The sequence below is a fragment of the Desmodus rotundus genome, chromosome 2, assembly GCF_022682495.2.
Source record: "Desmodus rotundus isolate HL8 chromosome 2, HLdesRot8A.1, whole genome shotgun sequence".
NCBI lineage: Eukaryota > Metazoa > Chordata > Mammalia > Chiroptera > Phyllostomidae > Desmodus > Desmodus rotundus.
Genome location: NC_071388.1, coordinates 162,577,467 through 162,721,645, shown reverse-complemented (window position 1 = coordinate 162,721,645; position 144,179 = coordinate 162,577,467). Strand labels below are relative to the sequence as shown.

The following is a 144,179-nucleotide window of genomic DNA, read 5'->3' as shown; positions in this document are numbered from 1 at the left end:
GTTACAGAGGCAGGGATCTCACGAGTGATTGTGTCAACTTCCACAAACACTGCAAGACCACACTGGGGACTACTGGGGAGTCGGTAAAGGAGAGAACTGAATCTGACAGGGACAGTAGAAGTGCCAGCGACAAAGACTAGAAAGATAAATGGGGAGAAAGAGGATTGTGAATGGAAAGATGATGAACTTGGCTTTGAACATCAGTAAATTGGATAAATAAATATTCAGAAGGTATCACTCTCAGGTTACTCAACCAAGAGAGGGAGCGCCTCCTTAACTTTTGCACCTGAGATCTCAATTGCTTCAGCCTTGTTCCTGCCCTGATAGGCTGATGGAAATGTGAACTTGAGTTAAAATGAGAAATAAGATTGGAGTTACAGACTTGGAAGTAAGCAGCATAAGAGCAATTGCATTCATGAGGTCTTCAAAGTAGACATCAAAGAGAAGGACGTAGGGCTGAGCCTCAAAGAACTGTGCTTTGGAAACCAAGAAGAAAGAAGATTAAGCAAGCCTAGCATAGGAAGGACAATCAAAAAGTTAGGAGAATGGACATTTCTACTTAAACATGGTAGATTTCACAGATTCACTTACTGGTAGCTCCTTCTAAATCACCAATGAAATGATAGCCAAATGATTTTTGAAAAAGCATTCACTCACAAGGATTAATAGAAGAGGTGGGGAGATAACAGTAATCAAAATGTGGGAGCTTGGAAAGGAGGAGAAGTCCTAACGGTCTAGGTAGACTCAGGAAACAGAAACTGAGCCAGCAGTGAGGGAAAGCTGGCAGCAGGTATATTCGCAGCACAGAACCCTGAAAGGCTCGGCAACTAGAGACACTTGATACCTCTAAGAGGTTGAGATGGGGTGAACTGCAAACAAAAGGATGAGTTAAAATACTACATATTCTATAGTAGTTATATACAACAGATCCCTTTCTCACGCAAGCATGGTTAGACAATACCCTACCCCTAACCTGGCAGAATTCTAAAGATCTATTCTCTAGAAAGGTTGAATTACAGAGACTTTGGACACAGGAATACAAATCACAGCTGAACATAGGATTTCCTTACTAAAAAGAGAAGGACTAAGTAAAAATCTACATATGGAACAATGCCCTTCCCCAGCTGAATTCCTAGGAGATTGGGAGTCTGGCTTATAGCCCAGGCAGGATTCTTCTCTGAACAAAACTGACCGACCTGGAAAAAAAGACCAGTAAGGCACTTCCCTCATGTAAGGATACAGTCAGCTCTGATAGTGAAGCCTAGTGCTCATCTATCACTGACTCAGGCACACACACAGCTTCCAGATCACACGGTAGAAACTCACTCTTAGAGTTAAGCAGTCAAGGATCATTAGAAATTTAAGAAATACTTCCACCATGAAAGACAAAAGTGGGGAGGAAGGGAGAAAGAAAAGAAGAGAAGGAGGGTAGTAGGGAGGGAAGAAGGGGAAAGAAGGATGGATGGATGGAAAACAGATACAACCATACACAAAAATAAACTCAAGATGGATAAAAGACTTAAATATAAATCATGACACCATAAATGTCCTAGAAGAGAACATAGGCAGGAAAATCTCAGATATTCCATGCAGCAATATTTTCACTGATATGTCCCCTAGAGCAACGGACATAAAGGAAAGAATAAACAAATGGGACCTCATCAAAATAAAGAGCTTCTGTACAGCTAAAGAAAACATCAGCATAGTGAAAAGGGAACCAACCATATGGGAAAATATATTTGCCAATGACACTTCAGACAAGGGTTGTATCTCCAAAATATATAAAGAACTCACATGACCCCACACCAGGAAGACAAACAATCCAACTAAAAAATGGGCAAAGGACCTGAACAGACACTTCTCCAAGGAGGACATACAGAGGGGAGCCATAGACATATGAAAGGATGCTCAGCATTGCTAGCCATCAGAGAGATGCAAATTAAAACCACAATGAAATACCACTTCACACTGGTCAGAATGGCCATCATAAACAAATCAACAAACAACAAGTGCTTGCGAGGATGTGGAGAAAGGGGAACCCTAGTACACTGTTGGTAGGAATGCAGACTGGTGCAGCCACTGTGGAAAACTGTGGAATTTCCTCAGAAAACTAAAAATGGAACTGCTTTTTGACCTGGCAATTCCACTGCAGGGCTTATACCCTAAGAATCCTGAAACACCAATTCAAAAGAACCTATGCACCCCAATGTTCATAGCAGTGTTATTTACAATAGCCGAGTGCTGGAAACAGCCTAAGTGGCCATCAGCAAATGAGTGGATCAAAAAAACATGGTACATTTACACAATGGAATACTATGCAGCAGAAAGAAGGAGCTCCTACCCTTCTTGACAGCATGGATGGAACTGGAGAGTATTATGCTAAGTGAAATAAGCCAGGCCATGAAAGGCAAATACCATATGATCTCACCAATAAGTAGAACCTTATCAATAAAACAAACAAGTGAGCAAAATAGGACCAGAGACATGGAGACAAAGAACAAACGGACAGTGACTGGAGGGAGTGGGGGAGGGGGATAATAGGGAAAAGAAGGGGAAAGGTCAAGTCAAGGAACATGTATAAAGGACTCATGGACAAAGACAACAGGGGTAGGGAGGATTGAATGTGGGAGGTGGAGTATGGGTAGGGCAGGGGAGAGTAATGGGGGAAATATGGAGACAACTGTAACTGAACAACAATAAAAATAATTTAAATAAATAAATAAAAAGAAAACAGATACAATGTAGGGACAGAAGAAAACATTAAAAAATCAGTAAGATCCTCAAAAATATAAGTTATATTCAAAGAACAGTAAAAAAGTTCTTGGAAATTATAACCACTGAAATGGGAAATGGGGAGCAATAGAATGGTTGTAAGATAAAGTTGAGGAAAATTCTAAAAAGATAAATATATGACCATGGAAGAAATAAGGTGAAAATTTGTTCGAGAAGTTCGAACTGTAATTATAGCAGCTTAAGGAAGAAAGTTCAGGGAAAGAGATGCACAGGAAACCACTGAAGAAATAACACTAGAACAGAGCACACAGTAGAGAAAGACATGAGGTTTTGTATTAAGGGGGCTCAAGTACCCAATATAGTAGATGAAAAAAGGATGATTTCAAAGCTCGTAATCATAAAATTTCAGAACTCTGGAAACAATGAGGAAATCCTGGAAATTTGATATAAAACCGCATGCAAAGGATGGCATCGAAAATGTTAACAGCAAAATTGGAACCTAGAAGACAATGGAGCAATGCTTTCAAAATACTGAGGGAAAATTATTTGCATACTAGAATTCTATTCTCGGCCAAACTATTGATCAAATGTAAGGATAGAATAAAAACATTTTTGGAAATGCAAAGATGAAAAATGATCTCCTCTGCATTTTTCTTACTAGGAAGCTAATACACTAGATATTTCCCTAAGGGGTGATAAAACAAGAAAGAGGAAGACTTGGGGTCTAGGAAACGAGGAATCCAGCACAGAGAAAGGCAAAGGGAATCTACAAGATGATGGTAGAGGGAACTGCTAGGACAGCCGCGAGCCTGGACTGGAAAAGGGGATTCTGGAGAGACGTATTGGAGAAAAAAGCTATTTGTTTAATTATCATTAGAAAAAAACTTACCCCTTTGTCCAGGATTTGAGGATAAACTAGAACAAAAACAGAAAACTAAGCGAATGAAAAAGAGCTATTAATTTCAGGGGAAATAACAAAGTAGACAATAAAGGAAACGCTATCATATCATGCGGCTCATCTGTGAAAAAGATGTACTTAGTCATAAACGTCGAATTTTGATCTAACCAAAGTGAGTGGAGGCGTTTAGAGCAAGGAAGGGTGTATAAGCCAAACCTCATCATTAAAGGTACAAAACTAATAGATAATACCTAAAGCTGAAAAAAAAATTTAGTAACAGTGTAAGGATGTGATTCAGAAACACGATCACAAACACTAGAACAAGTTAGAAGATTGAAAAGTGGTTGCACTGAAGAGGACTCAAGAGGGAAAGGCTGAGTCAGGGACTGCTGTTCTCAATTTTTTTTTAGATCTTATTTATTTATTTTGTTTCTTGGGGGAGGAAGGGAAGGAGAAAGAGAGGGAGAGAAACATCAATGTGTGGTTGCCTCTTGCGCACCCCCAACTGGGGACCTGGCCCACAACCCAAGCATGTGCCATGACTGGGAATTGAACCAGTGACCCTTTGGTTTGCAGGCCGGAAGTCAATCCACTGAGCTACACCAGCCAGGGCTGTTGTTCTCAATTCTAAGCCTTGAAAATAATTTGCTTTTTAAAGCTGTATCTATGTACACCTTTATAAAATTTTTAAAAATAAAGGGACCAAAATAAGTAGAATCAAGATAGCAAAATAAATCCATATTTTAGAATCAGATGCATTTATGATAGTGAATGCATATTTCAAATTTAATGACAAAACTTGTTAAACAATCAGATTTTACAATTTCGTTAATAAACTTTTTTAAGGAAGAAAAATGAGAGAATTGTAGTGGAATCATATTGCCACTATTAAAACGTGCTTCTTAAAACAGGTTCATACATTAGGTCAATTTTAAAATCTTTAGTATTTCATATTTTTTAATAACATATATCAATCACTCTTCCCAAGTATGTGTTCATTGAGAAACAATACTGGGTAGATGACGTAGCACAAAATTTCCAATCCTTAGAAGTTTAGAAAATTTATTTCCCATGTTTTCCAGATGTCTATGTGGTAGAATCCTCCATTGATTTTTTTTTCCAATTCACTATTTGAAGAGTTGTTCCCATTTGTAAATACAAGTATCCAAACAGTAGCTCACAACACATTTCACTTACACACGTAAACATTTTGGTGGGACAAAAAAACGCACTTTATTCAAACAATAGATTAGGGATGAAATAGTGGTTTCAAGGTCGCTTCTGACATTTAGAAAGGGCTGAAGTATTTTTATTCCTTTGCTGCCTGTAGTATCTCTAGATACCTAATAACTTTGAAGAGACAATCGAGCATGTTATATACACTGAAAGCCCCTCCAATGCAAAGTCATATTTTCCTTTCTATTTTTCATTTCTGGATGCTGGCTGCAGTGAACAATATAATCGTGTTCTCTTATTGACTTTCTTATAAAAATGTATCGTTAGATTCATTGATGACTATACATTACAGAGGCACCTGATACAATTTCATCGTGCTATTACCACCACACAGGAAATGCTCTTTGTGGGATGAAAATAACTTCTTTCAAGGTGAAGATGAAACTGGGTTTAATGCAGAATTCCGGAGAGGGGCATCCTTATTTGAAAACTAATCATCTAGAACTCCCACCCTCAAATCAATTCAGTATTATTTTCTGTTGAGAAGATACACTGTATCATTCTAACTTGACCTCAGTTTTCCAGTTTTAAAAGATTAATTTCCCACTTTAAACACTTAACAATTTAAAGCTTTAGCTCTTCAAAAGAATTCTGATTCTCTTGGAACTGCCCTGTGCAATGCACCTCCTAAATCACTCTAGATAGTTTGTGGGGGCTGGTGTCTGATTAACCTGAATTGATTTTGGGTAGAAGACTTGTTAGAACAACTCAAGTCTAAGAGTGACTTTGTATTTGCAGGGTTGTGTAAATGTATAACCCATAGTTACTTTTCATTTTTTATTTGAAGGATTATAATAAGAAGTCCTCCTTTTTACTAAGAAATACTAAAATATTCTCTTTTATTTACCTGAATGATAGATAGGCTTCCTGAAATTCCTAAAGAAACACACTGACAAAAATAACAGCGAACATATTTTTAAAATTTATTCAAAGGTTATTAATTATTCCTAGAGGGTCCAACTAAAAAGAAAAGAGAATGTTCATACTGTCACTTAAAAATTTGATATGACGTACCCTTACAAGAACCCTTACTTTTCAGTTGAAGTCCATCTCAGCCTTGCTGTTCTAATGGAGTGGATCGTGGAGATACAGTTTTTAAAAATAAAGTTAAATTTTCTTCTTGGTGAAAAATGATTTTCAAAAAGCAATTTCTCATTTAAAATTAGAATAGTTGTTCATCTTAAATCATAAAAGTATTTAGAATTCCACACAGATTAAATGACAGCAAATGTGTGAATAAACAAAAAATAGGACCCAAAGCCGGCGCTCTGCCATATGAAAGAGGGCACGAGGTACCCCAACACTCCCTAGTTCAGGGTCATCAGAATTAGGGAGTGTTTTAAATCAGTCTTTTTATTTCTTTAAACCACACGTGATAACTCATTCAGCTCACAAGGCACTGCTAAAAAGGGATTATTTAGGGACCCAATTAACAGATAGAGAAATAATTCATAGTTAACATGCCAGTTGCACGAGACTGGCTGCTTCCCCAGATTTAAAATAGCATGCACACTAAGCTATGCTTTGTAGATTATTAATTTATTTAGCAAATCCTTTCTCCAGTCTAGAAGAGCCCATTTCTTGTCTTGATTTTCAGAGCTCTTCTGACTAAGGAGGTTGCCCTACAGCTTATGGGCAGCTCGCTGGCTGGGTTTTCAAATAACCTGACCTGTCTCCTGCTTACCCCACTGTCTTGGCTTAAACTGGAGTAAGTTAGTTGTCTATCTGCAAGCCTTAAAGGTCCCCACTTGAAAAATGGGGACAAGGGTCTGCACAAGTTCAAGTGAATCAAGAGTTCAAATCGAAATTGATGCTGAAAAAGACAACAGGCAAAGAGCAATTTTCTCCGTAAATCATTTTGAGGGACTTCTAACCCAGTATCATCTCACTCGCCCATTGTATAAAATATGTGTAAAAAAGCTACTCTTTCAGGCCATTCAAAAAAAAAAAAAAGAATTCACTTAGAGACTTATAAACAGCATATTTTATTCATTAAATTATTTTTACAATATACTGTGAATGAGAACTTAAAAGTGCTTAAGAAAATATTATTCATTCTGCAAAAGAGTTCCTATGGCCTAGAATACAAACGGGTCCCTGGGGACTGTCTTAAAGCTACAAGCAGAAGGAGGCAGAGGCCATGGCCCTCCTCCCTCTATGACAGCCCGAATCCCCTCAGACGTGGCCTGTCCGCCCCTGAGTCAAGTGGGGCCATCCATTGGGGCTTTCGCAGCCTGAACATGACCAAGGTATGTGGTTTGAACAAGGCAGAAAATCACAAAACTAAAAACAAATTTGCTATAAGAAGAAAAAAAATGTGCTTTGCTTTCCAGATTTTATTTTAAAACATTTATTCAGGCTTCTCGATGATTTCAAGCCCCACAGCCCAAAGGCATTAAACGGTATTGAAGCTTAATGGCCTGAAAAGTTGCCTTTTGCATTAAAGCACACCCAGTTACAAAGGGGGGAGGGGAGGGCATCTGCAACTAATCTGAAAATTCCATCTCATCCTGGACTTTGAGGATGTAAAAATAGCCAGCAGAATACAGTACTTTCAAATCACATAGGGGAGCATATAATTTCTGGGAGCTGGGTTTCTATACCAAGGCCTAGTTAAGGGAATTTTTCCATTCATGAAGAATAACCTATAATAGAGAGTGGTTTAGATAGGCATCGAGAAGAAAAAAAATAAGCTTGTCCAGATTCTTTTCTCACCAAGTTATTCACTTATTATGGAGGCAAATTCTACAACCTTTCATTTTATAGGTAAATGAGGCATTTGTTCCCAGATCAGTGGGTTCCAAAATAGGAACGATATACTGGGTAGAGGTAGAAAATTTTAATTTTTTATTTTATGTGTACTACTTTGATCATTTTTAAAAATTTTGTGTTTGGTATATGTAAAATACATGAGACATCTCCTAAATAAATAAATGTACTTATATTGGGGTACTTAATTAAGTAAATCCAGAGATAACTTCTTCAAACACTGTATCTGATGCACAGTGAAGTTGTTCTAAATCTTAGTCCACAAAGAAATCCCTTGAATGATGCAGGTGCAGCCTCCGAAGCTCAGAGAACCTGATTAACCAGAGCTCTACCCACTGGATTTCCCGTTACTGCATCCTGCTCTTTTTCCTTTCATTTAAAAAAAAAGGCGCTATTGTGCATTATTTAACAATGGAACTATAACAAAAGTACAAATGGTTGAGTCCTGTGCAAATCTTTATCATCAACAGTCACTGTAAAATATGTATATTTGTGTTAGTGCAAAAAACCTCACACAAACACCTGGTGGAACACCGTCACTCTGACACGAACGTGTTCCACCAGACGTCCTAGTTACTATGGTGCCAGCGACTATCTCAGGGGTAGAGACATGCTCACTATCAAAGTGGACATTTTTAATATCAACTTCAATCTGCTATTTTTGAAGAGCTGTTTTTGTCTTTGTACAAACAGGATATCAAGTACAACTTTCCTTTGTTGATTAAGTGTCAGTATTTCCTTTCTCGAGTGTAAGTGGCCTGAATGGTTATTTAGCAACTCATCATTTAGACCTAAGAGAAACAATGCAGGGAGCAGAAGAAAACTTCCAAAAAACTACAATTAAAATACTTCATGGGAAAAGAGAAAATATTGCACCCATGAAATAAGAAGAAGCTACAAAAAATGGAATAAAAAACAAGGATGAGTTTTTAGAAAAAAAAAAATGTGACGGCCAAAAGAAAAGGTCCAGTAAGAGGACTGGAAAATAAAGTCAATAAAATCTCCTAACGATATAGACAAAGAAAAATATAGGAAGATTCAAGCATCAATGTAGAATATTGAACACCTGATAAATAAAGCTAAAAAAAGAAAATGGTTGGGAGAAAATTCTCAAATAAATAATAGAAGAAACATTCCTAGAACTGAAGTTTATAAGTCTGAGAAATAAAAGGGCCTCTGAAAACCTAGCATAATCAGTGAAAGATGTCACATCAGGAAATTTTAGAGCACTCAGGATAAGGAGAAAATCCTGGTCACTTCCATATGGGAGACCGGTCGGCCCAGGGCACACAAGGGGTCAGGACTGAGGGTGGCAGCAGACTTCTCACAAGCTACGTTGGAACCTAGAGGACAGAGAAACACTGAAGATCCTATTCAAGTAGAACTCCATAGCCAACCTATCATTCCAACGTGAGAGCAGAATCAAGATATTTGAAGAGATGCAAAATACCAAAATAATTACGTCTTCTGCCATTTTTTCTCGGGGACTCTTGTTTGAGCAAAACAAGGAAGAGGAAAATAAACACTTAAAGAAAATAGGGAATCTGATGTAGAAAAAAGGCATGGACAATCCCAAGACCACAGTCCTCCAGAGCAACTGGCTCGGATTAGAGCAAGAAGTCCCAGGAATCAAAGGAGATATGTCCAGGGAGTTAAAAAGTCAAGAGGTAGGATAGAGGGGGCACCTGATAGAGTGTCCAACAGGCTAACCTGTAAGGAAATTGGACGGGCAGACTTAAGGGAGTATGGAAAAACATATTACTGGGTACAAAGAAAACAAATCCAATGAAAATCAAGACAGTAGCTCCAGGGAAAGTGAAAACTTCAATGAGGAGAGAATGTAATCGTGGTAGGCTCTTCAACTCAGACAACAATATTGATAGTCATAATTTATAAACTTTGAATACTGATTTAACCAAAACTAGTGGGGAAAGAGTGGGTGTGCTGTAAAAGAACTAAGTCTTCTCTGCCAGAGAAATAGTCAATAGGTGGTGAGTAAAACTGATGACTCAGAAGAGAGCAGCTCACACTTAGAAACTGTGGAAGTCATACCAAAACAACTGAAATAGCCAAAAAGCAGCTGAAGGGTGGGTCATGTATATAGTAGATCATGTTAATACTGGGAAAGTAAAAAAGTCTCTAAACTCTCTCCAAAAAGCATTATTTTCCCCTTATTTCTTGACTGTTCCTCTTTTATGCATATTGTTTAGTAGACTTTCCCTCCAGTCCTCTAGTTCATTTCTAAAATGAAAGAAAGCAACTCAGAATGGGTTTTAGCCCAGAGAGATTCTGGTTCAAACCACACTCTCCACACCTCACAGATCACACACACACTCGCCCCACGTGTACCTGACAGCTCCATAGTCCGCAGACTCAGACCTGAAGTCCATGGTCATACATCAGGGCCAAGGCTTAATACGGGATCATTCAGAGAAAATACACTAACCCTACTGTTAAAATTTTGCCTGAGGCAGGGAACTGATACCTAGTTCCTGGTCCCCAAACACACAACCTCATCCCCCAGAATAACAATGCTGTATCAGAAAGGTCAAGGTACTTAGAGGGAAGGTCAAAGAGGAAACATTTCTTAGTATTTGAGAAACACTTACATAGCACTTACTCTTTGCCAGGTCTGTTCTAAGCTCTTTACAAATATTAACCTGTGTGTTATATACTATTATTCACAATGAAAGATAAAAAGATGGAGGCCAGAGAGGTTAAGTAACTTGTCTAAGATCACACAGCTACAAAGTGATGAATTTGATCCACTCTGTCTGGCTCCAGTCTGTGTTCTTAATGATGACTCTCTGCAACCTCCCTGAGCCAGAGATACAAAGCCTACTCTCTAACTTTCTAATTCCTGGGATAATTAATAAGCTGCTTTCATTATCTGAAGGAAGAGAGAATGTAGGTGGGGAAGAAGTTTGGGATGAGCCCAGAAGCTGTCTTTTGAGGCAAGGAGAGAAGCAGAAGCTGCAACAGGGAAGTCAGGGAAGGAGGGTGTGGGGACAAGATCTTTAGACAGTGAGAATATGGTACTCCTTGGTCAGAACATGCTTGGGGATGGATAATGCCAGTAGCCAAGGTAGGGGGAGGTGACTCCAGGCCTGGAGGCCACTCATAAATAGGAAATAAGCCAGAAGTACAGGTTAAAGTCTGCCTGAACTGATAAGAGGACTCTCTGGCTATCTGTGGATGTAGCACATTGGAAAATGAACCAAATCACTCTCATCAGAGAAGCACATAAATAGCACTCACAGACTTTGGCCTCCTTTCCCATTCAACTCGGTTATGTTCACAAAAGTCCTTCTATGAGGAAAGGATAATATTCAACACACTAAAATAAGGAATTTGGCCCCAATCTTTCTCATCTTAGTGGAGTCTCTACATTGAACTTGACTGTGGGCTTAATGTGCATGAGATGTTTGGTGGGGACATCAAGGGCCCTTGAGAGTGTCTGCAAAACTGAGAGCAGCAGGGCTTCTCGGAAGCTCCACCGGTTGGAGGGAAAAATAAATGCGGGGGAGGGCACGAAGCAGAGGAGCCAACATTAGTCAAGATAAAAAGAAATCCACAGTAGGAAGGTCAGCTACTCTAAGAATAACTGTCCTGCAAAAACAAAACCAGGCCAAATATAACGTCTCCTACCTCAGCCAAAATCATCTGCCTTTTGAAGTCAGTGTTATGTTCCAGTATTTTTTTTCCTCGCTTATTCCCTATAGGTTCTGCTAAGGTAGGCCATCTCTGTGAGAAGATACATGTGAACAAGGTCTCATTTGACATGTTTTCCAGCTATTAAATTTCAGTAATTATTTTTAGAGCAAAAGAAATAATTGGGTGCTTATATATGATACAGATTGGATGTTTTTAAATGTTTTTAGGATTATGTCTAAAAAAATTCAAACTGATTGGAAAGTAGGGGGAAATATTGTGGATTTGAAGTTTATTAAAATGACCAAATATTTAAAACTCAGCAATATAATGTATCCGTATGTACCTCAATTCCTCCATTTGCATATTGTGCGGCTGTTTGCAAAAAATGACTCCCCTGACCCTCCCAGCCTGCAGCCCGTGAGGCCAACATGATCAGCTGGGTTTCCGGTAGTGGTGATGGATTTGCTGCGATCCACCCTCACCCTTTCTCCCGTTTCCACCCATGATGAATGGACACCATTACAAGATGGCGACTGGGGTTAGCAGCACAGCCTAGGAGAGCTCCCTCCCATGGGAGAAACGAGCGCTGGACCTTGGCCTCTTTTGTGTGATGCTTTAACCTACTGAACCAATCGGCCACAGAAAAATAAGGATGCTTATCACTGACTTGCCAAATGGAAGTGCTGTGAGAATATATATGTATATTTTTTGAAGAAGAAGAAGAAGGACAAAGGAAGCTGTTTGAAGCTTTGCTTTCACCGTAAAACAGCTATTTAAATACCAACTAATATTATAAATTAGGAACTGAGGCAGTGGCAATAAAAGCTGTTTCTTTAAGTCAACAACTGGCTAGAGACTACGTGTGTTCACAAAACAGGTTTCTTAAGATCATGATTATTTTATAATCATCAATACGAAAACAGCAGTAACGGAAAGTGTTTTTCCCTTAGTTTAAGCATTGCTTGAATATGCATTATATCCAGCCAAGCAATAACTGAACAAATTCCTCTCTTAAATTTCCCCAAGTTCAAGTATATGGCTTTGAGCACACCACATGCTTTATAAAACAGCCTAGCTTTAAGTGTGCAATAATCGCTCATTTCCTGGCCATTAATTCAGATATGATGCAATCACTCAAAGGCATCCATTTTCCTCTGGTACTATTTTGGGGACTGCTGCCCTATTGTCATCCCGGCCTTAGACCCCTGGCTTAGTAGTCTTTTAATTAGAGCCACCGCGAATGACAGGCAGAGTCAGCCTGCCCAGGGCGATCCATCACATGGCTCCCTCTGCTCCCTGGCCTCCTAGATGACAGTGTATAAACAGGACATCTTGGATATCAAGATAGCTGCTTAAGGAAACAGAAGAACAAATGGTGACCACCTTGTAAGCTACTTCCCTGAGATTAGAATGGGAGTCTAGGGCTGTATTTGCTGACATTGTATTTAACTTAAACATCCACATAAACTTTACCAGCGATGTTTCTTTGAAAGATGTTTTCTCTGACTTGCCCTCAAACAAACAGATGTCAGAACCTAACAGTTGTCCAAGGTGTTAATTCATATACTTACAACTGAGCAATGGAGCCTATTTTTAATGGATCTGCTTTTTAGCTAAATCCTTTCCACATTGGGCAACAGCTATAGTCCCAAACCTGGAAAAGAAAAAAAATCAACTCAATACCAATATGCCTTTTCATTGCCATTACAGAAAGCAGTACGTATTAGCCTACAGAGTGTTACTATTCAATTATGTTTTTCAGGTAAAACTAAAGGAATTATTTATGCCTGGCCAAATATAACCTTATTATTCAACAGCGAAGACATACAAGACCCAAAGTTGTGTTAGGCTGGAACGCAGCTCTACAACTGCGTGGGGAGCTGGCGCATGTGCTAGGCACTGCGTTACACACACTCAGCCCTGAGCCAGAGAAGCTCATGGTCGGGGGAGTGGCGCTGGTCAGGCTGAGGAAAGCAGCGTGACACATGCAGAACCCGAGCATCTGCCACAGAAGATGCTAAGGCCAGAGCTGCTCTGCCTAGATTTGACTCTCAGCTCCATCGTTTAGTGTGGAGTGCAACATTGGACGGTTTGCTTAACCAGCTGTATCTCAGGCTCATTAGTATTTTGACGTGTTTCCTTCTGTCCTGAGTGTGTCTGTATGTAGTACACACATATACCACAGCAAAGTTAAAGTCATATTTTTGCATATTTAAATTGTTTTCATACACTTAAGAGTACATCAGAAGCATTTTCCATGTCAAAATTATTTCTCAAGACTTTACAGGAATACAACATATAGGCATTAATTTATTAAGCAAGTCCTTATTGTCAGATACTTACATTGTTTCCATTTTCACTATTTATTCTTATCTTCTAAAAGAACTTAATAGTATTACATTAAATATTACATGAAATATTTTTAAACCTCAATAAAATTATCTAAAATCCAATGGTTTAAGAGGTAATGACCCCATAACTCTTTCATTCTTGCTTGGGCATGTCCTATTCTGTTGTTGTTGTTGTTTTTTAATAATAATGCAGACTGAAGAAATACTCTACAATAGAAACTAAATTCAATATTGAACAATGAATATCAACTGACTTCCTAGCCTATTCCGGGCATTGATCTAGGTACCAAGGATACAGCTGAACAAGACAGACCAACCTCAGCCTTCATGGAGATGGAAAAACAAGTACACAAGTCAACACATAGCACATCAGAAGGTGATGAAAGCTTTACAGGAAAAGGTTGAGAGGGAGACAAGTAATGCCTGACAGGATGGGGGAGATGCCTTTTTTCACAGAGTAGCCATGAAATACCTCACTAAGAAGGTGACATCTGAGCAGAGATTGAAGGAAAAGAGGTGGGAAGTGGCCCAGGTGGAGTGAACGTTCAAGAGCATGGAGGCCCACTTGGCTGGAGCCCAGCGAGTGGAGGGAAAGTGGTAAGAGATGTGTTCAGAGAAATGGCAGCCGCCAGGTCATGTGAGGCCTAACAGGCCTTTGTAAGGACTTAGAGCTGAGTTGGTAGACAGGAGTTCATAATGGGTGCTTGTATACATACTCTGAAAGTATCCACTTCTAAGGTATGATTCCCAAAATGACATTTGGTATGAGTTCTATTCATACCGACTGCATTTTTACAGACACTCTTACTATTTTAAGCCCCAAATACATGTCCTATTGGAATTGTTCTTACCCAAACAGCTATTCATAGGTGTCAGAGCTATGTTTTTAAAAGTTTCACTGTTTTGTCAAGGAGAGAGAAGTATAAAGGCTAAAGAAAAAAGCTAGAGGAAGTAAACATTTTTCCAGGTTAAAAAAGAAAGAGCTTCCACAGAGATTAGAATTAAGACCATCTGATATATTATAAGTGTCCTCCAAGAGAGCACAAGAGAAAGTTCCTAGATTAAAGATGATACTAAGAAAGCTAAAATGTGAAATGCCATTGGAAACAAAATACTAGAAGAATCTCTCAAAACTCTGTGATTTCACATAATATTGAGACATGAGTGGCAGCCTTTAGGAGAAATCACGCAAAACGTACCTATGAGACTCCAGGCCGTGGGCATTCAGTTTTGCCACAGAGTTCGAGGGCTTTCTCTGCAGACATGCTCCTCCGTCATCAAAGTGTAAAGTGCAAAAAGTGAATAAATAGGGGGTGGCATCAGAACATCTAACAAATAAATGTTCTTTCTTTCAGTAAATGTATACTGAGCACAGATGATGTGCCAAGTGCTTTCTGTTGAAAACACAAAGCTATCGTCCCACCAGGGGACAAAATGATAGAACGGGATGAATTATTTTCTAGATAACACCACATGATGCCATTAAAAAAAGAACACAGAGCCTAGATGGTCAGGGTCAAGTAAGGTAAAAGAGGTAGGAGTTACCTGGATATAGGTGAGTTGAAAAGATTTGTTGGGTGTCCCAGAAAAAAATATTATAAAAGTTCAGTGCAGAGGTAGAAGGTGTTGACAAGGCTGTCTGTGTGGTTGAAACACAGAGACGGAGAAATGGAGTCTGGAAGTGATGAGGGTTAAGAGGCAAATACTTGCCGTTACCCTTCTGGGCTCAATGTTGCATCCACATCTGGGAAGGCGCGTGTAATTCTGGTCCTCGCCCTCAATAGACACACCTGGCCAGAAGGTGAGATGAAAGGCCACTAAAATAATCATGTGGATAAAGCAGTTTCCATAGAAAGAAAGACAAAAAATTAAGACTTCTTACCCAATAAAGTCTAAAAAGGGAAATTGTAATAAAGCCTATGAAATTAACACAAATAATGAGTAGGGTAACATGATGTACTTGCTCATCAAATCCCAGCAATCAAATTCTAGACAAAATCCAGCCAACCGGGCATTTCATGTATTAACCCTATCTAAAGTCAATTTCTCCTAAACTTGCAGAGTCTCAGAAAAATGGGCCTTGGAATTTGTATTTTAACAAATGTCTCATGGTTCTTACATTTAGGCAAATTTGGGAGTAACTATTCTAAAAGTAGAGGCTGGAAACTCGTAGGGTGAATAATATTAATTGCAAAAAGTTTTCCACCTGGCCTGCTGTTTGTCTTGCATATGCCAGTCATCACTGCATCAGAGAGCTTGGATCCCCCCAAAGGGTGGTACTGATGGCTGGAGCCCTTTGTGAATGACACAACTGACCCCAGATGTCACCAGCCTCTCAGCCTATAGAGACCATAAAGGTCCAAGCACCAGCGTTTGACTGTGACTAGTTCAGTATCCCAAGCGCTTATGCAAAACGTCAGCCTCCAAAATATTACCTGTGGTTTCCCAAAGTTATCTCACAGAAACATGTCCATTCGAAGTCCTCCTCTCAAGAATCATTGTGGAAGTTGTCAATGCACAGGCCACTTAAGGGAGTCACCACATGGCAGCTGCAGCTCCTGGAGACCTCCCGTGTCCTCCTCCTCTCTCCCTCTGAATGCTCTTCTCTGAAGCGCCATTCCCTCCTTCAGACTCTCAGAACCATAATGGCTGGAGGGAGAGGCCGGGACTGGTGCTGCATTCTCATTTCCTGGCTTAAGTTTTCCAGGACTGTGCTGCTAAAGGCAATCCCGACAAAGGCTTGATTTTTACCTGCTTGTCAGATATGGATTTTCACATTCACGACTCTCACTTTAGGTAGTGTTCCCAAGCACACGAGAGAAGGATTTTTAATTATTTTTATTTTTCAATTATAGTTAACATTCCATATTATTTCATATTAGTTTTAGGTATACAACATAGTGGTTAGATGATTATATAATTTACAAAGTGATCCCCCTGGTAATTTTGGTGCCCATCTGGCCCCATAAATAGTTATTACAATATTATTGACTGTATTCCCTACACTGTACTTTATATCCCCATGACTATTTTGTAACTTCCAATCTGTACTTCTTAATCCTTTCACCTTTTTCACCCAGCCCCTGACTCCCTGCTACTCAGTTTGTTCTCTGTGTCTATGAGTCAGTTTTGTTTGTTCATTTATTTTGTTAAAAGATAGTTAAAACAACATATCTAGAGTAGAAATTTTTTGTCAGATTTCAGCTCGATGGCATTTGAAATATGGAATCAGTAAAACGATAAGGCTTCTGCATCCGCTGAAACACTGGGAAAAGAGCATGCCTTTCCTGGTGTTCGCATAAACCAACGGCAAGTGGAAGACCTTTACGGCTTAATGAATAAGGAAAGCAGAGGCTGCTAAGATTTACTTGTATTTCAATAGTTTGCAGTAAATGAATATGTTCTAAAAGCTCAATTAACTAGAATCACAAATACAACTGCTTCATAAACCAAACCTAATACTCGAAAGGTTTAGGACGAGTCAAATTTGATCCCTTGTTTTTTGGTCATTTCTCTGCTTGCTAAAACCTTCAATAAAAGGCAGAGGAAAGATCTCAAATCAATCAATGACAGATGTTGATTCACTGTATAGAGACCCCTACAGTCTGAAAGTGTGAAAGGACCCCTTCCTGGATAATGTACAAGACCAAGAGAAATTTCTGTTGGGCAAATTTTTTCGTATGCTAAACAAGTGCAACAACTGTAGACATTGCATGAATAAAGTTTACCAGTCAAGATCAGGACCAGCCCACTACAGCCAACTGACTTCTCAATTTCACGTTGGGAAAAGAAGCCATCGCCAACAGAGGACTCCCATACTCAACCTGTTATCTTAAACACATATTGCCCTCCTGTGACAAGTGTGCAGGTCTTTGAGAATGGTAATGCTCCCGCTCAGAGGCTTGCCCAGGAATGGGATGTGCTCACTCTATCACCTCTGTTTCTCCATATAATTAGAGTCTGGCCACTTGTGATATGGATCCTTATTTAGAAAAGGCAATAGTTCCCTGAAGATTTCTGCCCTGGTCAGTAGGTACCTATCAACTACTTTTCATTATTCAACATTTTGTCTTATGAGACCCTTTTCAAAATAAATTATGAGACAATATATTTGTTCATCCAGTGTGTTTTTAGGCTCTAGACACATCAATGTTATTATTTTATTTCCCCTTCAGTTCACTGGGTAATAGATCTCAGTGCTGAAGTGTTTCTTTCAATTAAACTTGCAGTAGATCTAAAGATTCAGGATTCTAAACTCATTACAATGGGGGGACAGTACCATTGCTGGTGGCTCCGGATACCCAGATGTAAGGGGGGAATTCCTTATAACAAGTTTCAAATTTAATCTTTGTGTGAGAGGATTCAATTCCTATGAAAAGTACAGAGTCAGACACCAACATCCAATAAAAGTCACTCTGGGCATATACAATCGATAGTTGTGAAATATTTAACAAAAGCCAAATAGTGAACTTGGATTTGGGGAAGAAGATTTTGTTCCTATTGTGACCTGTTGGAGGTGAAATGGAAACCCCCAGTCTCACAGGAGCCAGAAAGTGGCCACATAACCCAGCTCAGAGAGACTGTGAATGCCCTACGGGCCAGGGTGAGAGAAAGACAAGCTTGGCAGGTGTGTGTGTGTTGGGGGTGGGGTGGATGTTCATTCCCGGAATATGTTATGATTATTGAAACACTCGAAAGGTTCTAAATGCTCAAGAGGTAAGTTTTACCAGAGCCTCTGGACAGCGTTTCCATGCAGATGTCTGTGAGAACGCACACCCAGGTTTGGGCTTGTTTTAGGCATGCTCCTGAGCTAAACATAGATCTGTAAATACGAGCATTATAAGAATGTTTTTTCCAAAAAAGCCCAACAACTAGGGTTGCCCTATTTAACAAACAGAAATACTGAACACCAGTTACATTTGAATTTCGGATAAAAACTTAAATTTTAGTGTATGTCCCATACAATACTTGAAATATACTAAAAATATATTCCTTCTTTATCTAAAATTCAAATTTAACTGGGCATCCTACATTTTATCTGTTAACTCCACCAGCTCACTACCGCAAAAAAGAGAACGCACTTGAGTCTACAGATAGAAAAGAAATTTGAATTAATTTACCTGGTTAAATATTGCCTGAAGACCAGGAGTCGTAAGGCAGAAAGCAGAAGCTTGATATAGAGAAAAACCCTTGTTCTTGCCTAAAGTAGAAGGTCATTGCATGTTGTGATGATGCTTTTACCTTTGTTAAATTCTCTTGAATTAAAATAATACAAAATCATATTACTTTGCATTTTGTAGTTGCCTGTGGAAACAGGGCTAATTTCATCTTTGTGGGAGTTTCTATGACAAGGGACTAAGCACACACCGCAGCTGTATTTAACGTAGGGAAAGACAGGATGTTGACGTGGTCCTGGTGAGTAGAGGCGGGCAGATTTGAGACGGGCTTATTTGTTGTCTGGGGTTTAAGTCTGTGTAAATAAGGGTGTTTGTGGGTCTCCATCTTACATTAGGGCAAATCGCAGAAAAGCATTAAATATTGCACTGATATAGACCAGTTATTTTTAGAGTCCTTGATAAATATATATATTTTGAACAATCGGAATATGTGTATCTTTTTTCATACATAGCTACCTGTAAAGGGCACAGAACACCTCTGATTAAGTATTTATTTAAATTAAGAAATTAACTTGTACTAAGTGACTCAAGACCAAAGACTATCATCTATAATTAATTCCCAAATACATGGACTATCTTTGAGACAAAGGAAATTATCCAGCCATCTACATACTCCTTGGTTATTCTGGTATGTTTTAGTATACACGAAGTCCAATTATTTCTAACTATGTTTCAGGAAATCAGAAAATGATTCTAAAATAGAAGTGAGATCAAACTTCTTTATTACATACATTAACATTAGTTTCCCTCTATTTATGTAGAAACCTCTTATGCACAAGAACATCACTATTTTTTATGTCCCTGCAAACAGGCAGGGCCTGACTCACCCCAGACCCTCAGGAAGTTGTGTTAAGTGGATGAGTCAATGATTCGAACAAGATTTGTGTGGAAAATAATTCAGATATAATGCAATACTAAAATGTGTCAATGGCTTTAAAACCTTTTAGCGTAGATTTTATTGGGTAAGATTTGAAATGAGGTGTGTTTATTTCCTATACATATAGTTGGAATCTATGAACAGTGAAGGCAAGCCCTAACTTTAGATTTAACTTTTTAGAATCTAACTTTAGAATCTAACTTTGGCTTTAGATTCTAGCTCTGATATCTCCAGAATGGTGCCCTGGCTTTCCCTGCACTCAGGAAGGACCTCATTCGCTTCTGTCAGAGAAGAGCAGCAGAGTCCCCGCATCTATTCATGTCTTCCAGGAGACTGCCCGTGAACCTAGGAGCCTTACCTACTACTGTCCACCCTGCCGGCTCTTGTTACAAACACCAGTCTATCAAAGAAACAAATACATTATTTTTATTTTACAATAGTCTAACTCCAAATAAAATGAAATATAAATTAAATGTGCATTTCTTCAACAACACGGTAGTAATAAAGCCAAGATCACAGCTTTAACTCCTGGTTGTGTCAATGGCACACTACAGAGAAAGAGCTCTCTACTCACGCCTGCATTAATGATGCCTTCGTAAAAAAAAAAAGACAAGGGAGAAAGGAGAGAGTATTAGGCAATTTACACTTAGCCAGCTCAGCCTCATATTGGAAAACATTATATGCTCATTTTACAAATGAAGAAACTAACTTCCCAAGGTCACAAAACTAGGAAGCAGCGGTGCTGAGGTTTGAACCCAGGTTTGATTGATTCCAAAGGCTGCGCTTTTGCTAAGGCATCATGACGCCCTGCCTCCCCCAGGGCAGATGGCTTGTAGCAGGCCATCACTGCCAGCGACTAGTCAATTCAGTGCACACGCCTGCCTACAAATGCATAAGGGCTGTCTTTTCCTGTTTGAAAGGGCAGCAAATACTGTTCTTTTATGGGATGAGAAGTGCCAAAGTTAGGACGAATCAGTTCTCTCTAAAAACTGCAGTGGGGCACACAAGATCAGATCAGTACAAAAAGAAGATACTTAATTTCTTTCATTGTTATTTTTGGATTTCTGTTCTCTGCATTTTTCATACTGGCTTGCTAAAACATCAAGGTTAATGCCGCAGTCAGGTTCCAACTTCCAATTGACCTTTATCCCAATTATCCTTCCACGTAACACCTGCTTCAGAAAAATTAACCTTTAAAATGCTCCTGAAATGAAGTTCCTAAAGATCTGTACTTCCTGAAAAATAAGTACTCCCACTCATCTTTCACACACTTCTAGAGTTAAATACATAAAACAACTCACGTCCATCAATAGGTGGATGGACAAACTGTAGTACCTCCTTACGATTTAGAAAATGGGTCTCAAAACTTGAGCAACTGATACATGTGACTACATGGGTGAATCGCACATAGTTTTTTTTAATGTATTTTATTGATTATGCTATTACAGTTGTCCCATTTTCCCCCTTTTATGCCTGTCCACCCTGCACACCCCCTCCCACTCTCAACCCTGCCCCCCAGTTCATGTCCATGGGTCATACATATAAGTTCTTTGGCTTCTACATTTCCTATACTATTCTTACCCTTCCCCTGCCTATTTTGTACCTACTGTTTATGCGTCATTAATTGAAAGAAATCAGACACCAAAGGGAACATACATGATTCTATTTATATGCAATTCTAGAATAGGAAAAATTAATCTATAATAGGAAGCAAATTAATTATTGCCTGGGACCAGGTATTGGGTAAAGAGTGAGGATTGACTACCAGGATCAAAAAAAAAAAAAAAAAAAAGAATTCTGGGGGATGATGGAAATGTTCTATATGTTGATTTGGGTGGTAGTCACAAAACTGTACACATTTTTCTAAATTGGAATACTGCACACCTAAAGTTTACATTACTGTACAGCAGTCCCCCCTTATCCTTGTCTTCCCTTTCCACAGTTTCAGTTACCCGTGGTCATCTGAAGTCTGAATATATTAAATGGAAAAGTCCATAAATAAACAATCCATACGTTCTAAATTGCACATAGGTCTGAGCAGTGTGATAAGATCTCTCCGTACCGCTCCATCCTGCCCGGGACATGGATCATACCTTGGTCCAGCACATCCACACTGTATGTGCTGCCTGCCTGTTAAGTCACTTAGCAGCTGTCCTGGTTATCTGATTCATTGTTATGGTGTCAGAGCACTTGCATTCAAGTAAGTCTTATTTTACTTAATAATGGTCCTAAAGTGTGAGTAGTGATGCTGGCAATTCAGATATGCCAAAGACAAGCTTTAAATGCTTCCTACAAGGGAAAAGGTGAACACAATTTTGAGGGAGAGAGAGAGACAGCAATCGTGTAACTTTTATTATAGTATATTGTTATAATTTTCCATTTTACTATTGTTTATTGTTGGTGATTCCTTACTGTGTCTAATTCCTAAATTAAACTTTATCATAGGTATGTATGCATAGGAAAAAACATAGGTTCAGTGGTTTCAGGCATTCACTGGGGGGTCTTGGAACGTATCCCCCATGGATAAGAGGGGACTACTGTATGTAAATTTCATCTCAGTAAAGTTGATTTTTAAAATGACCCTGAAACACATTTCTTACCATATTAGTAAAATCAAAGAGTTAGAATACATGCCTCGTTGATGCGGCTGTGAAGGGAGCAGGAACTCTCACGCAGTCCTGGTGGCAATGCAAAACTGGGTCACCGACATAGAGTTTTCCTATTGCTATCAGAAGACCCATGCAGTTACCTTTGACCCATGTACATCACTTCCTGTGATCTATTCCAAAGGTATATTAGCAAAAATATGGAAAAACACACATAACTTCTCTTTAAAGCATTGTTTGTTCTGCAATAAGATGCAGAGCAAAGGGGGAAAACCTAAGTACCTAGGGAATATGGTATATTCAGGACAGAGAAACAAGCCAGACTTCTCTGAATATGCCTTGTGCTTCATTTATACATATATGAATAGTCTTATGTTTACTAGTTCTTTTCACTGAAAGTGCCTAAAACAATGATTGACCACAGGAGCCATGAGTGTCTCAATTGTATTCTCTAAATACCCTCTCCCCCCAAAAAACAGAGTTTTTAAGAGAGACAGCTGATCCCAGGTCTGGGAAAGGAAATGTATAAATGGGTCACAATAAAAGCTGAGGAAGCTACCAAATGATACCCCAGTCAAAAGGTCTCAGAAGCCAAACAGAAGACCCTCCCACTGGCCAAAGATGGGACAATTTGATCATCAACAAAGATGTAAATGCATGAATTGAAAAAGCCAATTTTTAAAAATACATTTGTTCATAGTAATACTAAAAAAATAAATACTCATTGTACCAATTCATTAATTTGTAAACTGGTAAATAAAAAGAAAGAAAATGCCATCAGCAGGTCCAGACTGCAGAAAAGACTATAGGACAAATACCTGATTTCTTCAACCACAAATGCCAAGGAAAGGCAAAGAAAGACATGGGGGAGTTCCCTAAAGATAATACAAGACTAAGTGACTCATTAACCTGATACCAATATGTAGACCTTATCCAGATCTTCATTTGAACAAACATAATTTTTGAAATACATTTATGAGACAACCAAGGAATAAAAACATTGACTGTACATTAGATGATAGTAAGGTGCCATTGCTGATTTTGTTAAGTGTTATAATGGTATTTAATAAGGTTTCAAAAGAGCTCTTATCATTTAGAGATACATATCATTTTTTCTTTTTTTATTTTTTATTGAATTTATTGGGGTGACATTGGTTCATAAATGTATATAGGTTTCAGATATACAATTCTATAACACATCATCTGTATATTGTATTGTGTTCACCACCCCAAGTCAAGTCTCCTCCATCACCATTTACGTCGCCTTTACAGTCTTCCGCCTCCCAGCTCTCCTTTCCCTCCAGTGGTCACCACATTGCTGTCTGCGTCTGAATGCTTTGTTGTTGGTGGTAGTGCTTAATCTCTTCACCCAGATCCCCAAGCCCCTCCCCTCTGTATCTATGAGTCTGTTTCTATTTTGTTTGTTAGTTTATTTTGTTCATTACACTCCACATACAAGTGAAATCGTATGGTATTTGTATTTCACTCACTGGCTTATTTCACATGGCATAATACTCTCCAGGTCCATCCATGCTGTCCCAAAAGGTAAGATTTCCTTCTTTCCTACGGCCAAGTACTATTCCATTGTGTAAATGTACCACAGCTTTTATATCCACTCATCTACTGATGGGCACTTGGGCTGCTCCCAAGTCTTGGCTATTGTAAAAAATGCTGCAACGAACATAGGGCTGCAAATATTTGAAGCTGATACAAGTCATCTAGAATCTGATTCAACTCATTGGCGCACAGAAACAGTGAGAGTGTATATATACTAGGTCTGTCTGGAAGAAGCCCAACCATTGTTAATGTAATAAGAACAGTTTGCATGACATCCATGTAACCCGGGAGCCAAGGATAGTGGATTGGAAAGCACATGCATGAAATGACGACTTCAGTGTACTAGTCACTGTAGACGCCATTGAGGGAGCACATATACTAGGTGGACAACACATTCAAAATGACGGAGCGAGTAGAGCAATGAATCTACACCAAATTTTGCATTAAGTTTCAACATTCCTCTATGGACACTACTTGGATGACTCAGAAGGCTGTAGCTGTGGGCAACTAGTGATTGGCAGCTTCGTCACAATGCACCTGTTTATGTATCATGTCTCGTGCAGAGATTTTTGGCAAAACATCAAATCACCCAGGTAACTCAGCCCACCTACAGCCCAGATTTGGTGCCCTGCAACTTCTGGTTTTTCCCAAAACTAAAATCATCTTTGAAAGGGATGAGATTGCAGGCCATCGATGAGATTTGGAACATACAACAGGGCAGCTGATGGTGATTGGGAGAACTGTGTGAGGTCCCAGGGTGCCTACTTTGAAGAGGACTGAGGCATCATTGTCCTATAACAAAGTTTCCTGTACCTTGTATCTTCTTCAATAAATGTCTCTATTTTTCATAGTGTGTGGCTGGATACTTTCTGGACAGACCTTATAGACAAGACTGTTTGTGAGTTCATTACTGTTAAAGCTGGGCAATGGGTACAAGGAGTTCATTATATCATTCTTTCTAGATTTTTGTATGTTTAAAATTTGGCATAATAAAAAGCTTTTAAGTACCATATGTAAATAGTTGAAAGTAAAGGAGAAATCAAGATGTGGACATGTGACTAAAAATAGATGTCACATACAAGAGCGAGTAGACTTGGTAAAAGCTCAAGTCAGCATAAAGAACAACATTCTAAAACTCAATCTATGCAAAACATTAATAAAATAATATTTGATAAGTCATGTTTGATCAAACACAAATAATCAATCAAGCAAGCAATCATATAATAAGGTCATGAAGTCCCTGGAGCAGAAAGAGGAAAGCGGCACAGGGACCACAGGGAAACGTGCCCAGCTAGTGCAGACGCAGAAACCGGAGACCTCGGTCTGGAGGGGATAGGTAGTAAAACATAAGAGAACAACAATGAGAAGCTGAAACCAGGAAAAAGACAGTGGAATGGAGATGATGGGATGCATTCTAGGGATAATTCCTAAGAACAGTTGATAGTACTTGATATTGAGAGGAAAAGAAGGAGGAGCCAAAGATGATTCAATTCAATTCAACAAATATTTACCAAGCACATATGAGCCTGACTTGGTCTTAAAGACCTGGCTGTCTAATTGAAGAGGTAAATAATTAATACAATTAACTCTACTATATATGAATGCTTTATAATAGACATTAGCATGAAAGTTGCAAGAGATCACAGATGAAGGAGCAAGTAAATAGATGGTGATATTAACTGAGATGGGGCAAGTACTGGAAGAACAGCAGTTTAGAAAGGACTGTAGAATTTGAGATGCTTGTGGGACATCCAGTGAACAGTCTCAACAGGAGGTTAGACATAGGGTTCATATATCAGCATATAGGCAATGACTTCTAAAATAAATGGGTTAGTTAAGTTCGTTGGAAGACAATTTTTAAAATGCCATCTTTACAATTTGGTCCTGTAAATACAATTTGATTTTATCAACATCTTCACCAAGTTTATATATTTTTTATTTAAACCTTTCCAGAATGCTAAAGAAAATTCTAATTTAATGTTACTATAAAGACTTGCTGAAATCATCTGAACCTAATGTCAAATTCCCTCATGCACCATTTCAGCGCATCATTTAAGATAAATTAAAACATTTCTTTGTAGATGTTTGCCTCACTGCACTTATTGGTATAGATATAAAAGAGCATAGTGATAATGCCCACCTTCAATGAGAAAAAATGTTAGTTCTAAAATGGAAATGTAATAAATCTTTGTTTTAAGGGCTATGTAGTGAGAGAAGACAGATGCAGCTCTGCTGATGTACCTTAGTGGAAGTAAGTTGTCCAAATGAAAACAAATCATATTTCTCTTTAGCAATGTTTGTACTCACTTTCTGAATGCCCTGTTTTAGAATTTATAGTTTTCTTGGAAACTAGGAAATAGAGAAACTGCCTGTAAAGTTCATTTATCAGTTGGTCCAAATATATGCAACAGGGCTATGACTCTGAAGGACCTACAACACTTGCTATGTATGGTTAAGCTGCAACACGCAGTTTTCAACATCAGTTGACATCAGGAACTCAATAAGTAACAAGGCCACATGGTGTTAAGTTCATACTATAGAAACAAGGAAAACACCATCTACTACTTAGTCACCATTTATGGTCATTTTCTTGGGTTGAGAAAGAAATCTAATATTACCATTATATTCGTATACTATACAAAATTGAAGGTAGCTATGCAATACCATTGAACATTTGCATATTAACTTCTTAAATTTATTGGAAACCATAAGAAAAATTGTTAGGATGAGCCATTTCCATCTCATACCTGTCTGTAGATCCTTATTCCTGGCTGTAGATCCTTACACGTGTCTGTAGATCCCATAGTGAGAAATGAAAGTCCATATTCTCAAAAACAACCTCACCAACTTGAACAATGAACTAAAGTTGAGTAATGGTGTAGACGGGAAGGTTTATTTAACTACCACCTGACAAAGATATGCACGGAAGACTGCCTCAAGTCCCCCATCCCCTAGAACGCACGTTTTTATTTTTATCTAAGCAATGTGCATGATACAGTACATGACTAAACATAATCCAATTTGATTTGTGTTGCCGTGGTTGTCCAAAGAACAAATCTGTAAAATGACAACATGTGAAAGCTTAACACAGTGATATAAAATGGCACTGGCATGGTTCATATCTTAAACTGACAGACTGATGGTGATTATTGCAAGGACAATGCCCTGCATATGTCAAACGATTTGCAAATAATTTATGTCACCTTCCCCTCCATTATTGTTTTTGCAGAGGACATAAACTGTGTCACCGATATTAAACTGTCTGCAAAAAGAGCCGAGCTCAGCTTTCTCCTCTCTGAGAATGCAGGGCCATCTGCACCCAGACAAACATGCATATGGCCATCATTTGTCCAACATCTTACACAGTGTGAAGGTTTTTTACTTGAAATGCCAACCTGGGTGGCAGATGATGTATGTGTTTCCTCAGTCCTGTGATTACCAGGCCCGCACCGCTGTGCCGCGCTCTCACCTCATCAGTTCCACAAGCTGCACTCCAAGGTGTGTGAGGCATTTGCAGCAATATGGCTTCTGACACGCACGGAGGTGGGGGCATCCTGGTGTGAATATCTGACTCCAGATTTTCTTCCAATCAGGGTCAAAGTCTGACCTGCAGAAATTGGTGTGGGTAGAGATTTAGGAGTAAAAAACAGCAATTTGAAAACTGGAATGAATATATTTTGATAAAGGGGAAAGCAAAGGGCATTCACAACCCCCAGCTTAACTGCTGTGCCAAATGTCTTAGAAATGGCCTGCATGGTGTTCCTTTGGAAGAGAATGCCGTGCAGGGCTTCCTTGTTAGCACCAGTCGTAATTAGAAAGGTTGCACCTGCAACTAGAAGGTGTCATTAGTTTGAGGGATTTGCCATAACTATGAATGAGAGTAGAAGGAATTGTCACCCTGCAAAATGACACAACAAGGGAGCTCTCCTCCAGACCTATGTGAAGTTTCAGGAACTCTTAAAGAGGATTTTCTTTTATGTGTATGTGTGTGTACACACACCCACAGGATAAGTGTGATGTCCTAAAATACAATTTCTAAACTATGAAGACCTTTTTCTTTTCCTTTAAGAGCTCTCCAGAATTCAGACATGTGATTCAAGGCAGAATACAGTATTTTTGTCTTATGTGACCCTCTGTTTTCATCAGGGATGGAGAGGGAGCAACAGAGGAGAACTAAGTTTAAAGATTGTCCCAAAGGGATCTGTTAAGACCTCAAATAGCTTTTACAAAATCACACATTTTGATGAGTTACCTGTAAATTCCTCAGAAAGGTATGGACTTATTTTCCTATAAGATTCACATGGACATACAATATCTCCCCGGCCTCCCTTTTTCAATGACAGGTGGGTGGGAAGACTAAGGGAAGACATGGCAGTTAGTTCTTGTCCTCTATCATTTACCATATTTGGATACAAAAGTTTTCAAGCATGGACTTTGAAATTCAACCTTACTTCAACTAAAAATACCTAATTTTTAATTAAAAAAATAATTGCCCAGAATAAATTTATAAACAAAAAAACCCTCTGTACTCATCAATGAAAACATACCCTACCTAGCTCCAGTTATGCTTGTGGGGAAAAAGAGAAGTCACCAAGATGTCTTAGCAGTGACTCAGTATGACACGATTTCCAGAAACTGAGTTCTCTCAGTTGAAAATAACAGGCAGTTAACAGTGTTTCCATCAATATTTGCCACTTCTGATTACCTGTAATTCTTTCGATTAATGACAAGGGGGAAGAAAATGGAAACATACACATATTAATAAACAAATTATAGAAAAATAATGGATTTTTCGGGCATAATGGATTTTGTAAACTTACACTGGGGAGGTGGGTTGTGAGATGTGCCCAGCAGCCCCGCAGGGGCTTATCCTGACAAGTTTGACGTGCACGTATTTAAACGAGCAGTGTCCAGGCTGGCAGAGCCAAATCACGCCCAGTTTACCCCTGCTCCAGGCTTTTTGTTCTCCTACGCCCTAAAAATACCAAGGGTATGGTTATGAAACCTCTTGCTTATGTACAGAAGATGTTTTGAGAGATTCATTAAATTAGAATCGTGAAAATTTAATGTGTCTTCAAACTGCCTACTGGACCTTTCCATCTGAATGTCCAGTTCCGCATGTCCGAAACTGGCCTCCACCTTGTTGGCCTCTCATGAATTTGCTTTTCTAACGACTATTCCTTTTCTGCCAGTGATGCTACTTTTTCTTTTACCACATCTGATTAGCTATTAGCCCTGTAACCTTTCCTTCCGAGGTTTTTTTTTTTTTTTTTAAATCAGATCTGCCTCTCTATTTCCTTTTTTTTGGCAGCTTCTTATCCAGGTTCTCAGGACCTCAACTTAAATTAATGGAATGGCCTTTCATTTTTGTTTCCTAGTTGCAGGAGGAAATTGTGCTTAATGGCCAATTTAATTATGTCTTATTCTTTTCTTCAGTAAAAATAGTATTTTGGATTTGTGGAATACTTCAAAATCCACATTAATAAATTTGCTTGAGCTTCACACCAAGCCTGTGAGGTGGGCAGAACAGGCGTTGACATTTCTGTTTTGTACATGAGGAGGCTAAAACTTGCTGAGGGACTTGCCTGAGGCCATACGTAGCTACCAACCAAAGCAGGAATCCAACGCAAGGCTTTTAACTCCAATCCCAGGCCAATTTCCATCACACCATTCTGTCTAGGATAACTGCACATTGTCTAAATGTGGAAATGCTAAAGTGCACTCAAGACCTTTTGTAATCAAGTCCAAATTTACTTATAATTTTATCTTCCGTGGCTACCCTACAGAAATCTTCTTATCCAACTGCATTGATTTACCTCCTGTCCATCAATTTTCTGGGCACTTCTTGCTCATACTGCAACATTTCAATAAAAGTCTTGCCCTAGTCAGTCTACCTACTTACCTGTTAAAATCCAATTTAGTTTACCTTCTTCAACCACTCCATTCCATTCTATAAGCATTCCATTAATTGTCAATTTTTTCCGATGTTTAAACACAGTGTAATTTTTTTGAATACTAATTTGACCCTAATGCCCTTGGGAGGACTCCATTTGATACTCGTGTGTATCAGGTGATCTTTACACTCTGACTGGTGGGAACATAAAGAATCTCGGCACCGTGAACTCTAAAGATTGCTCTGCTTGTTCTTTCCCGATGGTAGTTCTTCTCCCCTCCTCCTCCCCTTCTCCACCCCTCCCCTTCTTCTTCTCCTTCTTCTCCTCTTCCTTTTCCTCCCCCTCCCCCTCCCCCTGTTTCTTCTCCTTCTTCTTCTACATAAAGGTCATTCTTTTTCTCTTTATGTAGTGAATTACATTTATTGATTTGCAAAAGTTGTACTGGGCTTGCATTCCCAGAGTAAATCCCACTTGATCATAGTGTATGATCTTACTGGTACATTGCTATATTCACTTTGCTAATATTGCATTGAGGATTTCATCAGGGATATTGGCTTATAATTTTATTTCTTTGTAGTGTCTTTATCTGGTTCTTGAATTAGGATAATTCTGGCCTCATAAAATGAGTTGGGGAGCCTTCCATCCTCTAGAATTTTATGAAATAGTTTGAGGACAGGTGTTAGTTCTTCTCAGAATGTGTGGTAAAATTCACCTGTGAAGCCATCTGGTCCAGGGCTTTTGTTTGTTGGGAGTTTTTGATTACTGCTTCAATTTCACTAGGTATAATCTATCTATTTGATCATATAAACAGATGCAGAAAAAGCATTTGATAAAATCTAGCACCATTTATGATAAAAACTCTCAGAAAAGTGGCATTAGAGGGAACACACCTAAACATAATAAAGGCCATATATGGCCTTTGCCAGCATCATACTCAACAGGCAAAAATTATAAGCACTCCCCTTAAGATCAGGAACAAGATAGGGATGTCCACTTTCACCTCTCTTACTCAACACAGTACTGGAAGTCCTAGCCACATAAATCAGATAAGAAGAAGAAATAAAATGCATCCAAATAGGAAAGGAAGAAGTAAAACTGTCATTATTTGCAGATGACATGATACCGTACATAGAGAACCCCAAAGATTCCACCAAGAAACTACCAGAACTGGCAAATGAATTCAGCAACGTAGCAGGATACAAAATAAATATCCAGAAATCAATTGCATTTTTATATGCCAGTAAAGAACTAACAGAAAGGGAAATTAAGAAAACAATCCCATCCACAGTTGCTACAACAAGAAGAAAATACCTAGGAGTAAACCTAGCCGAAGATGTAAAAGACCTGTAGCTGAAAAATTATAAGACACTGAGGAAAGAAATTGAAGAAGATACAAATAAGTGGAAGCACATACCATGTCTGCGAACAGGAAGAATTAACATCATTAAAATGTTCACACTACCCAAAGCAATCTATAGATTCAATGCAATTCCTGTCAAGATTCCAATGACATATATCACAGAACTAGAACAAATATTTCAAAAATTTATATGGAACCACATAAGGCCCCACATAGCAACAGCGATCTTGAGAAAGAAGAACACAGTTGGAGGAATCACACTACCTAGTATCACATTATATTATAAGGCCATAGTAATCAAAACAGTGTGGTATGGGCATAAAAACAGACACATACATCAATGGAACAGAATAGAGAGCTCAGGAATAAACCCACCCCTTTATAGTCAATTAATACTTGACAGAGGAACAAGCACATACAATGGGGTAAAAGATAGTTTATTCAATAAACAGTGTTGGGAAAATTAGACAGATATATACAGAAAAATGAAACTAGACCACCTTCTATACCACACACAAGAAAAAATTCAAAATGGACCAAATACTTAAATATTAGACTCAAAACCATAAAAAGTCCTAGAAGAAAACATAGGCAGTAAGATCTTGGGCATTGCTCATAGCAATATTTTATTGCCCTAAGGAAAACAAAAAGAAAAAAAAACAAATGGGACTACATCAAACTAAAAAGTTTTTGCACAGCAAAGGAAATCATCAACAAAATAAAAAGCGCACTGAATGGGAGAACATATTCACCGATACATCTGATAAGGGGTTAATATCCCAAATTTATAAAGAACTTATAAAGCTCTACACCAAAAAAACAGACAACCCAATTTAAAAAATGGACAAAGGATCTATACAGACACTTCTCTAAAGAGGAAGTGGCCATGGATAGATGAGCAGATAAAACAACTGTGGGACATTTACACAATGGAATACTACTCAGCTATAAAAAAAGAAGAAAATTTTACCCTTTGCAACAGTATAGTTGGACCTGGAAAACCTTATGCTCAGTGAAATAAGACCGTCAGAGAAAGAAAAACACCCTATGATTTCACTCATATGTGGAATCTAATGAACAAATGGAGCTAACAAGGAAAATGGGGACAGATGCATAGACGGAGAGCAGGATGACAGGTAGTGGGGGGCGTGAGGGGGTGGAGGGATTGAGCAAAAAGGAAAAAGGACTCTTGGACATGGACAACAGTGTGGTGATTGCTGGGGGGAGAGAGGTGTGAGCGGACTACATGGTAATGGGGAAAAATGCAATAAAGATTAAATCAAAAAGTTCTTTATTCTCTTCTGGAATGAGAACTACACCAAGAGTTGTTTCCTGAGTCTTGGCAGAGTCTTCATATGCATGTGGAGATCAATACTCAGTTGAAGTCTAGCAGCAGAGCCCTTTCCAGCCCTCTACAGTTCCTTCTCCATGCGGTTACCTCACCTCCAGGGTTCTCTACGTGGTGAATTCTAGCCACCTTGGCCTTCTTGAACTCTGAACTCTTGACTGGTCAACTCGGGGAATCTACTGGGCTTTGCCTGGCTCCCCTCTCCTGTGCTACAGCCTGGAAATGCTAAAATGACGCTGGAAGAATTGAAGGGCTCGTTCTGTTTCTCTCCATGCTAGGATCACAGTCCTGAACTGACTACTGTTTCATGTCTGAAAACCGTTGTGTCATATATTTTGTCTGGTTTCTTTAGTTGTTTAAGGCAGGAGAATAAATCCAGTCCCTGTCACTCTCACCATGAGAGGAGGGGACATTCTGGGATAGTCTCTGCATTGGAAAGACTGCTCTAGGAGTTAGAATAAAAATAAGCTTCTCTTATTTGGAATTGTCAAAAAAAAAATAAACAAAGAACAACAGAAATGAAAATTGACCCTTTCTATAAAATAAGCCCTTCAGCAATAGTATTTCGTTCAAAGTAGAAAAAGTAACATGCATTGATCCTTTAGAGTGAAACCTGTAATTTATACACATATGAAGAGCTAATTCAATATTTTAAAGGTAATTTCCCTACTTAACCACTTTCAAACTCATTTTAATTTCTTAAAGGTTACAAAAAAACATTGCTTCAAAAGCCAGAGAAATTTTCTTATGTACTATTAAAATAGAAGGTACTTCTCCACTTGTGTTGTTTGGTCACAAAAAATATATATGTGATTGGATTTGTTCGTAGCCAGAGAGAGAGAGGGTGGGGGGAGAGAGAAAATAAACAGAAAAACTGGTCTGAGCAAGCTAGTACTTTTTTTTTCCTTACATGCCCCACTTTGTATTGGTAAGACCAGATAATGAGTAGCACTTTTTCTTTGTAACAATTCATTAATCAGAGAAATGATCCTTGCTAGTGTTTCGATGTTTTACTTAATTTGGTACCTCTGGCCTGCTGCCCCACTAGTGCCAAAATTATTATTTCTCACCCAGCAGGTGATAAATAACAACTTCAGTCGTGATTAATACTATGAATCCTTCAACCTGACTAATGCAAAAAAAACCTTGAGGCCCACAGAACAAGTGGGTGATAATCGTTGTGAGAACTGTGGGAGCTCCGCTGAGCTTGTGAGGGAAGAAATCCACAGGACGTGGAGCGCTTGCTAGTGGAGTGCTTGCTAGCCGTCCAGCTGATCCTGGGAGGCTTCATTAAGCCCTTCTCGGCGCCATTCGCCATTTGAATACCAGTGTTAGGGCTTCTCCCTCCCAACATGAAGTTTTAAGTATCTTCAGAAAAAAGAAACCGCTAACTCATTTTTGCATACACTTAAATATTTATTGAATGGATGAATGAATAATAAGTGAGAAAACAGAATTCTTGCCCAAGCACTCATCATTGTTAATATGGGTCATTTGAGGGCTACATATGGTTATCTCTCGTCATTTCTCTAATAATGCAATTGTGCACAAATGTAGTTTTGCTAAAGCCCAGAGCAAAATTAACATTCTCTGCTGGCAAAAAGAAAACTTTAGGTAATGGCCAGTCACTAAGGCCACAGGGCGCCGGCATCCTGATTTTATCACGTAGCAATAGGTAGCCTAGCAGTAGTCCTCAATTAGGCAGGTGGTAAGAGGAATACGTATTGTTTGAAGAGCTTCCCAGGATATTCTTTGCCTCCTGAGAAAGTTCTTTAAACGGCACAATAGATTTTAAGTTACAGGTCAATGAATGGCAGTCAACCAGCTGAATATGGCTTACAGACAAATTTGTTTGGCAGGAAAGTTGTTTTAATTTTTTATGTTATTTTAATGCTTTAGGTGGAAGCTTGCATTCTTGTTTGGCACAGCCCCACTACCCCTATTGTCTTAATATCCTGCCTGTCTCATTCTATTCATCATATGCCTGGCTTCTGAATTGAGTGTGTGATCACTGGCTAAATGCAGAGGTGTTAAATAATAACAACCAAAGTGGGGGAATCAGGGGAGACTAAGAAAATAGCTTGGATTGATGTACGTGGCTAAATACTGGGTGTGGCAAAAATAGGTTTACAGTTGTTAATTTGTAAATCTCCTTTTGCTCCACCCTGTATATACAGAGATTTTCAAGAATCACAGAGTATCTAAGTATCAGTTACTTCCGTTCAAAAATATTTTACCTCTGCCCTTCATCTAAACAAGCAATGCCAGGTGTGAGATCAAAGTCACTTGAAAACTGCAGTTGTAAGTGAAATGGAAACACGGAAGGGGGAATGTAACCCAGCCTGGATCTCAGGATAACTCGTAAGGATAGTCTCAACCTAGGGTTTGAAGTGGAGAAAAAACCAGACCCTCTCACTTCATTAACCAAATCTCAAAATTCTTAATAACAAGTTTCTTTTTTGTTGTTTTGTTTTAATCCTCATCCAAAGATATGTTTATTGATTTGAGAGAATGAAAAATATCAATTGGTTACTTCCCCAACGCGCCCGGAGATCAAACCCCGCAACCTAGCTATGTTCCCTGACATAGGGTTCAACCCCCAACCTTTTGGTGTGCGGGACGGCACTCCAGCCAGCAGGGCCACCCAGCCAGAGCCAAAGAAGTTTCTTGAACTGTAATTCTAGACTAGTGATTTAGCACTGGTTCTCTCTTTAAATTAAGAGGAAACAGAAAACTTACATGAATGACAACAATATAAATTGAATTGGTAGTTAAAAACCTACTTCTCCCACCAACCCAGCAAACTTGAAGAATAATCCCTATCTTATGATTTCAGAGAACAGAAAGTGTGTCACCCAATTCATTTCTTTAAATCAAACTTATTAAAGTATAATTTTCATAGAATAAAATGCAATTTAATGAGTTTTGACAAGCATATATATTTTAAATAACACCAAAATTAAAATATAGAACTTCTCCATTCTCCCCCCAAAATATTCACTTGTGCTGCTCTGATTCACTTGTGATTCACTTGTGATTCAATAAAAAAAAAATCCCAAAACAAAAAACCTCATCTCAGGCAACCACTGATCCGCTGTCTCAACAGATTAACTTTGCCTGCTCTGGACGTTCGTATACATGTACATATATATTTCACTTCTGGCTTCTTACCTTCAATATATGGAATAACCCAGGTTATCGCCAGTAACAATAGTTTGTCCCTTATCATTATTGAGTAGTATTCCATTGTTTGAATATATCATAATTTATCTATTCATCTGTAAATGGACTTTTGGATTTTTTTTCAAATTTCAGGTTAGTATTAAGCAAGCTGCTCTTAACATTCAGGTACAAATCTTTATATGGACACGGCTTCCTCCCTCTAGAGAAAATACTTAAGTGGATTTGCTCAGTGGTTAGTAAATGTATGTTTACGAACTGCCAGTTTTCCAAGTGCTTGCACTAATTAATTCTTGTGCAGCAATGCATGAGAATTCTAATCATTCCACATCTTTGCTAACACTTGGTAACGTCAAACTTCAATTTTATCCATTCTAATGATGTGTAGTGGTATCTCATTGTGGTTTAACTACATTTAATTGATGACTAATGACAGTAAGCTTGTTTCCATGTATTTATTAGCCATTTATATATTATTTTCTGTAATATCCATGTGAGTCTTTTGCTTGCTTTTTAACCTGGTATGTCTGTCTCCTTATTAAGTTCTAGGAGTTCTTTATCTGTTCTGGATACATAATTTGATCAGATATATTGTTGCAAAAATTTTCTCCCAGCTGTGGCACGGCTTCATTTTATAAAGTGTTTTTAGAAGAGCAGAAGTTTTGAATTTTGATGAAGACTAAAAATTATTTTGCAACATTGGCTTTGTTCGTAAGTGCTTTCTGTGTCCTTCCTACAAAACCTTTGCCTGCCTTTAGAGTCACAAAGGCTTCTCCCCAGTGTTTTATTCTAGAAGTTTTAGAGTTTTAACTTTTACACTAGATCAATAATACATTTTGAGTCCATTTTGTGCATGGCTGAGGTAAGATTTGGTTCTTCTCCATTTGATAGCGAATTGTTTCAAAACAATCTGTCTAAAAAACTACCCATACCCTTCATTGAATTATCTAGGATTGTATTGGTTTTCTGTTTCCTGTCCTTTTCTCTATTGTTTTTATAATTCCTATTTTATTGATTACCACTCTTTATTATTTCCTTCATAGTACTTATCTAGGAGTTAACTGCTTTTTCTGGATTCTAAAGGTAGAAGCTGAGATAACTGATTGTAAGCTTTTTTTTTTTTTCCTTTTCTAATATGAACATCTAACCCTATACTTTTCCCCCTAGGCACTGCTTAAGCTAAATCCCACAAATTTGGGTGTATTTTCATTCATCCTAAATTCAAAATATTTTCTAATTTCTTTTGTGATCTCTTCTTTCACCCTGGGTTTTGAAGTGTGCTCTTTAATTTCCAAATACTAGGGGTTATCCAGGACCTAAATTCACTCAGTTACTATGGGTCAAGCCCCTACTACAAGCTCAACAAGTAAGCTCCCAGAGATAAGGGGCTGGGAACTAGTCAGCTGATATTTATCCAGACTATTTACCTACACAATCCCTGACAAACTAAAGAAGTTTCCTGAATGACTAAAAATAAACGCTTTGGGGGATGTAAACATAAAATTTTATTAGAAATTAACTCAAGAGTATTAATCTAGTGATGAAATGTGAATATACCAAGAGATAAAGACTACATGGATATCTAGAACTTGACAAAGTAATGCTTCTTGGGCTGTCCAATGAGAAATTCAAGACCTCTAAATTCTCCAGTGGAACAGATAACATATGCCCAATCTGTTGGTGTCTTTGGTCAGAAAACACCTTTCAACATCATATAATCAAATGACTGCCAGTACATGATACACTGGGTTTCTTTATACAAACAATGTGTTAAGGTTGTTTAAATAATTATGGCCTTACATGCGGGAATACTGTATCATAGATTATTACCTAATTTTCAAGTCTATTTAAAACATCAAGTATTTAGCATGATAAATAAGATAATCTTTCCTATTTAAAAGCCTGAACATTTAAAAAATATATTAATTGCTTTCATTTCATTACTAGCTTTGCAATTTCACTTTTAGACTCCAGGTGTGGTCCATCATGAGACTCTCACGTGCTTTTCCCAGACCATTTTCATTTTGCCTTTCAGTTTCTTTCCTTGTGGTGCACCTGAAATCAAAATACTGCAGTGTGCCAACTGTACTTAAAGACATTTTTTAAGTTTTCAATAATGTCCTTGAAATATATACCTTGCTTCTTTCAACAGAAAAGAAAATGGGAGCAGAATTCAAAATAAATGTGTACAACAAAAAACTAAAAGTTGCAATATCCTTGGTGTTTTATTTTTAATTCTCTCTGGTTTTACAGGCGTGAAACATTACACTGGTGAGTGTATTGCATTAAACTTGGTAAGCCAACATTTCTGATTTAAAGAAAAAATCGCCATAAAATTATAATTTTTACACATTATTATTAATTTGGGTGGTTTTTTACATACTATTATTTTTAAAACAACTTTAGTTTAGTATTAAAGCCAATGAAAAAGCTAATCCCTAGGAACAACTTTATTCCTATGAAGGGTCTCTTGAATGTATGATTAAACTAAAATGAAATAATCACATATTCAAAATTAACAAAATACACATTATATGGGAGCAGAGAAATTTAAGTATGCCCTCCCCTCAGGAACACAGTCTCAACTTCATAATTACTGAAAGTACATATATTAAATACTTGGGTGTGAAATCCATGAAGGTACAAAATAATATACCAAATTAGGACATTGATCTAATATTCAGCGTAAATAACTTAACCTATAACCAAGATGTTCACTTAGGTAATATTTGTAATATGACATATTTGGTAAAGTTTTCTAAATACTTAGTACATGCAAAGAGTTTGTTTTTTAAGATACAGCCTTTTACTGGTATTTGTCCCTTACTGCCTGGCTTATTTCACTTAGCATAATGCTCTCCATATGATCTCACCTTTAACTGGAACATAATCAACAAAAGAAAAAAGCAAACAAAATATAACCTGAGACATTGAAATTAAGAACATTGTAACAATAGCCAGAGGGGAGTGGGGAGGGGATAGTGGGGAGAGGGGTCTATAGGAGCTACTATAAAGGACACAAGGACAAAAATCAAGGGGGAGGGTGGAGGTGGGGGAGGGAGGTGGGACTGGCTGGGGTGGGGTGGAGGGATGGGGAGAAAATGCAGACAGTTGTAACTGAATAAAAATAAATTAATTAATAAAAAAAAAGATACAGCCTTTTACTGTCTCACAATGGGAGAAGGTAGGAGTCAGGAGGGAGAAACACTGTTTTTCCCATCAGAATCAATAATACTGTTTTATTTAATACAATCTGATCAGTAGGTAGGTGAGGATAAAGTGAATACTATACATCTTTAGTGTTCAAATAGGACATGAGTAAATCAAATAAACTATGCTTCAGAACTTTATAAAAATTAGTTATGATATAAACATATGTATTTAGGCTTCTAGCAAATAAGTATATCAATTAACTGGAACTGGAACTCTTCATTCTAATTATAACTGATTTTAATAAAAATAATCCTGAAGCATTACAATATTCTAGAATACCTTTCTAATTCATTCTGAGACATTAAAATTATGCCTGATGCAATTCCACCATTAATTACATTCTACTGCATTTTAATTATTGAAAAACTGATAACCCATATAATAAGAAATACTATAACTTACTATAATAAAGTTACTATAACATTTATGAAAAATTTTTCAAATTAGAATTTAGTATGATAGATGTGGCATTTTTAATCAATGAATTTTCTGTCAACAGTGTGTTTCTTGATTTTTATAATTTTAAAAAGTATATTGTCAAATTATCCTTTTAAAAAGTATATTTATACTTGTCCAAACCTATGGAATGTGCAACACCAAGAGTGAACCATAATGTAAACTACGGACCCTGACATACAAGGACTGAGAGGATGTCCCAAACAAGGCACGAAAACTCCAATCAAAAAGGAAAAGGCTGATCATCACTCTGCCTACATAAAAATCACAAACTTATATATATTAGAACACACCATAAAGGAAGTGAACACAAACCTTAAACTAAGAGATATTTGTAATACTTATAACCAAGTAGACATTAATATCTATAATATAAATAGAATTCCCACAAATCACTAAAAATAGTCAACACCCTGATAAAAAATAGGCAAAGCCACTATTAATAGTCATTTCACGAAAAAAGGAAAAAGGAAATGGCCAATAAACATATGTGTGTGTGTGTGTGTGTGTGTATACACACACACACATACATACATAGTTCAGCTCACTAGTCATCTGGAAAATGCAAATTAAAACCACATTGAAAAAAAATTTGTCAAATAATTCCAAATATTGGCAAAGAGGTGCATAAGCATAAGTGTGTAAACTGGCACATGCATCTGGGAAAACAATTTGGAGTTACCTAGTAAAGTTAAATACACACCAACGTGAAAAACCCTCAGTTACATTCCTACACTGACACCCTGGAAACATTTTTGCACATTTGTACGAGGAGATATAAACAGGACTGTTCATAAGCAGCACTTTTTATAACAGCAAAACTCCGGACACAACCGTAATGTTCACTGACTAGAGAACAGAGCAATAGTGTTGTGTTTGCATGTAGAAGAATACTCTGTAATAGTGGAAATAACCACTGCGAGGTGCAACAAAACAAATAGGTGAAATTCAAAAATGTGATACTGTGTGAAAGAAGCAAAACAGAAGAATACACATGGTATGATTCCATTTACATAAATATCAAAACCAACGTTCTATTTTCTTTTTTAACCTAGGTGTGGATATGACCTACATAAATTTAAAAAAGAAAATGTATATTACATCTTAAAAAGCAGACTTACATGAACTTAGTGCAACATTTATTAAACAAACAAAGCATACTTTTTAAACATGGAAGTACAGACAGCCAGGAGTGGTTCACAGGTACATGTTCTTTTTATTGTCTCTTCTATGTTTGAAACTTTTCATCGTGAAACCTGTTCAAAAATTCAGCACTTTTAATTCTAAATGAACACTTGTCTCAAGAAGATAAAGCAACCTAGCTTTCCAGATTTCCCACTTTAAAATGTAGAAGGCTGAACTGCCAGTGGGAGATTCAAAGCGTGATTTGACTGGAGGGAGAGGGTCCATTTTGACACAGGTGGGCCACAGAGCAGGACCGTGGGCATTCTCTGAGACCTGCAGCCACGCCAGCTGACAGATGCAAGGAACTGAATAGTGCCAGCAACCTCAATGATCCTGGAAGCAGATTCTTTTCTCCAGACAAGAACTCAGCATAGCTGGCACTTAGATTTCAACCCTAAAAAACCCTGAAAAGAGGAATCAGCTATGCCAGGCTACTTACCCACAGAACTAAAAGATAATAAATGGGTGTTGTTTCAAGTCACTAAATAATAGTGATAGAGATAACAATAATAAAATGTAGAAAGCTGAAAAGAGTATTATTGATTCCACTCTTGCAATAATAATAAACACCAGACAATTTGCAAATTCACCCGTTTTCGAACCCAGGGGATAAGATAACAGGGCCAACTAACCCAAAGCCTGAGAGAAAGAACATGAGCACTTATTTACCTAAAACAGATACTAAACGACAATGCTAAGAAGAACCTGGCTAAAATTTTTAATTGTTAAAAGCTGAGTGTGGACTAACCAAAAGACTACTAAAACCCTGGGGGCCACAGACAAAAAGAATTTACACTCGCTCATAGGTTCTTCTCCAAGGACAGGAAGTTCACGAAAAAACAAAATACAACAAAACAAAACTGGAGACTGAGTGTCTTGTGTGGTCTCCTGGAGAAGAGCATCATTGGAAGAGACACTGGGCCCCACCTGATTCCTCCTCCCCCCGCTCTCACAGGCCACAGAGGCACCAAAGCCCTTTGACTTGTACCTCTACCCACACATTAAAATTAACTCAGTGTGTGTTATGCGCTTAAATGATAGAAGAGCTAAAACAGTGACACTTCTAAAAGAAAACATGGAAAATCTTTAGAATTTCAGATTAGGCAAAGATTTGATATAATAAAATCATAATACATAAAAGAAAGGCTTGATAAACTGGACTTCAAAATTGAAAATTTCTGCTCTTCAAAAGACATCACAGAGAAAATTAAAAGATAAGCCATAAACTGGAAATAAAGTAGTATCAATTATTTGAACATAAGCTCTGATTAAAGATACATATATTGTAAACTCTGGGTAACCACTATAAAAATTTTTAAAGGAATAAATAATAAACCAACAGTAGAGATAAAATGGCCTCATTTAAAAACCTCAATTGATCCAAAAGAAGGAAGAAAGAACAAGCAGACCTTGCCAGGTGTCTCAGTTGGTTAGAGCATCATCCTGTGACCAAAAGGTAGCAAGTTCAATTCCTGGTCAGGGCACGTGCCTAGGCTGCAGGTTCGATCCCCAGGTGGGGCACGTATGGAAGTCAACCAATGGATGTTTCTCTCTAACATTGATGTTTCTTTCCTTTTTCTCTCTCTTCCTCCGTCCCCTCTCTCTAAAATCAGTTTTAAAAAAATCCTTGGGTGAGGATAAAAAACGAACAAACAAACCTAAAATAATTAGAATAGAAAATACCTGGAAAAATATTTTAATCCAACTCTATCAATAATTACATTAAGTAAAAATATACTAAGCACACCAATTAAAAGGCAGAAATTGTCAGGAAATCCAAGATGCAACTCCAAGCTGCTTATAAGAAAAACATGTTAAATATAAGGATACAAGTAGGCTAAAAATAAAATGATTAAAATACACAGACCTTGCAAATACTAATCCAAAGAAAGCTGAAGCAGTTCTATCAGTAAATAATTAAATTAACTGAAATGACTAAATTAATATAACTTCAGAGCAAGACACATTACCAGAAATAAAGGATAGTACATGTCAATAAAGAGATCAACTTTCCAAGAAGAAATTATATTCCTGAATATATACACCTAACAAAAGATCTTCAAAATGCATGAATCCAATTGTTAGAAAGAAAGGGGGAAAAAGCCACAATTCAACACTCCTTTCTTAGCAATGCAGAACACTTCTCTCTTAGTAGTGAAGAAAAAGTAGGCAGAAAATTAGTAAGAATATAGAAAACCAGAACACTATCAACCAATTAGACCAACTTAACATTTATAGGGTACTCCACCCAATAATAGCAAAATACAAAACTCTTTTCAATTGCATGTGGAATGTTCATCAAGATAAACCATATTCTGGACCATAATGCAAACTTTAACAAATTTAAAAGAACTGAAACATAAAGTATGTTCTAGAAATAAAAGCAAACTAGAAGTCATTAATAGAGTATCTTAGAAACTCTCAAATACTTTCAAATTTAAAAATATACTTATAGATCTCTAAAATATATAAAGAACTCACATGATTCCACATCAGGAAGACAAACAATCCAATTTTAAAAAATGGGCAAATGACCGGAACAGACACTTTTCCAAGAAGGACATACAGAGGGGAGCCGTAGACATATGAAAGGATGCTCAGCATCACTAGCCATCAGAGAGATGCAAATTAAAACCACAATGAGATACCACTTCACTGTGGTCAGAACGGCCATCATAAACAAATCAACAAACAACAAGTGCTGGCGAGGAGGTGGAGAAAAGGGAATCCTAGTGTACTGTTGGTGGGAATGCAGACTGGTGCAGCCACTGTGGAAAACTGTAGAATTTCCTCCAAAAACTAAAAATGGAACTGCTTTTTGATCCAGTGATTCCACTGCAGGGCTTATACCCTTAGAATCCTGAATCACCAATGCAAAAGAACGTATGCACCCCAATGTTCATAGCATTATTTATAATAGCCAAGTGCTAGAAACAGCGTAAGTGCCCATCAGTAAATGAATGGATCAAAAAACTATGGTACATTTACATGATGGAATACTACCCAGCAGAAAGAAAGAAGGAGCTCCTACCCTTTGCGACAGCATGGATGGAACTAGACAGTATTACGCTAAGTGAAATAAGCCAGGCAGTGAAAGACAAATACCATATGATCTCACCTACAAGTGAAACCTAATCAACAAAACAAACGAGCAAAATAGAACCAGAGACATCGAAATAAGGAACAAACTGACAGTGATCAAAGAGGAAAGGGGACAAGGATAACGGGAAAGAAAGGGATGGTGCAAATCAAGGAACATGTATTAAGGATCTATGGGCAGGGACAATGGGATGGGGACTGACTGTGTGAAGGGGTTGTGGGAAGTGGAATAACTGTAATTGAACAATAAAAAATTAAAAAAATACACTTATAAATAACCCAGGGGTCAAAGAAATCACAATGGAATTAGAAAATATTTTGAACCAAATGAAAATAAAAGCACATCTCAAAATTCCCTCCAAGCAGTGTTTAGAGGAGAATTTAGAGTATTAAATCTTATATTAGGAAAAAAAATTTCAAATCAGTCTAAGCTTCCTCATTAACTAACTATAAAATCATGAGCAAGTTAAACCCAGAGCAAGTAAAAAGAGGGAGATAATGATAAGAGCAAAGAATAAACTGAGAACAATACAGAGAAAAATCAATGAAACCAAAAGTTAGATTCTTGGAAAAATAACAAAATTGATAAACTTCTAACTAGACTGACCAAGACAAAGAGAAGACAAAAATTACAAATGTGAAGAAGGAGAGGGAGGTTACCAACAGAAAACCTCCAGGCCTCGATAGCTGCATTGGTAAACTGTACCAAACATTCAAGGAAGGAGTAATACCAAATCTAAGCTTATCCAGAATATAGAGGAGGAAGGAGTGCTTCTTGGCTCATTCAGTGAGGACAGCATTAACCTGAAAACAAAACCAAGTAAAAGCATTACAGGAAAACTAGGGACCAATATCCATACAACGATCCTTGACAAAATACGAAGAGAAATCAAATCTGACAATATATTCAAAAGATAATACATCGTGACCATATGATGTTTATCCCAGAACACTAAGGGCTGATTCAGTGTTTGAAAATCAATTCAAGGAAGTCATCGTTCCTACAAACTAAAGAAAAAAAAATCATTTCAATAGATAAAGAAGAACCTCTCCTAAAGTACACCATTCAGTCATGATTTAAACACACACATACACACACTTAGCAAACCAGAAATAGAAAGGAACTTTCTCAACCTGATCAAGGTCACCTAGAAAAACCTACAATCATACTTAATGGTGAAAGACTGAATACTTCCCCCCTAAGATCACAAATAAGGCAAAGGTGTCTATTCTCACCGCCACTGTTCGACACTATACAGGACATCCTTGTCAGTGTGATAAAGCAAACCTAACAAAACCTATAAGCAAAAGGCATATTGGTTAGAATTTTAAAAAAACCTACTTTCACAGAAAACAGAATTGTCTAGGAAAACCTTAGAGGATCTACTATAGAGTCTTATCACAAATTCAATTACCATAATTTGGTAAAAATGTAAAAGAATCAAAAATAGAAACCTGATACATATTTAGGAACTTAAAATTAACTACGGAAATATTTCTAGTGTATCAGTCTAGTTATAATCAACTTCTTAGTATTTTTTAAGAAAATAAAATTTATAAATAATAAGCAACTAGTTGTAATACTTTAAGAAATCAAAATAAGTTCAGTTATTTTACCTTCTTAAATTTTACTTTAGAAGTGTAGTATATCTTGAAATATCTCAATGTACAGCCACATTTTACCCATTCTCATTACATAACAATCATACAGATAAGTTAGAAAAATACTACTCCTTATCTGTTCATCCAAAAAGTATCAAGACATTATTAGTAAATCTCTCAAATTGACATTTCATAATTTCTACTTTTCCTGGACTGAGGGTACCTAATACAGTATCTACTTGTCTAATATATAAACTAATATATGAACTAATACAGTATCAACTTGTCCAATATATAAACCAATTAAAGAGTAACAAGCTGGACTTCTAAGGGACTTCATAGCAGACAGTTACATTAAACTCAATAGCACACAACATTCAAAAGTCATCAAATGACACTGTAGACTGTACCTGTCTTGATTTAAGTTTCTCACTACTTAAGATTTAAATTTAATTTAAATAAGGGATCATCACACTTAAATTAAAATTCAGTAAACACACCCTGACTGGTGTGGCTCAGTGGAGTGAGTGCTGGCCTGCAAACTAAAGGGCCGCCAGTTCTACACCCAGTCAGGACACATGCCTGGGTTGAGAGCCAGGTCCCCAGTAGGGGACACGTGAGGGATAACCACACATTGATGTTTCTCTTTCCTTCTCCCTTTCACTCTCTAAAAATAAATAAATAAAGTCTTTAAAAAAATTTCAGTATACTCACAACAAGACATTTAACTCTTTGGTCAGCATTCTATAGCTTTTCAGCTATAAGCATTCTATAGCTTTTTAGCTACTGTCACTTGACTTCACAAACCAAAATTTAAAAGATAAAAAGCAGGTGACGAAATACCATAATGAGATGTCATGGTTTCTATTTTTTAATGCATCGTTTTGCTGGTCGTTCATTCACACAACAGGAGAGAAACTAGACCTGTCTGCGAGAGATCCATAGACAAACAGTCTTAAATAACAATCACTGTCTCCCAATGTTCCTCATATTAAAGTAAGAATATAGCCTGTTGTAATAATTAAGATTAAAGTATCACAGACCACGTTGTAATGTCTTTGAATCCAAAACACACAAGAAAAAAGGCTAGATTTTACTTGTTCAATTAATGAGTATTATGGTAAAATATTTTTTAAAAAGCATCATTAAGTACAAAAAATATATACAAAAAAATCTGTGATAAAAGTTGTGCAAAACACAGGTAGTTTGAGATTTTTATTTTAATAATAATAATACATGTTATAAAATTAGCTCAGGAATTCTATAATAAATAAAAACTATAGTCCAAAGAGAGTACCCATAGTTTATGTGGGATCTAGACTAAGAATAATATAAAACGTCCCTTTTATGGTATAATTTATAATCTTAATAAAAGTAAAATGTTCCTTAAAAGCCAAACAGGTGCCAGACTGCCTGGGTTTGAATACCAACTCTACCACTTACAACTCTATGAACTTGGGCAAGGTATTACCCTTTCTGTCTCCATTTCCTCTTCTGTGAACTGGGGATAAAAACTTTTGCATTGTTTTGTAAGGATCAAATGAGTTAAAATGCTTGGTACCTAGAAAGAAAATATAGAAGTACTATTATTCTAGACATTTTCAAGAAATGATTTTTACATCTGACTCTTTATAGAATCATTGGTTTTACATAAAATATGAGAAAATTTGAAAGAGATGCAACATATAATTCTTAGCGTTTATATATAAACTCTTATTGATACTTCTGTGAAAGCTATCTTCTCTTCCCCAAAAAAGGAATAAAACAGCATTATTAAAATACTCTTGCCTCAGGGACTGGAAAGAAGTATTCAAAGTCATGAAAGGCAAGGACATACATCCAAGACTACTCTATCCAGCAAAGCTATCATTTAAAATGGAAGGGCAGATGAAGTGCTTCCCAGATAAAGTCAAGTTAAAGGAGTTCATCATCACCAAGGCTTTATTATATGAAATGTTAAAGGGACTTATCTAAGAAAAAGAAGATCAAAAATATGAACAGTAAAATGATTTATAAACTCACAAATATCAACAACTGAACCTAAAAAAAAAACAAAAACAAAAACTAAGCAAACAACTAGAACAGGAACAGAATCACAGAAATGGAGATCACATGTAGGGTTATCAGTGGGGAAGGGGGGGGAAGAGAATGGGGAAAAAGGTACACGGAATAAGTAGCATAAATAGTAGGTACAAAATAGACAGGGGGAGGTTAACAATAGTATAAGAAATGCAGAAGCCAAAGAACTTATATATGTATGACCCATGGACATGAACTAAGGGGGGTGAGAGGGAATGCTGGTGGGAGGAGGGGTGCAGGGCAGAGAGGAATACAGTGGGGGAAATGGAACAACCATACTAATATAATCAATAAAATATATTTAAAAAATAAATAAAATAGTCTTGTCTCAAAACAAAAAGTTTCAAAGAATAAGGTCTTTGAAACTTTCCCTCTGATGTAATGTTTTTAAATTCAATCAAGTTTAGCTATGAAGAATGCTCTTAAGTCATCATCTGTTCCAAGATTTAATCACCTTGTAATCATTTTTGTCACTTTGTAATCACATTTTCCAAGAGCATATGTGTTAAGACCATTTTTCCTACGACCAGGTTTACCATGTATCTAGCAAAGTGACCTTGGGAGTAGGAACAAAAATTAGTTGCCTTAGAAAAGACACTGTCCATTCCATGTATAAAGCCAGAGAGTGGCTTTCAGAAAGATCAAGTAAATATACCAGCCATACAGTTGTTAAGGTTTTATTTTTATATGCATACAAGTTTCAAGAAAACAAAAATTTCAAGATACAGAATTTAACATATCAAATGAAATCATTCAGAATTACTTCAGTGTGCACATAAACAACAGTATAAAGTACAAGTACAAGATACACCATATAACTTTTTTTTTGAGGTTTTGAAAAGCAGTGTTTTGGTTTTAAAATTCTGATACCATTATTATGTCATTCAAGTAACACATATTTCAAAAGTTAAATTTTTTATAATATAACTAAATTAACACATAACTCTAAGACAATCTGATAGATGAGCTGCCTTTACCACGATCTTCAAAAAAGTGCTGTTCAATTCTTCTACAAAAAGCAAGAAGGTTGCTATAGTTTTTCACCTTCTCAGAAAGTTCATCATTGGTCAGCTGCGTGGTCAGAATAGTGTACAGATGGCCAAATACCAGTGCATCGAGTTCGGTAGGCCTAGAACCAAGGTAGAAATGACAGTAACGTAAATAGGGCACAGCTTGTATGGTGGGATCTCTACCATTTTTAACAACATTTTACTCATCGATTTGAAAGAAAAAAATCACAGAAAGAAATAAATCCCACCCCAATTTGATAGAGTTTATTGTTTTAACTTAGAGTTTTTAATAAGATTTGAAAAAAGTATTTTAAACTATTAATTGCAGGTTATGTGACTTGCTTTTTGAAGTAGTAGTATTATCTAAATATCTTAAAATAATATTGGTATAATTGATCATATTCATTTTATTCATTAATTTGTTCACTAAATAAATATAGGAGGTCTCCAATGTGCCGGAAACTGTGCCAGATGCTAGATATAAAAACACGATATTCTCAGACGTTGACACAAAACATAAACTAACACAACACAACTTAGTAAGTGCTTTAATCGACGCATAACCAAAATGTTATCAAAGCACAGAGGATTTTACTGTGGTGCTGGGACAACACAATTATACCTGATTGTGCAATCATATATTAACAACATGATTCCATTTGAATTTGACCTCTTTTAGAGTAACTTAGCTTTCTAAGACACATAACCATGAAGATGGCTTCAAAAAAACTTGTCTAGAATTTTTCCCTCTAATTATGTATTACTAACAAAAAAGTGAATTTGTCTATGTCACTACTAATGATCTATAAATGGGGCATCACCAATCTATAGTACATTAAAATAATTGCTAGTACAATATTACAAAAAGGAGAAAGTATCTCATAATTATGAACTAATCACTGCTGTTAGGCCCGTGGTGATAAGCTTTTAAGAAAACATGTCTTAGCCCACATGAATGAAAATACATCACAGTAATCTTGTTTGGCAGGACGAATCTGGGATCTGTCGAGTCCAGGTGTGAATCCTACTGCTGCCACTTACTAGCTATGTGGCCCTGATCACTACTGATGAATAAACGCATGCAGTTCCACGGCTTTAAATACCTCTTCACCCACTAATTCCCAAATATTTATCTCTAGTCCTAGGCTTTCCCCTAAACTCCAGAATCGTACAGTAACAAATCAGTAAAAGGTGATGTACTTCTTATACCACAATGTAACTGTGTTCATTTAACTATCCCCACCCCCATTATACTCCAAGCTATTTGAAGGTAACACTGCACATATCTTTAAATTCCCAGTTCTTAGCAAAATATCTAAGGAACTGAATCTGTATTTGCTGAATAAATAAATGAAACAAAAGAAAGCATCTTGCCTAAGGTATGTAGAATACTTAATTTTTCAATAACACTCACATTTTTCAAAGCCTTGTCTTTCTTTTGATATATTTATGAAGTTTTTATCAAAGTCAGAAATACGGTCTATGGCCATGTTTAAGAGGGCAGACAATAGGATAGTTTAAAAAAAATCACAAGTGTCCTTGGACTTAACAGCACCCGGACCCTATCACTAAACTATCAATAACAAATGGATCCCTGAAAAGAACCAAGGATGTAGAAGGTGGATAAATGCAGAGCTGAGGCACTTTGTGAGAAGTAATATAAACACCAACTCTACCATATCCCTGAACAAATTTCTTAAAAGATAAATCTTATCTCACCAATGCAGAATTTATTTTCCTAATCCCTTTTTTAGGGTTAAGTACCCTTTGCTTCTTATACTAAAGGTCAACATATTCTAAGATGCAGCTTCCAACAGTGCAGATGGACATCCTTTATCAGAAAGTGAAGGCTCTGAATGTGTTCACGTATAAATGTACCTTTAACCTAGAGTGATCTAGAAGTGCCCCTGAAGTGGTCATAATGTCATCAGCTGCAAATATACATCCACATAACTCAAAAGGTGCTGAATTGCGTACAGAAAACAAGCATACAAAACTGATCTAAAGTTACATAAAGGTAGTAGCTTTGCGGCCAGTTATTTCAGAACATCTAACAGGAAGCAGAATATAATATACAAAGTCAAACAAAACACACACACAAATTTTAATGCATATTTGTTTTCATCCTTACAAATCTCAGCTACTTATATATATTGACTCTGACATTTATATAAGTTACCAATTACCTCAAGTCTTTCTTATAGTAGTGGTGACCACAACTATATACTATTGCTAAAACTCACAGACCTATACACATTAAAGTGTCAATTCTACTATATGTAAATCAGACTATAACAAACCTGACTTAAAAAAAGCAATAAACTCAGAAAAATATTTGCAACTGATGTGAAACAAGCACAAAAAAACCACATTTGATCCAATATTTCTACTGAATTGTTTAATAAAGCCAAGATCTTTAAGTACTTCCCATTTTAAATACCTTTCCTATACCCCCTGGAGAGAAAACATAACACTTCCGCCCTTCGGCTTGCTACGTAGCTGGCGGATTATGACTTGGATATTGATAGCAACTCTCCCCCTAAGACTTTTAACATCTTTCATATATATTATTGCATTTATCTTTGTAGACTTTAAAAACATTTTTTTTTCTTTTACTGATTCTAGAGAGAGGGGGATGGAGGGAGGAAGAGAGGGAAAGCAACACTGACGAGAGAGAGGAGTATCAGTTGCCTCTTTCACTTGCTGGGACAGGGCACTGAACCGGCAGCCCAGGCATGTGCTCTGGCCAGACACCGAACCAGCGACTTTTTGTATGCCCCACCAGCTGAGCCACACGAGCCAGGGCTCCTTGCAGACTTTTTATTAGATAAACATTCTGGGGTGACAGATATGTTTTTAAAGTCCAAAGCAATCTGCTGCCTTCTTATCCTGCATTATCATTCTTTCCACATTTTTGTTCATTATCTATTCTTTCATGTGATTATTAAAATAAAAACAATATTGTAAAATGTGAACGTTTTCCTAACCTTTCCCATTAAAAATCTCTTCGCATTCATTTTTTTTGCTTTGTGTATTATGATCCCATATTTTTTTCTTTCTTTCTGGTATCTTTCACAGTCTAGTTTCAAAAATATTAATTTTGTCCGACTGTTCCCTAATCTTTTTTTCAATTACACTACTAACTTGTTGTGTCTTCATATTACTAGAAATAATATACATATCCTTTATTTTCATCCTGGCTACCAATCTTTAGGAATGTCATTCAAGTTTGTAAATCTAGCCCCTTACCATCAAAGTTTTCCTTATTTTGCCTTTGGATATTTTTTAACTATTTCCCATTGATTTTCTTAATTGCTAATTTCTTAATTGAATAAACCTCAATAAAATCCTATTCCTCCCTGAAATTTTTCATCTTCAATATACTTTCCCATCTATATATGAAGGTATATTTTCAAACTTTACCACTTATTTAATGGTTACTAGCAGTATTTTTTAACTCCTTTTCTAATTTCTCATTCAACTTAACCTAGTTTTAATCAAGGTTTGAGCTTCTTCTAGGTAACAGGTTTTGTTTGGAAAACACAGACATACAAGAAGCTCATAAATGCTTTAGAATTCTGTAACTCTTTCTATTATAATTATATTTAGAAAATATATTTTTTCTATTATTTCTTCCCCTTTATTAAAAAGGTCACACAAAAATACCACTTTAAGAAAAGTTTTATTTTTTCATTCCAACTCTATAATTGAAGGGAAAAAATGACCTAGTAGTCTTTGTGTAGGTGTCTTACTAGATATCACATATCAGCAAGATAGCACAGTACACATTTTGCTTTTGTTGCATTTCTGAAATATGATTTAATACTTAAAAGCTACCAATACTATATATTTTGAAGGAAACAAAGGCCAAATATTCTAGTATCTACCTTTTATTATTTCTAGTGTTTTTCAAATTCATTTTTCTTTTAGCGTTCCACCATTTAGCGCTGTCCTCTTTTCCCAATTACTGTTCTTGCTACGAGATGTCCCTCAACCACCCTTTCCCTTCCTCTCATCAAGTAAAGCTGAGGGGCTTCTTTCATGAGCGCTCTCGACATCCCCCGTAGGGAGAGAAGCTAGGAGAAAAACGGATTCTAGTTTAAGAGGGCAAAGGGAGGACACACAGGAAAGTGAAGTAACCTGCCATAGTTTGGTACATGTTAGAGCCAAGAACAGAATTCAGGGCCTCTGACTTGGAATCCAAAACTATCTATCTTGACTTCAGCCAGTGCTCTTTTCACTGAGGTGTAACATCTCACAAAATAAACACTCCTGCCACAGATAAAAGAATGAGAAAAATTTTGCCACAATAAAGTGAAATTACAAAGTTACTTTTTCCTAAATAAAGTTTACTTGCATGCTAATATTGATTAACAATTGGGTAAAATTAAAAACAATCTATTCCATTCATTAGTTGTAACTTTAGGAAAACTGTTTATTTAGGTTTCATATAAGATAAAATTACTTCCAAAAACCTACATCTTAGTATCAATTAAACAGTTCCTTAATAGGGAATTTTAGTTTTGCAACTGTTCTAGATTTTTAATTTTTCATTACATGTTTAAATATAATTGTGTCCTTATGAAGAAAAAAATATTTTAATATTTCCACTAAATCACATGTCAAATGTTACTTTGACACTGAGTTTAAATAAGAAAAATAAGTTTGACCTATTCTGCTGGCTTCCCATGAAGGCAGAGTGTATAACAAAACTAACTCCTAACACTGAATGATGCACTTCAAACAATAAAACACAACATTTCTGAGCTTTTCAACTCCCAGAGCTTTTAAACTCTATGACCTGTCTTGAGAGATCAACAGGCTCCAATTTTATTTTCATATCAGTTACATATAGCATAGACTACTATAACTTACATATTCCAACCTATCAGTCATTTTTGCTACAAATGTTAATCTTACTACAAAATGATGCTGGATATGGTTAGAAGATGAATGCCTATAAAGATATATAATAAATAATAGCAAATAAAGCTTTATAAAAATTATCAATTTAAAAAGCAAAAATATTTTATTAAAAAGCAAAGAAACAGGTTAGAATTTCTAAGCAAACCACAGAGATTAAATGCTAATTTAAGCCTATCCTACACTGGATCACAGGATAGCTGATTTTGATACACTAAAATTATAACTTTAAAATAAAAAAATTCATCCTTTGCCTATATTATTCCTTTCCAGATTACCAAAAAATTAAAATGTCTTAGTGAAACATAAATTAACCTATGTACATAAATGTTTAATCTATATCCTTTGTATTCATTTCTGTACTTTACAAATGTTTTCACTAACTTTTAAAAGATAAGCTCATGATAATGCTTGTCCATCCAACGCTATTTTTCATTGTTTGGTTGTGTTTGCTTTTCTAGTCCCCAGGGCGTCCCCTCCCCATACAGACAAGTGTAGTTACACTTCACATTCTAATCGTACTTTGCAAGTTTAGAATCCTGTTAATTAAGGTGTCATACTTCCCTAGGAAGCACCTTGAACTACCTCTAGGAGAATCTCTATCATGTGGTACACTAATGACTGGTTTACATATTTGCCCTTAAGAGAAATTCTTAATGGCAAAACCACATTTTAGAAACCTCAGTCTCCCAGAGCCTAGCACTATGCCTGATACCCAAGAGGTGCTAAATGTTTAATAAAGGAAAAAAAATAAGTTTCAACATAACTAAATCTTTTCACAAACATTTCTTGATTAAACAATTCCTCTATGATAAAACAAGTTTGTAGCCTAACAATATAGAAAAGAAACTAACTTTAGAAACTAAAATTTCTTACTGCTTATTGAAGAAATACAGCTGTGTTCCCAGTCTTTGGGAAAGCGCTTGACAGCACTGGTCCACATCTTCTAGGACCTGAAACAGCCACAGACCCCAGCGAAAAACATTTAAATTAGCAAAACAGTAAAACATATCTAAAACAAGTTATATTACAATTTACAACAAAAATACAAGTTTGGGTAATCTTTTACAATGTACTTCAGTCAAGACTATAGGCCACATATAATATAAATAATACTTTCTATGTAAGAAATAAGAGGAAAATTGGAGAGCTAATTTCCTTTAAATTCAAGTACAATTAAGTTACTTATAAGGATTAGTATCAAGAAAGTTTTTACCTCAAAATTCTACTCCCTACAAAAACGGTTTCCCTGAATCCATATATTCAAACGACTTTACATGTATTTTTTAAAAACCTGCTTAATAAAGATGACACTGCTGACCCACCATGAGCAGAGCATTTCAGTTGTGTTCCCACTAGTGGAGATGGATTTTATTTACTCCATCCCTATTCATTTACCCGATCCCCCTTGTGGCCGATGGCACACACAAGTGGGTTGGCTGCTCGGACTAGGGGTGGCTGTGGAAAAGAGACACTAAGTAGTCTAATGCTGTACAAGCTCATGACCTTGACAAGATTTTTATTTTTCGATCTTGCTACTTCAGTAAACTTAAGAACAACAACAACAAAAAAGATATATTAAGCACTGTATTTAACAGGGGTTTTTTTAAGCCCTAATGCTACAGATCAATATTTATTGGCATAAAAGATACCCACAATGTATTGTTGAATACATCAGGTTATAGAGTGGCAGGTATAATATATATGCCTGCCATTAATTTCCCATTTAAGGAAAATGTTATCAAGAGACATCTAGAAAAATGTTCTCCAAATAGTTAACAGTGGCAATTTCTAAGTGGAAGGATTTCGGGCAATTTTTATTTACTTTTTGGACTTTTCTGTATTATATAATTTGTTTAACAATAAGCATGTGATTTTATAAAACAAAACTACTTCATGTCAAAGAAAATAAGGGCCACTGTTTTGTTAGTTTTTTATTATGTAGGGATTTTTTAAAGGACTATCAGTATTTTAAAAATTAATTTCTAATACATTAAAGGTTTATCTTAAATGCATTAAGGGTTTTGAGAAGTTCAGTCTAAACTGACCTGGTCCAGAGTCTTGTTACCCCATCCAATAGCTTTCATCTTACGTTTGACTTCCCACTGTTTCTGATAGGCCAAAATATGGTTCAGGGGCCACGGGTAAGGAGATCCATACCTAGCATGTGTGATCTAAAGCAAAAAGATTTTGTTAAAAACATGATTCTTTCTAAAAACAAAGACTCTTTTTTACAAATAGAATTGCAGGGAAATAAATTGTCAGACAACACAAATAGAGCAATCTGAGAAAAATACAGAGCTCCTAAGCTGAAAAATTAAAATTTTAAAACATTCCCTTTAAAAATATATAAACTTTTATGTACTTTGCAACCATTTATATCAAACAATGACACATAGCTTCCCTAAAATGTATGTGCAAGCAAAATTAAAGTAAGTGAAAAACTATATCACTAATGGTATAAACCCACAATGTTTCATTTATGAGCAGGGACTTACAATTCTGAGCAAAAGTGTTTTCTCATTAAATTTTAATTAAGATAAATGCTGCAGAACCACTCACCTCCCCTACTGTAGCTTCATCGCACCACTGAAGATACAACTAGGAACAAAAGAAAGTCACTAAACTTTAGAATACCAAAGAGAAAATGGATAAAAAGAAAGTTATTTCTTGCCATGGTAATTTTTTATAAGCCAACTTTATAAAAGACATATGTATGAGGGGTTTTTTTCTTCACTACTGTTGCTATACATAATTATTAAATTTGATAGTGGTACTTAATAAAAATATTTTTATTCATATAGTACATCTCCAAATACCATTAAAGTATTTTATAGGTATTATTTAAGTAAATTTCACAGGCCAAAGTAAAATAAGTGGGCAAGAATCACTCCTTTCTACAAAGAGAAAAATTAGAACTGAAACTGTCAGGCAATTTGTTCAAAGGTAATGAGCAAATAATTTGAGTAAGCATCCTAGCCCAAGAAGAGCCTAACTATTTTCCTATTTCTCAATAACTTTAAAATAACGCATAGGAAAAGATTATCTTTTATGAAAGAAAAGGCTTATTTTCAAGGCCAATTGTTTTCTGTTATACCTCTGCAGTCAACAGCATATTGTTGACCAGTTCCATGTAGGCTTTCATTTCTGCTTTTTGGACTTCATCCAGCCCATCACTAAGAGAATGGCCCTAAAGGGAATTTAAAAAAATTCAAGAGCACCATATTAAATATACAAAAACTTTCAGTTATCTTACTACCAAGGAATATAGCATCAATCTTTTTGCTGCAAATGTTCAATGGATTAACTTCCAAACTGCCTCCGAAAAAATAATTACTTAATATGAAAAAATAGTTAATATTCTATTGCTACAAAATATTAATTAGTAGTATTTACAATTATAAAAATAATTCTTTCAATGGATAAAATTACATTATCAATTATTTCACAAAAGAAGAAAACAAGAATGGTCAGTAAACTTTGTTATTTTAAGAGACTAACCTTGTTACTAATAAATACCAAAGATTGACATGTGTTGCTTATAAAGTAGTCAAAAATAAAGGTATAGGGAAATAGATACTAATGTTTAAATTCTAATACACTATAGTAATGAGTGAATACATTAAATGATATAACCTTTAATTCAATCTGGCAATCAACCTGTTTTAAGATTTTTAAAATGCATATCCTATAACATCACAATATCACTCTTAAGAATTTATCCTAAGGAAATAATCTGACAAGTGTACAAAGGCAGACGTACAGGAATATTTATCTTAGCACTCAGTAACAACCAAAAATTGGCAATGACTTGCAACAACTTAAGTGTCTATCAATAAAGACTTAATAAATTATAATACATCCATATAATAGAATACTACATAATTTAAAGGGGTAATTTATACATACTTATTTATATATATGTGTGTATGTATGTGTATGTGTGTGTGTATAGTCATTAACATGGAAGAATTTCCAAACATATTGATGATTTTAAAAGGCAGGTTGCAAAATAACTAAAAATAATATGATCTATGCTTTTCTATGTATACAAAGAGAAAAGAAAGTCTGGAAGAATTTTCCCCAAAATGTTAATGGAGGCTGCTCTTTAATAACTATTTAAATCTAAACTGAATAATTCAAATGGACAAATTAATACATTTGACTTCTAACAGATCCTATGCCTCCCTTCTCAAGGGTTAAGTTGACATTTTTTTTAACAACCTAACAGTTTTCATTTATGACCAAAATTCTCATAAGTTAGAAAATTATCTACCATTTTATAAAGATCAAATTACCTCTTTTGCCATTGATTTGCAAAATCTTTAAAAACTAACATTTTAGAAATATTTCTCCAGTAGTTTATATTGGCACTTTATAAAAGCAGGTTAAAATCAATGTAAATGTTAAGTCATGCTGAAGAATGATGAATGACTGACTTAGTTAAGAGTGGCTGAGATCAAATGCATTTAATATCTTTTTTATTACCTTGGCTTTAACAAATTGGACTATTGGACCAAGTTCTGATACTACTTGATTTCCTACATGAATAAATGGTACTTTACCTGTTGAGGAAAAAGAAATGTGTGAAAACACTTTTAGTAAATTAAAGGTTGTACTAACAAACATAGGAACTCAACACAAAACTGGGATGTTTCATTAACACAGAATTTCACAAAACTCTAACTTTTGAAAATTACAGTTAAGTGTGGATGTTAAATTCTATAAATTTTTAAACACTGAATATTGAATTTTAAAATAAAAAAACATTTTGAATTATTCATTTCTAGAGTTCTCACTTATATATAATAACAGACCACAATATTCCCTTTTCAGAGCTAAAACTAACAAATCACTCTAGAGCTGTAAATATTATTTATTCAAATTACATAAACCAAGCTCAGACACTGGTTCGTGACTACTGACAGATTTCAAAGAAATTCAGCTGGGTCTTCTCTTTGAAGTATAATGAATCAATCCATATTTAAAATTACATTTAAGAAGATTTCTTTTTACATCTTCTACTTCCAAGTCTCAGGCCCTCATTAAGGTCAATATTTTAAGTACATAATGGTGTATTAATAAATCTCTCTGAATCAGAAATACCAGGAAGTGAGAGAATTAACAATCCTTGAAGGTATGTTAGTTTATGAATTATAATACAAAGTATGGTCCCAACATGCGGGGAGAAAAGACCAAGTAGGATGCTTATAAAAACTGGCTTCTCTAAATATTGATAAACGCCACATTAAAAATTATTTCATTCCTATAAATACTAATAGTTGATGGAATTATCAGAGATGATGAGAACAAAATAGTCTCCAAATAGAAATAAAGTTTACCCCCAAAACTAGATAATAAACCTTGCTGTCAGGCCTAGTTCAAATAGAGTTCACATTAACAGCAGGCTTCTTCATGGTCCTTTTCAATACATTCACTCCTCTCTGGCTCAGTCAGCCTGAGGGTAATGGATGGGGTGCAGAGCACCAACAAAAGCGTCATCTGAATCCATAGGATAACACACTACAAAGGAAAGCCGGGCCTTTCGGAACACAACTACTCAATAGATGTATTTAGAAGACATACCCATGTTACCAATACAGAAACACTGAACTCCACGTTCTTTTCTTCTACTACTATAAATCTTGCAATAAATAAAAAAAAATATTATCTGTGTAAGCATACTGTTTTTTAACCTGGGATAAAATCTTTGTAACAACTATATTGCTAGAAATAGTGCAGGTCCTCTGACATAAAATAATATGAAAATGAAAACTATTTATTACTGAATACCTAGACTGAAGGGTATTTCTGGGGTGTAACATTTTCAGAGTAAAGTGTATTTCTCATTTTCAATAACCAGTTTGTAGTTCTTGGAAGAAAGAGGTTCCATTTTATTTCTTTTCTTAAAAATACTTTGAGCACTGTAGATTCTGAAACAGGGAAGTAGTGTCGGTAGTCAACTGAGCAATTATATACCTCTGAATATAGAGAGATACATAAAAGGCAACAAATTAGAAGTGAATAATGTTTCCTGTTACCTGCCTGATTAAAAGTGGAGCCAGTGTCATATCCTTATTATCAGGCAAAAGCACAATAAGAGTTATTCTCTGGTACCAACGAAAGGTTATAAAAGAAAATGAATAGGCAGAATAACCACTTGAGGCAGAATAATCATCTTTAGAACTTTTATTTCTAAAGAAAGCTAGAAGATGTTGCGAAGCAAGTATGTACATTTAGAGAATATTAGAAAAAGAAAAGACCTTGGATGTCATCTAATCCAACCATCTCATTTTATAGGCGAAAACACCAGTTCTTAAAAAAGAGAAGTCAAATTTCCCAAAGAAACTGTTAATATGTGACAAAGTCACAGAAAGATTAGAGTAAAAATTTCCTAACAACTTAGCCAAGCAGTCTTCTGACTATTCCGTGATGCTCTCTGCTTTAGAAGTTTTCCACAACAAGGTCAAATAAGCAAATAAAATGAAACACATTCCCCTGATCACTCCAAATAATATGATGAAGTACGTCTAGAGATATAACATTTAAATTTCTTAATAGAAAGTGCCATCTTCATCTACCTAGAAGACTCTTCCTCTCAATGAATGTATGTATATATGTATTATTGTAGTCTTTACAATATTTCTCTATTTGTCTTTTATTGTCTATAAAATATCTACCTAGATGATACTTTAGTAGTCATTTTAGGAAACGGAAGATATGGTTTCTCCTTATTTGCCAAAGATATCAACTTCAGTATTAGATTACTAACCATTTTATATGTATTTCTACACTCTTTGTATGACTACATAGAGGAAAAAGATAGATGGAACCCAACATAATTCATTTCTCCAGAATTCAGTGAAGTTTAAAAAACAAAATGAGTCAATTAATGGCCTTCAAGAATCTAAAATGTCTGTGTTTATAATTCTAGAAATTATTTCATGTAAATGTCTTAAAATGTATATTCATAAACCTGTAAATACAGAGTAGGGCAAAAGTAGGTTTATATTTGTGAGTACATGAAACACAGTTTATTCTTCTTTTCTTTTGAAAAGGTACTAAAATTTATTCATTCATAAAGCTATAATTATTGTATTATTATTCTATTATTATTAATTATAATAATGTTAATTATTATATTAATTGTTATATTATTTTCATACAAACTACTGCCAACCCACTTTTGCCCCACCCGGTATAGATGTATTCACTTAGAATTTCCACTGTATATGGAGAAGGCATCTTCACAGCTTTTGACAATTATTACTCCCCTTAATAACTTAAGATGAAAAACACTTAACACAAGTTATGATTACAATGAAGAGACAGATAAATGTTTCCCTAATAAACAATGTAACACACTTATGCCCATCAGTTATATTCAACAAGATTTATTCATAAAGAAATAATTCTATGTTACTACTGCTCCATCAAAACCACAGTTAACAATAATCCGTATCAATTCTATTGAACATTTATTTATCAGCTTTGTGGCACTGTGTTTTATATTACAAATTATCTGAATCAAATTTATTTTAAACTGTACTTCACTAACACATGACGCACAGAAAAGCAATACTGATTATGAAAAACAGCAGAAAGGCTACAATCTTAATGCAAAGTATCTTAAAGCCTGTTAAAACAAAAAGAATGGGAAACCAAAGACATTCAGAGATGACATTGAGATCTATGACAAGTTAATTTGATTATTTCACAATCTTCTTCCATCTTTATAGTGGGAGAATATGATTTAGAGAATATAATAACTGGATTCCTTAATTTTAAAATTTGTTTTGTGAAGAGGAAACAGTCCTATGTAAGTAAGAATGGCAAAATCTGAGATGTTGTGTTTTCTTAATATCTGCTATTTAAAACAATTCCTTAACTTTCCAGTAACCACCCATCTCTGACCACAGAGCTGAAATGCACAGACACGCCCACCACAAAACTGTCAAGTTTGCAGTTGTTATTTTATAAAACTATGGGGAAATTCTTCAAAGGATAAACCAAAAATACAGGTATTTTAAAAATCTAGGTACAAACTGCATTAGCCCTGGAATCTTATCAGTGCATAATATTAATAGAGAAGAAAAAAAAACTTACCAGATGGAGACATATATTCTGCATTTGCCCTACAAACCACTTTGATAGGCAGATTACACATTTGCAAAAAGGCCTGTAAATCAAAAGAAGTATATAGTAAGCCTAATGAAAGCACACACATATTTGAACACAACTTTTTAAAAATTTCTTTTCTAAACTTAAGTAATGGCTAATATAGTACCACTTTATTGGAAAAGAATAAATCTACTGAAAGTGAAAGATGTATGCCAAACAAAAATAAAAGTGTTATTTCACTACTAAAAAAATCAATATAACGTAGACACCAGTAAATGTATAACGCTTAAGCATTCATATAGTTAAGGAAGAAAATGTAAATTATCCACATTTATTTTACTGTATTAGTTTATGCAAGTCAACAATACTTTATATTGCTTTAATTTTCTTAAACAGATGATAAAAGTTCAAATTTTATAAGGTATTACTTAATTTCACTATTCTTGCCTTAGGAAAAACCTCTCAAAATGTTATTTCTGCTACTTCGAAGTTCTCCTCAATAATACTAAATATCTTAGCATGTAGTTTTTATGCTCACTAGTCACTTATTAAAGATATAATTTCTTTCCACTTTGTTGAGAGTAACAAAAATTTTATAAGCAACTTAAATATCTAACAATAAGGAATGGGAACGGGTAAATCATTTATGGTAAATATGAACCATGGAATATTATGCAATTAAAAAAAGTCTCTTTTAAATAAAGAATTTTCTATGACCAAAAAAATGTCCACACTACAATACTAAGTGAAAAAATACAAAATTCTATTGACTATATATACTAATTCAATTTTAAATGGTTTTAAGATGTCAGTAAACTGCCAAACCTATATGCCTTCTGACTGGTCCTCTCAACCACTTCTTATAACACTCAAAGCTTACTCCCCCTGTTCTCTCTTCTATGGCATCTAGGCTTGTTTTTCTCCACTCACTAAATTTAACTACCTTCTTTCTATAAAATTATTCAATTGCGGAAAGCATAGCTTACAATGGTTTTATTTACCACATACAAAATAGAAAACAAACTTCTTATCTATTTCAAAACTGAGAGAACTACTATAAATAGCAGTCAAAGGCCAGCTGGGATGAATTAATACATAACAAGGCTATTACTTATCTTATATTAAGATTATGAACAGACTAGCCTAACCTATCCAATAAAGATTTCTCATAGGGGCTGCCTATTACAATTCCTTCCTCAGTTCTAGATTGGAAATCAGTCTTAAGACTCTTGCAAAGCAGTAAGAGTATTCAACAGTGATTATTATCTTATACAAAGTACTCCATTTGCTTAAAGGTATGTCAATTCTCTTCTTCAAATTTGTCTTCCCCAAACTCCAGTCCTCTGGGAATGCTCCTCCCTAAAAATAAACTCCACAAGAGTCTGATTCCTTCTACTTACACCCTGATTCCTACATTGCTCTCTAACTCATGTCTGCATGTCTGATGTCACCAAGTAAATGTAGTATCTTAGAGAGCCAAGGAATAGATTTGAATTTTTTGTAATTCTGTCTCCACTCCAATCTCCCTCATTTTCCTACAGCCACCATAAAGATAGTGCACTACCTATAATAAGCATTCAAGGTTTAGTGACTGAATAACCAAAGCTCTCAGAGTTTATTGTGACAGAGGCTCTTAATTATCCCCCCATACATTTTCCCCTTCCTCTACAATAAGCCCATGAATTACATCTTATGTATGGCTGCCTGAAATAGAATTTTATTTCCCTGGCTCCCTTATAAGTTGGTGTGGCCAATGTCTAAATTCTGATCAATGGGACTTATTTGGGACTCTGCTAAAAAGTTTCTTAAGCAGGAACCTTTTTTCCCTTCCTGTTAACTAGAATGTGCCTTTAAAGGATGACTATAGTCAAACTAAACCATTAAGTTCAAGTTCAGTGTTGGAGATGGTAGAGCAACAGGAGTAAAGAAGCCTAGGTATTTGACAGCCATGTTGTCACCAAACCTGGATTACCTGTATTTATCAGGGGGGAAAAAACCCAACAACTTATATTTGGTTTTTTTGTCACTCACAGACAAACTTAATGCTAACTAACTGCCCAACAATTACTTTTTCTACGTTTAAGCACCACCCCTTCTGATGAAAGCTGATTCCTCGGTGTCTGTGTAAGTGTACACTAACGGTCCTCTATCATCTACACTCCTGATTTACAGTGATAATAGTGAGCTTCCTGATTGACCTGTAAGAACAGACTAGGGATGTGCTTCTCCAACTTCAGTTCTGCACGCATCAAAATCATGCAGAAGGCTTGTTAAAACAGTTTGCTAGGAAGAGAAGAATTAGAATAAATGAAACAGCTCTCTCGAGAACACTGGACGAGAAGAAGGAAGGATTAGGAAGCTCGGATCCCTACCATTACATTTGTATCTGTACTGATGATGAAAGGTTGGGCTCATTAAAACATAAGTGGGAAAAACCAGTGAAAATAGGCTGAAATGACAAGAAACAGGCAGGAAAACTGACATGCAAGATCCACGAGAGGGTAAAAGGGATGGAATAAAAGCCCAGGTGCAGGGATCCGTTTTTGTCAGGAAGCAGGACACTTTTTCCATTGCACTGTAAGGGGTGGTGGGCATCAGTGATGATGACTGCAGTATAGTAAGGGAGAAGAGAAGATCAAGACAATGAGGGTATGTTTGCATTCTGTGAGAAATGAAAGGACAAATCATCTGCTATGAATAAGGGACTTAGAGGGAATTGAGGCCCTCCGAAGAACAAAAAGAATTTGAAAGAACTGCATAATGTATCTTCTTGAAGGTCTGAATAATATCCCACTGTTAGTTAACAATCATAACACTATAAAACATAGTAAATATGGTATTGTATCTTGCTAAACTACATGCACAGTGGCAACTGTACTAATCAATATTCCAAAAACCTAAAAAGATTTCACTAAAAAGATTAAGCAAAATTATAATGTTCTATAACCAAAGCCATACCTCCAATCCTGTGAATTTTTTACTCCTTTACTGTAAATAACTGACTTAATTTCATCCAATTAAACAACACTAAATTTACCATTAACTTCAACTGATGACATAACTCTGGTTAGCCAAAGATTAATTTTACAGCATTTATTATAATTACTCTTCATCCCCAATTCAAAAGAAATTTTCTGAATTAATCTGTACTTCACAAAGAAGCCTGATGTCACAAACACAGTACTTTCATCCAAACTTTAAAAATGTAAAACAAAACATGACCATGACTGTCTTCAAGAATATAAAAAGTCTAAAACCAAACCAGGCTTTGATTCAAACAGTATTTCCCCTTTCTCTTGTAGGATGGAAGAAAATCCTCTAAAGGTTTCAAAGTAGACAATATTTCCACCTTTCACTTTCATTTTCGATCTCTTATCAGCACCCCTAATACTCCAAATAAAACAGGCATGATGTAACATCCTAAAACACATTTTACTTTCATTTCAGAAATCGTAAGCTGCATGAATTTATCCTTATTCTTAGATAAATACAAAGGTAAATGTAGTTTTACAACTATAATAATAAAACTGAGGATGATTCACCTAAGTCCTATTCCTCAGTTGGATATTTTATTCCAAACTAATTCAAGTGATAGACAACATAAAATATTTAAATCAGAAACTTAGCACATTCTAGCAGAGTAATGATCTATAAACTGTATTGTCCTACACGATAGCCCCTAGTCATCTGTGACTATTTAACTTAAATGTAAATGAATTAACGTTGTATAAAATTTAAATTCAGTTCCCCAGTCATACTAGCCACATTTCAAGTGCTCAAAACTCAGATGTGGCTAGCGATACCCAATTTACTGGACAGCACAAATAACGGAACATTTAAATCACTGCAGAAAGTTCTATGGGATAGAGTGTGCCTATGACAATGGTAATCGGTGCCCAAAAGACATCGTAGCAAGAAAGGAAGACATCATCTCAAAGTGATTACTAGTATTATTCAAAACAACCTGCATTAACAGTGCAGTGTCCACAAACCCTGCACGTGATCAATCAACTTCTGTTAACAGTGACACATTAAACACCGTAATATTTTCAGTTTCAGAAATACAGAATTTACCCATTTGCTGAGCAACTCCAACTGCTAAAATGCTCAGCAAAAACTAAGAATTAAAGAATGAATCAACTAAAACTATAGCCTATATATATATATATTCATTCTTTGAATATAAATTTACTGAATACCTAAGCACATGGCATGGTAGGTAATTCTTTTAAACACACACACATGCACACACAGAACATAATACCCAGTACCTGACTTCTAAGACTCTGAAATTTAATAAGCTTGATGTTTAAACACATTAAATAATCAAATCTTAACATTAAAAAAAAAAAATCACTGAAGAGGTAGGGTGCCAATTTTTTTTTCTAAAAAAATTAATAAAGGGAAAAAAGTCACACAAGATCATTGATAACTGATTAAATATGAAGGATCTGTCCTGGTTGGTATGGCTAAGTGGACTGAGCACCGGACTGGGAACCAAGGCGTCACAGGTTCAATTCCTAGTCTGGGTGTATGCCTGTATTGCAGGCCGGGTTCCCAGTGTGGGGTGTGCAGGAGGCAACCACACATTGATGTTTCTCTCCCTCTCTTTCTCCTTCCCTTCCCTTCTCTGTAAAAATAAAATAAAATAAAATAAATAAATATGAAGGATCAAACTCACACATTGATCTCTGCAATCCCTCAAAAAAAATAAGTGAAGAAACAGAAAACGTATAAACCAAGAAAGACACAAAAATGGGAGAGGAGACTAAAGTAGACCAGAGATGTCAATCCATTTTTATAAGACGGGAGGCCGACACAGCAAGGCAGAGGACACTGATACCTAAGAACAGACAGAGGAGAAAAGCAGTGCATTTGCTTCACAGCAATAAGAAGATCTGAAAACTGAAGAAGAAATCAAGTATCACAGAAGACAGAGGTGAGGGAAAGGAATAAAAATAGGAGGATTGGATGAAAGTCTGTATAAGCCTCAGATAACTAACTAATCACCCCCAATCTGGCAGGAGACAGAGAGGTTCAGTCTCTAGAATAAACCGACCACAGAGACTCCTGACTCCAGACCCAAGCACAGCAGAGTGAGGAGGGGCAGGGGAAGGTGTGGAGAGAAGGTTAAGTGGAAGTAAGTATACACTGACTTAAGAGACCCACAGCACCCCTGGCAGCCAAGTTAAGGCCTTTCTGAATTTCTCTGTAGAATATACCTACAAATATTGATGGTTTTATTAGGGGTAGAGGTGGGGTAGGGTTGGATAGTGGTCAAGAAAAATGGCAGCTCCCTGTGCAATCAGTCTACAGGGAAGCCCACATGTCAAAAAGCTCCTCATCTCCCCATCAGCATTATAGTGCCTCACTCTTAAATATAAATTATTAGCAGAGATCAATAGATGTTTGAGGGAAACCTCAAACATAGACAGCCAAAATAAACCACAAAAAAGGAATTGAGAGGAAACAGAAAATGCAGAGTATAGAAGACATCCAAGAAAAATAATGGCTAATATTTATTGAGCACCTACTATACGCCAGGTACTTGCATTAGAGCTTTACCCTATGAGGTAGGTGTAACAAATATCTTCATTTTAAGATAAGAAAACAGTTACAGAGAAATTAAGGAATCTGATCAAGGCATATATGAAGAAAGGGAGGGAAGGAGGGAGAGAAGAGAGAACAACAACAACAAAAGCAGTAGCAAAGCACACGAGGAACTGAGCAAATAGGTGACACAAGACCCAATAGCAACTCTAAAAGCTAGATGAGAACACATGTCTCAAAATTCTAAGGAAAAATATTGTCAACCTAAAATTCTACATGTGGCCAAGGTACCAGTCAAGTGTGCAGAATAAAAATAGTATATACAAGCAAAGTCTTTATATTTTTATTTCCCATATACCCTTTTTCAGGAGGCAGGCTAATGAAGAATATGCTGCACAAAATAAAAATAACCAATCAAGAAGAAAAGAACGTGGGAGGGACTCAGAAAATAGGGGTTGCAATATAAAGTAAAAGCAAAAAGACCCCTGGCTGGGTGGCTCAGTTGGTCAGAGTGTCATTCCCATATGCCAATGTTGCGGATTTAATCCAGGTCAGGACACCTACAAGAATCAACCAATGACTGTATGAATGAGTGGAACAACAAATGAGTGTGTCTGTCTGTCTGTCTCTCCCCCCACTCAAATCAATAAATAAAAATTAAAAGAAAAAAAGCAAAAAGAGTTCCCTGGGTAATGATGAACAGCAATCGTAAGACGACAGCTCTGAAGCCAGCCAAGAAAGGAACTGCTCCAATTAAAGTGGGGACCAAGGTTTCAAAGGTAGTATTTCCAAGAGAAAAGAGGGGGAGGGAAAGGACCTGATATGTTTGACCTTGGTGAGGGGGAGTTTCACAGTTCAAAGAGTTCAGGGGAGAAAACTACCGAAATGAAGTAAATAAAGCAATTATTTACCTAAGGGGGTAAAATCATATAGAAAGAATATATTCATAGTACACTGACTATTTAATATTTAAAAATGAAATAACAACACAAACATCTTACCTAGAAATAAAGAGGTAAAATACCTGGAAAAATAACACAGCTGAAAGGATTGAAAAGTAGTTGTCTCTAGGCATCAGCACTGAGGTGGGGTAAGGGTGGAATACTAGGCTAGTTTTTTGAGGATGTGCCTCTCATACATTGCTGGTGGGAAGGTAAATCGATCCAACCACTTTGAAACTGTTTGGTAATATCTACTACTAAGCACATGCCTACCCTATCGGCCAACAATTCCACTCCCCCATATACTCGTATACCAAAAAGAAATGGGGCATATAACCACCACCATACATATACAAGAATGTTCATATCAGCTTAATCCATAATAATCAAATATTGGGAACAACTCAATATCCATTAACATGAGTAGCAAATTTGACTCTAAAATTCCTAATACAAAGACAAAAAGGATATAAAATATGTCACCAAATGCTATTATGAGAAAGGAAAAAGTAAACATAAAAAGACTACACATTTTGCTTCTAAACTCTTTAGAAATAACATTCATTGAGAACTTTTAAATCAGAAAAATTCTAGAAACAGTCCCAGAAGACGACACCTGTGATACTCCATGAAGATTCTAAATTCTGTTTTTCCAGTAATCATTTCTGAATCACATCTTCTGAAAACTATGGCTCAGGTATTTTTTTGTAAAAATTGGTTTTGAGAAATAAATATTTTATTTATACATAACTAAAATAAGGCTGGAAATCTAAAGTAATCTGGAATAATCTGTTCAACCCTAACAAATATCTTAGTTTCAAAAGTTGTTATTGTATGTAACAAAGCCACTGCCTTCATTAGATTATAAAACTAGCAGCTTATATGTTGTAAGAAACCTTTCAAATGTTGACGCTGACAGAGTATCAGGAATTAGACAGGGATCCTACTACACAATCCTTCAGTAACATGGTACAAGGCTTCCTCTTGCTTCTCATATCAGATTCCTCTGTCTTCTGAAGCTAGCTTTACTGTTATAATTCCCATATATGTGCACAGTACATCACTGGCAGATAATAATTATTAGCTCAATGAACAAATCAACAAAATGAAAACTTGAACAATACATCAAATCACAAAATAAACGAAGAGCAGAGAACTCTAAAACTCAGTAAATCTAGTTCTAGCCATGTGATTGTTTTAAATGAAGCACAGAAACTTCTGATAATAAAAACATACATAAAAATGTTGCTTAATAAAAAATTAAGACACAAAATTTACATTTAACCACTAGCTGAGATACAAATCAATGCACTCTTTTTGAAGGCACTTTGGAAACATCTACAAAAATTTAAATGTACATATTCTTTGATCCAGAAATTCTATTGTGAGAAATACATATGTACATACTTGCATAAAATTATATAAGATAGATGTAAAGATATTCACACCTAAGCCCAATTTATAGCAGCAAAATAATAATTACAACAATAGCCTAATACCCCATCAATAAGAGGCTAGTTCAATAAACTGTGGTAAATCTATCAATGTAATATCCAAAGCCTTCAAAAAAGAATGGGGTCACTCCTCAACTGAACTTCTCATACTAAATTCCAAAAGACACTTCTCATCTGGAATATTCTATAAGGGCTACTGAATGACATGTGACAATATACACCAAATGCAGAAATGTTTTTTGTGTGATTTTTTTTTCTGAGGGCCTAGAGCAAAACATAGCTGATTAAAGCCTGCAAAAGGCTAATTTATGTGGTCCAATGCATAGCTTCCTGTGAGATAACCTCATAGGAAGATACAAATTTGAATATCTAGAAAATAAATATAAAGCATGTATTCATTCATTCATACACTTAATACATATTTACTGAGCACCTACTATGCATGAGGGACTGTTCCAGGTAATGGAGACAGATAATAAGCAAATAAACCAGAAAATATGCATGGTAATTCCTGCTACTTAGAAATATAAAGCAGCCCTAGCTGATGTGGCTCAGAGGATTGAGCGCTGGCCTGTGAACCAAAGGGTCACTGGTTGATTCCCAGTTAGGGCACATGCCTTGGTTGCGGGCCAGGTCCGCAGTAGGGAGCACATGAGAATCAACCACACATTGATGTTTCCCTCCTCTTCCTGTCTTTCCCTCTCTCTAAAAATAAGTAAATAAAACCTTTAAAAATGATAGAATGAGGGTATTGCTATTATATGTAGAGTGGTTAGATAAGGGCTCACCAATAAGGTAACATTTAAGCATAAAACTGAAGAAAGGGAGCAAGCCATGTAGATATCTAAGAGAAGAGCTGTCCAAGTTCAAAGGTGTGAAGCAATCTTGTACTTAAACTGGCATATTTGAGGAATAGCTTGAAGTCCAGTGTGACAACTGGGAAGTAAGGAAGTGAGTGGTACGAGATGAGATCAGAGAGACAACCAGATCATGTAGGACTTACAGATAAATTTTAAGAACTCTGGCTTTTACTTTGAATAAGATGAACAATCACTAGGAGGGGCTGAGCTGAGGGCTGCTGGAATCTGACTGACATTAAAGGATTACAAACAGCTATATAGAAATTAGACTATAGTGAGTAGAAGGGTGGAAAAAGAGAACTAGTCAGGAGGATTTTGCAATATCTAGGCCAGAAGTGATAAGGCCAGGACCAAAGTGGGAGGACGGAGGTGATAAGAAGTCAGATTCTGGCTATATTTTCAAGGTAGGGCCAAAAAGATTTGATGTGGATACAGGAAAAAGAGAGGACTCCAATGATGACTCAAAGTTTGACATAAACAAGCAGAATGTTGGAATGGCCATTTACCAAAATAGAAAATACTGGGATGAGCGGGTTTTGGTGAGAGGAAGGGGACTCAGGAGTCTTTAGATGCTCTCCTCCAGTTACGACTTCTCCATTAAGACTTCTGACAGGAAATGACAACTCCACTCTCTTTTCGAAGGCCTAGAGTTGCTAGTGTACAACTATATTCTTTGAAACCAGACAAGCAAGTTCTGTTCAAACACTGGGAGGCCTAATCTTAAAGGCCACCACATCTCTTTTGTGGACACAAGTGATAGAAGTACATACAGATCAATATTATCTTTGTCAACACTTTCCTGCAGGTCTGTAAGGCCAAGGTGTTAAGAAACTAGTAGAGCTACAGATATAACACAGAATAAAAACACAAGGACAGTTCTTATCTTTGGTCATTTCTGTCCCCTGCATCTACAGCCCACCAAGTGAAAAGTTAGTTTAACTACCTGGTTAAAATGAGAAGCTTTAGGAAGCTAAAAAAGCCATCCAATTAGAGCAAAAATCTACTGAAAATTTACTGAGAAGTGAGTGACACATGAAAAAGCCACTGTTCGAAGGAGTCCCTTAAAATCTCAGCCACTATGGCTCAATCTTCAGGAGATTAAAATTACATGTAACCATGTAGGTCTCATAATTAATATAAGTAGGAAAGTAGAATAGCATTAATGAGCAAATCAAACAAAAACAAAACATCTCAAGTATTAGGTGTATCTAGTTTCTTCAAGTCTTTATTCATGCAGAAATATACTAGTAACATTCCAGAAAGAAATCTGGGGAGTAAATGAGTAAAATTAAATTTAAAGCCAAAAAGTCATTCATTTCTTTTACAGAAAACAAATATGATAGCAAGGAAATAGAATCTACAATATTAAAAACATTAAAATATCAAATATCCTTTGTTTTAATTGCATTATATTTTTTAAAGGTAACTAAAAACACTCAGCTCAAGAAAATGGTAAAAAAGGGCTCAACCCCAGTTGAATAGAAACAGCCTGCCCTGGTCCCTACATTTGTACAGGGAGGATGCTGCCTCACTGAGACGCTATCCTTACCATCATTTAGAGCAACTGACTTTCTGTTGCTGACTCATAAGCCACACCACTCTTATGACTGGACAGACCATTAGCACATTCCTACTCCTTAATTGTCACTGGTTAAGTGCCTTAGCGGAACTTAATGGATCCTAACAGAATATAGATTTAAGAAGCAAGTTGTTTAAATGGAAGACTAGAGTATCTTTTGAAAAATGGGAGTCCTCTGCATGTCTTGAGAGTTAGTATAGAACAGAATGGAGTTAATAGAGCAGAAGCCTCCCAGTGAGATATCTCTCAGTGGAATCTTGGCGGCTGACTGTGTTAGCTTGAGAAAGTTCCTTTTCTTCATAAGCTTTCTGACCTCTAAAATGAAAACAATTTATTAAGCAGGTTGAGGTGCTGTATGTAAAATACTATGTATAATCAAAATAACAAAATTATATACTAAGATAAATATCTAAATAGATATTAAAAGGATAAATAAAGGAATATAACCAAAAGCACTTTTTAAAAGAATAATAAAAGGTTAATATATATGTTTTCAATATGAACCTCATATGATATAAAATATTTTCTAACAAGGCAAAACAAATGGATAAAAATATTGCCATAAACTTTTACTTTATGAATAGTTTTTCAAAGTAATACACACTGATGAAACTGATAAATGAACTGATAAAAGGCCTCCACCTCCAGAATGCAATCCCCATTAGTACACAGACTGACCATGTCTGTCTTGTCCACTGCTTTATCCTCGGCGGACAGTAGATTCTCATTAAACATTGGCTTAATAAATAAGAAATTGATATTCATAACAAATACAAAGATAAGTTCATAGAAAACTAGTAATCTACAACAAAGCTCATTGCTTTAAAAAATTAGATGTAACTCCTGTTAAGTTGAGAGGTGTTTTTAAAAGTCAATGAAATTACAAATACCAATAAGCAGATAATGTTTTAGAAAACCGTAACAGGAGTTCAACTTAAAAAAAATAGCTGTGTAGAAATCATCAGAAACTACAATTCAATAAGCATAAACAAGCTTTAAATAGCGCAAATATGTTACCAAAAACATGAAATGCCATTGAGAGCACAGACGAAGACAGATCACATCAGAGGACCTTCCTTAATACAAGTCTCACCTGAAAACTACTCCTGGAATATCTGACTCAGTTTTAGATACATCAACATCTGACGGCTGTAGGGAAAAAACCAAATTCAGAAAGAAAGCAACAAAACGATAACCAGAACAGGAGAAGATGCAAGCTTTCCCTGTTTGAATAAATTTAAATAAAAGTAAGTTGTAGGGTCGAAATTAAGTAAAAGAGTTATAAAATAGGCAAAGGAACAGAAAAAATAATTATTGTAACCCAAGAACCTAGTGCAATACCAGTTGCCTGGCTAGTGCTCAGTGAACAGTTGGGGAGTAAAGGAAAGAAACTACTTTTTTTCTGAGGTCCTATGATGAATGTCTTAAAGTTTTGTTATTTACAGATAAATATTCCCAAATGAGAAAAATAACAATAGCAAAAAACCCCCACAAAATTTAAAATTCTTAGGATAAGCTAAATAGTAAATGGAAAGGATATAAAATGTATTCCTTTCATTTTAATAAAATAATGGTAACTCAGCACTGAATCATTTACCAATGAGCAATAACAATGATTTTCTTTCCTCTTCTTTATTCCAAAAACAAAATGAACATTTGTCTTACAAGTAAGATATATAACAATATTCCTTAATTGCACTTAAACAAGAAAGTCAATATTGCTTCCCAATAAAGATATAAAAATAACACAAAATTTTAAAGAACTGTCTTTAATAAATCTTCAAAAGATTAGATGCTTTATACTAATTAACACTGTAGAATTCAAGGAATTACAAACAAAGCTTCTAAAATGTACGTAAATCACATTAACAAAGCTATCCAAATTCTAGATAGTGAACAATCAATCCATTTTCAGACCAACGAGGTAAATCTATCCTTACACGGCAGACCTTAGGTTTTTTTCGTTAGGACAAAGCTGCTTTTCTTTTCATAATTAAATCTGAAATATTTTATCTAAAGATCCATCGAAGACCATTCTAAAGCATGCAACGCCATTTTCAGGACACAAAATGAAAACGGTCCTGAATTTTAATTCATATCTTGTTTTACTAGGACACAAAGGAAAAGCTATGATGACAACTGAAGAATTATTTTCCCCCTTACTGAAGAGGCATGTTTTAAAATTAAAACCCATGAACAAACCTATCTACAAAATAATTCATTTTTATATCAAACAGCTGCAGACCCTGTAATTGAAATAATGTATCTAAGGTTACAAATTAAAAGTGTTAGGTATCATTCTTGAAGTGACAAATTAAGTACCTAATCCAGTTAAAGTAATAGCCATATTTGTAGTTTAACATAAATTAAGACCCTAATTATATTTGTGACTATTTTAAACAAAGTAACAAATTCCTTTGTACCTGGGAATGTAATTTATAGCAAAGCCAGGTTCATTTTCCAAACCAATCTATTTCACACGGCAGAAGTACTGTGGTATAATGGTATAATGTAATTCTTGTTGTAGAATGTTGAAAGAGTAGATTCACTAAAAGCACAGAAGAGGTTTGAAGATAAATGAAGATGCTATTCATTCAAGGGTAATTTCATCTTAGAACTATATGAAAGATGTTTCACTCACACGGGGTAGTGTATGGCCTCAAATTTAAGTGTATTTTCAGCTCAAATATAATGCTGCTAGATCAATTATGTTGATACTGTATATCTAATAATGAAGAATTCTAGCCTTTTTCTGTTGAAAAAACAGACTGTCATTTTTTTCATCTTAACTGCTATGTCTTTATTGCTCCATATAACAGCAAGAGATTTTAAAATCCTGCTTGATATTTACTTTTTAAGCAGAAAAGTATACAACTGATATTCTATGGTAACTTGCAAACTCTCAGAACTATAAGAATATGAGTTTTTGCTAAGTTAAATAGATATTTATATTAGCAAACCATTACCCTATATAACCAATTTCCATTATTTCACTAATTACTAAAAATAACAATTCTAATAGCCACCTAATTCTCTTTTGAATATTCTTCATTTTCACAAATCCAGTAAAACTAATTTATATATTTTATATAACCATACATTTATGTGTTGACAGATTAGTATTAATGAGCATTCTTTTAATTTGCTGTATTATTTGAAATTAACATTTTACATATTTAAATCATTCCACATATTTTTTATAAGCATAAATCACAAAAATGCTTTTATATTTCTGGTATATAAAAGGTGAGGAGGATAAGATATTCAATCTAAAAAAAATTAAACTCAGTGATATCAAGGAAACATCTGCAGCTTCCATTTTGCTCATTTCAGTACACCGAAAAGTATTTTACAAATCCCCTTATGTAATAAATGTTCACTAAATTCTCTCTACCCCTTAGCTTTCCTTTCCCTCTCCTAATCCAGAAAGTGAATACAGAGCCCATTTTGCAGAGCATGAACAAAGTGAGAGGGATGAACAAATGTTAAAAAATTAAAATTTTACACTTTATGAAATTTTTTAAAAGATATCAATTTTAAAGTATTTTCCATCAAATAGTATTCTATTAATTCTATATTAAAATAGATCCACTGTTATCACCCTACTTGTATTTACATTAGGTTTACATTAAACTGAGACAAAAAAATGCATACAACCATAAACAACCTGTTTAAAGAAAAAAGGTATCCAACCAAATTGAAAATTCAAAATTGTTTCCTCCAAAATTTTGTAGATAAGCTGTCCACTGTGGCCATCTGCCACAAAGCATTTTCACAATCACAGATGTTTCTCCAAAGCAACCACCACCATGTAGTCAGGAGGAAATACTCCTCCCTCTGTTCTTCCCCAATCACTATACTAGGATATCACTATTTAACCACTAATTAATACGTCCACCTAAAAAGCATCATTTGCTAAAAGGGAAAAGCAAGGGTCAGCTAAGTATCAGCAGATCTGACGTATTAGTGTTCATGGCCCAGCATTAATGGAGCCTATAAAAATGCTGACTCTCTGTAATGATACAACATGCTCAACAGAAAGAATAGTGTTCTTGTTTTCGGTTGTCTTCCCTTTCATTTTTAAACATAAAGTATTCACAAAGAGAAGGGAAAAATGAGAATATAAAATGAAATAGGAATATTTCCCTTAATCTGAGCTTAACTGTTATTCTTACTTGAAGTAAAAACTGAGGAAGGAAAAACTAAGATTACTCTTTCATGCAACATTCTCATAATAATCATCAGCGTGAAATACTCTAAAAATAAATTCAAACTTTTACAATATTTAGATTAATCCATACCAAAAAAGAACCCTAAAATAGGATTCTTTTTAAATTAAATTAGCTTCATATATACTAAATAAAATCCTCTCTAAAACTGACTAGAAAGTAACATTTGATTATATAAAGACATTAAGCCCTGGCTGGTGTGGCTCAGTGGATTGAGTGCTGGCCTGAAAACCAAAGGGTTGCCAGTTCAATTCCCAGTCAGGGCACGTGCCTGGGTTGAGAGCCAGGTCCCCAGTTGGGGGTGCACAAGAGGCAACCACACATTGATGTTTCTCTCCCTCTCTTTCTCCCTCCCTTCCCCTCTCTCTAAAAATAAATTATTTTTTTAAAAAGACATTAAAAATATGTGTGTGTGTGTGTGTGTGTGTGTGTATATATATATATATATATATATATATATATATATATATATGTAAAAATAGGCACTAATTGAGCATTTAACATCATCTTGTGCTTCTCTTGCTTTTACTTTTTTCAAAAGAATTTTCCATTTATAACCAAACTTGAACTTCACAGTAACTCGTAAGATAGGTAAGACTGCGTTTATCCACATTTCAAAAATCCAAAAACTGAGGCATGTTTATCTTTCACATCGTAATGTAATCTATAAATTATAAGATATAATTTGCTAGGAAATGTCAGAAATAATTTTTGAATTAAATACTCACTTATTTTTGGATAAAAATTCAAAGATCTGTATCAAAGGACTGAACTGATATGCAGCCAAGTGTCCTGAGTGTGGATTTTCGACTTAGACTCTCTGGGTCTGCATTCTAGGTCTCCCAGTGCTACTTATAAAACTTTGGGCCAACTGCTTAACCTCTCTGCCTCAGCTTCCTAATCTGTAAAATTGGAATAATAATACTACCGACCTGATAGGGTTGCTGTGTGTGAGGATTAGCTATGATACCTAAAGTACATATAACAAGACCTGGCACCGAGAGTAAGTGCTGTGTGTATTCTAGCTACATTATTATTACTGTTCTTACTAACGTGATCTGCATAATGGGAATTATAATAGCACCTACCTCATACAGTTGTTATAAGGACTAAATGAGTTAATAAGGATTAAGTGCTCAGCACAGTGATGGGCAAATGGCAGGCACTCACCAACAATGTCATCTGTTTATCTCTACAATTTCTTGGCTCTATGGCCTTGAGTAGAACTTTTCTCAGCTTCAGTTTCCACATCTTTAAAATGAGGTTACCATTCTGCAGTGTTATGCTAAGGACTAAATGAGATACTTTACATAAAAGCTCTTAGTAGAATGCCTTTTGCCATAGAAGCATTCAATAAATATGCAGTTTTAAAACAAATCTTATTCAGTATCATTAAAATAATATTTTGTTTGACTTACAGAATTCAATATTAACATTTTTAGGGTATGGAATGAAAGCATGATTATAAATATTATTAATGTTCGCATAAATTCAAATGTGTCCTAACATTCTAATTACTCCAGTGTTTTTAAGCATTATAAAGCCTGCACGCTTCCATTCCTCCTGCTGACATTGATCACGTGTACTTCTGTCAAAGAATCAGGAGAGAAGTAAGTAACAAGCAACATGCAGTGCATTTTTACAATATGCCAGGTACCTTTTCTAAGTGCTTTATATACATTAACACCTTCACGACGTCCTGAGAACACCCAAGAGGACAGCTTCTATCATGTCTCCATCATCTATCACATCTAACAGAGGAGGAAACATGAAACAAAGTACTGCTCCAGGTTTGCTGCGTTTGGACCAGAAACCAACTGCCCATTTCATTTGTGGAATCTGCTATAAAAGACAGTATTCGAAGAAAGTCAAATAAAACTTTTTTTTTTGCAGAAAGCTTGTAGAGTTCACATGTGTTTGTTCATATTGTATTTCTAGACATATGTTATCAATACAAGAGCCACCAGCTATATGTAGCTATTGAGCACTTGAATAGCACAAATTGCAACGTTCTCTAAGTGTAAAATCCACATCAGATGTTGAACTTGATATAAAAAAAAGTAAAACATCCCATTAACAAATTTTGTATTAATTACATGTAAAAATGATACATGTGTAACATTTGGATACAACTGGGTTAAATAAAATATATTATTAAAATTAATTGCACCTGTTTCTTTTACTTCTGTTAATGGGGCTACTATAAAATTTTAAACTATCTGGATGATGCAGAAGGCCACAGCTAAGGACAACTGGTGATTGGCAGCTTCATCACAACAATTTACCCACTTGTGCATCAGGTCTCCTGCAGAGTTTTTTGGCCAAACATCAAATCGCCCAGGTGACTCAGCTCCCCTATAGCCCATATTTGTCACCCTGTGACTACTGACTTTTCCCTGAACTAAAATCACCTTTGTAAGGGAAGGGATTTCAGACCATCAGTAAGATTCAGGAAAACACAACGGGGCAGCTGATGGCGACTGGGAGAACTGTGTGAGGTCCCAAGGTGCCTGCTTTGAAGGGGACTGAGGCATCCTTGTCCTACGTACAATGTTTCTTATATATTGTATCTTTTTCAATAAACGTCTCTATTTTTCATATTACATGGATGGATACCTTCTGGACAGACCCTGTATGTATATCTAGTTAGCTATATGTGTGTGTGTGTATATATACATACACAGGTATATACATACACATAATATATTATGAAAATCAGAGGAACACACACTACACTAATACTTCACTATACTCAACACGCAAGATTATTTTACCAGGCAAACACTTGAGGTAATACCAGTACTTTGTGGATGAAGAAAGGAAAGCAAATGTAAAGAGGAAATACAGCCATGAGAAAAATATTTATTTTCTTTTAAACTGAAATCATAAAGGTCCCTTTAATCAAAAAAAGATCTAACCACTTAGTTTCAGGGGTATAATAAATGCCAAGTCTATGTGGTAAGCAAAATTTAAATTTCCTGATGGCTTAACTAGCAGACTATTAAAATTCTGATGTTTGATATCTGGTATCTTCTAGAAAATATCCAATTTATGGATACCTGTCACATTGTTTTGATCAATTTTATACATTTAACTGATTCTTCTAAACAGATACTGGTCCACTATATAGATGAAAATTGTTCCATAAAGTTTACATCAGATATCTGGAAAAGTCACATTTATAGTCATGGCTACTATCAGCTGTCAAGCCAAAGAATATTGAGAAAAACCAAGAATTTTTAATATATGCTGGTTAATTTATCATCTAAGTGACATATGTAGGATAACAAAAAATTGAAAATGGTTAAGCAAAATTCTGCATTTTGAAAGGTTCTTTTTTTTCTGGTTTTATTTTTAATTGCAACTATCATTTGAGAAGCCATGGTGAGAAAGCAAATTAACAGGAACCATAAAAATAGAGTTGCTAAGTAGAGTACACACACAGATTTCTTTTTCCCTTCCACAGATTATTTAAAGCATTAATTTTTTTATCAGTAATATACCAATATTTTAGCTTGTTAATAAAAAAAATCTATTCCAGGACTTTTCAACACTCACTGTATTTACATTTGGGGCTGGGTAATTCTTAATTTGGAGGGACTGTCCTACGCATTGTAAGCTGTTTAACAGCATTCCTGGCCTCTACCCAGTAGATGCCAATAGCACACCCCCCCCAAACAACTTTGACAACACAAAATGTCCAAACACGGTCCAATATCCTGTGAGGTAGAAATCTCCCTTTAAGAACCACTGGTCTATTACTACCCAAGATACCTTCCTACTTTGTGAAAATTATTTCAGTGCTTCCTAAACCACTATTCTTTAGTTTCAAGAGCTCTTCGTAGGGGATTCCCAGACAGCTTCAGCAGAGAGATCAGTAAACTAACTGAAACCATATGCAGAACAGTCTGGCTATGTTTTTATTTGTATGTGTGCACTGGGATGTGTTCCATCAGATCCTGAAAGAGTTCTCCCAGAAGCAGCGATTAAAAAAGGGTTCAGAATCAGTGCTGCAACTGAAATATTCACTGTGCCCTGAGCCACCTTTTCAAAGCTAGAAGGATTGAAAATACTAGTTTATACACAGCAAATAATTTATTGGTGCTATCAATTATCAGGCAAGACTGCTTTTACCACACTTATAAACCCTTCATTCAACATTTACTGACTACATTATATATTCGAGGCACTATATCACTAGTATTTGAAAGCTAAACTTAAATTCCAGCTCCTTCACCAAAAATAAATAGTTTTTAAATGAAAAAAAATAAAGTCCATATTTATTTCCTATAACCAACTAAAATTTCTGCTTCTCAAAAGTTAATATATGAAAATACTCTAGTTATAATACTAGTACCTAATGATAAAGGTAAATAAATTAAATAAATATAATTTATATTACTGGTAAAAAGATATAAATCTTCTTTAAAAAACCTTAAAGATACTCAGACTCAAATGAATAAATTATTGTCCAACACACTTCTTACCATCTGTTTCTTTCCCTGCCTTAAACAGAACACAAATGTACTGACTGATATGTTATGTATAAGACATAGTTATTAAGCGCAGAGATTATTAAGTTGAATAAGAAATACAATGGAATAACTAAGCACCTAGCATCTTGTCCAGAACACAGGAAAAGTTCACAGTTCCTTCTCTTCCCTTTCTGTCCTCAAGATACTCATAGTCTCATCTCCAATATAAATATCACATCTTACAGTTCTCTTTTATCTTTTAGATGCTAGACAAAAAAAAAAAAAAATCCTCTTTTTGATTCAATATATGTAAGCTAACTAAAGAAAAAGCAGCTAAGTTAAAATATTTGAATAATTATAATTCTATAATCTACATAAACATTTCTCTTTTTTTTTAAAAAAAAGCAAACAATCCCCAAGTATCCTAGTCTTCCTGTAGTGCAGCTTAAAGTTTACAGGGCCACTGATCTTCTTTGTATTACACAACTGTGATATACAACTTAAAGAGCTATTGTATTCAATAAGTGGTTTGGGGATAATAGACACTAATATAATCAATAAGTTTAAAAAAATGACTCCAGAAGAATATGTCTGCTTCAAGATTACCAAGTGGATTAATGCTAGAATGAGTACAATGAGAAAATGATGCTTTAAAATATGTGGTGAATAAATCTTTACAAATAAGTTAGAAAATAATTCTCTGCCCGTAAATGAACATATCACTGCCCGCCCTGCAAAATCAATACCACCATACCTAGCCCAAAGCAAAACTACTAAGAAAGAGAAGTGACTTTTTTACAAAAAGAATGAAGATTTTTATGTTTATATTACATACTGACAATAATTAACAGAATAATATTACATAATAAAATTACCCTTCAGAGAAGAGATGTTATATTGGTAATTGTAAATCACAGAAAAATTCTATACAGACCATATCAGATAGTCTGGGGGGAAAAAACCGCAACTCAAAGTGAAAAAAACACGACATTATTTATATATTTACCTGCACAGCAAGAGAAGCTGCATTGTCAGAAAGCAAAATTTGCTCCCCTGCAGAAACACAATAAAAGGTTGGAGTCAAAAGTGTGATTGCTAAACAAGATATATTTTCACTTTTAAAAATATTACTATTTTTAAAGAGATATATAGCCTTTCACTAACAGAATTATGAAGTTCTATATCAATGTTATTGTGAAATTATAATTTTGATTATATTATCACTGTATGTAAATAACAATAAAATAAGACTACTTCCTCTAAAACTGGTATTTTATCACATTTTATCAGCAATATGTAATTAAAATTGCTTATTTAAAAACAAATTCATTTTTCAAGTTTTTAAGATATAGTCCTCTTCCTTTCATCAAAATTAAGCATATCTTAAAACTAAGTACTATTTGTATATACTCAAACCTCCCTATTTAAAAGTAAAGTCATTCAGGACCACACAAAACCAGCTTGTACTTACTATTGCACAGTGTGTCTAGGTCTGTCACACAAAAGAAAGATGACAACTTCGCTGCAATAAAAATTCCATGCTTAGAAGACTAGGGCTGGTGCCTATTAGTCTTCATTACTTTGCAGTCTTCTGACAATTGTAGCAGGCTGCTGAGCCCCAAATGGGGTCCATAATGTGATCTGATGATATATGAAGAGCTGCTAAAGGGAGCCTGAACCATCCTAGCCTATACATTTTAACAGTTCCTTTTTACTGAGAGCCCACTTTACCACAGGACTTGAAAAATCTGCTGTGTCAGCTGTTGGTACAGTAAATCTGCCAACCGCTCCTGCAACCACATCATTTTACACTGCCTGCAGCAGCCAATGTAATGAGTCAATAATAAACTAAGGACCTTATAAGCCATGAATAGTTGGTTTACATTGGCAGATACAAGTTTAGGCAAAATCTCCTAGACAAATTACACAAGGGAATCTCCTTTTCTTTATGTTTTATGTTCTTCATGCAGTAAATTATATTATTGAGGGAATTTTTTTGGTAATAAAGATATTTTCATGCAAAGCCATTTTTAATAATGAACAAGTTCCTACCTTTCAGTTGCTGATATAATGTAGCATTTTCAGGCCAAGGTTCTGCAGCTGTGGAAACAAGATAGTGATAATTAGGCACATAGGATAAAAACACACAAATAACTTACCAAATTAATAAGCACATACATTGGCCTACAGCACTTAAAGCCAATTGCCAAGGTTACCTTAACTATGGCAGCTAGTCACACTACCTTAGGTTCTATGGTAACCTGTATAAGTAGGTTTGATAATGTTTTAAATGAATGTTTGGTTTATTGTTTGGTGGTAATTTTTTATTTTTATGGGGAGGAGGTGGAAGACATCTTACCCAATCAAAATGAGATTTGAAAAAATAAAACAGCCTATATGCTACTATTCATTTAGCTTCCTACAAGTACAGACATACCCAAAATATTATTTATACACATAAGAAATACTGAACTGTCAATGTTTAACGAAATAAATTTTCAAGCAGACAACACTGCATGAATGAATCAAATATGTCTGTATGGGGCTGTGCACGGTGCCTTATAAACTAGTAGCATTTAAACATACAGAGGAATCCTGTTGTATTCTAGAACATTTCATTCCCCACCACCCAACCCCCCACAAAACAAAAACAAGCTGACATCAGCAAATTACAGCAAATGACAGAAGCATGATGAAATAGTAAGTACCTACAATCTCAAATAAAACTGGCAAAGCTAATTTTAGGCCTAAAGCTAGGCTTGACCTTGACCCTTAACCGTTCATCTACAGAAGACTCTAGCTGGCTACAAAGAGAGTATTAGCAACCTACCAGTGCTTAAAAAAAGCACTAGATTTAAATTTTGTCTAATCAACTGCACTTAAGAAGCAATGTCTCCACTAATAGATTATACAGGATATCATTTGTTGAACTCTTCTTTGTAAAAGCCATAAAACATCAGAATAACCAATTCTAACACAGTAACTACATTTACTCTCAGGAAAAAAGGAAATTAAACATATGAAATCTGATTAATAATTAGTATTTTCTTAGTGTTTTAACTAATGTAGTTCCTGCGACATAGCAACAAATTATTTTTTAATATTTAACTGTAGCTGATGTTTAAAAGAAATTTATGTATGTGCCCTGGCTGATGTGGCTCAGTCGGCTGGAGTGTCATCCTGTAACTGAACGGTTGTGGGTTTGATTCTCAGTCAGTGTATGCATGTAGGGTGTGACTGCAGTCGGGGCGAGTACTACAGTCCTAGTCGGGGCACACACGGGAGGCAACCAATCGATGTTCCTCTCTCACATCATTTCTCTCTCTCCCTTCCTCTCTCCTTCTAAAAGCAATCAAAAAATGTCCCTGGGTGAGGATTAAAAAAAATATGTATGTGAAGTGTTTTTTTCCTTATGATCACTTAAGATGCACTAAAACAGTCCCAGAGATAAGGGGACCCCTTAATTTCCTCTTACTTATACTTTAGAATGAAAAGGAAAACATACAGTAGTATTATAAACTATAAATGCTATTTTTGCTTTTGTTTAAACTATACAAAATTAAACTCATACTTGAGTCATACCATGAAATCATCTAGCGAATAATGAACCATACATAGTTCTGTATGCTGTTAGCCACAATATTATACATATATGTAAAAGCTGCTGAGTTTCAACTCACATAGAAAAAAAGCTGTGAAACAAAGTATGCGTTATGTTACTGTAAACTTTTTAACAAAGTAAAATTTTAGTAAGAACTAAATTAACCTGTGTAACACAGTTTTATAAAAGTCAGGAAAACAAATTACTCAAAATAATTTGACATCAGCAAATTACTCAAAAATAACCTTTTCAGGTAAATTGTATGGTCTTCACACCTACACTGTTTACACCTGTATGAGAAACAATACGACGAGGTTCATTCGTTATCAGCTCCTACATAATCAAAGATTCAATTATATGCGTTATGCCAATATTATTAAAGCAATAAAGCACTGAAATAAAATTTGCAAAAATTGCAAAGATATTAAAATTAATTTCCTTGAGGATATATATGTCGTATGCATCTTGTGTATGCTCCACTGTACCATGCTGGGCATACAGTTGGTGTTCATAAATTGTGCATGGAAAGAAAGAAAAGGGATATTTTAGTTAAACCTACCATTCTATTCCCTAAATATTCTGGCTAACCAAAATTTTACTGAACTTTAAATTATCAACTACATTAAAGAAATGAGGTGTTCAAATTAAATATTCTGGTAATTTTAACTGCTTGTTAGCTGTTTTGTATACATACTAGACATAGATTAAAAATTTTTTAAACAATGGAATAATGTATCCTTCACATTAAATGCATGCTGAATATAGTTTATGTTCTATGATAAATCAAAAACTACCTCACTACTCCTCATATAGACAGTAATTTATGTGTTTAGTAATTCCAGTTAAAAGTTCATTTATCACTCTGGCTGGTGTGGCTCAGAGGGTTGAGTGCCGGCCTGCTAACTGAAAGGTCACTGGTTCAATTCCCAGTCACAGCACATGCCTGGGGTGTGGGCAAGGTATTGGGAACAGACAAGAGGTAGCCAATCAATGTTTCTCTCCCACTCCTTCTCCTTCCCTCCACCCTCTCTAAAAAATAAATAAAATTTTTTTAAAAAGTGAATTTATCATCACCCCATGGCTTCTCCAGGTCTGTTACATCAGACCTGTGTGAATGTAAAAGAAATCTTGTGACATATTACCTGACTATAAGAGTAAAGAAGTTGCCTACAAATACTAAAAGCTCTGTTATTAAGAACCTAAAGCTAAAAATGGGGGTGAAAGTGATATGTTTTCTTTTCTATTTTTTTTAAGATTTTATTCTTTTATTTTTAGAGAGAGGGGAAGAGAGGGAGAAAGAGAGGGAGAGAAACATCAATGTGTGGTTGCCTCTTACGCATCCCCTATTGGGGACCTGGCCTGCAACCCACGCATGTGCCCTGACTGAGAATCAAACCAATGACCCTTTGGTTCGCAAGCCAGCACTCAATCCACTGATCCACACCAGCCAGAGCTGCTTTTCTTGATTAAAGATGCAAACTATGTTCCAACTCAGAAATTATTACTGAAAATAAATTCTCAGAAAGTTAACTGCAAAACATCTGATGTTCTCTTCACAAATAGAACCTACCATTTAAAAAGAGAAGGCAAGAACACTGATAGAAACCTATACAATCATGTTATTGTAACAGCCTGAAATTCCAGTGCATCCATAGACCAGGAGGCAAGAAATGGTAAAGGAGGTGGGGAATGATGACCAGCCTTTCTCACCCATGAGCAGCTCAGAGTATACAAGTATCACTGGTTTAAATGTGTCATCTACATAAACCAGCTCAAATAATTACATTTTAAACATGACATGGGACAAGAAATGGCTAGCATGGTATTCAACAGAGAGGCCAAAGTGAAAACCCTAAGTTGTGTGTGTGGATCTCCAAATCAACCATGCAAGTTTCTATCTAGGAAATGAGCTCTTCAACTGCCTTCGTAAATCAGTCCAGGAATTGTGAGCATTATTATCCACACATAAAGTACAAAGCCTATTTCCTGGCTTACGTAATATTAAATTAAAGCCTTTTTACTGAGAAAGCCTATAATGGGAAAGACAAAGTACAAAAATACTTCCTTACTTCTCTTTCCCAAGGTTAGGCAAGTCAATACCCTCCCCTTGGTTCTGACCATGTGAGAGAGAGATTAAGAACTTATAGTGCTAACAACAGACCTTAAAAATCTGTAGTATTCAAAAAGAAAAATCTTTTTTAAAAAACAATAAAACATTTTCATCACATATGAGTTTTACTTTATTGAACCTAAAATGTTTTGGACCACTATCATTCAATATTGAATAAAATTTCATAACTCACCCATCCTGTTCTCAATTTCTACCATCAAAAGCACTCTCTGATATGAAATGCCTTTTTAAGCCTGCCTTAGGAAAGGGCTGGCTTTAGAATAAACAGAAGGTGAAGCTCAAAGTTTCTGAAAAGAAGGCTGGTAGGAAATGTGGATTGAGAAAATGTGGACTAATGCTGTCAAGATGCAAGTTACTGATATTATTAACACATCAAAAGTAAACTTTATACTTAAAGTTTGTATGGCTCTTAGAATAAAGAGCCCCACAATAGTGAGTGTGGCTCTTGGAATAAAGGTCAGAATCATCATCTTGGCCCTACACATCACCTTCTCTATCTCTCCGGCCTCATCACACCCCCACCTCACCCTCTCTGTACTCCAGCCACATTGGCCTTCATCTAATTCCTGCTCGCACCCTGTTCCTTCCTGCCCTAGAGATTCATTTGTGCTGTTTCCTCTGCCCTGGAGCAATCTTCCCATCCAACTGTGTCCTCACATCTCTGCTCAAGCATCATTTCCTCTGGCTGGGCCAATTTCATGGACAGGCAACCTGAGCAGCTGCACAAGGCCTGCACTTAGAAAGGCTCCACTCTTGGTTTTATGTTCTGCTGCCCCAGTCCTGAAATTTGTTTGAACCAGGGGCTTCTTGTTTTCATTTTGCACTGGGCCCTACAGCCGATTCTGTCCTCAGGGAGGCCTTCTTTGACCTCCCTCTATAGTTCCAATACTCTCTTTACAAGCTTGAGTAGCATGCATACTCAGTTGTACCACTTATCGCAGTCAGAAATTTGACATGGAAGTGAGGACTATTTGGTTGTTTATCTCCCGCAGTAGAACATAAAAGCACCATAAATCCAGTGTTCATATCTGACTTTTGTTACCACTTCATCCCTAGAACCCAGCATCTAGCAGGCAATCAATCAACAGATGTTGGCTGAACAAATGTTTCTTTTTATTATTACCACTATCATTATTACTATCATTCTGTACCATTTAGGCTAAGAATGTAGCCTGGAAATAGGGAAACTACACAACATGCTCCAAAAAAAGAAAACTTTACCCAGAGAACTTCAATACTACAACCAACATCAGAACTGTAAGAATATTAAACAGCTGCCTGAAATAGTTGGCATAATGTAATTCTATAAACTTCCTTATGCACTGACCCTAACAATGGCAATCTGTTTCTGTATTTTATATCAAATATATACTTTTCATGAGATATTGCCGTTGCAACACTCCTAAAGCTAATATAAGGTCCTCGACCATCTGATAACCTCACTAATCCCCTTTCCACATTCTGCAACTAACCCAGGGATCAACACTTTTTAAATTTTGTGTTTCCATCAATAAAATATTGGCGCATGCAGGTCCCAATAGATTTAGAAAATATATGGTTGGTATTCCTGAGCTAATAAATCACATACATTATAAAACATACACTAAAAAAGAAAGTAGAGTTAAAATAATTGAAATCCAAGTTCCAATATTTTTATCCCTCTACTTTAAAGGATTGTCTTGTATAACCCAAGATATATATGCCCCACCCCACTTTGGAAAACACTAACTACTTTTCTGAAATTCTAGCAGGGAACCCAGCCATTCATGTACCCTTAAACAGACTCCTCCTGTTTCAGTGAAATTCTTCTTTGACCACAGAAAAAGCTTGGAAAGAACACACAGAAATTAATGGAAAGAAGCAGGGATATCTGCCTACCTTATCTACCTACAACAGGACCCTCATATCCTACGAGAATATCTGAAATATCCCCCACACATTACAAACTTTCTCACATTCGTGACTTTGCTCAAACAGTTCCCCTCTGTACAGAATACCCCTTCAGCAGCACAAACTTAAACCCTATACCTGTCTCAAGACCAAGTTAAGATGCTAACTCCATCAAGAAGGCTTTTGTAACTAAAGAAACCTTATTTATCCTTGATCTGTACTGTCCATAGCAGTTTGTACTTGTCTTATTAGAGCATATATTACTTTCTACTCTATTATTACGTCAATATCTTCTCTCCCTTTTCAGGCAGTAAGTTCCTAGAATGTGAAAAATTCCTATGTTCCTGAGATTATTTATTAAAGACTTGGCTTTTCAATTGCTCCAAAATGAATATGGCATTTATAATAATGTATACCAAAATATGAAATTAAAATTAAGCAAGATTTAAAATTTTTGGTCTAAGTATCATTTAAAGCTAATATCTTTTTTATAAGAGTTCCAAAGTAAAACTACCCACCTTTCAAAAATGTATTCTTTCACAATAAAAAACTACTACATCATTTCCACACCAAAGTAGTAAGTTACTCTAAAGTACTCTCAGTGACCTGCCTTAATTCATTCTTCAAAATTAGAATGACTTCTTATTCCTTAGGAAAAGACCATGAAAGTTTTTATCACTTCTATGAAGAAGAAATATATTCTTTACCCTACAGACATAAAGAACATCTAGAAATAAGGCAAGTACAGAGTGCCACATAACAGTTTCTATCCAATTAATGTTATTGAAAGTCTTCAGCCCACTTAGTCCTTTACCTACTTTCCCAAGCAAATAGTTAGTGTCTCTTTTACCAGGTGCAAAGAATTTGCCTCTTAAGTTTCAGTCTTCAGTGGAATAGAGAGGTTTTGTGTGTTTTTTTTAATCCAAACAAGTGTTTTTAAATTTTTCAAAGAAACTTTCTCCATCCCTAACAGTATTTATGTTGGAGAACCAGTAAGAAAAGACAGTGGGGATCTATATGCCTGGACTTTTGAAAGCCTTAAAAGAAACTTCATAATTTGTAAATAAATAAATTAGTATTAGAAATGCACACATGGTAAAGCAACACCCACAACCCCAAAAACACATATCTGCTTCTCATTTAATTATCTTTAAGGTACCTATGATATTTAACCTTTATCAACCAATACAATAACAAAAAAATCACTATTTTCACTACTAACCCATTATAATTTTTAGAGAAGTGACTACTGGCAAATAAATTCTAGGGGTATGTACATCCCTAGACCTCTTAAAGACTCTACATTTTTACCTGCAGTATGCTCTCAAGTCAGATGATAGGTCATCGTGGTAGCAGATGAGCTATCTATTATTCCATTCAATCCAGGGCATGTCACAGTATGAAAGTGCTATGGCCTAGTAAATAAGTCTAATTCCAAAGTCCACATCCTGATGATCTAATCTAAGAGGACAAGAGAGAAGCCATGAAAAGAGGTGCCCTGTGGTGGTGGTGGTGGTGTTTAAGTTCTGCATCCTTAATGTACAACATGACTCCTCTGGCATGTGAATGTAGGTGAAGACATAATTTATAGAATAATAGGCACCAATATTACACACTGCTTCAGTGCTGTCATATTTCCAATCCATCAAATTGATTAATGTTATAATAACTCTACACAAACCTATCATTTGTGCACTAATGAAGTCAAATCCAGTTTATCCTTAAGCAACTGGATTCCAACAGCTCATAGATGTCATCTCTTCAGCTTCCAAAGATAATGTAGACAGTGTCACACAAAAGGACTACAGAACATGTGCAGCCTGTCTCCAAATTTGAATGGCTTCCTGCCAAAGGTGTAAATACAAACACTACTGATATAACAAAAAGCTCAAAGAGCATTTGACAGCTCTTAAACATGGACAAGTTACTGCAAGACACATGTAAAAGAGAAGGAAATAAATTTACTAGTTTGACATAAATACTATTCTGACGATTTCAATGATATCAACAGACATTAATTTCAAAACCTATCAAGTTTCGGTTATGATATAAAAGCCTCATTTAAAGTAGATTTTAAAGATGTTTAGACTTAAAATATGATGTCATGTAACTTTATCAAAATTAGAATTTTAAGAGCTATGAATTACATTCAACAGCAATTCAACCGGCAAACTACAGAGAAACTCAAAGATAACACCACATCTCAGAAAACACTGATAATGAAATGATTAAAGAGTGATGCCCCCGAGCTACTGTTTCATAGGGATATTTAATGATATTACACAGAATATGCAAGCAGGAAGTGACTCTTCCCACAAAAGGAGTTTAAAAACAACCACCCATCACCTCAACAGTCAGAGAGCACTGTTCATGTCAGAAAGTGGCTCATGTTGACAACTGGAGAAGTGCAATATAACGCTGTCATTTCCATTAACCTAAAAACCGTGCAGGTAGCATTTGGCATCATTAGCAGTAAGGCTACTGTCTTAGTCCATTTGGGTTGCCTATAACAAAATACCACAGACTAGGTGACTTATAAAGAAAAGAAATTTATTTCTACACTTCTGGAGGCTGGAAGTTCAAGATCAGGATACAAGCATGGTCAGGTTCTGATGAAAGTCTTCTTCCAGGTCGCTAACTGCTGACTTCTTGCTGTGTCTTCAGATACTAGCAGGGACACGGAGCTCCCTGGGCCTCCTCTATATGGGCACTAATCCCAATCATGACCTCATCATTTCCCAATGGCCCTACCTTAATACCATTAGCTTGAGGAATGGGATTTCATACAATTTGGGGGGAACACAAAAACTCAGATCACAGCAGTTACTTAAAGAACTGTAATGAAAGCAAGTACAGATTCAAAGATTCAGGACTACCTTAGATTGAAATTAAGGGCCCTAAAGCAAGTAACAGACATTCTAGGGGAGAGTGAAGAAGTGTAAGACACATATATAAAGGGATTCCCAGTTTCTGGAAGAATATTCACACCAGAATTATTCCCCTGGCTACAAATTATCATCACTCCTTACAAAGAAGAAACTTGTTGACTGACATCAGAATCTACTGTATATTCTTAATTGCTTGTTGTTTATAAATATGTATAGTAAATATAGTTCTCATTTTAAGAAGTAAATTTAACCATACTCTAAAAATGTTTTATCACTCATTCAATAAATATTAACAGGATATGAATATATATTCTATACATATATACACACACATACACACACAAATATATTCCCACCACCCCTCCCCATACACACAAATGTGCCAGGTACCATTCTAAGCACTAAGGAAATAATTGTAAAAAAAATTAATTTCCTTACATTCTAAGGAAATAATTGTAAAAAAAATTAAGGCTTTTAGCCCTAAGTAGCTACTGGTAAGAGAGTCATCCCAAGACACCAAGATTATGGGTTTGATCTCCAGTCAGGGCCCATATATTTATGAATGCATAAATAAGTGGAACAACAAATCGGTATTTGTCTTCCTTCCTTCCTCTCCCTCTTTCTCTCATCCCCTCCCCCTTTTTTTCCTCTCTCTAAAAATCAATAAATAAATTTTAAAAAAGAAAATTAAGGCACTTAGACTTTAGTGGTACCATGTGGCCTAGCTTCATATTTGTTATCTTTATAACATTTCAAATTTAAAACCCTGACAAATACTGGAGTCTATCTGACTATGACAATAAAGATTATCTGATCTGCCCTAGCTGGTGGTTCAATTAGTTATACATTGTCCTGTATACCAAAAGGTTGTGGGTTTGATTCCCGGTCAGGGTATATACCTAGGTTGCGGGTTCAATCCCCAGTTGAGGCACATGCCATGTTTCTCTCTTACATTGATGTTTCTCTTTCTCTCTCTAATCAATAAAAACATATCCTCAGATGAGGATTTTAAAAATAATTATCTGATCTACCCATAACAAAGCTTAATTCTGTTTGGTCTACATGTTGCATAAAACTAAGAAAAAATTATATACAACAGTACACAACCTCCATAATACCAAATGAATGCCAATTTACTGAGCCCATGGCAAATAAATCATACCCCACAAACACCTCATCAATCTCCCCAACCACTCATTTATTTGTAACAAAGTGGTAAACAAAAAATTAAAGTGACCCAAAGTGAGAGCACATGAATGAACGATATAGTAGATAAACATCTAAGGCAAATGAATTTTAATATCCTGCCATTCATGAAGCAGAAGATAGAAAGCAAAACAGATTAAAAATTCAGGAAAATTGCAGAGGGAAGAACTTCTGCCATACAACCCAACGTTGGGTCCCAAATGAAACGAGAATAATGAGGATCTATCTTTTTCTGGTCAAACGCTATCCAGATGTCTACCCAGGCAGATGATGATGATGATGATGATGATGATGATGAAGACAGCAGCAGTTAAAACTCCTCAAGACTCTTAAAGCTTATATCCATCATAAATGAAGAACTTTTACAACTCAATAATAAAAAAGACAAATAACCCCCCAAATTTTTATGGGCATAGGATTTGAATAGACATTTAAGGAGATGATAGCCAAGATACTCAATATCATTAGTCATTAAGGAAATACAAATCAAAATCACAACATACCATTTCACATCCACTAGAATGGCTGTATCAACAAGAGAGAAAACAAATGTTTAGAGGATATAAAAAATTTGGAATGTTCACACATTGCTGATGGAAATATAAAAAGTTTGGTAATTTCTCAAAAAGTACCATATGACTCAGCAGTTCTACTCCTAGGTGTTCACTCAGGAGAAATGAAAAAACATATATCCACACAAAGACCTATAAGTGAATGTTCACAGCAGCGTTATTTACAATAGTCAAAAGTGGAAACAACCTAAATGACCACCAAGTAGTCAATGGATGAACAAAATGTGGTATATCCACATAATACAATACTATTTTGCAATAAAAAGGAACCAAGTATTGATACATGCTACAACACAGATGAGCTTCAAAAGCATTATGCTCAGTGAAAAAAGCCAGACACTAAAGAAAACATACTGTATGATTCCATTTATATGAAATGTCCAGACTGGGCAAATCTATAGAAAGTAGATTAGTGGTTGACTTGGGATGGGGATGGGAAGTGACTGTAAATAGGCAAGGGATTTTTTTTTTGGGGGGGGAGTGATGGAACTGTTCTACAATTAAAATGTAATAATCACAACTCTATACTAAATCCTTAAAATACACGCTTAAAAGGATATTTAAATTATCTCTCAGTAAAGCTAAGGTAAACAGAAAAGTTTAAGACTCTTATTGTATTTATTATGCACATAAGTACTTGGCAGATTAACTATCTCACAACTTTATGAGATAGACACTACTATTATTATCCCTATTTTACAATAAGAAAATTGAGACACAATCATAAGTAATTTGCCCCAAGTCACATTGCTAGTCAGTGACAAGCAGTCTGACTCCAGAGTCAGTGAATACACAAATATATTAACTGACATCTTCCAAAGCACACAATAAACATTCTTGGGTAACAGTTAGTTATTAGAATTAAAGCGATTATAATCATCCCGTGACAATTGTTCTCAACCCTTAGTGTATAAGAATCACCTGTGGAACTTCATAAAATTGTGTATTTCCACCAAACCCGAAACTCAGAGATTCCATTACTGTAGACATGAGGACCAAGAATCCAACCATGGCCACAAGCACTCCCAGTAAATCTGAAGCATACAATATGCAAACACCACAAAGAATACTGTACCCAGGACACAGAATACACTTGAAATAAGATAGAGTTGTTTTCACCTCTCTCATTCATTTGCCTCAAAGAATGTGGTATTGAGGATATGTGTACATTAATTTTATTCAAGAGTATTTCTGCCCATCTTATTCTACTTAAGTATTTGTGGACATGGCTTAAAGCCATGTTTTTACAACATGCCTTTGTAACATGTTGCAATTTTATAGTGTTCCAGACGAAGTCTTTAAGATTAATGAACTGAGGCCTCACTTATTTTGGAACCAAAGTGGCTAAATGTTACTTTTTCCATTAGATGTAATCAATAAGGAAAGTAAAATTAAGTTAGTAATTATGAGACTTGAACATAAACCATCTAAATCTATCTATGTGAAATCAGAGATCAATTTCAAAATAGTATTCAAGGATCAATTTCATAAAACTGGCAAACTTCTGGAGGTTAACAAGGGTCAAGAAAACAAATTCACATCATCAACAAGCCAATAACTCGGCTAAAGCAAACACAAGTTAAATTTAAAACCTCCCATTCTTTCTTTGCAGGTATGCATGTGTCATCTCAAATGGTACGTTTAAACTTCTACCATTATAAAAGTGAACAACCATTTTTTATTAGTTTCCAGTAAAAAGCATGCCAATTACATATGCTTATGAATAGATATGAACCTTGTAGCTAGGACTCAAAATTAGAATTCTCTTTTTTTAAAAAGGTAATCTGAAATTCACAAGAGGAAATACTAATACCATGTCTGAGCTTTTCTCAGAAACAGAGATGAATATGGGATCAACAGCAGGACTATACAAAAAACAGCTGGTTAAGATTAAAAGTGTAATTTCTGGCCAAAAAACAAAAGACAATCAGCTCCACACAGGTACCAGACCTCAACAATGTTACCAATGTTAACCTTCAGGGTTTAACAGTTCTCTAAATCTAATCCAAGAAAACGGAAAATATATTTCCCTCAAACTAAGGAGCAATTCTCCCACTACTCTTATCCAAACACAATCATTGTAGTAATAGCACCTATTTTTCTAGACTTATTTTGTTAAATTTATTGTGGTAACATTGGTTTACATGGTCATATAGGCCTCAGGTATGTATTTTTATGATACATGATCTGAATACTGCATCGTGTGCCCAGCACCCAAAGTCTAATCGCCCTCTGTCACCATATATTTGGTCCCCTTTGCCCTTTACCACCCCCACCCCACTCCCTCTGGTAACCACCATGCTATTGTCCGTGTCTCTGAATTTCAGTTTTATATCCCACATATGAGTGAAGTCATATGGTTCTTAGCTTTTTCTGACTGACTTAATTTGCTTAGCATGATATTCTCAAGTCCCATCCATGTTGCTGCAGATGGCTGAGTAGTAGTATCCCACTGTATATAAGTACCACATCTTCTTCATCCAGTCCTCTGTCACAGGACACCCTGGTTGTCACCATGTCTTAGCCACTGTGAACAGTGCTGCAGTGAACATAGGGGTGCACATGTCTTTGTGAATAAATGTTTTCGAGTTTTTTGGGTAGATACCCAGAAGAGGGATTGCTGGGTCATATGGTAACTCTATTCTTCCTTTTTTGGAGGAACTGCCATACTGTTTTCCATAGTAGTTGTACTAGTCTATATTCCCACCAGAAGTGAGTGAGGGCTCCTCCTTCTCCATAACCTCACCAACACTTGTCATTATTTGTCTTGTTGATAACACCATTCTAACAGCTGTGAGGTAGTATCTCACTGTAGCTTTGATTTGCATTTCCCTAACAGCACCTACTTTTTTAAGCATCTGCTATTTGCCCACTATTCTAAGTGCTATGTTTGCATACAGTAGCTCTCTCACATCCGCTAGGTAACCAAAAACTCTCCATTCCTCCTTCCTCACTCTTTCCAACTAGCCATGAAATACAAGATCCCTACCGGGGGTTGGATCTGTCATTATACCTCCTGAAATCCTGGCAGAACTGCAAGATGCCCCAAGAGCAAGCAAACAAACAAAAGATGCAGTAACACAGCCTAATCATCACAGGATTCCTTCATGAGTAGGAGTTCAGGAGTACAAAATCTTCAGAAACATAGAAAAAATATATACATTTAAAGCATTTATCTGAACAAACAAGTTATTAAACTTCCAACATGTATCAGAGACTATAATAAAAAGATAAAGATGAATATAAAATTGTCATTGCTCTCTACAATCTAATTTTGTTGAGTGAGTTGGGGGCCCAATGGCGAGGTGGTGGAGAAGAGGGCTGAGTTACACATAACCATTTACAAAACAGAAAGTGAAGGCAGGTGGATAGGGAAAAGCATAGGTCTTGAAGTCAGACATACCTGGGCTCCAGTCCCAACTCTACAACTTACTGTCTGAGTCACCTCCGCCAAGTTGCTTAATCTCTTCTTGCCTCAATTACCTCACCTGTAAAAGGGGGAAATACTAACTACCTTATAAGGTTGTTGGAAGAATAAAATTAGATAAATTACGTAAGTGCTATAAATAGTCTCTAGTTCACAGAATGTACTCAATCAATAATTATTAATATAAGCATCAGACCAGAAGTACGTTGAAAGCATTATAGGAATTGCCTTGAAGAAATAACTAAATATGCCTGAGGAAGGCAGGAGAGAATTCACAAGAGGAGATGAAATTTGAACTGGATCCAAAAAATAATCGCGAGTATGACAGACAGAAGGTGAAGGGGCAGGGAGAAGAGTTGAGATGTTCACTAAAAATCTAACGCCCCTAATTCAATTTGAGAGAAGGAAGGTAAAATGCTTAGTAAAGGCATCCTAAAATAGCATTTCTGTTATAGGATTCACTGCTTTACATTGAAATTATGCATTTCTTTTATCTTATTTGTTAATATGTTTATTTACTTTAGACAGCGGGAGTGAGAGAAACATTGCTGTGAGAGAGAAACATCAATAGGTTGCCTCCCATACATGACCAGACTAGGGATTGAACCCACAACCTAGGTATGTGCCCTGACCTAGAATCAAACCCCAACCTTTTGTACCGGATCACACTCCAACCAACTGAGCCACCCAGCCAGGGCAAAATTATGTGTTTTAATGGATGTGTTATGTGCAAGATATAAGTTTATCAAAGGCAAGAATTGTGTTACCAATTTTTGTACCCCTACCCCTAGCAGAGTACATAAATTAGGTACTCACCCTAACAAACAAATATATTCTGTAGAAAATATTAGCAAGTCTTTTGATATCTAAAGATATCTGATAGCAAAAAATTTCTATAAATTTATTTGGAAATAAAACTATCAAACCAAATTAAGGGATGATAACATCTCCATAATGTATACTAAGTTCAACAGCATTGAACTCATAAAAGCACTTTCTCTCCAAATTGTTCAATGTTCCTAACCAGAGGTACATAGTCCAGTCACCTATGAAATGTTTAAAAAATAAACTTGCCACCCTGGCCAGGGAGCTCGGGTGGTTAGAGCCTCGTTATGTGGTTATATGCCCAGATGGCAGGTTCAATCCCAGATCAGGGCACGTAAAAGAAGCAACCAATGAATGCATAAATAAACGGAACAACAAATCAACGTCTCCCTCTTTCTGTCTCAAATCAATAAACAAAAATTTTAAAAATATACACACACACACTTGCCTTAGAGCTACCCTCAACCTTCATATATATTAGGCCTTGGGTGAGAAAAAAGAATGGGTGTGCTAGTGCGTGCATGTGGGAAGGCAAGCCTGGCTCATTTCAGAGAGCTCCACAGATAACTGACTGCAGTGTGGAATACCACTCGCTACCACCCTTACACACACTTCTACCCACCCCGACTTCCCATCTACCCTCATCCCATTTTACAATAGAAAGTCTATTAGGTCATGAATGGGACTAGACAGTTCCCATCTCTCATTGAGACTCACCTGGGCCTTCTATACCAATGTATCACCACTTTGGTTACTGTGGCAGATTATGTTTCCTAAAGATGGCTACAACAATCTCTCCTGTCCCACAGGCTCGTCTAGAACCCGAAAACTCCCCACCCCCATAAAGAACTGAAATCTAATTCCCCTCCCCCTTGAATGCCCTTGTTACTTCTGGTGACGGATAAAACATGGTAGAAGTGATCCCCGAGGCTTCCAAAGCAGAGGCCATAAAAGGTGATGCAGCTTCTCCCTTGTTAGCTTGGACACTGGCCTTTGCAGAACTGACTAAAAAGTCTCATTACTCTGAGGCCACAGGCCCTGAGGAAGCCTAGGCCACATGGACAGGCCATGTGTAAGAATTCGAGAAGATCACCCAAGCTGAGTTCCTAGCTAGCATCAATGATCAGACATGTGAGTGGAGATACTTCCAGATGTTTCCAGCTCTCAACTGTTGAATCATCTCTAGCCTTGAAGTCTTTCCAGCTGAGGATGCAGACATTGTGAGGTAGACACAAGCAATCCCTCCTGTGGCCTGCCTGACTTACTGACCCAGAGGGTCCATGAAAGTAATAAATTGGATGTATTACAGACATTAACTTGTGTCGTTGTTACAGTACAACAGTAGCTGAACAGTTATGTTTCAACAGTTACTATTAGTCACAGATTCAGCATTAAAGAGAGAGTTAAATGCTGATTCATCTGAAGCCTCAGAATTCCCTCTGTTCATCTAAATCAATTATCAAACTGATTCCTGACCATGTTATATTTATAAATTCTACTTTACTGTTTCAGGCATAGATTTTGACATTTCCACCTACCCACCAATCAGTTCGATTCTATTAATCCATTACCTTGAAACTATCTTCCTGAAATTTCACTCTCCGATTTCCTGACCACAAAACAACTCCCTGGACTCTAGTTCCCAGAATTTGGCACCCACTGGTCACAATGGCTTGCCTCCATCATAAACTCTGGTCTGATGGCAGTTGCTACATTATTCAGGAAATGAGGAAAAAAGAGAATCCAAGAGAAAAATGACTTAATCATGCTAGCTAAATTCAAATCTTACCCTAATCCCAAAAGATTAGGAAAGTCATTTACCGATACAAAGATAATCCAAAACAGTAAATAATAAAACATACTGCCCTGACTGGTATAGCTCAGTGGATTGAGTGTGGGCTGTGAACTAAAGGGTCACCAGTTCGATTCCCAGTCAGAGCACATGCCTGGGTTGCAGGCCAGGTCCCCAGTGGAGGTCACATTAAGTGGCAACCACACATTGATGTTTCTCTCCCTCTCTTTCTCCCTCCCTTCCCCTCTCTCTAAAAATAAGTAAATAAAAATTTTTAAAAAACATATTTGTCTTTAAACTGCAACCCACAATTTCTAAAACATATCTCCCTTTTTAAATATTTATTTTAATATCAAAATTATTTTACCCTCTCCAAACATCCACCAGATGTTACACAATGGGAAAATCAGTACAAGTATATGGCAAGATGGAGAAATATGTTTTAGGAGAAAATACATCAAGGGTAATTCACCATCTCAACTAAAGAACAAACATCAATTACCGCTTAGTGAACTTTTAACTAGCTCTTATCCACTAGCCAAACCAGAATGTTAAATTGATGAAAAGTAAAAATAACAAATATAATGTCTAAGGAAAAAAAACAGTAACTTTTATTTTTATACTAGTTCTCATTGATGTATCTTTTTAATTTATAAGAAAATTGGGACTATTACTTATAATTCATGATGCCAAAATATTTTCCTATGACACAAAGACTAATAATCAAAAGAAAAGGAGGTCAAAAAAAGGCCAGATCACTAAAGCATCATCTGTCAACATTACCTTACAGAATAAATGCTGGAGTAACGATGGCCTCTTCATGGCTAACAAATTATACAATTTATCTGTATGAAGTTCTAGTCAGTGCTCTAGTTTAACCAGGTAATGAAATAGGGCGTGAGATGGAAATCCCATTATATTATCATCTAAGGATACTGTATGCACTGGGATAAATATACATAACTATATACAACAAAAGACTTTTTTTAAGAATCCAAAGGCAGGTTAAGTCATGAAGAAGCTTCCTAAGTTTATTAGAGTTCTTAGAAATAAAAATATATAACCAGCACAAAAACATAGCCAAGTGTAAAAGCACAATGAAATGCCTTTTATGGTTTCTATTTTACTAACCCAGAGTTAATGGGAATTGCCATGACAAAATGACTGTTTTTATGAAAAGAACCTTCTTTACTACCAACCAATCAAATTTCATTTTTATTACTGATGTAGAAAAGTTCAAAACCATGATTCATTTACAGAGCGTACAAAAATAAGAACAGTGTTCAAGAATAGAGTAGAGGATCATTTACAAAGCAATAAAAAATTAAAACATGCATTTCTCTTTCTGGCAAGGCAAATACTTCTACACAAATGTCTATAGCTGAATTTGCTAAATATTATAACTTGTCTTTGAACAAAAAAATGAAAAGCCTGAATTTAATATCTCATCTCCATTTGCTATCCAGTCCATCTGATAACTACTCATCAAGAAATTTAAAAAATGCTTGAAAAATGTTAAGAAGTTTGATGATGTTTTCTTTCAATTTTCACTCAAATATGAAAGGATTAAGCTAACATTAATAACTCAAATGCCTTCACAGAAATAAGCGTGACAAATTTCATAGGGCCCCCATCACCAAAATCTTTTAAGTGAAAAACTAAAAGTCATTTAATTTCAGAGTATAAAATGTTAATAAAGCATACAAGAAAGTTAAAACACATTATGTTTAACTATGGACTATTTCAAGACCATACACAAGCCTTCCGAGTGATCTTAACATCATATCAAAGTCTTCTAAATGACAACAAAACAGTGCCTCTAAGAGTCTGGCTTCCAACCTACTCATAAATACGATATGATAAATTAAAATCGGCCACACTGCTGTCAATAAACTGTGCTTTGCCTCTTATGTGAAGTATAATCCACTTTGTCTTTGTTTGGCTTTTCCACCTGCCCCTTCAGTATCTACTTCATAAGTGCCAAGGTGATAAGCTCTCCAGGATGAGACTATTCATATAACCAGTGTGAATCAAAAGATTCTCTGAAATGTAATTCCTCAGTGCCATCCTCAATATAAGAGAATCCTCAGAATACTGAGTATGAATAACTAACAAAATATCTTTGTTTTCAAGAACAAATGAATTAAACGCTTGTATTTTTTCAATCTGTTGCAATTATCATCCTTAGACATTCAGATATTGCAGATATAAGAGCCTTATCATTTTCTTCATTTTCCATACACCTTGTGAAGAACAGCATCCTCCTATTTTTAAAAGGACTTTTAAGCTATGTTTTCTACTTCTTTGCACCTCTAGAACCCTTAGAGTACCTTCCAAGTCCAGACTTCCCAGTACTTGTAGCAGTGGGATAAAACAGAAACACTTTTTTACTTATATAACAACAAAAAATTTTAAACATGCCTGTTTTGATTATACTTACTTTCAAGATGCGTACATATGGGTTCCCTGGAACCTGTAAAACTACTTTCCCAGATCATACTATAAATTAGCGCTACTGCTAAAATGAAGTTATTAATAAATTTAAATAATTAAGTACCCACATGCCCACAATGAGATAAATGAAATATTTGAAGTCTTCTCTTTTCATCCTTTATATAGTTTTGAGCTTCTAAATAAAGAACAGACAGATATTGTCCTGATTTCAAAAGATTAATAATTACAGTATGACAAAATTAACTGATATGCTTAAAATATAGCAAGGCCCTGGAAAGTAATAAGATCCTTCAGAAAAGATGGTATATGAGTTAATAAAAATAAAGACACTTTGGACATTTTCTGCTGTCCAAAATGGTAATGGGATAACCTCCTCAAGGGCTCTTAGGTGATAAAAGTATCATAGAAACTACCATGTGTTGAACATTCATCATGTGCGTACCACTCTGTGCTGTTTAATATATATTATAAAATATATTATCCCTCTTTTACAAATAAGGAAACTGTAAGGCCCAGAAGGGTCTGTCCAAGATCATAAAACAAGGAAGAGGCAGAGCTGAGCTTGGAACTCAGTTCTTGTCTTATTTCAGTGGCCTTGTTCCTAACCTTTTTACTTTCTTACTAAGCGAGCCTCAATTCCTTCATCTATAAAACAAGAACACCACCTATCGAATAGAATCAAATTGTTAATGTTAGCAATTATGCATATAAATTACCTAGCACACTGGCTCAAAAATGGACGCTTACTCTTAATATCAGTAATCAGATAATTATCAGCTAAGTTAAGGCAAAAACTTTTCGGCAATGTCTAATAAACATGCCTTTACTGTAAAAGGCTCAGAATATAGGTGTATACCTATGACCCATACCAAAAATTCTATTTTATAATAAAGATAAGCATGGCTGGAGTTTATCAAATGTATAATCTTGAAACAAATATCTTAGAATAATTTGCTTTAGGAGTGATTTTAATAATTATTAACTGTACATGTTTTATATTATTGAAATAAATTTTGCATTCTATTTATAAATGACTTTTAAAAGCTTGACCAAACATATCTTCACAGAGGAAGTTAGAGGCAAATAGAAAAGAAAAACTGATAGGTAAATAGCTAAAAATAATATTAATGAACAATTATTGAGTCCTTACAATGTGCCAGAAACAATGCTAAGCCTTTTATACCTTTTCTCACCTGAGGCTTAAAAAGGTCAAGGTCACATATTTAGTAAGTAGTAGCTAAAAAAGAATCCAATCTGACTCTCCCTCCAAAATCCACAGGCAGTGTAAAAGCAAGGTGAAGTAGTAGTCAACACTGTTTTGCCTATTTGTGCTCAGCACCTCTCTCTCCTTCGTTTGTACATATCTGGTAGCACCGTGGAGCATAAAGTCTGGAGCCACTCTTGGCACAGGAATGGGCAAGTGAGTCAAGCCTGTCCACCTACGATACAGCACTCCACCCTTTTGGCTACAGTGACTACTCCCAAATGTGGTCACACAACTCAAATGGGGCTACTCAGTCCTCCCCTAGGATATAATCACACCCAACTGAAAGAAACAGACTCTCAAGTAATGTTCTGGAATATCTTATCATTAAAAGAAAAAAAAAGCAAGTCAAAATTTAAAACACACAGGATGTTATAAAAGGTTTTGAAAACAAATGAATATCCAGGACTATTTTTATCCTTCTTTGAAAGTTCTAAATCTACCATATCATCATCTACTAATTCAAAATCGTAATTTACCATTCCTTTCCATATTACTGAATTAAAAGAACAATTCAAATTCCCCTTCCACTTTAAGAAATGTATCCAAGAAACTATTCAGTAGATACAAATATGTCAATGCAAGCACTATTTACATAGAGAAAAATCACATATACTTGTGATGGCTTTAAGATGCATCAACTTGCCTAGACTGAACTTCCATCTGCCGCAATTCCCTTTCTACTGTATTTCTGATCAGGGTGAGCTATAAGAAATATCCTCTGGAAGACTTTGGTAAGACAGAGGGAGGAAACAGCATACCAAATACCTCCCAGTTATTCAAACGCACAGCTGTGAAGGGCTTTTGCTGATAAAATTGAAGTCCCTGATAAGCTCACTTTATATTAATCAAAAGGAAGATTATCCTTGGTGGGCCCTATTTAATCAGTTGGAAACCCTTTCACAGAGGCCCGAAGTCCTCCCTGAGATCAGACACTGCAAGCAGCACCTGCTACATGAGCTCTCTTCCTCCTGGATTTCCCCTTCCTGCCTGTCTGCCTTGTGGACTTTGTACTTGGTCGGTTAACCCACAAAACTACACGTAAGCCAATTGTGTATGTTGTGTGTGTGTGTGTGTGTGTAGAGATAGAAAGAGATGGAGCTCCTAATTCTTCTGTTTCTCTGGTTGAACTAATACACACCCTAAATACCTATCAGAATAAGATTACATAAGTAAATTGTTATTTTATTACAATGAAATCCTATGCAACCATTCAAAAATAATGATGTATATGTTCATTCATAGACATAACATGCTATATGACAAAACAGTTTACAGAAAAGTATGCATATTTTATGTCATTTTTTTCCCCCAGTTTTAGGGAGAAAGCTTTGCTCACCAAAGTTTTAATGATGAAAATGGGATTTTGAAGTCTTAATCTGGGTGTTATGATTTTAGTTGATTCTTACTTTATTCTTTATTTATTTAGGATTGTTTTCATTCTCTACAATGGCCTTCTAGCATTATTTTTCAAAGGAGAAAAACAAAAAAATAAACCTTTTTCATTAGAGAGGAAATATGTCAGGTAGACTTACAGGTTAAAATGTGCCAAGAGCCTTAAAGGACAAAAGGAAGTTATCCAAGCAAAGTGGACTTTTCAGGCAGATGGCAACATGTGCCTAAGGTGGACACTACCAGTAGTTTAGAAAAGGAGAATGTTCAAGGAAAAGAGTGACAAGAGATGAGGCTAGAGAGACAGACTCAACTAATTTATCGAGTATCTTACATGTCTCCCTCACTTACTACAAAGGGGAAATAAGAAAGGTGTTAAAAAAAGAGGAGCCATATTTGCATTTTAGCAAAATAAAAGTAAAACAACACAAACAAAACCTCAATGAGGCTTGCAGTGTGGAGACTGTTGGAAAGAGACCAGACTGGAAGCAGGGAAACCAATTCAGAGACTACCACAGTAAACCAAGCAAGAAAAGCAGTGGAGAGGTGAGCCAAGACAAAAAAAAAAAAAAAGGCCCAAATGAAAGAACAGATCAAAGCTCCAGAAAATATACAACTAAGCAACGAAGAAATAGCCAACCTATCAGATGCGCAGTTCAAACCACTGGTAATCAGGATGCTCACAGAATTGGCTGAATTTGGTCACAAGTTAGATGAAAATATGAAGGCTATGCTAGGTGAAACAAAGGAAAATGTACAGGGAACCAATAGTGATGGGAGGGAAACTGGGACTCAAATCAACAGTGTGGACCAGAAGAAAGAAAGAAACATTCAACCAGAAAAGAATGAAGAAACAAGAATTCAAAAAAAATGAGGAGAGGCTTAGGAACCTCCAGGACATCATTAAACGTTCCAACATCCGATTTATAGGGGTACGAGAAGGAGAAGAGGAAGAGCAAAAAATTGAAAACTTATTTGAACAAATAATGGAGAACTCCTCCAATCTGGCATAGGAAATAGACTTCCAGAAAGTCTAGGAAGCTCAGAGAGTCCCAAAGAAGCTGGACCCAAGGAGGAATACACCAAGGCACATCATAATTACATTACCCAAGATGAAAGAAAAGGAGAGAATCTTAGAAGCAGCAAAAGAAAAGGACAGTTACCTACAAAGGAGTTCCCATAAGACTGTCAGCTGATTTCTCAAAAGAGACCTTGTAGGCAAGAAGGGGCTGGAAAGAAGTATTCCAACTCATGAAAGGCAAGGACCTACATCCAAGACTGCTCTATCCAGCAAAGCTTTCATTTAGAATGGAAGGGCAGAGAAAATGCTTCCCAGATAATGTCAAGTTAAAGGAGTTAATCATCACCAAGCCTTTATTATATGAACTGTTAAAAGGATTTATCTAAGAAAAAGAAGATAAAAAATTAGAACAGTAAAATGACAGCAAACTCACAGTTATTAACAACCACACCTAAAACAAAAACAAAAGCAAACTAAGTAAACAAGTAGAACAGGAACAGAACCACAGAAATGGAGATCACATGGAGGGTTATCAGCTGGGGAGTGGGAAGGGGAGAGAGGGGAGAAAAGTACAGAGAATAAGTAGCATAAATGGTAGGTAGAAAATAGACAGGGGGAGGGTAAGAATAGTATAGAAAATGTAGAAGCCAAAGAACTTATATGTATGACCCATGGATATGAACTAAAGGGGGGGAGTGTGGGTGGGAGGGGGTGTGCAGGACAGAGAGGAGTGAAGGGGGGGAAATGGGACATGTGTAATAGCATAATCAATAAAATATATTTTAAAAAAGAAAGAAAGAAAAGCAGTGGAGATGGAGGGAATAAGCCATTGAGTCACAGCAAGAAATAAGGACTGAAGAAACTTGGTGGGGGACACACTGGTAGTACAGAGACAAAAGTGGTTCCCTTAAACTGGGGAGTTCAGAGGCGCCTTCCAAAAAAGTGTCCTTATGAATAAGGCTCAAGTATGTCACAGACAGCCTTAAAGGCAAGACACCTTTAAATGTTTCCAAAAGAAATATCTAACTGTGTTAACTCATGCCCATAGAAAGGAAGAATAATAAGCAAAGTGTTAAATACATTAAAAATGAGAGCTCTCAACTACAAAAACAGACTCACAATCATATATTAAGTTAAAACAGGACTATGTATGTATATACCTCAAATCTCCTGAGGTTGAGTTCTTCCAACAAAATCATATTACTGGCAGAAATAGAATATTCTGAATAGTTGTTGGATTTGAGTCACACTTAAAAGTCACTTCAAGTCAAAAGCAGGATTTCATATAAATTATTATTTCATCCACCCTTTTTTCACTGCTTGCCAAAATAAAATCTTTTAAATCTTTAAAATTAGACTCGCTTAAATTACAGAAGTAAAATATTCTTACTATAGCAATTCAAATAATTCAGAAAAGTAGTTCTTCTACCCTCCACCAATACCCTACCCTGATTACCCTTAAATTACTACTTAAATTTAGTTGAATATTCTTCTTTGTGTCTTTTTGCTTACATAAACATATACATGTTTACACAGGGTTTATTTATTTAACAATAATGGGTTGATACAATATATATCTGTAACTTGTTTTTACTTAAGATAATCATAACTTTCAAGTCAATATATTTAACAGGTGTACCTCTGCATTTTTAGTATCTGTTAATGTGAGCATAGCATTTGATACATAATTAGGACATCTCCGGTTTTTTGCTACTACAAATAATGCTACAATTAATATCATTTTATATTTTTCTTTTTCTGTATATTTCTTTAAATACTGGTCCTTACATGTTTATCAGATAAATTCCCTGAAGAAGAAAGTCTGGGTCAAAGGACTGTATTTTTTAAAATATTGCCATATTAAGTTCCCCCCAAATAGCCATAATTTACAGACTTAAAAATAGTTTAAGGGTAACCATTTTCCCCATGCCCTTTGTCAGTACTAGAAATTATCATATTCATTTCTGCCCACAGGACTAGATGAAAAAATAGTTATCTTACTTTTAGTGAAAAGAGCATCTTTTCATATGTTTATTATTCATTTGCATTTCCCCTTTTGTGATTGCCTGTTCCAATCCTTTACCCTTGATTCTGTTGGGCGTCTTTTTATTCATTTATCATACAAAGCTTTTTAAATTTTTCTGCAATCAAATCTGCCAATTTTTTCTGCCATGAATTCTGGATTCTGTGTTTTGCTTATGCCTCCTCTGCCAACCAAGATTGTTAAAATAATCTCCTATATCTCCTAAATATTTTATTACAATTTGGTTTTGTTCTTATTTTACCTTTAGATCTTTCATTCATTCTTCCAGTGTTATGACTTAGGAGTTGTCCCAACACCATCTATTGAATTTTCCATCTTTAAATGCCTCCTCCTAGAGTAACAGACCAAAATTCCTAGAAATTCTTAAGATTCGCTAAATGAAGACAAATTCCAAACTTCAAAGGTTACTAAAAGACATTCGTCACTTCTTCCTTACCAGAAAGCACACGCTGGAACACATGCATACAGTCTACCAACAACAGCACACACTGTGAAATGGTTTCTATTTTTTAACACAGCAGCAATCTAAATTAATGATCTACCTTCTGAAACATAAATGGTAAAAATAGAAATATCATCTGAAATCTCGAGATTATTTGTTGATTCAGGTCACAAATATTTGAGCACCAACTGACAGATGCTCGGAATACAGTAGGGGACAAAACAGTATGATCCCTGCTTTCATGGACTTTGCAATCTAGCGGAGCTCCCCTCTCTCCTAAGAAACAAGGTATTTATTTTAATTAAGTGAAAAAGGAAGAAATGCAATGAAAAACATTTTGGCAAGTTTTATGACACATTCAGTGTCATAAATTTTCCATTTCCAAAATACTACCTTATTTCAAACGTACCTATTCACCCTAGTGACTGTCTCCTTACTATACTCGTACTGAAAATATTGCTAGAAAGTTAAGATTAACTCCATTTAAAGATTAACTATTATCCATCAATATACACCTACCGTATGTATGTCTAATTTCCTTTACCAACAATATTTAATTTCTTTCACTAAAAACCTTAATAACATAAAACGTAAGTCTATTTACACCAGTTATGCTCAACCCATCAAATCAGTATTTCTAAAAAATATATGTAGATTTAAAGATTTTTCAGTGAACCCTAAAGACCTAGCAAATGGCTGTATTGTGTCGCTTGGAGATGAAACAAAAACTTCGGTAGCCCCTCAATGACAAAACGCTCACAAGAGCGATTCATCGGTGACAATCAGCTTAAACTTCAGGTCCCACCACCGAGGCTGCTTCCACTCTTTCACTGAAGCCTTGGGGCTCCAGGCCCGTGTGGCCACACCTCCCACCTCAATTGCAACCCACCCCCTCCTCCAAATACCCCTGCATCTCCCGACCTATTGGGGAGCTGGACAAAGCACCGCCCCGGGGAAGCAGGCGGGACTCCTGCCGCTGCGGGGTGACCTTGACCAACTATCTCTCCCTCAGTTTTCTCATCCGTGACATAAGGCCGGTACCCCGCGCCCGCCTCCAACCTCAGGCCTGGCTTTGGCATCTAATGCCGCAAAGCCGGGGGAAAGCTGCAGCCCTAAACCCCTCGCTGCACCCCGCAACCGTGGCCCCCGCGGTCTGCGGCCACGCGTGCTACCTGCGATCTGCGAGACTAAGGCTTCCGCCACTAGAGACATGTCGGCTGGGCGGCCCTGCGCCCGTGGGTCCTGCTCTCGGCGGCCCGCAGCGTCCTTCCGCGCAGCCCCGGCGGCTCCCGGCAGCTAACAGGCCTGGCCTAAGCCGAGACTCAGGCTCGCAAAGCCCACTACCACCGCAGAGGCGGCAGCGAAGACCCCAAGGTTACCGCCAGGCCGAACCAGGAACTTCCGGCGCAGCTGACAGCGGCTGCGAGTGCTTCCGCCGGCGCCGTCCCCGCCCTCCTCCCTGGGTGCTGGGGTCCTGTGAGTCCCAGGCTCCAGCGGCTGCCTGGCAGGTGGGAGGGGGCCTGGCGGTGCGTGGTTCCCAGTGACTGCACTCAACCTAGGGCGTGGGCAGGGGGACCGAGGAAGTTTTTAGTATCCGTTCTGTAAATGAGAATCTTGTAAGCACGTGACATTTTTAAGCACATACTATAAATAACGAATTTTAAAAAAATATTTACAGCAATCTATTTCATTTCATCGTCTCAACAACCAAGTAAAATGATGTTACCTCCATTTTACTGATAAGAAAACAGGCTGAGAGAGTTTCAACTTACTCAGTCTGCTCAGGCCCAGATTCAAATCCACGTTCATTTCCTCTGTTCTCCTATACTGCTACGTTGATTAGCCCGTGGACAGACATTAGTGTTTATTCCTTGATTCAAACATGTTTGTCAAAGGGAAGTGGACTTGAGTAGCACCTAAGCTAGGAGATATTTTGCCCTTAAACTCTATACACCCCAAATGAAGCTCATCTTGGAATATAGAATACTCTAGTTTCACACACTTCTCCCCTTTTGGAGAGGGGCAGGAAGAGAAGACACCAAGTCCCATAAGTTACTTTTTATCCCTTTAAACTAATAACTTCTTAAGTTATAAATATACAGTTAAATAAAAACCAGAATGTGATTTAGAGGCATAAGATATAAGTGAGACAGACTTCAGATATCATCTGGAGGGCCAAAGCCCTCTGTCACTAATGAGAATCAGGTTCAAAGCAGTGAAGTGACTCGTTTAAATCACACAGGAAATCAAAAAGATAGTGTATCAAGTTTTTGCAAGGGAAACTTGGTGTTCTAAGAATTAATGTCCCTGACTTAACATTTAGGGAGTATATGTCCTTTCTGTATGTTTCCATAACTCTCCAAACCTCTATTATAGTTTATTGTTTATATTTCTGCCTAGTTCACTAGTGTTAGTTTCATAATAGATTGCCACAAACAGAAATGTCTTGTCTCAGTTCTGGAGGCTAGAAGTCCAAAGTCAAGATGCCTACAGGGCCATGCTTTCTCTCAAAGCTCTAGGGAAGAATCCTTCCCTGTTCCATTGTAGCTTCGGGGGATTGCCAGAAGTTTTTGGCCTTCGTTGGCTTTAGACATATCACTCAAGTCTGTCTCCTTCATCACATGGTATTCTGTGTGTCTGTGTCCAAATTTCCCTTTTCTCATAAGGATACCAGTCATTGAACTAGGGTCCACCCTAATACAATATGACCTCATCTTAACTTTATTTCATGTGCAAAACTATTTCCAAACAAGGTCACATTCACAGGTACCAGGGGTTAGAAACTTGAACACACCTTTTTTTGTAGGGGGTAGAGGGAGTTCTATGCACTACACTAGATAAATATTTTAATGTCTTATTACTATTTGCATCACCCTCTACAACTAGGAAACTGGTTGAATTAAATTTAAATTTACCCCAAAACTTATATGAACATAAACACACCAGTGTTTTAAGAAGCAGTCTTCTCACTGGTTGAGATTCAGAGTTTACGAGAGGCTGAAATAACAGGTTTTTCTTGTTTGTGTTGAGTGGGGTAACACTAACAGTAAAGAGTAAGCTATGCTCAATTTCCTCCTCCTCATCCTATGAGTAATAATGACCAAGAGAAATTAAATGCTCCAGGTATTTCAGTGTCAATTGAAAGAGAAGCTTTCAGCCATGGCTGGTGTGGCTCAGTGGATTGAGTGCTGGCCTGCAAACTGAAAGGTCGCTGGTATGATCCCCAGCCAGGGCACATGCCTGGGTTGCAGGCCAGGTCCCCAGCTGGGGACGTTGGAGAAGCAACCTATTAATGTTTCTCCTGCACATTGATGTTTCTCTCCCTCTCCTTCTCCCTCTCTTCTCCTGTCTCTGAAAATAAATAAATAAAATCTTTAAAAAAGAAAAGAGAAAATCTTTCACTTCCTGTCTGTTCTGGGCACAGTGGAGAATTATGTATAACCTATAAAACTGAAGACCCATCAGCTATTCAAGTTCTATCACCAAGCTTTGTTGGTCATCATTAAAAAGCTGAAGATAAAACATTTTGACTATTTGTTGGTGCATGCAGGATTTTTTAGATTTCTCCATATTGTAGAGCCTGAACCAAAGTCCTAAGAGAGTACTTAGAAATGGATTAAGGAAACCAAAACCTATCAAGTCCAAAGGGCAGAGGTGAGGTCCAAAGTGCAAGAGAATGGCAAGGGACTGGGCATTCGGGCAAGAACAAGATGCGAAGCAAAGGAGAATGTGCCCTTGAAATGTGAGTAAGCATCTATGGCTGAACGTGGATGAATTGGACTGGCTGAAAAGTACTGGGCTGGGACTGACACCAATTCTGTTCTAGCAAGCTTTTGAGAAAGAAACAGGGATCTGCTGGGGGCACTGTCCACGCTCAAACCTTTCTTCTTGTAGCCAGTTAAACAGAATCATCAGTGCCATATGGATTCGCTTTTTCTCTCTGACCGGCGGTTCTTTTGCTTCCCACACAGGCTAATTTAGGCTGGAAAGAATCTATAATGTGGGAGGTCTTTATTACTAAAAATTAAATCCAATAAAATGCAGATGTCCTGATGGTACCCACAAACAAGCTGTCTTTGTAATAAATAGCCAACTGGAGAAAATATATTTATGCATCTGTATTAGAACAACTGGAGGTTTTAAAACTGGAGATCAGTTTAAGATCACCACAATTAAGGAAAATACAAGAAAACAAGCCACTGGAATTTTTAAGAATGAGGTTATAAAACAAAAGTTTAGAGAATCCATATGTCACTAAAAGGATAATCACACAATTATTTAAAATAAAATATTAATGCATGACATTAACATCCTTATTGTTTACCCTAATAAAATCACTTTTCTTGCAAAACTGTTTTGTCTTAAGAATATTTTTGTGTCTGTAATCTAGATTTTATATTACTATATTAAACAAAAAATATACAGCTATCATGATGAATATATACTTTAGTAAGATTAAAATACTATAAAATACTAAGGCATTTTATTTGCATTTCATTTTTCCTCTGACAGAAATATTAATATTTTAAATGTAAATGTTTTCTTTTTTAAAAAATGCCTGCAAGCACTGGCTTGGGTGGCTCAGTGGATTGCGAGTCAGCCTGCAAACCAAAGGGTCGCCCGTTTGATTCCCAGTCAGGGCACATGCCTGGGTTGCAGGCCCAGTCCCCAGTGCAGGTTGCACGTGAGAGGCAACCACATATTGATGTTTCTCTCCATCTCTTCCTCCCTCCCTTCCTCTCTCTCTAAAATAAATAAATAAATAAAATCTTTAAAAAAAATTAAAAATGCCTGCAAGAGAAAATGTTGGGCTAAGATTCTTTCAAAATTATATTATTTATTTAACAATGATATAATAAATTCAGGCCTTTTTATGAAATTAGTCCAGCCCTCATCAACTGAATTATATATTGTATATTCAATCAAAATAGAATGTTAACACCATTAAAAAACACTAAGGTAACCATGTTATGCCCCACAGCTTTTCTGTTCATCTGTTAACAGGGGTTTTCTTAAAGATTTTATTTATTTATTTTTAGAAAGAGGGGAAGGGAGGATGAAAGAGAGGGAGAGAAACATTAATGTGTGGTTCCTTCTTGTGCGCCCCCTACTGGGGACCTGGTCCACAACCCAGGCCTATGCCCTGACTGGGAATCAAACCGGCGACTGTTGGAAACCTGGTTTGCATTTGCAGCCCATGCTCAACCCAATATATTTTTAAAATATATCAATATATCAATAAAATATATTTTTAGAAAATGAAAAAAAGAATTGTACCCCTGAAACCTATATAATTTTATTGACCAATGTCACCCCAATATATTCAAGTAAATAAATGAATGTCACTTTGGAAAAGAAAAAGAAAAGACAACTCATGGAATGGGAGAACATATTCGCCAATACATCTGGTAAGGGATTAATACCCAAAATTTATAAAGAACTTAAAAAGCTCAAGACCAAAATAAACAAACGATCCAATTAAAAAATTGGCCATGGGCCTGAATAGACACTTCTCCAAAGAGGCCTTACAGATGGCCAATAGCCATATGAAAAGGTGCTCAACACTTATAATCAGAAAAATGCAAATTAAAACCACAGTGTTGTAGCAAGAAAGCATATTAAGAAAAGAGTAAGTTGGATTAAAAGGCACTATAACAGGCTTAAGATAAAAATTACTATCATAGCTTACCCAGTGCTTTTTAAATTTAAGTTCTTGAGTATTAAAGTATATACTCCTGGTAGCTGAAGTTGTGTCCTATTTTATTTGTTTTTAACGCTTGTTTTGAATGTTAGACTTTTAGAAAAGTGGCAAAAATTGTAGAGTTTCCGTATACCCTTCACTCAGTTTTATATAATGTTAATAACAGTAAAATATAACTTTGTGTTTTATTTACTGTAATTTTTGGACTATAAGACGCACTTTTCCCCCAAATTTGGGAGGAAAATGGGGGTGCATCTTATAGCTTACCTGGCTCACTACAGGATTTCTGCTTTAAAGGATGTTATTAAATATTTTACCACATTTTTTGCTTCAAATTTTTTTTTCCTATTTTCCTCCTCTAAAACCTAGGTGTGTCTTATGGTCTGAAAAATACAGTAAATACCAAATTGAATTTGTAAATGTAATGAATTTTCGTTTGTAAAATGTATGCGTATTTGTAAATATAAAAATAAAATTACTGAAATCAAGAAATTAACATTGAGGAGTACAATTAACCAATCTATAGAACTTACACTCATTTCTCCAGTTTTCCCACTCACTTTCTTTTTCTTGTCCAGGCTCCTGCGTTCCATTTAGTTGTCCTGTCTCCTGTCTCCCCCATATGTGACAGTTAATTAGTTTTTCTTTTCTTTGACTTCCATGACATTAACACTTTTGAAAAATACTGGTCAGTTGTTTTGTAGAATGTTTCCCAGTTTGGGTTTCTCTCATATATCCATGATAAATTGAGATTATGTGTTTTTAGCAAGAGTACCACAGAAGTGGTATTACTTGTACATCATATTGGCACACAAGTAACGTATCTTGCTTGTATAGCTGTGCAGTGGAGAAAACTCACAGACACTACCTTAACTTAGTAAATTTGTTTCGCATGGGGACATAGGTTTGCAATTTTGAAACTACTTGATGCATACACTATGATTCAACACGTAAGAAAACATTTCGTAGATGATGAAAGCCAGGTTTCTCATTGTCAGAGAAAGAAGTTACAAATAAGGAAAAGGGGGAAGGCTACCATGAATTCTGTGGTGTTCGGTTAAAATTTTACAGTTATAAGTTTTTTCTTTGTAATTAGTAAGTACATTGTGGGAGATATTGGGACCATGGATTGAAACTATGCAAAATCCTCTTTCTAATCATACCTTTGTCCTCTAGTTTTAGTATCCACCGATGGCTCTTGCCTGCAACAATTATTACTTTTTGTATTTACCTAATGGTGATTTTCTGTTTTATCATTCCTTTTACATTTATTAATTAGACTCTTACTACAAGAAAGAGCCATGCCTCCTCCCTTTTACTTAGTTATTTATTCAATTATTTATTTATATTAGTATGGGTTCAAGGATATTTATTTTATTTGATTGGTTATAATTCAAAACTATTATTGTTTATTTTATTAACCAAATCTCTCCCGATTTGGCTATTGGTACATTTTTCAAGTTGCTTCCTGTGTCCTTTAAAATGTCCCTAATCATTGAGTATTTCCTTATTTTGTGGCATTAAAAGCTGTTCCAGGATCACTTTGTATTTTCCATGCCCCAGGCATGCAATCAACTATTTTCCAGGGAACCTGATTTCTTTTAGTGAAGCATGATATTTAGAAACCAAGATCAGGTCACTAGGTACGCTCGATGCTACTGGATGTCCTTCGTTCCAGGCCACTCGGTGGGCAAAGGTAGGAAATATAGGTATGTATAGTAACACATGCACACACACACATCTGTATTTATTTCAAAACTATTCTGTGTGTGTATGCATATCTGTGCGTATGCACATATAAAACCATGAATTCATAGTGGGACCTTCTACCTTAACCCAACACCACAGAATTCATGGTAGCCTTCCCCCTTTTCCTTATTTGTAACTTCTTTCTCTGGCAAAGAGAAACCTGGTTTTCATTATCCACAGTGTAGTTTCTTACTTGTTCAATCATAGTGTGTGCATAAAGTAGTTTCAAAATTGCAAACCCAAATCCCCATGAGAAACAAATTTACTAAGAGTACAATATTTCTGTGCAGGATTTTTGGCTTTGGCTTTACAGTTTATAGTCAAAAAATTATTTTCCAAAGTTAGTGAGGTTAGTTCTTTTCTTCACTGCTCACTTCATGTGGTTATGTTATTCACTTAATACCCTGAGGTTCATGTATTACTCTTCGTGTTCCATTTGAGGTTCCCTCCAAGTCCTGGCTGATTTTAATTATTTATTTGGGAGGTGGGGAGCATGTGAAACACCATCGTGGTACTCAGAGTCAAAGCAATATAAAGAGACATACACAGAAACGTGTCACTCCTCCCTCATTTCTATTACACATCCTTTCTATTCATTCCTTTCCACTTCCTGTCAGTAACCAATCTCATTATTTGCGGTTTACCCTTCCTGCATTTCTTCTGCACAAAAAAGCACATAAATGTTTATTTTCTTAAACTCTCCTTCCATTTTTACATGAAGTACTTTATCTTCTTGAATGTCTTTCTTTTCTCATAGTTTTCAATGTTATCCTAGATATTTTGCGTGTTTACTTTTCTACATAAACTTTAATATCAACTTGTACAGCTCCATAAAAAAAGCTTGCTGGTATTTTTATAGGGTTTGCATTAAATCTATAAATTGATTTAAGGAACACTGACATCTTTATAATGTTGACTCATCCCATCCAAGGAGAGAAGATATCTTTCCATTTGTTCAAGTCTCCATATTTGCCTTTCTGGAGTGTTTTAAATTTTTCACATCTAGGCTTTACCCATTACTTAAGTTTATTCCTAAGTATTTAATCATCTTTATTGCTGTTAGAATGGAGTTTTCTCTGACTTTATGGACTGTAACTGGTTGTTGTTTGTACATATACACAGAAAGGGGACATTTTGTGGGAGGGGAAGCGTAGACGTGATGAGTTTCAGGTAGCAGCAGAATATACACGTGAAAGTGTTCTGGAGGTGTTTGAAGATACAGCCCTGGAGCGAGGAGGGATGTTAAGGATGGATTTTTTTTCTTTTTAATCCACTTATGGGTGATGATTGAAAGCAGGAGCTGGCAGGTGATCCAAAAGGAAGACAGTTTAAAAAAAAAAAAGAACCTTGAGCCAATGCCTGAGCCTTGGAGAATGCCCAGGTTTGGGACACAGAGAGGTGGCAGACGAAACATCAGGATAAGGGAAGTCACACAGACCAAGAAAGAGGAAAGGTCCAGAGAGTAAGAGTGGGGCTCTATGGTGGAAGCAGAAAAGACAATGAGGCCTGAGAAACGCCCTTAAGAGGCACATCATTCTAGTGTTTTCCAAAGCTTGGTCCAGCATTCTAGTTCCTTCAGGATGCTAATATGTATTGTTCAAAAGGTGTTATGAGGGTCAAATGGTTTGGAAAACACTGGATTAATCAAAATTAAACACGATTCTTTACTGCAGGACTTCTCAGAGCTATTAACATGTCCCTATGAATCACGAATTTCCATAAAAGTGAATAGTATGCAGATTTCTACACATTTTTTAAACCAACTAACCTTAAGTTTTCTTAACCAATCTTTTTTCCCAAAAGGGTTTCTTGGTATACACTTTGGAAATTTTAAAGCACACTAAATTTTAGAGCACACAATTTTCCTTAACCTCTTCTCTACCCTCAAAGTCAAACACAAGAACCCAGGAATTTCATTTTCATTTTATAGGAAACAGAACTTCCTAACTCTGGAAGATTGTCACAGACTCCTCCTGGTGTTTTCTCACCACAGCCCCCAGCTGAACAGCACACTGAAAATACTCTTAGGCAGGCATCTGAGAGCTGAAGACAGCAAGAGGGGGCTCTGAGGGAGACAGGGGACTCAGCTGAGGGGACAACAAGGAGCCATTTGAGTCCAAAGACCCAGGAGAATTTGAAAGCTCACATGCATTCTGGCAGCACAGGTCCCAAGGGTTCTGACCCAGAAGGTCAGAAAGACTCTGTGGCTCTCAGAAACAGACCCTCAACCCCGGCCATCCAGCAGCTGCAGGGAGCAGCCCCTGCCCAGGCCCATCCAGCCTGAGCCTGCAGATGAGCAACAGCGTGGCAGGCGGGCAGGGCAGGGCAGGGCTGACCGCAATTCCATCTCTCAAATATTCTCCCCTCAAAAATGTTTAATTTCATTTTAAATTTTCAAAAATGAAAAAAAAATCACTCCTCAAAAAAATAAATTTTATCAGCAAAAGATTAAGTGGTTCTCTTAATAAACACTGTAAAAGAAATTATTGTGACAGTGGAAGCCAATAGGAAAAAGTCGAATGGATTTATCATAAATCTGTTCATTGAGATGTGGCATTAATTTAAATAGAAGTTGTATGCAAAAAGAAATACTTTATATGATATTTCGTACTAAATTGAAGGGGATGACAATTGCTTTATTACCAGATACTAATGTAAGACTTTTCTTTTTTTAAGTCCTAAAGGTATTTCACAGCCTAAACATAAGTAGACATATCAATACAGTTAGATAAACTTGCTAAAGTTCTGAGCAAGTCCTAACCAGGCCTGCCAGCATGTTGGAAACCCCATTCCCATCAGTATGTAGGGTCTGGAGTTAGTCTTGTTATTCTAAATCTGGTATCCAGGGCACTCATAGTTCAAATCCTAACCTATGTCTTCCTTGCTCCCTAAATTTGTACACGCCTAATCTGTATTACAGGACTTATGTTCCAATTTGTTTTATGACTCATTTCTTTCCTAAGATATACATTTGCCCGAGACTCAAGCCCTCTTGAGCACCGTCTTGATACTTATTTACTCTACTCCTTGTCAACAGCCATGCCCCCCCCACCCCCCAGCACCTCCACCACTACCCTACACTCTGCCTGCTGGCTGGGCTCTTCCTTCCAAACGGACAGATAGCGCACTATTCTGTCATCATTTGACTTAAATTATCACCTCTTTGTGGAGATCCCTGCCACTATGCCTCACCCAAAATGTCTGATACATTCTTAGTATCAGCATTAACGGAATAAGATGGAAGTTCTCACCACAATTTTACTGGAAGTAGAAGTGTCATTGTGCCTCTATAACAACAAAAAATTCAACTGGGTGGTTCTATCGGTGTAATTATATCCTATTTAATATGATTTTTACATAAACAAAAAGTACCCGGAAGAAAACTGATACCAGTTTTCTTAAAATGATATACTTCAGAGACTATCTCACTGTAGTTTATGTGTATTATAAATCAAGAGGCCTAGAATATAATTTCTGCTCTGTGAAATAATAAAATATAATTCATGTCCTATATCTTTTTTTCTATGGTCTTTACATATCCACTACCACACTGGTTTAGGCCATCACCTCATGCTAGGATTTATGAAATAGATTCTTAATGAATTTTCCCATTTCTAGTCTCTCTCAACTCCAAATCATGCCACTGATATCCACCAGATTATTCTTCCTAAAATTCTGCTCATTCGCTAACATGCTTTCTACATATCTCTGATATTTCTCCATGCAACTTAGATATTTACTCTCTATATTCCTACACTGCTTGTTAATTCTTTCTTCTATTCATAATTCTCCTCTCACTTAGAATGCCCTTATCTCTTCTCTCTGCCTTTCCTAACTCCTGCCCATTCTTAGATGTTCTGCATAAATCTTCTACTTTGTGAAGTTCTCTCGCCTGCCCCCCTCCCTCCCAGGAGCACTCTTGGCCTCTTTGGTACACCGCTAGTGTCTAACCTCTGAAACACTCACTTAGCATTTATCGTATAGGATGCAGAGAATCCTCAATCTACAAACAAGTTGTTTTCCAAAAGCATCTTTGTAAATTGACTGCTTGAAATGCTGAATTCAATTTCCCTCAGAAGTCAGATTACAAATGTTGGTTAGATTTTGAAGCAGATTCACAGAAGTCTATTCAGCCCTGGACCAAAGTACTAATAGTACCAGTCCAAGAATCAATAGGTCAAACTTTATGCTGTCCAGAAAAACCAAAAGGATAAATATTAATTTATTCCTCCCTTTTGATAAAGCAATAATTTCCACTTTTGGGAAATTTTCCACTTAGTGTAACCAACACTTACTGGACAATGACTAAGTGCTAGGTCCTTTAGAAATACAGTGATCAAGACATCCCTTGGCCACAGAATGGTCCCTTATCTCTACCTCCTTCGTGCATGCAAACCTCCCCCATTTCATCACGCCCTTCTCCCAGGGCCCACAGTTTCTGACCTGGTGACTAGGTTATTAAAGGTAGTGCCATTCACCAAAGTGGGAATTGCCAGAGAAAAGATAGGTTTGGTTTTGTTTGGAGGTTTTGGTGGCTGTTTTGGGGTTTGTTTTTTTTATGGAAGTGTTTTCTGCTTTTGTTGTATTTTGTTTGGGAGAGAGAGGGTGTGCTGGGGACAGATTCTATATTCTATTGGAACTTAAAGTTTGGCATGCTTGTTGGACACCAGGTAGAGATCTGCAGACTAAAAAAATAAAGGAAATAGACTTAGCACTTATGTGGATAGGAAGTGACCTGGACCAGAGCTAGAAGTTTTAACTCATGAGTGTACCAAGAGAATCAATCTCTTCACTGGTGTGAGTAAGACCATTTTTGTAAGTATAGGTTATCCGAAGGTTTATTTTTTCAGTGTTAGGCTATGTGATCTAGTTCCCTATTTTGTTTTTTTTTTTTCCTTGAGGACATTTTAAAACAGAAACGAGTCTGCTCCCTTAGGGCAGGAACATTTCCAATCCAGATTTATGCTCCATGAGGACTTGTACACTATATATGGATTCAATAAATATTTGTCTATAGTTCCACTGTGTCAATGTTAGATTGTAAGACACATCAATAATTTCCCTATGGTTAATAAAAGTAATTGTAAACAGTTGGACAGTCTGATATACCACTGGCTGGCTAAATATAGCAATAATAGCTACCACATTTGCTAAAATAACAGCTCAGCTGCTATACACGGCTTGGGATTAAAGACTCATTAAATAACAATACAATTCTTTTCAGCCATACTAACCCACACATTATTTCAAGACAGGCATTGAATATTTCCACTCCCATGTTTCATCACTCCATTTATCCCACCTGGAAAGAACTTATCACTCCTCTCCCGAGGTCCACCACTCTTCTTTTTCGTTAACATCTCTCAAGTCCCACTTGTGAAGTCCTTCCTAATCTCTCTGGCCCCAGGTTATTTTTCCCACCCAGTACACATTACCTTCTTTCCTCAACTTTATCTATCTAACCTGTCTTCCCAGCCAGAATAAAGAGGAATCTTTTAAATTGGTAAGAGATTCCTTGCTTAGCCCAATCTGGTAAAATAATAGGCACCCCATAACTCCTTTGTTATTGATGATGACTGAAAGATAGACACCAAATAAGTCATAGGATCACAGACCACTGGAGCTACAATGAAACTGAGAGTCCTGTGATCCCAACCAATCATCTAGCAGACATTGTGCTTTTGTCCTCAACTTAACTACAAAAGCTAATTTCCGAGTCCCAACTAGGAGTCCCCAGACACCTGCTAAAATGAGGTCCTCTGGTGGTGAAGAAGTCAGAAAAACTAGTCTAACCCATCTTTCTTATTTTGAAAATGAAGAAACATAGTTCCTAAGAGCCAAACTTGTTTTTCCAAGGTCGCACAAGTGATAAAGTTGCAATAGAGTCTAGAAACGCAGCTTACTGACCCCTGCCATGAAGGTTCATGTGTAATGCCGAAGTGTTTGGAGACTGAAACCTTAGTTATATCACCGACATAAAAGACAAACACACTTGACAATTTGTCCTTACTGCTTTCTATAATAACATTTTGAGTTCAAAATCTATGGAATAACAGAACTAGACAGTGACTAGATAAAAATTGCCCTTGAGTTAACCAAAATAACTTTGCACTTAAAAACATCCCTATGGTTATTACCACTGAAGCTCAGTTCCAAATGGGGTAAAGTAGGGGGAAGCTTCCAGAATGCAGCTGCTTCTACTACTCTATATTTGCTACAAGGGCAAATACTCCCACGAGGGCAAAGATGCTCTGAATGACTAAATCCTCGAAAATACTTTCATAAGGTAGGTATGGCTTCTCTGATGTTGTGAAATTATCATGCTTTATTTTGTTTTGAACATCCTATATAGAATTCAATCATCTTAAAATATAGGACCCTTCTAGAACACTGTCAAAAAAAGTTTATCGAGTAAATGAGCATATTTAGCTTCCACTGCACCCCCTTAAAGCTCTGCAATGGGAGTAATCAACACAAAAAATTTTTAAAAACTATTTCATGTCTATGCTTGTTAAGAATTTGAGAGTACCACCTCAAGAAAAAATACCATTTACTAGAGGAATTAGCCGTCTTGCACTTTCCCTTCCCCCATCTTTTAAACCAGCAATAAAAAAAGAAATATGAATTTTGCTTTTCAGACAATTTATTCAGTCTCGCTATTGTTATATCTCCAGGGACTAGATTTACATTTTGAAAAAATACTGTGCTGTACAAATGTGCTTACCCTGCTCAGCCAACATATCATAGATACTGTATAATAACATGTGGGAATATTAAACTTTGCCTTTACTGGCAAGGCAATTGGCATCTTTAATTTACATTGCAGATGTTTTATACTGATGTGCTTTGGAAATATTTGAAGCATCCTTAAGACAGTATTCTGAGGTTTCTGCAGTGGTCCACTGTCATCTTTTGAAGTTCTTTAGACAATAGGATACATACATAGCTTTTCCAAAACATGCTTTGGTGGAGAAAAGAAAGAAAGTTCAAGTTGGCGTTATCCGAAGCTTCCCTGAGTGATCTGTACTTAATTCCTTTTTGGCACTGTTGCTTTAGCAGAAAGCTTTATGATACCCATCTGATAAAACCGTTCCTGTTCCCAGACTGCTTCGTGGAATCTAAACCATTTTAATGCCTTGTATTTATGAAACACTCATATTTCTAAAGTACAGATATAAAATTTTAACTCCACTTCTGAGCACATCGTGTTTTGGCTGTGTACGATCCACGAGGTGATGCCCCACGGTAGCAGTTACTGCATGTGTGTGCGCAGAGAGGGCTGACGAGCCAGGCACGACGGTGAGTCCTTCCCCGGGTGGTGCCACCAAGCAGTGTTCTTTCATTCAAGACCGCTGCTGCTATGCGCGCAGCTTGCTCCCTTTTCCGCCACTAGCTTCTCAGCTTGGGCACGGTCTGGCTTTTGTTTAAAAGGAGCTGCAGACAATTGTAACTGAATAAAAATAACTACATTAATTAAAAATAAATAAATAAAAGGAGCTGCCTTCACCATCTGTTCCTAGTGTTTGCCAGTGTTTCACTACTGTGCTACGTGCTTAAGACGTGGACTTTTGGGCATTTTTAAAGCAGAGTTTACACCTCGCTACTTTATCTCCTTCTGTGATGGAGACAGCAATACCTTCCTGATCAGGCTGCAGAGAGGATTAGAAAAGAGGAAGTGAATAGAACACTTTCCACAGAGTCAGACCTCATTAGGTGTGCAATTAACATTCTCTGAACTCATTTGGATGAGCAAGTGCTAAAGTGCACAGTACTTCATTTCTTTTTCTTTTTATTATTGTGGTAAAAAAAATACATACCATAAAATTGATCATTTTAACCATTTTTAAGTGTACAGTTCAGTGGTATGAAGTACATTCACACTGTGGACAACCACCACCATCTTCACCTCCAGAACTTGCTCATCTTCCCAAACAGAAACTCTTTACTCATTACCCATTAGCTCCCCTCCCCGCTCCCTCCAGGGCTTTGGTAATCACCATCCTGCTTTCTGTCTCCATGAATCTGACTACTCTAGGTATCTCATATAAGTAGAATCATACGGTATTTGTCTTTTTTCTTCAACTCTTATAAACTAGCTATAATTTGTAACTTCACTGCTGGCTACCTTGTCTTGGCATTAACTCATGAGGTTACATTACCATATGTACATTGCATTCAAGACGTTGGGGTTCGATGCCGTGCACCTTTATGTATATGTACCTTACTACCCTTCTAATGGGATGTTAGACTACGTCATGACGATGAGGAGGATGACGACGATGGACAATGGCGATGGTGATTTATCCTTCCACTGTTTTTTCCTCAGCCCTCTCCTTTGTGCCCCCGGAACAGTAATTCCATTGTTAGCAAATTCCTCTCATCTTTAGCCTCTTTACAAATTCTAACTCATCTATTGCCTATGGAGAACTTGAGAACTTTCTGTGCCCCGGCGGCCCTCTGCAGCCCTCTAGAGTAAAGGCTACACATTTTCCATCCCTCATATTTAATCCCCCAGCGTCTTTATTGGTATTCTTCTAGTATTTTTGTTTTTAAAGCCTTACTCTTTGATCTTTATTAAAATCTCTCTATCATTTGGGTCTCCTGTAAACTGAGATATCTAACAAAATTTGCTGAGGGGTTAGATAGAGGGTGTGAGAAAAAAAGAGGTTGTCAATGATGCCAAGGTTTTAATGGAATTACAGAGGACTGAGAAAGTGTTTGGGGGCAGAAAGGAAGATTTGGAACATGTGAAGTTTGAGACGCTCTGATGCTCATAAAACATCCATTGGGAGATAAGTTGGCAATCTGAGGTTCAGGAGAGAGGTCCAGGGAGCTTGGGATCCATCAGCCTATAGATGGTATTTAAAGTCATGGAGCTGAATGAGATCATGTAGGGATTAAGGCAGACACAAAAGAGGAGAGGTTCAAGGACTGGGTACCCCAACATTTCTAGGTCAGCAAGCCAACAAAAGATAGGCCAGAAAAGTCAGAAGAAAAGCAGCCTAGAAGAGTACCCGGAAGAAAGAAGAAATTGTTTCAAGGAACAGGATCATTAACTGTCAAATGTTGCCAATGGGTCAAGGAAGATGAGGACTGAGAAATGATTATTGGTTTGGAAATGGGAATGCCGTTGGTGGCCTTAAGAAAAGAGCGGTTCCAGTGCAGTGATAGGGGTGAAAATCTGCCTAAAGTGGGTCCAAGAGAGACTGAGGGAGAGAAGTTGGAGATGGCTGGTGTATGCAACAATTCGAGGAGTTTTGCAGAAGAGAGAAATGAGAGTGTAACTAGAGAGGGAGGGAGGGCCAAGAGAGGTTTTCTAAGATGGAAGAAATAACAGCATCACTGTATGCTGATGGGAAGGACGCAGCAGGGAAGAGGAAAGAGAATAATGATGCAACAGAGAGGGGGAGAATTGTCAGAGCAACATGTTAGGGTTGAGAGAGCATGAAACCAGTATACAGGGCTTTTCTAGAAGCATGATCATTCATCCACAGTAACATGAGAAAGGATAGTGCATATGGGCACAGATACAAGTAGGTAAGTCGACATGATGGGGACAGCTTGTGAAAATTCTCTTCTGATTCCTTCACATGACTTGGGGAAACAAAGTCATCAGCTGGGAGTGGGAGGGCAAGAAGACGGTGAAGGTTTGAGGAAAGAGGAGATGGTACAATATAATCTAGTCGTTAAGAGTGGTACTACTCAAAGGGTGCTCTGCAGACCAGGGCTTTTTTCCTTTTCTAGAAAATTCTTTGTTATCTGCCTATGAAAATATAAACAAAAATTAAGAGTAAGCATTTAGAAGCATTAAGAGTAAGTATTTATAGAATTTGGACAGAGTAATTTTATGGCTGTTAAATTTAATAAAAATTTAGGACTTGAATTTTCTATATTTTATTTCATTTTACTTGCAATTCACTTTTGTGTTTTTTTTTAACAAAACTATTATTCCAAGATAGATTTAAAATGATAAGAAACTGGCCCTTTACCACAGACAGTTTGGGAAGCACTTGTTTAACGAGCAGGAGAGACTGGGTAAGCAAATACAGCATAACTGCTGGGAAGCATCAGCAACCCCTTGACATTAGAATCATGAATTTAAAACACACATGGTTAACATAGTTGTTTTTGTCTCATCTTATTCAATAGCACAGATAAACTTTTATTAGCGGGAGAGTTGGATTTAAGCAGGATTATGGTTTCTCCAGGTGAGTACAATAAAGAAAGAAGGGTAAAGAGAATTGGGGTATAGCAACTCAACAAATGTAAGTAAGATTTGTGCATTTCTTTGTACAAATTTTACATTTTACATCCTAAGAAGAAAACTTGCATTTTACATCCTAAGAAGAAAACTATAAACAAATATTAAACTCAATGATATACATGCCAAATAGTTTAGGAAGAAAGTAGAAATGTCTGTAATTTATTTTAAAATGCATGTTTAAAAGTTAAAATGATGGATGGGTAGAGGAATGGCTAAATGGATAAATATGTGATAAAACTTAATGGTAGAATTTAAGTAATGGAGATATGGGTGGTCCCTATAAAATTCTTTCCATTTTGCTGTTTGTTTGAAATGTTTCAAAATAAATATTGGGGAAAATATTGCTTAGAATTTTTTTGTAATCATTCATTTTATCTTCCCAGCCAGGGTATTAGTTCCTGAAAGACAGAGGAAGTCACATACAGAAAATTATCTAGTCAGTGCTTCTTTTTTTCATAGATGAAGAAACCCAGTCCTGAAGATGCTGAGTGACTTTATCAAGATCAGATGGCAAGTTAGGGGCACATTTGACATCTATTTAGTTACTTCCCAATACACTAGGAACACTGAAGTACATAACTCACTTTAGATCCATGGAAGAATTTCTGCAAAGCCATTAAAACCCCAAAAACCAAATGTAAAAATTTTAAGTGTATGTTCAAATGTGCATTTTCTAAAGAAAAAAATCATAGCTTTCCAAAGATCTTTAAGTAGTCTATGACTCCAAAGAGATTACTGTCTCTTTACAAAGTTACTAGAGTAAATTTTATTTTCATCTGCACTTCTTAGAAGTACTAAAGACATCCAAGAAATATTTGTAAGCTGATAGTGTTCTACTAATCATCAGTGTTATACTGATAATATTTTAAACTGTTTTGTGACCATGGTAATCAAGAATGCTTTTTATAGTTCCAAGATTGTAAGAGTGTTTATAATTTAAGACATTCAAGCCCCTTATACTTTTTGATTATTTTGAACTTGTCCCTTAGTGAACCACATACGGCTGGCTAAGCTCTAACAAAACATTTGTTTTTCTGTTTATTTTGTACTTCTTTGACATTCACAGGTCACTGTTTGGTTTAACAAAGTCCATCCAAGCCTTTCAGTTCTTAATTTCCAGTACAATACTTTTCATGTAACACCCCTGAAGTTCAGGCCATGATATTTTGCCTTTGAGTATGGAGTAAGTAAGGGGTTGCCTTTGAGAATAGGGTCAGGCTCTTGTGCTTTCCCCTAGTCCTCTGCTCTACCACTAGCTGGAGGAAAGTCATCTTCCTGAGATTTAACCTTTTTTTTTACCTATAAATTAAATATTTCCTAAAATATGCCACAAGTTTTTTTTCTACTACTAAGTATATTATTATTTTTTAAGTAGTTTGAAGAATATGAGACAATAAATAGAATATGGTGTCATATTTGATCAAGTCAAGGAAAAATGTATGTAGTTTGTATACTTCAAGAGACCCAAATGCCGTAAATTACTAAAGAATGAAGTGATTCGACAGAGCTGCTTCTAACACTGAGGGAAAATACCCAAGTCATGTAAGCATCGTTCCAAAGTGACTGTCCCGTCCACATGTGCCTGCGTTTGCCATCCCCCCATTTTTATTATTTGTCAACTCTGTCAATGCCCACCTTGATCTCCTAAAAGCCACCAAATATCACAAAAGCTGATAGACCTAACAGCGGCAGGTTTCTCCTGCATCTCCCTGAATAGACAGGTTGGCACAGTAACACAGGACTGTCTGTAAATTGCCTCGGGCTGTCAAAAGAAAGAAGAATTGTATAGGAAGTAAAAGAGTCGATGAGACAAATTAAAGGAAATAAAGAATTCTGGTGTGGATTGAACTGACAAGCTCAAGACCAAAATGATAAAGACTTTTAATCACTTCAGAAAGTCTATAAAACTGGATTAAGTACAAGGCCTAGGTGTTAATTCTAAACCTTATCCTATTATGTAAGAGACAAAATTAACTGCCAAAGTTTCAGAAAGATTAGCTTTATCATATATTGTATCTGTATTGAATGCTCATCTGAAAACTAATTGGAAGTCTAATGAAGAATTTGCTTTGCTAAGAAAGAGCAATCCTTTTAATGAGTCAAATTTTTCAAATATGGAAGTCTCTTACATCCCTGTAGTTGCCAGGAGAACATGCGTAGGCTAGCAGGCTATCGGAAGAGACACAGAGTCCATCCTAGATCCAACAACAGCTGGCCAGCTAGTGAGTGAGTCCTAGCTGAGCCCAGAAAAATTGCCCAGCCCAGCCCAGCCCTGTCAAGATCAGCAAAATTGCCCAGCCAACCCCACAGATCAGTCCCTCCGTGGAAAATATCACTTACAGTGTGGGAGCAAGGGCAAAGTGGGGAGTACAGTGAGGAGGCCACTGCAATGTGCCGTGCTGATGGCCCTCAACTACTGATCAACGCTAACCTCACAAAGAGAGGGACAATGAGGCATTATGTGCCTTCTGATGTGATGAGATGTAGTAGGGCATATACAATATCACTTATGAAGTTGTTTTTCCCCAAAATAAAACCTGTTCTAACTAAGTATCAGATCTAACTACTGACTTATGAGAGAATCAGGGGGCAGAAACACGTTAAACAATAGCAGGGAGAGCAGTCAGCAAAATCCAGACTATGGAAAACTCTTGTGGTACAAATTACCTAGTTTCTGCAACAAAGAGTAAGAAAAAAATAGGAGAAGGGTAAAAAGGCAGTCTACAGTCCATACACAGTCAACTGTAAAAGAAACACCTTTATGAGACAATCAGGGAAGTTTTAACAATAACTGGATATTTAATAATATTAAGAAATTCCTAAACATTTTTTAAGATGAGATAATAGTATGGTTACTCTTTTTAAAGTCCTCATGGAAACACACACTGAAATATTTATGGATGAAAAGATATGATCATTGGATTTGCTCCAAAATAATTCAGTAGGGATTAGGGAGAGCCTGAAGGTATAAACGAAACAAGATTATACATGAATTGATCACTGCCGAAGCTGGTTGATAGATATGTGGAAGGAGTTCATTATACTATTCTCCCTACCTTTGTGTATTTTAGAACTTTTCCATTTTAAAAAAATGTTGCAGAAATGTGAAAGAATATTATTTACGTATAACATATGACAGGAAAATGTTTGCAAATATAGCTCTTCCTCATGATTGACAGGCCCTACTGTTGCAAAAAGTTCTTCTTCTGGAGACCCCCAATGATGTTGCCAATGCAAAAATTTGCCTGAACTTGAGAGTGGCTCTAACCAACTCCAGAATGAAACTGAAAGTGTGCTACAAAATCATGCATACAATCCACGTGTGCCCGTAGATGACAGCGTGTGTGGTAGGGAATGACTGAATGACTGCCCTTTTTAATTAGCCAGCTTTTAAATGACTAAAATAAAAGAATATGTCCTACAAAAGAGTCCAAATAGTACAGAAGAGTGGGAAAAGGCAAACCCGGTCTCACTCCCAGAGGGGTAGAACCATGTCATCAACACGCTCTTGAGTAGCCTTCCAGAAACATTCACTACATAATCGTTTTGTGTGTGTGTGTGTGTTTAGAAAAGTTATGTTTAGGAAATATTTGATTCAATACAAGAATTATCTGGCTTTGGTTAATTTTATTATGAATAATCATTAGTGAATATATAATACATCCTTATTTTGCAGCAACACTTTTATATTCACAAAGCTGTGTATTCATACAATTTAATCATAGCCCTCTTGTCGCATGTGATTTTCCATGTCATTCTAATATAGTTGTTTATATTTCTATTGATCATTTGAAAATATAGCTGAATTTTTCACCCAAATAAAAAAAGATATCGTACATTAAAATGAAAACAAATCAATGGTTTATTTATCATCGTTTCCTTAAAAACCTTTCAAATTGAAAATGTTTAGATGGTTTTCCCTTTGGGGCTATTATGGTGCTGTCTCTCATCACGAAAATAATACAAAACATCAGTGTGTAAAAAGAAAAGAACAAGCTTGTTCTCTTTGCTTATTCTACGTCATCTGCCTCAATTAGGAGTAAAAATGGTTATGTTATAGATATATGCAACAAATTTTTCAAACCCTATTCAAATTGTGAGATTAATTTGTTTATATTACCTCTCTGTAGCCTTTAAACTTTATTTTTAAAGTGGAAAGTTTTGAATTAATAAACGAAACTGACTTGTTCTTTAAAAATATTTTAATCTACCAATTTTCCTCATGGCTATGAAATGATTGCACTTAAGATGAACCTCAAATGAACACTGATCACAAGTTTTTTTTTTCCTATTAACTTGTTTACGATATTTCAAGATTCATCTCAGGCACGCGTTACCCATTACCATGTTACTCTACCATATTTCCCAAGATGGTACATGCTCATTTTGTTTGTGCTCTTCCAATAATTACTGATTTTTGCAAATTACTGAAAAAGAAAAGATAACTCCAACTTTGGTTATATACACGGTTGGCCTCAAAGGTGTGTGACCTAGGTAGTTGCACAGGGCCCCACTTTCAGAAGGGCCCACACTTGGTTTAATGCTCTGCTGTCACTGTCTTGAAGTTCATAATATTTTTTATCCTTATCCAAGGATATTTTTTAAAATATATTTTATTGATTATGCTATTACACATGTCCCATTTTCCACCCTTTATTCCCCTCCACCCTGCATACCCCCTCCCACCAGCATCCCCCCCCACCTTTAGTTCATGTCCATGGGTCATACATATAAGTTCTTTGGCTTCTACATTTCCTATACTGTTCTTACCCTCCCGCTATTTTCTACCTACCATTTATGCTACTTGTTCTCTGTACCTTTTCCCCCTCTCTCCCCACCCACTCCCCGGCTGATAACCCTCCATGTGATCTCCATTTCTGTGATTCTGTTCCTGTTCTAGTTGTTTGCTTAGTTTGTTTTGGTTTTTGTTTTAGGCTTAGTTATCGATGGTTGTGAGTTTGTTGTCATTTACTGTTCATAGTTTTGATCTTCTTTTCCTTAGATAAGTCCCCTTAACATTTCATATATTAAGGGCTTGGTGATGATGAACTTCTTTAACTTGACCTTATCTGGGAAGCACTTTATCTGCCCTTCCATTCTAAATGAAAGCTTTGCTGGATAGAGCAATCTTGGATGTAGGTCCTTGCCTTTCATGACTTTGAATACTTCTTTCTAGCCCCTTCTTACCTGTAAAGTTTCTTTTGAGAAATCAGCTGATAGTCTATGGGAACTCTTTGGTAGATAACTGTCCCCTTTTCTCTTGCTGCTTTTAAGATTCTCTCCTTATCTTTCATCTTTGGTAATGTAGTTATGATGTGTCTTGGTGTGTGCTTCCTTGGGTCCAATTTATTTGGGACTCTCTGAACTTCCTGGTACTCCTGGAAGTCTATTTCCTTTGCCAGATTAGGGAAGTTCTCCTTCATGATTTGTTCAAATACGTTTTCAATTTCTTGCTCTTCTTCTTCTCCCTATGGCACCCCTATGGTTCCGATGTTGGAACATTTAAAGATGTCCTGGAGGTTCCTAAGCCTCTCCTGATTTTTTGAATTCTTCTTTCTTCATTCTGTTCTGATTCAATGTTTCTTTCTTCCTTCTGGTCCACACCGTTGATTTGAGTCCCGATTTCCTTCCCATCACTGTTGGTTTCTTCTGTATTTTTCTTTATTTCACTTTGCATAACCTTTACTTTTTTATTTATTTTGTGTCCGGACTCAACCATTTCTTTGAGCATCCTGATTACCAGTGTTTTGAACTGTGCATCTGATAGGTTGGCTATCTGTTCGTCACTTAGTTGTATTTTTTCTGGCGCTTTGATCTGTTCTTCCATTTGGGCCATTTTTTTTGTCTTGGCCCATCTGTTATGTAGCAAGGGGCGGAGCCTCAGGTGTTCACCAGGGCGGGGTAACGCTTGTTGCTGGGTTGTGATGCTGTACCTGAGGAAGGGGCCCAAGAGGGAACATTGCCACTTGCTCCACTCTCTGACGGATTTCAGTCACTTCCCCGGCTACCCACAAGCAAATTGGGCCCTTCTGGTGCTGATTCCCGGGTGGTTGGGCTTGTATACATTCTAGGCCCCTGTGGGTGTCTCCAACGAACTCTCCTGTGAGGCTGGGAGTTTGTCCTGCTGCTGCCTCAACCCTCCACAGGTGTTTTCAATCAGAGGTTTGAGGCTTTATTTTTCCATGCTGGAACCCTGGGTTTCGCAGTCTGTCTTGCTCCCCAGTTGCTCCTCCCCGTTTATCTGCACGCGAATGTGGGGCTCCCTGGTCCACCAGCCACAGCCTTGCCAAGAGTCCTCTCTGCCCAGCTGCCCGTGTCTGCCCCTCCTACCGGTCTGGATGAATGTTTCTTCTTTATCTCCTTGGTTGTCAGACTTCCATACAGTTCATTTTTCTGTCGGTTCTAGTTGTTGTTTGTTTTTAAATTTGTTGTTGTCCTTCCTTTGGTTGTGCAAGGAGGCACAGTGTGTCTACCTATGCCTCCATCTTGGCCGGAAGTTTCCCAAGGATATTTTTTTCATGGCTTTTAGAGAGAGAGGAAGGGAGAGAGAGAAACATCAGTGTGAGGTGGAAGCATCCATTGTTTGCCTCCTGTACATGCCCGGCCTGGGGACTGTAGGTGCCTGGACCAGGGATCAACCCACAACCTAAGCATGTGCCCTGACTGGGAATCAAACCTGCAACCTTTCAGTTATGTGATGATGCTCCAACCAGTTGAGCCACACAGGCCAGGACAAGTTCATACTAATTTTATCTTTGAACTCTTGTTTTATAAGTAAATCCAAAGGGACAGTGGGATGCTGCATGAGCAGATGTACGTGTGTCTATTGTTCCTTGCCACCCTGTCTGCATATAGCGTTCCTGCTGCTGCATGAGCACAGCCTTCCAGTAGACCCAGCACGGGAGTTCTTCAGGACTCAAAAAGCAAGTACAAGGTCAGCATTTCATGGAAGCCATTGGTTTCCATAAAGTGTTGATAGAACATGTATATAGCAAGAAGTGAAATAAAAAATAGTCAAGTCAGTTTTTGCATTTCCAGTGTTCTGGTAAGAAGATACATATGTATGGTATGAGGTACAAAATATAAACTGTGATTTCAGTGATTCTGCATACAAGTTGAATGTTCTTATATTTGCACTTAACATTGGCATTCCACAATAAAAAATGAATTCTAAAAATCATGCCAGTATGTTCTTAATTTCAAAGTCTCTGGTTATATTTAACTTGCTTGTTTGTTTTGTTGATTAGGTTCCACATATAGGTGAGATCATATGGTATTTGTCTTTCACTGCCTAGCTTATTTTATTTCTAGTGTTTTAAATCTCTGCAGAACAAGTTTAAATACTTGTTTCTTAAACATAAAATAGTTTCTTAAACTCTATAGAAAACCCATTACAATATCAAAGGCTGATCATAAGTATACATGAAATACCTTTATAATAGATATAATTTTTCAAATGTCAATTCATCTATTTCTCTTTGAAGTTCTTGCTTTCACTGCCTGGCTTATTTCACTTAGCATAATGCTCTCCAGATCCATCCATGCTGTTGCAAAGGGTAGGAGCCCCTTCTTTCTTTCTGCTGCATCGTATTCCATTGTGTAAATGTACCATAGTTTTCTGATCCACTGACAGTAACCAGAGGAGAGGTGGGAGGGGATATTGGGGACAAAAGGGGGAAGGGTTGTCGAGGAACATGTATAAAGGACATGTGGACAAAGCCAAAGTGGGGTAGGATCAAGGGTGGGAGGTAGGAATGGATGGAGGTGGAGGGAGTGGTGGGAGGAAAATGCAAACAACTATAGTTGAACAACACTTTTAAATAAATAAATAAATAAAAGTAAACCTTTCTCAATTTAAAAAATCATGCCAGTAATTTAGGATTTTTTTATTTTTCTTTATTTAGGGAAGCGTTAAATAACAAAATAACAACAACAACAACAAAATACCATGACAAGTCAAGAGAGAAGCTGAAAGATAGGGAAAAGCTTCTGTTTTGATATCTTTAAGGCACTTTCTTTTCCTGACTTTTAAGCGAGGGGCCCCACATTTTCATTTTGCACTGGGCCTCACAATTCTGTACCCAGTGCTGATTACATGTTCTTTGTCTGCCCAGGGAATCCTCCTGCAGGACGTATCTGTCTTCCATTCTGAAGTCTTTAATTGACTCGTGCAGCTAGGTTTGGCTGGAGGAAGGACATCTTTATTTTGGCAAATGGGCAGAACTTGGCAAACAGAAGTAGCAAAAGGAATAATCTGGTGTCCTGAAAATCTAGTATGGTAAAGTGCTTAGACTCAATGATTAGGTTTTGGCTTTTGTTGTTTTGTTTTGTTTTGCTTCATTGCAGTTTACAGCTGAGGGTTTTTCCCACTGAAGAGCAGTTGTCAAATAAATATTTTTCCTTCATCACTTTTTTACAAAAGCACAAGACTTCCCAGTGCTGTCTTGCTGTGAATTTTCCTTTCTGGTAGAACTACGAAATATGACGCAAACTAATCAATGCTGTGTTGTTAGTTTTCATGTGCTTTTCTGTCATTGTCTATGATGAATCATCTTCAGATTATTTCAACAAATGTTTATTAAGAATTAGTTTTGTGAGAGCCACTCTGCCAGGATTCCAGGCAAAATACAAAGGGTCCCTGGCCTCTAGAGATTTAGCTCTAAAGGTCCTTCAGAAGGAACAAGTGAGGCCAGAGTGTGCTGGTGTGAGGTCCAGTGGTTGAGGGAGAAAGGTCTTTTGTTTCATTTTTAATTTCCATACAAACTGGTGAACTCTAGTTTTCATGGTATAAAATCACTTTGTAACAGTGAGTTAAGAACTGTAAGTTCACTTGATGACCACAAATTCGTGAAGGGTTCCATATTTTTGTACGTTTTTGTTAACCAATGTCACCCCTAAAACTCAATTTTAAAAAGGAACGGTAAGTTAACTTAAAGTACCACTGAGTAAATGTATCATTGCTGTGGGAAACCACAAGAAGGGGTTAAAACTCACCCATTTTGGAGGAAAAATACTCCTTTGGAAGAAAATCATTATCTTTTGAGTTGAAATTTCAGTGTCTCTGATTTGAAAACCTAAGTGCAGAAATGCTGCTTAGGAGAATCCAAAACTCCCCAAGTCCCAAATCTGTGATTCAGAGTAACTCCACTGATGACGATCGAAATCATTCCTCAAACAGTGACAGGCTGCCGTTCCACTTCTAGAGACCATTTATCGCTAAGTCTCTGAGGCCTTTGTTCTCCACATTCACTCACTCTTCTTCATTCTCAACACCCACAGCAGGAGTAATAACCTGTGATGTGCTTCTAAACCCAGCCTCTTGAGAGTTGTACTTGTGGCTCTGTTATAAAAATGTTCCTGAAAATGATTTAACATATATTGTGACTATCTAATATCAGAAGGTAGAAATTCTTTGGGACTTGTTTTCATGAAATGCTCACAGATCTTTCTACCCAGACAGTTCTCAGTTACATTACATTTATCTACTCCCAAACATTTATTCTTTTCTTTTTCCTTTCAATAGTACTCCCAATTTTTAGCTGGGCATGTGGCCACCTGGTATAAAGACATTTTCTAGCTTCCCAGAAACTAGGTATGGCCATATGACTAAGTTTTATCTAATGTGATATAAGCAAGGTATATATTTCTAATATCCATCTTTCCTGTTAGCTATAATACAAATGTGACAGCTGGAGCTTCAGCAGCCACTTTGGACCACAAGATAGAACATTAAAGATGGTAAAACAGAAAGACAGGAGGAGCTGGAATGCCCAATGACTTTGAAAACTGCCTACATTGAGCCTTTTACATGGAAAGAAATGAAGCTTCATCTTGTTAAAGCCACTATTCTTTTGGGTTTCTGTTACTTGCTACTAGATCTAATCCTAACTGATATATTTTTTTATAGATTCCTGGCTCATTCTTCCTTAGGTGATCTCAGTATTCATACTTATACCTTCTTTCTATGCTGAAAATTATTGCCCATTCTGCTAAAGATTCCTTAAGGAAAGTTATGCTTTTCACAGTTCCAGTTAACTCATCCTAGCTATTTAAAAGATTTAAGCATCACAACAGCTATAAATATTAAAGTAATAGCACAAATATCAATTATTGGTTTTCTGCCAAAGAATATTTCTAACTCTGCTAAAGCATTCTATATATTCTATATTCCTATATTCTAATTCTATAAAGCATCCATCCATAAACTCACCTTTTGGTTGGTTTCAGATCTTACCCATCCCACCAGCTTCCACAATTCAATGCTTAATTAGCTAACATTCCTTGCTTTCTCTCTCTTTTCTTTCTTTCTTTCTTTCTTTCTTTCTTTCTTTCTTTCTTTCTTTCTTTCTTTCTTTCTTTCTTTCCTTCCTTCCTTCCTTCCTTCCTTCCTTCCTTCCTTCCTTCCTTCCTTCCTTCCTTCTTTCTTTCTTTCTTTCTTTCTTTCTTTCTCTCTCTCTCTCTCTCTTTCTTCCTTTCTTTCTTTCTTTCTTTCTTTCTTTCTTTCTTTCTTTCTTTCTTTCTTTCTTCCTTTTCTCTCCTTCTTTCTTCTTTACCTCCTTTATTTCTGGAACAAGGCATCTGGATTGCACCTCAGGCCTGGAACAAGTTTAATAGAAGCATTACTTCCCTTCCTAAGTGGAGCCTGGGAGAGTATTTCCTGTGGTAGCCACTACAGCTGTTGTTGGAAGGGGGAGTCAGGAGAGGTCAGAGCTGTAAGCCAGAAGACAACTAGTGTGCAGCCAATCCAAAGGACAAGGAGAGAACTAGATGTATACATGAACTACAGGCATAAACAAGTACAGAGTTACTAGTGGGATGGGGAGCACATGATTGAGTCTAAGAAAGCACTTTAGTCCAGCAGCAGAGTAGGCAGAAGAGAATCCCTTTACCTAGTTCCTTGCAGACACAAGTGAAAGAAGAAGTTCCAGTGGCTTTAAAATTCAAAATAAAGGCTGATGTCTTGTGCAAATTACTACAAAGATGAGCTGGATGTGCTGGCTAGTTAAGACAACAATTTAAGGAAAAAATCATAATTGTGGTTAAGATGAACAAAAATTAAGGTACAAAAATAGATAATGACATAAAAATAAAAATTTTGAAGACATTTATTAATGCTATTGTAATTGATTTAACTCTTTAATTTGAATATTTGGGGATCTAGATGAAAGGGGTGGTGTTAATACCTAATGATAGTGACCAATATAAAAGCTACTCTGCTTTTAAAACTATTTCGTTTCCCAGCAGTGGAATTGCTGGGTCAAAGGGCAGTTCCATTTTTAGTTTTCTGAGGAAATTCCATACTGTTTTCCACAGTGGCTGCACCAGTCTGCATTCCCACCAACAGTGCACTAGGGTTCCCTTTTCTCCACATCCTCTCCAGCATTTGTTTGTTGATTTGTTTATGTTAGCCATTCTGACTGGTGTGAGATGGTACCTCATTGTAGTTTTAATTTGCAACTCTTTGATGACTAGTGATGCTGAACATCCTTTCATATGTATCTGTGCCCTCTGTATGTCTTCCTTGGAGAAGTGTCTGTTCAAGTCCTTTGCCCATTTTTTAATTGGGTTGTTTGTCTTCTTGGAGTAGAGTCGTGTGAGTTCTTTATATATTTAGGAGATCAGACCCTTGTCTGAAGTATCATTGGCAAATATGTTTTCCCATACTGTTGGTTCTCTTTTCATTTTAATGCTGTTTTCTTTAGCCATGCAGAAGCTTTTTATTTTGATGAGGTCCCATTTGTTTATTCTTTCCTTTAGGTCCCTTGCTTTAAGGGATGAGATTATACCCTAAGAACACTGAAACACCAATTCAAAATAACCTATGCACCCCAATGTTCATAGCAGCACAATTTACAATAGCCAAGTACTGGAAGCAACCTAAGTGCCCATCAGCAAATGAGTGGATCAAAAAACTATGGTACATTTACACAATGGAACTCTATGCAGCAGAGAGAAAGAAGGAGCTTATACCCTTTGCAACAGCATGGATGGAACTGGAGAACATTATGCTAAGTGAAACAAGCCAGGCAGTGAGGGACAAATACCATATGATCTCACCTTTAACTGGAACATAATCAACAGAAGAAAAAAGGAAATAAAATATAACCAGAGACATTGAAGTTAAAAACGATCTAACAATAGCCAGGGGGGAGTAGGGAGGGGATAGTGAGGAGAGGGGATTACAGGAACTACTATAAAGGACACATGGACAAAATCAAGGGGGAGGGTGGAAGCAGGGGAGGGAGGTGGGTTTTGCTGGGGTGGGGTGGAGGGATGGGGAGAAAAGGCAGACAACTGTAACTGAATAACAATAAAAAAAATTTTTTTAAGTACAAAAAAAAAAAAAGAACAATCTAACAATAGCCAGAGGAGAGGGGTAAGGGATAGTGGGGAGAAGGGGTTTCAGGAACCACTATAAAGGACACATGGACTAAACCAAGGGGGAGGGTGGAAGCAGGGGAGGGAGGGAGGTTTGGCTGAGGTGGGGAGAAAATGCAGACAACTGTAATTAAACAACAATAAAATAATTTAAAAACTGAATAAATAAATAAATAAATAGAACTACTTCATTTCCTTGCAAAGAACCATTTTCATCATGTAAATCCTGCTGCATTTAACAAGTAAAATTCATTTTAACTAAAAATAAAAACTACCAAGAATGTTAGAAAGTAAATTAATAATTGAAATGAACCAATCCCAAACAATATTAGAATATATTGATTTGAATAACTGTGTGCCTAGTTCCTACAGGGAAATAGCCAGATATATCAGCCAGTGGCAATAAATATCCAGAATATATATTTAGAAAAAACTCAAGTAGTAGATTGTGAGCCTCATATAGAATCTTTCCCTTCCTGTTCCTTTCAATGGGGTGATTTGGAGAACAACTTCTGACTCTTGAGAGATGAAACACTGCTCTGTCCTCAGTTTTGTTGTCCTCACTGGAAAGTGGTTCTTTGCAGTAGGCTAGAGCAGCTCATCAGTGAGGGGAGCTCCTGTGCCTCCAGGAAAAGGAACTAGCATGGGGAGCCGACCCAGTCTATCCGACATCTAGAGCCATCTAGTCTGATCTGGTCCCAGAATGTACAGCCAATCCTAAGCAAGAACAAGTTTCTAATCTGATTTCCTTCTTTGCCTCAAGGCTAGATCCAATGCTTTGACACCAAGACAGACAAAGTAACAAACTTTGAATTATTAGCAGGAAACTTATAAAACAAAATATTTACCACATGTCACCTATATACTTGGCCTCAATGGATACAAAACAGTAGATATGAATTCTGCCTGCTGCTTACAGTAAAGCTGGCAAAACAAGGGACAAATGTGTAATTATCTTCTTATGTATCTGTCTCCTCCACTAGACTCTAAGTTTCTTGACTGTAATCCCCATAGGCACAGCTGCCCATTATAACCAAGTCCCTGCCCGCTCAATAAATACTTGACTGAGTAAACGTGCACTACTGAAGTAACAACAGAAGACAGCCTCTTCATAGTCGTGTACCAAAGTGAAGGACAGAGAATTAAAACTGGAAGCAGTTAGAAATGTGGAGATAACTAAACAGACAGCCCATGGGTTTAGAGATAAAGTCAGAAATGGACCTTCCCATTGCTAGAGCCTGATAGCTTTGGGGCCCTGACTATGTCCTCTCAAGTGTATAAACCACTCCCAAGAGAGGACATAAAGCAGCAAGTGCCCCAACATCAGGGTCAAACCTGTCTTCCCCACATGGGACAGCGGTGGTATCATGGTAGCCTTCCCGGGACAATCTCTTCTCCAGAGTCTAGAGACCTCCAAACAAGTGACACTTGATGATGACACTTTCTTTAGTCACTACACTGTTCCTTAAAGTATGCAAACCCTGAATGAAAGTCTTAGATATAAAGCTTAATTATGACACTGTAATTTAGCTGCCAATGATGGGTCTGAAATGTGAGGGCTTGGTTGCCTTTTAGTTTTATGACTTTTAAGAGTAGGTAGACACCTGGGCAGTCCAGCCCCAGATTACCTGGCCACTTTTGACTAGAGTCCAGGCCACATCCACAAGAGGAACCCTACGGCCTTCTATGCAAGTCAGCCCCGGGCAACAGGACACCACAGAGTCCAGGCCTCTCTTCTTGACCTGGTGAGGTCCCACTGATGGAAATGTCATCCCACCTTTGATGGGAAGAGGAAGGGTCCAGATTTCTTAAAGATTCATAGCTATTGGAACAACTCTACTCCCCTTCCTTTGCCATCAGTCTGTGCTGAACCCAGTATGGAGTGGTAAGAAACTAGATTCCTCTTTGGCCAGGTCACCTTCTCTTTTTGCCCCAAGTAGTTCCAGTCGCTGGTAATAAAGCTTGTGTGCCAGTCAGAGTCCCAGCAGAAAGCAGAAGGTACACTCAAAAGGGGATAATTTGAGGAGAGTTTGGTAAAGGTGTGAATAGTGCATAGGGAATCAACAAGGCAGAGGACTGTAGTGCCCTGGGGCTGTTGACACCCTCCAATCTCTGTGGCCAATACCCACAGGAAGCTATGGGGCAAGGGAGCCCTTTGATGGTCTCTCTGACACAGCAAGCAAGACGAGAAGGGGAGGAGTGGATCTGAGGGTCAAATGGAAGCTCTCTGCACAGCCGAGCTTTATCTCTTCTCCACAAGCCTGTGTTTGTGTAAAGATCCACTCATTTCAAGTAAAAATGACCTCCCTATAGACCAGTGAGCCACAAGCAAAGAGAATCATGGAATCAGGCACCTAAATTCTAACCCCACTTCTGCCAACAATTGTCCATGTGATGTTGGGAAAAGTAAATTTTCTGTATTTAGCTACTTTTTTTTGTCGGCACTTCACTTTCTCATGGGAGTATTGTAAAGATATTTGCAACACTTGATTATATGCTGAGCACCTCTTTTACTACAATGGTTTTCCTTAATAGCTTAATAACCAGGACTTCCCCCATTCTCCTTTTGCTTATTTCTTCAAATTCTCTCTCTCTCATTTCCTATTCTTTCCCACTGCACTTCATCTGATATTGAAATCTCTGTGTGGTTATGTTTTCACAGTATTCACCGCACACAGCACACAGTGCTGCTTTAATTCCACGTTCATTGTTTCTCCTGTGAAGCTCTGAAAAAAGCTGATCCTTCAAGATTAAGGTGAGTAACTCTAATGGCATTTCTTACAATTCTGATACTATCACAACTTGTTCAAAACATAAATATTGCTCACAAATAGTTTTTAAGTCTCCTTACAATGGGGTATATGACATCAACAGTAAAATGCCAGAAGTCACAATATTCAAAGAACAACGGATTACATAGGGTTGTGAATATAATGGTAATGATGAGGAGGAGGAGGAGGAGGACGACGACGAATAGGTGTTTACATATTTCATATGTTTACATATTGTTAAATAAATAATGTGTGCTTACTGTGTGTCAGATACCACATTAAGTACTTTACACACATAATTTCATACCAATTATTATTAGATTTTGTTAGTGTCATTATTATACTCACTATATAGAGGGAGAATATGAGATTTAGAGAAGCCACATCGCTTCCCCTAGGCTGTAAAATATTGCTCAGATTCAGGACTCAGATCCAAGTTGTCTAACCCTATAGCCCACGCTCTTGCCCACTATCATGTTATTAAATTTCAAGATGGGCACATGATTGAAACCTCTAACCCAGTAGTCACGCTTATGGAATTTTTTCCTAATCCAAAAGAAAGGCAACACCATTCTGCAGGTGGATGGTGGTGATGGCTGCTCAACAGTGTGAATGCACTTAATGCCACTGAACTGTACACTTAAAATTGTTAAAATGGTAAATTTTATGTAATGTTTATTTTACCACAATACACAATAAAATCTTTTTAAAGGTTCAAGAAAAAAAGAAACCAGTATTTCAAACTAAAAAATGTGATTTTTGTTTTAAAAGTGATGTTGCTTTAAATGCTTGTGTGACAAAATTGATGACAAAATAAAATATTATATAAATATGTATGACCTATTTTGTTTTCATTATAAAATTATGTATTCAAATTAGCTGAAAACTTTTAAACTATCTTTTCATTGGGAGAGTTTTTCTCAAGTTTCATATTCCCATATATTTAAATAAAGTAGTTTTCAACCAGAAATGAATAGCCACCTAAATTAATATTTAAGGAAGAGAAAAACAACAAAGATAGCTTTGGACATAAAGTGATTCAGAAATTTGACATCTACTGACCACTGAGTAATATCTGAGAAGCCACTACAGCAAACTGAGAACCGTACCAAGAAAGAGAATGATACAGGAAAAATTTAAGTGGTGAGAGGGAAAAAAGACAGTACCACGTACATAAGATGATGGTTGCTATATTATTTTTAATTGCAAATTAAATTGGAAGTAAATGAAACACCCTAGGAGAATGAGAAAATTCACTAAATTATAGTATTTCCACTTGAGAGAATATTATGCAGCCATTAAAATTATAAGTACAAAGATATTTATAGTAACATGGAACTACTTATGTTTTAATGTTAAATGAAAAAAACAGGATGCAAAACTTTATTCACATTATGCTTATCAGCAATATAAATATAGGTGTACATATGTGTGCAGGCTGAAATAAAACATGCAAAAATTAAAGCCATGGTTGTGATTGAGTGGTAGAATTATGGATGATTTTTCTCCTTTTCTTTCCCAAACTTTCCATAATGCCTTTTTATTGTATTAGTTATCTGTTGTTATGAAGTAAATTACCTCAAAATTTAGAAGCTTAAGACATCTGTTTATTCTCCCACCATTTTTGTGGGTCAGGAATCCAGGCACAGATTGGCCAGATGCCTCAGTCTCAAGGATGACGGCCATCTCAAGGCTGGACCGAGGACAGATCCACTTCTAAGCGCAATCAAGTGGTTGCTGATAGGATTCAGTTCCTCCGAGGTCTTTGCATTGAGGGTTGGGTTCCAACTCCCTGGTTGTTGCCCAGAAGCCTATCTCACTTCCTTGTCGTGTGGCCTCTCCACAGGGCAGCACAAAACCTGGCAACTGACCTCATCAGAGCAAACACATGGGGCACATGTAGTGGAAGCCAGTCTTTGTAACCTAGTCTCAGACCAAGACCTCATTGCTTTTGCCCTGCTCTGTTGATCGGAAGAAAGTCACTAGGTCCTGACAATGCTTGAGGAATCGGGAATCATTGGGGCCATCTTAAAGGCTGCCTACCACAATGGCCATTAAAATAAAAAACATGAAATAAGAGCTCTTCTTTTCTTTTTATATCCAGCAGTGTCTAAAACCAGCCTATGACCTATTATCCTTCCGGAATAAGATTCAGCAACTTCTTTTACCGCAAGTATCAGCAGGAGCAAATCAGAAGCACCTAAGTATATTGGAAAGTTTATGCTTCTAGGATGTCGGGAACCCTCCTTGGGGCTGTTTATGAGGAGTGTGGAGCTGAGAACTTAGGAGTGGAGGGATACAGACACAGTCTACTACTGTAACATCAGAATAGAAAGAGCTCTTCCCCTTACCACCCCCCTTCCAATCATAAAGAATTTGATTATGTTTTGTCTTTGACTGACATGCCTTTGAATCTTTGGACTTGACAAGAATTGACTTGGGAAAGACTCTTTATATTGTATTTTTTGAAGGTCAGAATGAGAAGGCAATGGGGAAAAACCAAGCCCAATCTGGTGGGGTATTTTTAAGGGTTTTTTTTTCTTTTAATTTATTGAGAGAGACAGAGAGAGAGAGACTGATTTGTTTTCCACATATTTATGTATTTACTGGTTGACTCTTGTATGTGTCCTGACCAGGGATCAAACCCACAACTCACAACTTTGGCACATGGGCATGATGCTCTAACTCACTGAGATGCCCAACCAGAGCCCACCCTGGTGTTTTGTCACAGCTACATAGTATTCTGCTGTAAAAGCTCCATAGGTTTCACAAAAGGGTAACCTGTGTCTTTCCATTTGGGAGGCACTGCGTATCCATGGCAGGTTAAAGGAGAGAACACAACCAGGGATAAATGAGGGGTAGGAAAATAAAGATGACCCTCCCCACCTCCAAATTATCAAAAGATAAAGATGCATCAATTACAGTGATAGTATCTAGTTATGCCCCTGCTGCCAATAAAAGCCACTCTGCAAAACTGCCCAGCGCAGACTGCCGGCACTACCATCAGGGTCTAGACACAGAGAATGAGCCCTGGCAATTTAACCTCCGAGGAAAGGAGACTTACCCAACTAACTTAGACCTAGTTCAGATTAGAACGATACATACTTCCCAGGAGACATCTGTAAGAAAGGAATTGTTTACCACATAAACAGAGTACTAGGGATATATTCTCCAGTCAGAGAAAGACAAGGACCATGTTATTTGACTCATATGTGGAATCTAGCAAACAACATGAACTAAGAAGCCAAAGAGATGCCACCCCATAGATACGGAGCAGGCTGACAGCTGGCGGGGGTTAGGGTGGGGTGGGGGCTGAGTGGGGGGCTGGAGGGATTGGGCAAAAACAAAATAAAGAGAAAAAACTCACGGACACAGACAACAGTGTGGTGATTGCTGGGGTGGGAGGAGTGGGGAGAAGCGGAGGTGGGTGTGGGGATAAGTGGTGATGGAAGGAGACTTGACTTGGGGTGGTGAACGCATGACACAGTGTACATTTGTAGAACTGTGCACCCAAAACCTGTGATTTTCTTAACCTGTGTCACCCCAACACATTCAATAAAAAGGAAGAGAAATAAATAATTTTTTCCAATGAACAGTTATGTTTAGTCAATCCTCAGCAGGATTTGTTGATGAGATTGCTGGCTTCCCGATGCAAGCTTCTTTTCAGTTAGTGGAGCTAATGCTGATGACCTGTTTCCACTTGACGATGCACTGTTGGACATATCTGGTGTCTACCTAAATGCATTTGTGAATTAAATCTTGTCTGGGAAGGTCTGTTCATTCACCTTAGGGATTGGAAATTATATTGACCCAAGGACAAGACTTGCTATATTTAGTCTGGGATCAGTGCCAAACATTCATGGCCAGACCAAGGAATTACGGGGCCTGGACATCATTTTTATTCCAGTGTCTTATAAAACATCCGAAGTTAACCCACATCATTTGGAGTAT

General features: G+C 36.6%; 1 protein-coding gene across 2 annotated transcripts; it reads right to left on the bottom strand.

Moving 5' to 3' along the window:
• Positions 1 to 47,935: 47,935 nt before the first annotated feature.
• On the bottom strand, positions 47,936 to 108,808 carry MTX2 (metaxin 2). 2 transcript variants are annotated; one of them, XM_024561472.4, is made up of 10 exons: positions 108,538 to 108,807; positions 82,469 to 82,516; positions 81,423 to 81,469; positions 61,314 to 61,386; positions 57,696 to 57,772; positions 56,305 to 56,397; positions 55,770 to 55,808; positions 55,256 to 55,381; positions 54,084 to 54,160; positions 47,936 to 48,403 (listed from the first exon to the last, which is right to left on the bottom strand). In XM_024561472.4, the coding sequence occupies exons 1-10, from the start codon at positions 108,575 to 108,577 to the stop codon at positions 48,220 to 48,222; spliced, it is 804 nt and encodes a 267-aa protein (XP_024417240.1). In that variant the 5' UTR covers positions 108,578 to 108,807; the 3' UTR covers positions 47,936 to 48,219. The 2 variants fall into 2 exon arrangements, with proteins under 2 accessions (XP_024417240.1, XP_045052203.1); XM_045196268.2 differs by lacking the exon at positions 81,423 to 81,469 and having other exon boundaries at positions 108,538 to 108,808.
• Between the last annotated feature and the right edge of the window lie 35,371 nt (positions 108,809 to 144,179).

Excerpts from the sequence above, each read along its gene's own strand:
- MTX2 (XM_024561472.4), bottom strand. The coding sequence starts at position 108,577 with ATGTCTCTAGTGGCGGAAGCCTTAGTCTCGCAGATCGCAG. Across the intron at positions 82,517-108,537 it reads CTTAGTCTCGCAGATCGCAG|CTGCAGAACCTTGGCCTGAA; the intron begins GTAGCACGCGTG and ends TTGTTTCCACAG. Across the intron at positions 57,773-61,313 it reads AGAATATATGTCTCCATCTG|GTAAAGTACCATTTATTCAT; the intron begins GTAAGTTTTTTT and ends TTTCCTCAACAG.